This window comes from Moschus berezovskii, chromosome 8 (assembly GCF_049115385.1).
Source record: "Moschus berezovskii isolate FMDL1 chromosome 8, NW_MosBer_1.0, whole genome shotgun sequence".
In the NCBI taxonomy this organism is placed as follows: Eukaryota; Metazoa; Chordata; class Mammalia; order Artiodactyla; family Moschidae; genus Moschus; species Moschus berezovskii.
The window spans coordinates 92,013,116-92,132,312 of NC_142467.1; the positions used below are offsets into that span (position 1 = coordinate 92,013,116).

At 53.7% G+C, this 119,197-nt stretch overlaps 5 protein-coding genes across 12 annotated transcripts; 2 read left to right on the top strand and 3 right to left on the bottom strand.

The window, feature by feature from the left end:
* Positions 1–645: 645 nt before the first annotated feature.
* Positions 646–8,751, bottom strand: PEAK3 (PEAK family member 3). Of its 3 annotated transcripts, none has more exons than XM_055429762.2 (4): positions 8,505–8,750; positions 8,031–8,113; positions 6,617–7,155; positions 647–2,308 (listed from the first exon to the last, which is right to left on the bottom strand). In XM_055429762.2, exons 2-4 carry the CDS (start codon positions 8,110–8,112, stop codon positions 1,529–1,531), a joined length of 1,401 nt encoding a protein of 466 aa, XP_055285737.2. In that variant the 5' UTR covers position 8,113; positions 8,505–8,750; the 3' UTR covers positions 647–1,528. The 3 variants fall into 3 exon arrangements, with proteins under 3 accessions (XP_088694975.1, XP_055285737.2, XP_055285736.2); XM_055429761.2 differs by having other exon boundaries at positions 8,031–8,116; XM_088838849.1 differs by lacking the exon at positions 8,031–8,113 and having other exon boundaries at positions 646–2,308; positions 8,505–8,751.
* A 5,489-nt stretch (positions 8,752–14,240) lies between these two features.
* LINGO3 (leucine rich repeat and Ig domain containing 3) lies at positions 14,241–30,724 on the bottom strand. Of its 2 annotated transcripts, none has more exons than XM_088838851.1 (2): positions 30,573–30,724; positions 14,241–18,303 (listed from the first exon to the last, which is right to left on the bottom strand). In XM_088838851.1, exons 1-2 carry the CDS (start codon positions 30,722–30,724, stop codon positions 16,479–16,481), a joined length of 1,977 nt encoding a protein of 658 aa, XP_088694977.1. In that variant the 3' UTR covers positions 14,241–16,478. The 2 variants fall into 2 exon arrangements, with proteins under 2 accessions (XP_088694977.1, XP_055285700.1); XM_055429725.2 differs by lacking the exon at positions 30,573–30,724 and adding an exon at positions 30,227–30,317.
* A 9,138-nt stretch (positions 30,725–39,862) lies between these two features.
* LSM7 (LSM7 homolog, U6 small nuclear RNA and mRNA degradation associated) lies at positions 39,863–44,443 on the bottom strand. Of its 2 annotated transcripts, none has more exons than XM_088838854.1 (4): positions 44,258–44,443; positions 44,049–44,139; positions 41,444–41,515; positions 39,863–40,102 (listed from the first exon to the last, which is right to left on the bottom strand). In XM_088838854.1, the coding sequence occupies exons 1-4, from the start codon at positions 44,441–44,443 to the stop codon at positions 39,960–39,962; spliced, it is 492 nt and encodes a 163-aa protein (XP_088694980.1). In that variant the 3' UTR covers positions 39,863–39,959. The 2 variants fall into 2 exon arrangements, with proteins under 2 accessions (XP_088694980.1, XP_055286200.1); XM_055430225.2 differs by having other exon boundaries at positions 44,278–44,329.
* SPPL2B (signal peptide peptidase like 2B) lies at positions 44,373–58,762 on the top strand. Of its 4 annotated transcripts, XR_016038064.1 has the most exons (16): positions 44,373–44,501; positions 48,926–49,045; positions 49,772–49,954; positions 50,360–50,449; positions 50,875–51,014; positions 51,514–51,656; positions 51,835–51,931; positions 52,336–52,452; positions 53,666–53,747; positions 54,579–54,653; positions 54,789–54,851; positions 54,932–55,031; positions 55,436–55,513; positions 56,739–56,899; positions 57,629–58,129; positions 58,564–58,762. XR_016038064.1 is itself a non-coding variant. In XM_055430224.2 (15 exons), the coding sequence occupies exons 1-15, from the start codon at positions 44,442–44,444 to the stop codon at positions 57,869–57,871; spliced, it is 1,752 nt and encodes a 583-aa protein (XP_055286199.2). In that variant the 5' UTR covers positions 44,373–44,441; the 3' UTR covers positions 57,872–58,304. The 4 variants fall into 4 exon arrangements, 3 of the variants coding, with proteins under 3 accessions (XP_055286199.2, XP_088694978.1, XP_088694979.1); XM_055430224.2 differs by lacking the exon at positions 58,564–58,762 and having other exon boundaries at positions 57,629–58,304; XM_088838852.1 differs by lacking the exon at positions 58,564–58,762 and having other exon boundaries at positions 56,739–56,966; positions 57,629–57,765.
* Positions 58,763–61,978: 3,216 nt separating this feature from the next.
* On the top strand, positions 61,979–116,611 carry TMPRSS9 (transmembrane serine protease 9). Its single transcript, XM_055429926.2, has 19 exons — positions 61,979–62,029; positions 86,843–87,009; positions 90,860–90,987; positions 92,997–93,064; positions 93,173–93,348; positions 94,196–94,237; positions 98,255–98,368; positions 100,103–100,274; positions 104,469–104,743; positions 106,313–106,449; positions 107,210–107,528; positions 108,478–108,649; positions 109,119–109,390; positions 109,974–110,110; positions 112,263–112,659; positions 114,579–114,750; positions 115,418–115,683; positions 115,806–115,942; positions 116,400–116,611. Exons 2-19 carry the CDS (start codon positions 86,868–86,870, stop codon positions 116,559–116,561), a joined length of 3,288 nt encoding a protein of 1,095 aa, XP_055285901.2. The 5' UTR covers positions 61,979–62,029; positions 86,843–86,867; the 3' UTR covers positions 116,562–116,611.
* The last annotated feature ends 2,586 nt before the right edge of the window (positions 116,612–119,197 follow it).

Genomic DNA, 119,197 nt, shown 5'->3' on the forward strand with positions numbered 1-119,197 from the left:
TTGGGTTGGGTATTCAGTTACCTGATTGATGATGGAGTCGGCTTTCATCATCGTTCGGGAGAGGACTGGACACACTCCAGTCTGTGTGGGCAGAGAAAGGGCTTTGGGGTTGGGGTGGTGGAGGATGTACAGGAGTGAAGCAGAGCACAGTGGAGGTATATCAGCAGAAGGAACAATGGATAAGGTCTGGAGGGCAGAAAGCACCTACATAGAGGGGTGATGTGGCAGGAGAGGTTGGCGGGACAGCGTGCGGAGCCTTTAGACGAACCCCTTGCATTTTGAAGGTTCTAGGGAGCCATGGAGAAGGAAATGGTAACCCACTCCAGTATTATTGCCTGGAGAACCCATGGATGGAGAAGCCTGGTAGGCTACAGTCCACGGGGTCGCAAAGAGTCGGACACGACTGAGCGACTGAACAGAACAGGGAGCCATGGTAGAGGTGTGAACAGGAGAGGGACCAGGTCATACCTGGTTCCCCCCAGCATCGCCATGGCTGGTGAAGAGGCATGACTGGAGACCCCAGACAAGGGCATTGGGACCCCTCAGGGCTCCTGTATCTACTTCTCAGAGGTATAAACAGACTTCCTCCTCATTCTCCCTCAGGTCCCCCATGAGTCTGTAAACAACTTTGTTTATTGTTTATTCCATCATTCTATGCTATTAAACACTTAGTGTGTGTTAAGTATGGGCAGGGCCTCAGAACTCAACCTGATGGGTGAGGTGAACAGGTGACAGATGAATAAGTAAATACAGGTGGTGAAAAGTGCTTTGGTGGGAAGCAGGGCCAGGAGCTGGAGAGGGCCCAGGAGGGTCAACTTTATTTGCTTAAAAGAGGTGAGATTCAGCAAGTCTGGCAGAGGAAACAGCCAGTGCAAAGACTTGGTGGCTGGACAGAATTTAGTGTCACAGGGGGAGCAAGGAGGCCACAGTGGGTGGAGTGAGTAAGGGGGTAGGCATGGGAACCAGGGGAGCATGTGGGCAGTTGAGCTCAGACCCTGCTGGGGTGGGCTGGCTGTCTCAGGTTCAGGAGACCTCTCTCCCCATGGAAGTCCCCAGCAGTTCTTGACAAGTTGATGACACACCACCATCCTCAGCACAAGGGCAGGCTCCAAGGCCTTTGGGAGGAGTGTCCACATTGCCATAGACACAGTGACCATCAGACCGTAGTACCACAAGGGCACCTGGTTTCTACTGGAAGGCGGTGGGAGGGGTTCCAATCACTGGGAGAGGCATGAACTGGCAGTGACTCCACACCTTTATGGGCTGCTCTGAAAGCCTCTATGGGCACTGGCCATTAGGTCTCAGCCCTGGAAGGGGGCAACTGCATTCTTGGGGGTGGTGGGGGAATTGGGCTCAATTTCCCAACTGCATTCTCTGCTGGCCTGTTGGTCCCTTCTGAAAGGGGCACCCACACTATGATGGATTCACCAGCCACCAGTTCCAGCCCTGGGAGGTTGAGGGGGGCCTGCCACTTGGAGGGGCCCGCCACTTGGAGGGGCCCTGGAACAGGTGCGTCACTCAGGCAGGGTCAGTCCCACAGCAGACTGAGGGCGAGGTCCACTGAGGCCGCTGTGGCCTCCGTCAGGTATTCACAGCAGAGCCAGTCCTCCAGACCGGGCACCTCCACACCCACGGCCCGCTCAGCCAGGTGCAGGACCAGCATGGTTCGGCGCACCTGCAGCCAGGACCCCAGTGGGGCTCCGTGGCTGCGCAGCTCTGGTCCGGGCCCCCAGAGCAGCGCCTGCAGCGCGCCGCGTGTCCGGGCTGCTGAGGGCCGCACGCGGGTCAGCTGGGCCGCCAGGCGCTCCAGGCCTGCGGCCACGGGTGTGGCCAAGGGCACTCCCGGGCCAAGCAGCCCTCGGAGCAGGCGGCCCAGCTGCTGAGCGTGGACGCCGGGAGTGCCAGGAGGCCATGGGCGAACGCGTCCAAAGTCCGCCAGCAGCAGGCGCGGGGGCCCGGTGGCCGGGCAGCCCCGAGGCACCACCAGCAGCAGGTTCTCAGGCCGCAGCTCGGCTAGGGCCACACCCCGTGCCTCCAGGCATTCCAGGGCGGCACTCAGCTGCAGAAGCAGCAGGGCCACGGTCTTCGTGAACTCCTCCGGGGGCCGAGCACCTGCCTCCACAAGCCACTGGGCCACAGTGAGCTCTGGCACCTCGGCCACCAGTGCCACGTGGCCGCTCCAGGGTGCCTCAGGCAGTGCACCCTCGGGCAACAGGCCACACAGCCCCTGGAGGTTGAAATGTGGGCGCAGAGAGACCTGTAGCTCCAGGTCCCAGGGGTGGGGCTCCTCAGCTCCTGGCTTGGGCACCTGTGGGACAGAGGGGGCCTTCAGAGCCTGACCACAGAGCCCCTCCACCCTGAAAACCAGCATAGCTTGCCCAGAGGCTCTACTGTTCTGAAACCTTCCCACCCACTGCGACTTGCCCCACTATCACTGATCACTCCAGAAGCAAGGTTCTTGTTAATTCAGATATTACTTGCCAACATGATTTAAGGAAAACTACACCTGGGAGGTTACTGATATTTCTCCCAGCAATCTTGATTCCAGCTTGTGCTTCTTCCAGCCCAGCGTTCCTCATGATGTACTCTGCATATAAGTTAAATAAGCAGGGTGACAATATACAACCTTGATATACTCCTTTTCCTATTTGGAACCAGTCTGTTGTTCCATGTACAGTTCTGACTGTTGCTTCCTGACCTGCATACAGGTTCCTCAAGAGGAAGGTCAGGTGGTCTGGTATTCCGGTCTCTTTCAGAATTTTCCACAGTTTATTGTGATCCACACAGTCAAAGGCTTTGGCATAGTCAATGAAGCAGAAATAGATGTTTTTCTGGAACTCTCTTGCCTTCTCCATGATCCAGCAGATGTTGGCACTTGATGAAAGTGAAAGAGGAGAGTGAAAAGTTTGGCTTGAAGTTCAACATTCAGAAAACAAAGATCATGGCATCTGGTCCCATCACTTCATGGGAAATAGATGGGGAAACAGTGTCAGACTTTATTTTTTTGGGCTCCAAAATCACTGCGGATGCTGATTGCAGCCATGAAATTAAAAGACGCTTACTCCTTGGAAGGAAAGTTATGACCAACCTAGATAGCATATTAAAAAGCAGAAACATTACTTTGCCAACAAAGGTCTGTCTAGTCAAGGCTATGGTTTTTCCAGTGGTCATGTATGGATGTGAGAGTTGGACTGTGAAGAAAGCTGATCGCTGAAGAATTGATGCTTTTGAACTGTGGTGCTGGAGAAGACTCTTGAGAGTCCCTTTGACTGCAAGGAGATCCAACCAGTCCATTCTAAAGGAGATCAATCCTGGGTGTTCATTGGAAGGACTGATGCTAAAGCTGAAACTCCAATCCTTTGGCTACCTCATGCGAAGAGTTGACTCACTGGAAAAGACTCTGATGCTGGGAAGGATTGGGGGCGGGAGGAGAAGGGGATGACAGAGAATGAGATGGCTGGATGGCATCACCGACTCGATGGACATGAGTTTGAGTGAACTCCAGGAGTTGGTGATGGACAGGGAGGCCTGGTGTGCTGTGATTCATGGGGTCGCAAAGAGTCGGACACGACTGAGCGACTGAACTGAACTGAACACCTGGGAGGATGGTGCTATGGGTCTTCCCTGGTAGCTCAGATGGTAAAGAATCTGCCTGCAATGCGGGAGACCCAGGTTTGATACCTGGGTCGGGGAAGATTCCCTGGAGAATGGAATGGCTACCCACTCCAGTATTCTTGTCTGGAGAATCCCATAGACAGAGGAGCCTGGTGGGCTATAGTCCATGGATTTTCAAAGGGTCAGACACGACTGAGCGACTAACACTAACAGTACTCCAGGGAGGAAGTGTTTAACGGTTAAAGTTTCCAGCCTGCCAAAGGGTGTCCATCACTTGTGCTTGCCACTTGGTAAGGAGGAAGATGACAGCAAAGGTGCTGGAGCTGGGCTGTCAGTAGAAATACAGCTCAGGCCATAGTATAATTCAAAATATCCAGCAGCCACATTTTAAAAAGTGAAAAAAAACAGGTGAAAGTAACTTTGTTTCTTCTTCCTCTTCTTTTTAATATTCACTGCTGCTGCTGCTAAGTTGCTTCAGTTGTGTCCGACTCCGTGCATCCCCATAGACGGCAGCTGACCAGGCTCCGCCGTCCCTGGGATTCTCCAGGCAAGAACACTGGAGTGGGTTGCAATTTCCTTCTCCAATGTGTGAAAGTGAAAAGTGAAAGTGAAGTCGCTCAGTCGTGTCCAACTAGTAGCGACCCCATGGACTGCAGCCCACCAGGCTCCTCTGTCCATGGGATTTTCTAGGCAAGAGTACTGGAGTGGCTTGCCATTGCCTTCACTAGTTTAATTTTTTAGATTCTACATGTAATTGAGAACATACAGGATTTGTCTTTTATTTCACTAAGTATAACACCCTCATGTGGTGTTGGAGAAGATTCTTGAGAGTCCCTTGGACAGTAAGGAAATCAAACCAGTCAATCCTAAAGGAAATCAGTCCTGAATATTCATTGAAAGGACTGATGCTGAAGCTGAAGCTCCAATACCTTGGCCACCTGATTCAAAGAACTGACTCATGAAAAAGACCCTGATGCTAGGAAAGACTAAAGGCAGGAGGAGAAGGGGATAACAGAGGATGAGATGGTTGGATGGCATCACCGACTCGATGGACATGATTATGAGCAAGCTCCAGGAGTTGGTGATGGATGGGGAAGTCTGGCATGATGCAGTTCATGGATGGGGTCACAAAGAGTCAGACACAACTGAGCAACTGAACTGAACTGATAATACCCTCCAGGTTCATCTTTGTTGCAAATGGCAAAATTACATTCTTTTTTATGGCAGATCAGTAGTAGTCCGTTGTATATATATTCTACATCTTCTGTTGATGGACACTTAGGTTGCTTGGCTATTGTAAATAATGTTGCTGTGAACATTGGGGGCATATATATATACATGTTTTCTAATGAGTGTTTTAGGTTTTTTCTAGATATATACTCAGGTTTAGAGTTGTTGGATTATATGCAGTTCTATTTTTAGTTTTCTGAGGAACATCTAAACTGTTTTCCACGGTGGCCACATCATTTTACATTCCCATCAACAGTGTAGAGGATTCTCTTTTCTCCACATCCTTGCCAACATTTATTGTCTGTGGTCTTTTTGATGATGGTCATTCTGACAGGTGTGAGGTGATACCTCCTTATGGTTTTGCTTTACATTTCTCTGATTAGTGATGTTGAGCATCTTTCCATGTGCTTGTTGACCACCTGTATGTCTACTTTGGAAAAATGTCTCTTCAGGTCTTCTGCCTAATATTTCACTAGCTTTTTTTTTTTTTTTTTGAGTTGTATGAGCTTGAAAATAACTTTCATAATCTATTCTATTTAACCCTACATATCCAGAATATTATCATTCAACAGGTCATCAATGAAAAAAATATTAGTGAGGTGTTTTTACATGATTATTATTGATACTAAATCTTTGAGACCTGGTGTATATTTGGCACTCAGAGCACATCTCAGTCAGGACCAGCCCCATTTCGAGTGCTCAGAAGTCACCCATGGCCAGCAGCTGCAGTACTGGTCAGCAAAGCTCCTTCTAGAAAGTAGGAGAACATCAAGTCCAGAGATTACATTTGAATCACTTTGCGACAGGGGTTAAAAAGCACAGGTGGTGAGGTGGGGCTCTGGGAGTGTGTATTTTAAAAATAAAGTCCCTGAGACTTCTCTGGTTGTCCAGTGGTTAGGACTCCAAGCTTCCAGTGCAGGAGGTTCGGGTTCAACTCCTGGTTGGGGAACTAAGATCCCCCATGCCATGTGGCACAGCCAAAAAACCCCAAAACAACCAACACAACAACTCCCCAGGGGCCTCTGAGATGGAACCAGGATCAAGTTGTCAACTAAAGAACTCACAGCTAGCAACAACTTACTCCCTCCACACTCCCATCTGTAAAATGGGTTCATAATAGCACAATCTGTCAAATGGGTGAGGTTCCTCCAAAATGGTGACATGTCTGACTCTCAGTGGTCACATTTATTTGACAGGAATCTTTTTTTTCTTGGTGGTGCATAAAACAGAAGCACCTTATAATAAAATATGGTGATGCTTGCATGAAGATTAGCTGAATGAAAGTGTTTAAATCTCCTTAGAACAGCACAGGACATGAAAGAAAAGTGCTCAGTACATTTTGTTGAAGATGTTGATGATGGAAAGTGGTATCTATCAGCTGGCAGTGGGTTTCTAGCGTCAGAATTTACTGGGGAGTGAGTTCAAAGGCTGACCGCTGGGGATTTCCCAAGAGGTCCAGTGATTAAGACTCCTAGCTTCCACTACAGGGGGTGTGGGTTCAATCCCTGGTCGGGGAACTAAGATCCCACATGCCCCGTGGCAGGAAAAAAAACACACAAAACAGACTCCTGAGCCCCTGAGAGGCGTGGGGAGATTTTAACAAGACTCTCAGGTGACTCGAATGTAGGTGGCCCCACACCTTAGAAACGTTATTTCCTAGGACTGATGTTGTTAGTTGCAAAATAAGCAATTAGGCCCGAGAAGAAAGGGCTCTGGGTTATGCCTTGGAGGGAAAATTGGGGAAACCTCCGAGGGGCGGGGCGGGGCTCACCTTGGCAGCCAGGAGGTGCCATGCCTCCTCATGCACGCGCACCAGGCGGTAGTAGAGGGCGTCCCCGCTCTCCACACAGGGCGAGCTGTCCAGGAGGCGGAAGCCGTGGTCGGGCCGGCAGGGGCCGGGGCGGCCCCCCAGGAGCCGGGTGTGCAGCCGGGCGTGCACGGCGCGGAGACCCTCTAACTGCCGGGCCTCCAGCGCGGCGTGCACGGCCTCCGGGTGGTGCAGATCGTGGAGGGAGAGGCCCAGTTCGGTGTCCAGCGAGCTGAAGGGCGGCTCGGCAGGCGGCTGGGCGGGCCCCGCCCTGTCGTCGCCTGCCTGGCTCTCATCCACACTGCGGGACCCCACAAGGGGCTTCCGAGGCGGCCCTGCTCGAGTGAGGCTGGGGCTGGAGGCTTTGTGGGTAGGCAGAGATTGGGTCCTGGTGAGGGTCTTCTTGGGCAGGGGTGGGGGCAGGGGCTGCGGGTCAGTCGCGGGGAGCTCAGATGTCCGTGGGCGGCAGGCCTTGGAGGGCAGCATGTGGGTGCGGACCTCACCTGGACGGGGGGAAGCAGTGGGGGAAGGGCGTGAGGACACGGGGAGTGGGTGCACAGGACTCTACCCTCGGCCTTATTCCTTCATCTCTAAAATGTAAAAAATGGGGACTTCTCTGGTGGTGCAGTGGTTAAGACTCCGTGTTGCCCCTGCAGGGGGCGCTGGTTCCACCCCTGAGCAGGGAAATAAGATCCCACATGCCAGGGAAGTGGGGTGGGGGTAGCCAAAAAAAATTTTTTTTGACTGGAAAAAAATAGGGAGTTCCTAGGTGGTTCAGCGGTTAGGACTCAGCGCTCTCACTGCTGGGGCCGGGGTTCAATCCCTGGTCAGGAAACTGAGATCCCACAAAAGCGCACTGCACAGCCAAAAAAAGAAAATACCAGCGCTCAACTGCTTTGTGCCCTATGAGTTAAGGATGCCATCTCCAATTTGCAAATAAGGAAACAAAGCTTCAGAGGAGTGACAAGTCAGTGGCAGAGAAACATCCGGCCCCCACTTTCCTGTGTGGTTCTGGGCAGGTGACTGAGCCTCTCTGAGTTCCAGTTTCCTCATTTTCAGAAGCTGGCGATCCAGCTTTTTTTTTTTTAAACAAAGAGTTTTATTAAAATAGTTAAAAAGCTGCTATAGGGGACTTCCCTGGTGGTCCAGTGGCTAAGACTCTGTGCTCCCAATGCAGGGGGCCCAGAACTAGTCAGGGAACTAGCTCCCATATGTCGCAAATACAACCCAGCACACCAAATAAATAAATGTTTTAAAAGCTGCTATAATTGAGTTAAATGATTCCTTAGATGGTAATGAAAGACCCAACCTTCCTGTTCTGGCTGCCTTACTGGCCACCTGTCCCACCGCCCACCCAGGGCCCCTCCCAGGCTCTCACCAAGGTTGCTGTACGTGTGCTGTGCTGAACAGGTGGGGGTGTTGGCCCCAGGCATCTTGGTGGGTGGCTCCAGGTTGCTCATGCTGCTGGGGGAAGGTCAGAGTGGATGGCCTGTGTGTGAGGGGCCCCCTGCTGTGTGGCCCTTAGGAGGGTTGCTTGACCTCTCTGGGTGAATGTCACCCATCAGCCTTTCAGGGCTGCAGGAAGGACCTTGTACTCTTGTGATAGAGACAAAATGTCCAGCTGGGAGGGCAAGACATCTAGGGGGCAGGGGTAGCATCTGGGGGCCAGTGACAATACCCAGGGACCCGTACTTAGGCCTTGTCCACAGAGCTCAGCCCCCTTGAGCCGTGTAGTCGCCAACAGCAGCCTGACCCCTAGCCCTGCCCCACCTAGATTCTAGGTCACCCCAGCCTTGAAAAGTGGCTGCTTCCGCCCAGCCCCCGCCTCAGCCCCCCTCCAGGAGTGCCCTACCTTCAGGACTGGCTTGACCTCAGGGCAGGAGGGCCCTTGAGGACCAACTCCCAATAGCTGCAGCTCCTGGCCTCCGGACTGTCTGACCGGTCCCTGCAGTGAACCGGAAACGCCAGGGCAACTGTTAGACCACAGGCCCAGACGGGAGGGGGCCTTTCTGCAGTACTTCCCCATGAAGGCTGCTGGGCTCCAGGGCTGAAAGCTGATGGGAGGAGAAGGGAAGACGGGCCAAGGTCCTGAAGGTTACATGAGGTGGGGGGCCTAGAGGACCGAGCCCTGAGAGGTTGAGGGGAATTGAGGCTTTTAAGACTCCTCCACCTTTGGGGAGGCAGGGAACCTCAGAAGTGAAGGTTCAAGGAGAAATTCAGCCAGGTGACCTTTCCACTGTGGTTTTCACTTCCTCCGAAGCCACTTCCTCTTCTGCAGGATCATCTGAGAAGCCCCCAGAACGCATGCCCCCACTCCCCACCCATCCCAGGACCCTTGGCACATACTGCTCCATTTGAGCCCCAGTTCTGTGACTTGCTCTGTGACTTTGGGCCAGTCACCACTCCTTCTGTGTTTTAGCAAATACAGAAAAATGGCTCCAGTTTGCTGTCTCCAGCCACACTAGTTGGATTTGTTTTTTAATTTAATCAACTCACTTCCCTTCCCCATCACCACCTTAGAATTACCATACATGGAAAATCAAGAAATGGTGAAAATCCAGGGAAAGCCAGACAGTGTGAAATTCTAGCTTAAGTAAATGCTGTCTAAACTGTCTGGGGGCCTGAGGCTTACCTTACCTGCTTGGAGGCATGAGTGGGATCTCTCTGAAACCCAGCTTCTTCCCCTCTGTAGAGGAAGAACCAAGAAGTCACTGCAGTTGAGAAGATTCAAAGACATTTTTGTTTTGTAGTCTGAGCATCTTCCATGCCGAGTTTCTCCTGCCCCATCTCATTTCCTTTAGAGGGCTGGAGTCCACGCAGGGTCATACAGCAGGTCCAGGGTGGGCTGAGAGGTCTACAGGCCATTACTGGGTGCTCCCTGGGTGTGGGGAAGGAGACAAATCCATCTTATGGAGTCCCCCATATTTTGAGCCACACTGACCTGCTGACCCTCAACATTTCCAGTGTGAGGGTCCGTAACTTGATTCAAATTTTTTTCTTTACTGGCACTCAGCTTCTGTAATTCACAGAATGGATGTTCTCTGTCTTTAATCTATGGGGCAGCCTGTAATTTGGGTGGATTTCAGAATCATGCAGTGGGAGGACTGTGAGCTTGCAGAAGGGTCTGTGAATTATGCCGGACAAGAATTCCACAAATCCCAGACTGTTTCAGGCGGACCAGAAGGGACCAGAGGTACTGAGGAAATGGCATCCTCACTGCCCAAACCTCTGCTGATTACCAGTTCTTATTCTTCCCTTCATAAGACCCTGGGGCAGGGGGAGGGGTAGTCACCCAGCCAGGCCACGGCTCCAATCCAGGAATAATTAGGATGAGGCAAACAAGACTCTCACTTCAGGCACAGAATTTAAGGTGATGCCAACAAAACAAAACACCCCAGTAATCAAGATAAGTAACATTTTTGTTGTTGCTGTTCATCACTAAGTCGGGTCTGACTCTTTGCAACCCTATGGCCTGTAGCATGCCAGGCTTCCCTGTCCTTCACTATCTCCCTGATGTTGCTTAGATTCATGTCCATTGAGTTGGTGATGATATCTAAACATCTCGTCCTGTCGCTCCCTTATCCTCCTGCCTTCAATCTTTCCCAGCATCAGGGTCTTTTCCAATGAGTCTGCTCTTCCTATCAAGTGGCCAAAGAATTGGAGCTTCGACTTCAGCAGCAGTCCTTCCAATGAATATTCAGAGTTGATTTCCTTTAGGATTGCCTGGTTTGATCTCCTTGTTGTCCAAGGGACTCTCGACAGTCTTTTCCAGCACCACAATTCAAAGGCATCAGTTCTTCAGCGCTCAGCTTTCTTTATGGTCCAACTCTCACATCCATACATGACTACTGGAAAAACCATAGCTTTGACTATAGGCACTTTTGTTGGCAGAGTGATGTCTTAAATAACATTGTAATATAATATTAAAAAAAAATTTATTTGCAAACTGTGGCCCTTGGGCTGGTGGCTGTTTTTGTAAATAAAGTTTTGTTGGAATGAGGGCCAGCATTAGGGTGTGGGGAGTGAGGCAGCATCATGACAAGGCAGAGTGGATCTTTATTTAAAAGGTTGGTATTCTGTCCATTCGGAGAAGGCAATGGCAAGCCACTCCAGTACTCTCGCCTAGAAAATCCCATGGACAGAGGAGCCTGGTGGGCTACAGTCCATGGGGTCGCTACTAGTCAGACACGACTGAGCGACTTCACTTTCACTTTTCACTTTCACACATTGGAGAAGGAAATGGCAACCCACTCCAGTGTTCTTGCCTGGAGAATCCCAGGGATGGCGGAGCCTGGTGGGCTGCCATCTATGGGGTCGCACAGAGTCGGACACGACTGAAGTGACTTAGCAGCAGCAGCAGCATTCTGTCCGTTGTGGACTTGGGGCATGAATTGATTCCATTTGTTGATTATCAATCTTTTTAAAAATTCTTTTTATTTTTAAATTTTACTTGGCTGCGTCAGGTCTTGGTTGCAGCACGTGGATCTTCACTGCTTGATGTCGGGTCTTTTCTTGTGGCTCATGGACTCTCTAGTTGTAATGTCCATGCTCAGTAGTTTCAGCGTTCAGGCTTAGCTGCCCTGTGGCATGTGGGATCTTAGTTCCCTGACCAGGGATGGAACCTGTATTCCCTGCATTACAAGGTAGATTCTTAACCCCTGAACCCCAGGGAGATCCCTAAACTGTTGATCTTGCTGACTGAGATCTGGGCACCCCTTAAATTTTATGCTCAGGGTCAGTGCTTCACTCGCCTCACCCTGGGGTGGGGTAGGGGACGGCGGGCAGAGGGGCCAGGGTGGAGCAAGCAGTGACATCCCCGGGGACTTCTCCACTCAGAACAGGCAGGGGTGGGGGGAACTAGTGTCTGGGACCCCCTCAAGATGGCCCCCCTTGGAGTGGGTGGGGGGCTTTGTGGTGAGGGAGAGCAGTTGCCTGCTAACATCTGTTCAGCACCCCAACATTCCCAGCACACCGTCAAGCCCCAATGGACAGTCCTCCCCTTCAGCCTAGAAATGGGGACTGCCTGCCTCAGCTCACCCTCAGATGTGACCTCCATGTGTGTCACCCCCACAGTGGCCCCGTCTGGCTACCCCAGCTCGGGGTCAGGCCCTCTGCAGATCCTAAAGCTGTTCTTTTATTTGAAGAGCATTTTTGGAGTTCTGCGGGAGCTGAGGCCAAACTCCCTGTATCCCTGGCATTGCCCAGAGCAGGGTTCCCGATGCCAGATGCTCCCGAATTTTCCATGACTTGGCGTTTCTGAGAAAAATGCCTCAGTTTTGGTGGCAGGCAGGGTTACAGTCCCCAAAGGCGCCCATCTCCAGGACCTGTGACTATGTTATGTGGCGTGACAGGGGGAAATGAAGGTTGCAGATTAGATGAGGATGGGATTGACCCTGGATTGACCCTGGATTCCTCGGGGGGGGTCCTTTTAAGAGTGAGGGGGAGGGTCAGAGGCAGAGAGAGATGGGAGATGCTGTGGCGCTGGCTGTGAGGATGGAGGGAGGGGCCGTGAGCCAGGGATGCTGCGCCTCTAGAAGCTGGAAAAGGCAGGAGCCTCCGGAAGGAACCAACTGCCAATCCATTTTAGACTTCTGAGCCCCAGAGCTGTTGAATGATGAATCTCGGTTGTTGTAAGCCGTTAAGTTTTGTTACAGCGGCTGTAGGAAGCTCATACAGTTCCCTGCATGAAAGAGGACCACAATCCTCCAGCTTATGGATGTGCACACTGCACAGAGATGGGGCGTGGCTTCCCCCAGGGCACACAGCACTTAGGCCACAGACACCCAGCCCATCCTAGGGGCCCCGCCTTGGGTTTCTGGCTACCAACTGGATGGGACCCCTTCTTCTGTCCTTGGACACCTGAGGAAGGAGTACCCCTCAGCTGCATCCCAAAGATAAGACAGGATTCAGGAAATCCTGAATCTTGTACCTGGTTTGAACCAGGGACTCAGGTGGTCCCTGTGGATGAGGAAACCTAGGCACAGGAGGAGGCAGTCTTTCACCTGCCTTTACGGCAGCATGATAGGGGAGATGAGGCCCCAAGGGAGGGTCCTACGGCCCAGCCCGCGCACTCCCACCTGACTTCTTGGAAATCAGGCTTGGAGGGGTTGCCCCACAGTGCCCCCAACACCCCCTTTTCTGTTTCTGTCTCCTGCGGGGTAGGACGGAGAAGGCAATGGCAAGCCACTCCAGTACTCTTGCCTAGAAAATCCCATGGATGGAGGAGCCTGGTAGGCTGCAGTCTGTGGGGTCGCTAAGGGTCAGACGCGACTGACTGACCTCACTTTCACTTTTCACTTTCACACATTGGAGAAGGAAATGGCAACCCACTCCAGTGTTCTTGCCTGGAGAATCCCAGAGACGGGGGAGCCTGGTGGGCTTCCGTCTATGGGGTCACACAGAGTCGGACACGACTGAAGTGACTTAGCAGCAGCAGCAGCAGCAGCAGCGGAGTAGGAAGGCAGTTTCTTCCCATGTTCAAATGAAGCAACTGAGGTCCTGGGACTGTTCTGTTGGTCCAGTGGCAAAGACTGCATTCCCAATGCAGGGGACCCAGGTTCAATCCCTGGTCAGGGAACTGGATCCCATATACTGCAACTAAAGGTCTCACTTGCTGCAATGAAGATGGAAGATCCTGCGTGCTGCCACCAAGACCTGGTGCAGCCCAATAAATAAATATTTTAAAAAAGAAAGAAACCAGGGCCCAGAGAGTGACCCTGGGGTGTGAGAGGCTGCCCTTGGCCATATTTTCTGCTGGGTGCTCTCAGGCCAACTCCTTCCAGAAATATTAATGGCAGAGGCCTCCGGGGCCCAGGAGGGTTTGAGCCCTGACATCAGGCTCTGTGCTCTGCTGTCCCCATCCATCAGGAGGGGGTGGGAGAGACTCTCCAGCCCCAGGGCAGGAACCTGCCAGCTCCAGAGTCACAGTGGGGAGGGCATAAGTCTGCACCTCCATTCTGCTTCCCTCCCAGCCGCTTGGCTCTTCCCATGGACCCAGCTCAGAGCTGGAGTTTTCCTGGACAGCTTGGTCTCACTGGCCCCTCTCAGCAACCTACTTATCCCTGGCTGGGGACTTTGGGTAGGCTTGACCCTCCCATTGCTCATCTGTAAAATGGGGTTATAATCTTCCCTTATAACTCAGTCAGTAAAGAATCTGCCTGCAAAGCAGGAGACCCAGGTTTGATTCCTGGGTTGGGAAGATTCCCTGGAGAAGGAAATGGCAACCCATTCCAGTAATCTTGCCTGGAGAATACCATGGACAGAGGAGCCTGGCAGGCTAGAGTCTATGGGGTTGCAAGAGTCAGACACGACTTAGCTACTAAACCACCACTACCAAAATGGGGTCATAGCAGTACCCAGCTCACAGGGGAGTGAACACAGGCAGTGTTGGGAACTGCATGAGCACTCCTGAAGTGTGACCCCCAACCTCATCACACGGTTCATTCTCCACAAACGCCCTGTTACTCAGGGTCAGCTTTGGTGCTGAAGCCAGGCAGCTCCCCCAGGGACCCCAGAAACCCTTCCTTTCCCTGCTCTTCCCATATAAAGAAAGCCCTGAAGTTTGCTATTAAATTGGTTTCATCTTTATTGGATTCCAACCGTATACAGCAGGGTAGGGGTGGGAGGGGACAAGGGGTGTGGTTCATGTTGGGATGGGGGCAGGCAGAGGAGGCTGGGAGATCCCAATACACTGACATTCTATGAGTCCTAACACTGTCGAGAACATAATCCCTCTCGTCATGATGATGCTAAAGGCACTTGGATGTGGTTTTTTGAGGGACCCTCAGGGTTGTCATGGCAACTAAGGTCGGGTGGATGCTAAGGGAAAAAAAAACTAGTCCATTCTGTTCGACTCTGTATGGGGCTGCTGGACACCCCATTCGGCTCTCACTCACGTCCTGCCATGAATGGGGTGGGGGGGTCCCCACCTGGACTGGCTGTGGTCAGTAGCCTGCCACTGTGTCCTGTTGGCCCATGAACACAATGTAGGGGCAGGACCAGGACCTCCTAATGTTTCTAGCCCAGGGCAAATGGCCAGTGTCCATTCCCAAGTTCTGTCTGAATCCTTTGCTCAAAATTGCCAGGGTAGACAGTTTTTTCCTCTGGCTTGTCTCAGAAAGACCTTGAGGAATCCAGAAAACAAGTCAGTCATCCAGCTTGTCCGTGGGCCTGGCCTCTATGTATGGAGCAATAGGTTTGGCCATCAGACTGATTTTATAGACGCGGACATCAATGGTCTTCAGTTGCCAAGCAAGGTCACACAGCTGGGTGAAAACAGAGCCTTCTTACAAGTTCTGTGAGAATACTGTCTAACCTCCTGGTCAGTAGCCAAACTCCTCGCTGGCTGAGGTCTGGCCCCACAACACTTCCCGTGCTCCTTCCCCCCAACTGTTTGGCCGACGTAGAGAGAGTGGGGGCAAGGACCAGGCTAGGGGAGGCAGGGTCATATATGGCCCCTGTTTGGCATCTGAATGCTTATGCAAAACCTCAGCTCCTGCTGCACACCTCCAGTGACAGGGAACTCACTACCTGTAGAGCAACAGGGCAATGGCCTTGGGGCAATGACCTTCTTTCACCTGAGTGACAGTCTTCCTGTGACTCTCCACTCTTTGGCCCTAGATCTGCCCAGTGCTGCAGAGACCAAGGTGCCTCTGTCATCTCCTAATGTCCCAGGTTTGGACTTCCTTGTGGCTTGAACCTCTGTCCCATCCTTGCTCCCTGTCACTGCCCCTACAGTGCACACGACAAGGACCCTCAGAACCATCCAGACACTCGTCTCCTTCCCAAGGTGAGCAGTGGGCAACAGGGCAGGGGTGGTGCAGACCCAGGACTGAAGGTTATGCCATCTGGCCTGCTGGAAAGGGACACCCTGGAAGCAATGCTCCTGGACCAGGGACCAGGAAAGCTGTCCCTCCGGGGTGGTGAGGGCACAGGAAGCAAGCAGCAGCTGAGGGGTGGTGGGAGGAACTGAAGGAATGGCTTCTCCTAGCTGGCAGCCCATCTTGCTGGGCTGGCAGGTCCTGGTGGGAGGGAGTCTGGTACAGGGACTTGGGCCACCGGGCCAGGGGCCATCCTGTGTGCTGGACCCCTTCAGGGAGAGCCTGACCAGTGAGACCTTAGCTCAGCACCTGAGGTCTGCATCAGGCGGCCAGCTGAGTGGGAGCCAGGGGTCAGAGAATGTCTGGGTGTGAGCAGAAACGGGTCTCAGGTGTGAGCTGCCTGGCCAAGGTGGGGACTGGTCTCTACCAAGAGACCAAAGCGCCCGTGGTGGTCTCGGGGAACCTGCTTAGTGTCACCTGGGTATGAGGTGTGTGTGTGTGTGTGTGTTCCCCTCTGGATCTGTGCATCGTGGTTGTGTAAGTATGTGCTCTGGTGTAGTTGGAGGGGGGTATCCAAGTGTGAAAGGTGTGGGCTTTCTCATGCTCTGACCCGGAGGCCGGACTGCCTTCCTTGGGATCCCAGATGTAGACCATCTGCACCAGGTGTGAGTTGTTTTGTGTTGAGGACCCTGGATCTATGAGCTCCCACCCCACCCTCTCCCAGCTGAGCAACCACACCAGGGGCAGGAAGATAGGGTGAAACCCTTAGAAAAAAAACGCTTGAGAAACTCTGCAAAAGACGAATCCTGATGAAAAAACAGTCCTGTGGTTGGGTCCCTACAAAAAAGGGGAAGTTCTGCCAGGAGCCGGCTCTCGGCCGCCCCCTATGGGAAATGCATAGGTGGTTGTCAGATGGGCCAGCCGCCGGCCGGCGTGGGCTCGGACGGAGACAGAGACGCGGCGCAGGCGCAGCGGCGGGGGCCGCGGGAGGTGCGCCCCGGGGCCTCTCATATCATCTTCATGTTGAACTTGCGGGCGCCCCCCTGGCCCGCCGCGGCGGCGGGCCCGTCCACCTTGCGGAAAGAGTACTCCACCGAGAAGTTGTTCTTGTGCTGCCCGCGGCCGCGGCTCCACACAAAGAGCAGCAGGAAGCAGAAGAGGACGACACCCAAGAAGGTGATGCAGCCCATGGCGGTGGACACCAGGATAGTGGTGAGGTCGAGCGGGAAGCGCGCGGCCACCTGCGTGTCGTTGCGGCCTTCGCCCGGGGTCCGGTTGACGGCCGGCTCGGGCTGCACGCTCAGGGTGGCGAAGTAGGTGTCGTTGCCGCCCGCGTTGCTGGCCACGCACGTGTAGGTGCCGCTGTCCCCCGGCCGTGCGTCCCGGATGTGCAGCGTGCCGCCCGGCAGCACGCGCGCCCGGCCGGCGCTGGCGGCGGTCACCGTGCGGTGGCGCGGGGTCACCCAGGCTACGGTGGGCGCCGGCTCGCCCTCGGCGCGGCACTGGAAGCGCACGTCGGCACCCGCGGCCGCCGTGACGCGCTGCAGCCGCCGCTCGCGGATCTTGGGCTTGCGGCACACGAAGTACTCGAAGAGCGCCGAGTCTGGCAGGCTGCGCAGCGCGTCGCCACGGACTTCGGCCGGGGTGGCGCAGGCCGGCGGGCGGCCGTCGAAGTTGAGGGTCTTGCGGCGTTGCACAACCCACAGCAGGCGGCAGTCGCAGGCCAGCGGGTTCCCGTCCACGCGCAGCGTCTCCAGCGTGTTGACTGAGTGGAAGGTGCTCTCCTCCAGCGTGGACAGCAGGTTGTTGGAGAGGTTGAGCAGGCGAATCTGTCGCAGCCCCAGGAAGGCCTGCGGCTCCACCACGGCCAACAGGGCCCCAGCCAGGTGCAGCTCACGCAGGCGCACCAGGTCACGGAAGGACCCACGTGGCACCGTGCTGATGGGGTTGTGCGACAGGTTGAGGCAGGTGAGGTGAGCCTGGTGGCGCAGGGCGGCGGCGGGCACGGCGGTGATGTTGGTGTGTGTGACCGACAGCGAGGTCAAGTTGAGCCCCTGCAGGCTGCCGGCGGCCACCTCCTCCAGCAGTGGCCAGTTGTCGATCTCCAAGTGCAGCAGGCCCGGGAGCCGCTGGAAGTTCTGGTCCTCCAGGGCGGCGATGGCCAGGTGGCGCAGCCGCAGGGCGCCCAGGCCCCGCAGGTGGCCCAGCGACTCGCCCGACAGCGCTGTCAGGTTGCAGCGCTCCAGGGTGAGCTCCTCCAGCGCCAGCAGTCCGGCGAAGGCTCGGCGCGAGATGAACACTAGGTCGTTGTCGCCCACCTCCAGCCGGCGGAGGCTGCGTAGATCCTGGAAGGTGTAGTCCAGGAGGATGACCAGCTTGTTCTCGCTCAGGTCCAGCAGCGTGAGGTTGTCCAGGCGTGTGAAGACGCCGGGCGGGATGAGCTTGAGCAGGTTACCGCGGAGGCGCAGCACGCGCAGGCGCGGCAGGTTGGCGAAGGCACCCGGCTCCACGTGCGCGATCACGTTCTCGCTCAGGTCCAGCTCCTCCAGCAGCGGCAGGGCGGCCAGGTCGCCCGGGTTCAGGCAACGGATGCGGTTGCGGCTGAGCTCCAGCAAGCGCGTCTCGGCCGGGATGCCGTCGGGCACTGTGGTCAGTCGGCGCCGAGGACAGGCTACCACGCGCGTCTGCGCCGAACACTCGCAGCGGGCCGGGCAGCCCCCTGCGGGGGGCAGGGCCGCGGGCAGGAGCAGGAGCTGCAGGCTTAGCACCCACAGCCAGCAGGTCATGGTGTGGAGCCTGGGCCTAGGGCCACGCCACCATCCTCGTGGGCACCTGTGGGCGGGGTCAGCATTAGTACCCGCACTCCAGGCCTGTCCCATCCCATCCTAGCAGTGCACTCAGGAAGCAATTGTTCACCGTGGGACCCGGAATCCCACTCCTGGGCATCTACCCAAGGGCTATGAGGGGAGCAGACTGGATGGATGATCAGGGTGGACAGAGGGGTGGCTTCGGATCAGGACAGGTGACATTTGTACTGAGACCCTGTACTGGGTTCATTTGTGTTTTCCCTAAAAGAACCACGACTTCCCAGATGGCACTAGTGGTAGATAGTCTGCCTGCCAATGCAGGAGACATAAGAGATGTGGGTTCACTCCCTGGGTCAAGAAGATCCCCTGGAGCAGGAAATGGCTACCCACTCCAGTATTCATGCCTGGAGAATCCCATGGAGAGAGGAGCCTGGCAGGCTATAGTCTTACGACGTTGCAAAGAGTTGGTCATGGCTGAGCACACACAGACACACACGTACACAATACATGTAGAAGTCCCCTGATTCATTGTAAGGGGCCTCCTTTGAAAATAGGTTCTTTGCAGATGTGATGAATTGAAACGAAATTATATTGGATTCAGTTGGCCCTGAATCAAATGACTGATATCCTTGTAACAAAACGGCAGTTTGGATGTGCACAGAGATGCACACAGTGGGAATAAGGTGATGTGAAAATAGAGGCAGAGGCTGGAGAGATGTGTCTATATAAGTCGAGGATGGCCGGCGTCCCCAGAAGCTGGGAGAGGCATGAAGGACTCTCCCTTGGAGCCTTTGGAGGGAGATGGCCCTACAACACCTGAATTTCAGACTCATGGTCTCCAGAAGCCAGAGCGCATAGTCTTCTGTTGTTTTAAGTCACTCAGTTTGTACTACTTTGTTCTGGCCACAAGAAGCTCATGCAAACCCATAAGAGGACAAAGAAAGGGCCATGGGTGTTAGGGAAAGATGGTACCAGGCTGGAGGAACGGCCAGTGCAAAGGCCCTCCCAGCAGGAGCAAGTGGAGTGAGTGGGGGTGGGGAACCAGGAGATGCACTAGAGGGGCCATAGAGGCCGATGATGTGACTGGGAAGAACCAGAGGAACAGATGCCAAACGCCTGGGCCTCTGCACCTGTGCCTTCCGAGTTGCTACATCTCTCCAGGCAGCCAGCTGGCCCTCCGTCCCCCATCTCCCCCATGCTCTGCTGGGCTGCAGCCCAGATCCCAGGGCCAAGGTGGGTGGGGGTGGGGAAGGAGCAGCCAGATGGCAGCTGGAGGGAGCTGCTCTGTTGGCCGGGCAGCTATTTTCAGCATCTGAGCAGCTGAAGCCCCCAGGCTTCCCCTGACTGCCCCCCACTGCCCCCCACTGGCACATCCCTACTGCCTCTTTCCTCATTGTTCCCACAGGCCTGACCCAGCAAGGACCCAGGCTCTAGATCTTCGCCTGTGAGTTCAGCTCCTGCCTGCCTGGACCCTTTTGAGAATTTTAGGTGAAAACGAACAGACACAGAGCCTGGAGTAACTGCTGGCTTAGTGTTAGAGGCAAATCATACATCACTAGGAGGAGTGTTTATATTTTGCAGGTGTCATCAAATTAAGATGAGGTCATGCCAGAGTAGGGTGGGCCCTGATCCAACAACAGGTGTCCTTATAAAAGGGGGAAATTTGGATGCAGACATGCAGGAATGATGGCCATGTGACGACAGAGGCAGAGATTGGAGTAATGCATTTATAAGCCAAGAGACACAGGGTTGCAAGAAACAAGGGAGGATCCACCCCTCGAGTCTCTGCAGGGAGCACAGCCCTGCTGACACTTTGACTTTGAATGTATGGCCCCTAGAACAGAGAGAGTAAGTTTCTGTTGTTTAAGCCACCCTGTTTGTGGTCTTTCATTATGGCAGCTGCTGGATACTAATACAAGACCTTCATGAGTAGCCACGTATCCATAAAAAAAAAACTCACACAGGAGAGCAGAGTGGCATCAACAAGGAGGTTTGCTGCAGCATCGTTTGGAAAAACAAAAAACTGGAACTAACCTAGATATCCATCTACAGGGGATCCAGGAAATAAATTGTGGTCCATGCCTGCTGTGGAACACAGGGAGACTTTTATGTACCAATGAAGAAAGACAGTGGAGGTGCATGTATACAGGGGTAATAAAACCCCCAGAACTAATCTCAGTGTCCATCAATGGGTACTCAGTCATGTCCAGCTCTTCGCTACCTCATGGACTGTAGCCATCCAGGCTCCTCTGCCCATGGAATTTTCTAGGCAAGAATATTGGAGTGGGGTGCCATTTTGTGCTCCAGGGAATCTTCCCGATCCAGGGACTGAATCCTCGTCTCACATCTCCTGCACTGGTAGGCGAATTCTTTCCCACTAGCACCACCTGGGAAGCCGGTTCATCAATAGGGCATTGGGTAAATAAGCTAGCGTCTGTGCCTGCTGTGCAATCAAGGAGATTCATGTGTACTTAGTAGAGAAGGAAAGCCGAGATTTTACTTGTATGGAGGAAAAATGGAACTAACGTAGGCACCCATCAATAGGGGATCAAATAAGCCATAATGCATGGTTGTTGTGGAATGCTGGGAGATTTGAATGCACCCACAAGGAAAGATGGCTGAGTTGTAGTTCCAAGAGAGGCTGGAGGAATCGAGGTTGCCAAACAATCACAGACAGCACAAGCCTATTCATCAGGAAGTAAAATCAAACACCAAACTCAATTCTTGAGTTGGGTGGGCACATAAACACATGTGCAGGTGCTCCCGAAATGCCTGGGGATTCACACACTGTATGAACAGCACTGTGAGTGGCAGGAATGGAGTTGCAGTCATGGAAAGTGTGGTCACACCATGAGGAAACCAAGGCACCCCTGGTCTCCAGGAGGTCATGGGTCTTAGCTCTCTAACCCTGGCTGGGGAACCCAGTGGGGAGGCGGACAGAGGGAGCGAGAAGCATCTGGTTCTGCTTTCCCATTGCAACTGTCCTTAATCCCAACCCGCGTATCACAGGGAACACAATCCTTCCCCGAGGCAAACTGCCTTCCCAGGTTCTCTTTCTAGGTCATTCTCTTCCATGTTGTTGCCCTGGACAGCAAGAGGAGGGGCCATGTCCCATGAGGGGACAAGACAGTCAGAAACACTGGTCCCCTATTCATCCATCTCTTTCTACTTTAAACTGGTTCTTCAGTCACTCCTAGGTTGGGACGCTCCCCATGGGCAAGGGGTCACTGTCTATCACCCAGGAATAGGGGACAACTCCTCAGTGGTCTGCTTTGGAGCAGCCAGGCCCCGCCAGCTCTGCCCCCAGAAGGAAATTACTGGTGTTGTTCAGTGCCCCAAACAGACTCTTCATGGGGGTGGGGGGCAGAGTGGCCTGCTCTTTTCTTTCTGCAGGAGAAAATTCACCCCCCTGTCCCCTCCCGCCCTCCCCTCCTCCCTGTCTCCCTCTCCTCTGCTCCAGATGCACAGGCCTGCTCGCTGCTCCTCCAACACACCTGGTATGGTCCTGCCCCAGGGCCTTTGCACGTGTTAGGCAATACCCAGACCACCATCCCTACGAGGCTCTCTCCCTGACTTTATTTGATCTGGCCCCCAATGTCACTTCCTTGGTGACTTTCAGTACTCAAGTACCCTCCCAGTCTCTCTTATATGTCACTTAAACCCCTGTTCAAAGCTGGTCATTGTCTCCATCCACATGGTAAACACTGCAGCAACCACTGCTCCGGGCTATCTGAATGGGTCCATTTAAGTCCCACAACATCCTCATTGGGAGGGGGAAGCCCCACTGTCACCCTCATTTTACAGATGGGAACACTGAGGCACAAAGCTATGTAAGTCACCAGCTCAGGTACACATAGGGCTTCCCAGGTGGCATCAGTGGTAAAGAATCCGCCAATGCAGGAGATACAAGAGAGGTGGGTTGGACTCCTGGGTTGAAAAGATCTGGAGAAGGAAATGGCAACCCACTTCAGTATTCTTGTCTGTGAAACCCCACGGACAGAGGAACCAGGCAGGCTGTAGCCCATGGGGTTGCAGAGAGTTAGACATGTCTTAGCACAGGTTCACATAGCACGTCAGAGGTGGCAGGGGATAGTCTCAGGGAGAGGTTGGTGGTGCTCAATCCTGTAACACTATCTCTCTCTTTTTTAAACAGGCAGGAGAGAGTCTTGGCAGTATATCCGGCTAGGATTCAAAACACAGCTCTGTTTTCACTGGACCTGCAATGCTCGTTTCCTCTCATTCATCGATTCCATCCATCTGTCAGTCAACAAACATCTATCGTGCCAGGCATCTTCCAAGTGCTGAGGACACAGAGTGCCTGAGACAAACGGGTCAGCTTTCTGGGAGCCGACAGATAATAAAAGAGGTAAATACATGCTCTTCCACCTCCGGCGGCCATAAATGAAGAGGAATAAATCAGGAAGATGACGGCGGGGTGTCGAGGGGATTGTAATCATCATCATCAATTTACTGAGGAAGGATGGTTGTGCAAAGAGTTAGGGAGGAAGAGAGGGGGCCTAGCAGATGGGGGGCAGCAGGACCGGGTCGGTCAGCCCAGGAGGCTGGGAGCAGGCACTGTAGAGACAGGAAGGTGGACTTTCTATCTACAAACTTAAAATATATTAAAAAAAATTTTTTTTAAGTTTTTATTTATTTGGTTGTGCCAGGTCTTACTTGCAGCACGTGGGATTTAGTTGCCTGACCAGGATCAAACCCAGGTTCCCTGCATTGGGAGCACAGAGTCCTAACCACTGGACCACCAGGGAAGTCTCCCTCCCCAAATTTTTTAAGTGGGAAAGAATTTAAAAAAATAGTTGTCAGAGAAGCAGCTAAGAACAATGTCAGGAAGGAAGTACTCAATTCGCGAGGTCAGGACAGCTAGGGCACAGCCACTATGATACAGTTTCTTGGAAAGGCCTGCGGAGACCTCGGTTCTGATGCACTGTGTGACCTCCAATGAAAAACGTGCCCTCTGTGAACCTCGCCTGTCAAAGGCAGCGAAACCTCGGTGTTCTCAAGAGCTCTCGTGCTGTAATTGCTCCCAGGATGAGAGGACAGCTGGTCCTTTGGTGCCCAGCAGGGGCCACTCCAGCTGTGACCTAGTTTGTGAACTCCAGCCTCTCCCAACCCAGTGCGGGCCTGTCATTTCTGCAGGGGGTGGGCGGACTCGCAACTGGGCTGGAGCTTCCGTGCCTCCCCGACTAGGGTTCCAGCCCCTCCATGGTGGGAAGAGATTCTGGGACCTTGACTGCCTCCAGTAGCCGCGTTCACTCACATTCCTGGATGTTGGGGGGCTGAGAAGTGGGAGAGCTCGGGGGAGGGCTGAGGGTAGAAGGAACTGAGCTGAGATGCCCAAATACCCCTGCATCCCTGCCGCTTTCAGATAATCAAGGGCCGGGTACCCTGAGAAAGTGAGTCACCCTCCCTGGGCCTGTTTCCTCGCCTGGAGGCCTGGACCTTGTAATGGGGTTAGAAGGCCAGGTTCCCAGGCCCTGATTAGGGTGTTCATGCTCAGTCATGTCTGACTCTTTATGACCCCATGACTGTAGCGCGCCAGGCTCTGCTGTCCATGGGATTATCCCAGGCAAGAACACTGTAATGGGTTGCCATTCCCTTACTCCAGGGGATCTTCCTGACCCAGGGATCGAACCCGAATCTCCTGCACTGGAAGGCGGGTTCTTTACCGCTGAGCCACTGGGGAAGCCCCCCAGTTAGGCTGGGAGTCTAGATTCTAGTCCTGCTTCTGCTGCTCAGTTTTCAGGGCATCAGGTCCACTTCCTGAAAGGCGGTGGGAACACCAGCTGTGGAGGGTGGTGGGAAGGGCAGGTTGGGCAGGGGGGACAGGGTGGGCAAAGGCTGTGGAGTGGGGGCCGTGCTAGATGGCGAAGTGAGGCTGCGTGGACAGGCTGCTGTTGAGCCCACGCTTTCTCTGCCCCTTCCCTCCTCTGTGAGGCTGTGGCCTTGGGGGAGGTGACACCCCCAGGGCTTTCAAGGTCCCCACCTGCCCTCCAGACCCTCTGTTTCCCCCCAGGGACCCGCCTCCCACCTGGGGCCTTGCCTCCCGTCTGCTCAGGACTAGACTCCATCTGTTCAGTGATGACTCCTGGTCCTGTGTTTCTTCTGAGCTGCAGCCCCAGGGACTGGAGCCACATCCCTGATATCACCCGGAGGCCCTGCAGCATCCCAACTTCAGCCTCCCCTGGCAGCTCCTTGCTCACACCCCCGGCCAATCCGTCACCAGGTGCAGTCAGCTTCACCTCCAAATATATCCCAGATCCACCTTGTTCTGCAGCGCTGCCACCGCCAGGCCCCCGCCTGCCAGCACGGGCTCCAGCTCACTCCCGAGCGTTTAGCAGACACCCTGCCTTCTCAGGCCTCAGTGTTCCTGCCTGCAGAATGGACTGGAGTTGTGTGAGGGTCTCTTGACCCTGCCGACCTTTGGGGCCAGGTCATTCTTTGTGTGTGTGTGGGCTGTCCTGGGTGCTGTAGGGTGTGCAGCAGCCTCCCTGGCCCCCACTCCCTTGACACCAGAAGCCTCCCAGTCGAGACAACCACAGATGTCCCCAGACATCACCCATGTCCCCTGGGGGCAGGATCACCCAGGTAAGATCCATGTTGTAGAGGGTGCTGGACACAGAGCAGGCATCCAGTTGATGCCCCAGGAAGAAACAGACTGGTTATCCGTTTGTGTTATCAGTGAGGAAGCAGAGGCCCAGGGAGGGGAAATGACTCACACAAGAGGAGAGAAGTAAATGTAAGATTCGAACCCAGGGCTCCATACCCTCTTCTCCCATGGCTCTCTCGGAGTCAGGATGAGGGGACCCCCACCTCTGTGGAACCCTGACTTGTGCCAGCTCTGCAGACCTAGGAGCTGCCCTATGCCAGCTGGCCAGAACCAAGACTCACCGGGGCTGCCTAAGAGCATGGCTCCCTCCTCCCATGTCATGGAGGCTTTGGGGTCAGTGAGCACATGACCTGTGGCCAGGGCCGGAGGAGGCCCTCGGTCCAGCCTGGCCTTCCTACGCCCCCTGCCCCCGTGTGGCTGCCAATGCCAGAAAAACTCCTCACCACATGATTGAACACTGCTCATGCTGAGCATGGTGTAGACCAGACCCCCTGAATACTCAGACCCCCATGCAGAGCCAGGGCCCCCCACCTTCATTTTCCAGACTCGGGATCCAGAACCTGGGGGTCAGTGGCTGAGAACCTACCCATCTCCTTCCCCAGCAAGGGGCAGGTCCCCTGGGGGCAGGGCTCTACCAGCCACAGTCCAAACCTCTATCTGTTCCTCTAAACCCCAGCAGGCCAAGCATGGGTGCTGGGGGTGCAGCAGCATCCTAGCTTTCCTCAGCACATTTTTTTTTCCTATTTCAAGTGTTCAGTGGTTTTTTGGTGTGTTCACAAGTATGTGTAGTCATCACCACTACCTAATTCCAGAACGTTCCATCCACCAAAAGAAGCCCTGTCCCCATCAGCAGTCACCCCACCCCCGGCCCCTGACCACCAGGAATCCACTCCCTGTGTCTGTGGATCTGCCTGTTCTGGACGTTTCCCATCAGTGGAGTCACACCCTGTGTCCTTCTGTGTCTGCTTCTCTCACTGAGCATCATGTGGGGCAGGCAAGCAGGCAAGAGATACAAACACATCCGTGAAGTATATTATTTGGGAGAAGCAGGTGTCTGCTATGGTCTGATGCCTTGTCCAGTGTGGCTGTAAAGGTGTGTCTGAGTTGAGTCTTGAGTGGGGGTGGGTGGGCAGGAGTGAGCTAGGAGGAAGGCTGGGAGATGGTGTTCCGGGTGGAGGGGCCCGCCAGGGTGAAGGCCCTGGGTTGGGGGGGAAGGGATGGTGCTGGGAGGACAGAAGAGGGTTGACTGAAGGCTGAGGGCACATCTGAGTTTGGGGCTGGGAGTTGGGGTTGGCAAGGGTAGATCCATGCAGGGTGCTGAGCCCACAGTGAGGTGTAGGGACTTGATTCTGAGAGCGATGGGGAGCTATGGGGGAGGTTTGAGAAGGAACATGATGGAGCTGAGTTGGCATCTGAAGATGCATCTGGGTTTGTGTGTTCTGGGCCTGTCACCCTACATCAAATGAACCCGGACAGTCACCCTCCTGGACAGCACTGTCCTGAGGGTGGGGACCACGTCAGTCCCTTCTCTACCCCCCACCACCAGCACACACAGAGCTGGGTGCTCCGTGGGCCAATGAGGGAAGCAGATTCCAGCAACAGGATGAGATCTCCAGGGTCCCCACGGGAGCCTGAGCCTGACTACCTTGGAAGAGACTTGTAAAGCACTGAAAATCAGCTTCCTGTTCTGCAAAAGGGACTCAGGTGACCAACAACCACCCTCTGGGTACTGACTGAGTAGCAGGTGAGAACTCAGAGACAGAAGGTACTTTATAGCCTGGGGCCTTCGGAAAAGTCTCCACTGGGCGCCGGCTGGGGTCAGGTGCCTTGAGTCCTAGGCTTTGTTCTGCTCTCAGCCATTCATTCCACACGCATTTAATGGGCACCTTCTGTGTACCATGCACTGTTCTAGTTCTTAAAGGAAACAGCTTTGAAAAATACAGACAGAATCCCTGCCAATCATCCACAGGTGATAAAAGAAGAAAGAGTACCGGAGGCCATGTGTGGACAGTGCAACAGAGAAGAACAGGGAGGTGAGGCCTGTGATCGGCCAAAGAACGGGCCTTCCAAAGATGCCCACAGTCTGACCCCTGGAGCCTGCAAATGTCACTCTATGTGGTAAAGAGGGATGAAATTAAGGATGCTGATCGATTCACCCTGAGGTGGGGACGATCCTGGATTCCCTGGGGGCCCAGTGTCATCACAGTGTCTTTATAAGAGGGAGGGGGGAGGGTCAGGAGCACAGAGAGATGGGAGATGCTGGGCTGCTGACTGTAAGGATGGAGGGAGGGGCCATGAGCCAGGGATGAGGCGCCTCTAGAAGCTGGAAAAGGCAGGAGCTGGTGCTTCCCAGGAGCCTCCGGAGGGACCAGCCCTGCCCATGCCTGGGTTTAGCTGTGTGAGGCCCGAGCTGGACTCCTGATCTGCAGGATTGTGAGAGAATCAATGTGTGTGGTTTGAGCACTAGGTTTGTGGCAATCTGTGGCAGCACCCCTGGGAGCCCTGCGCAGGGTCTTTGCAGATTTGAAGAGGAGGTGGGCGGAGGCCTCTGCGGAGCTGTACGCCCCTACTGGGGGCTGGAAGGGGGAGGGGGCCCGGCTCCCCGCAGTATTTGCCATCAGTATCAGCAGCAGTGCAGGAAGTTATCTGGGGGAGGAGCCCAAAATCTGTCCGTCCAGGGCAACAGACAGAGACCCTCCTCTCCAGAGCCCCTAGCAGGCCTTAACCCAAATTTACCATGAAGTTCTTAACCCAGGAGGTGGGGTGATGGCTGGGGTTGCCGGGGCCCCTCCCCAGGATCAGAGGCAGCCCAACTCCTCCCCGCTCCACCCCATGAAGAGAGCTTTGCCCCCAAAGACACATGGGACAAGTTGTCCCATTCCCTTCCAGGCTGGGGGATGCTGAACACTGCTTTGGGTGAGACTGAGCCAAGCCCCCTGAAGGAAGCAGCTAAACCCATAGGAGGACAGGGAGGGGGGTGAATAGATGCCGCTGGCAGCTGGCCCCTCTGTCCCCTCCCCTACCACAACTGGGGCCAGAGGGACCCAGGGCAGTGTTGTTTGGTGGGCCCTCAAAGTGTTCCCTGTTCAAGCTTCCAGATGGACTTGGGAGGTGGGGCCCAGCCCCAAGCAGCACCCAGCCCTCTGAGGCCCGTTTTTGGGGACATACTGCCGACCCCTTCAGGACTGGTGTATCCTTCGTCCTAGATCTGGCCCTTCTGGGACTTTCATCCACGACAATTCATTAAGCCCTAATTAGTCTCTGTCAGCCTTTAGTCCCTTTTAACCCTTCAGGGGACTGGGGGGCCTCCTGACCCACTTTCCTTGACCGCCTTTGGCAGGTGAGGCCTCTAGAATCACATTTTGAATGTCTACCATCCACCACAGCCACTCAGCCACTAGCCCAGCCCAGCCCCAAAGGTGGGAACAGTGAAGCCCACTTGGAGTAAACAAGACTGAGGGTCAGAGTGGTCCCCAGTTCACCTGGCAGCACTCAGCTTGTCAACATTTGAACCCTGGTCCAATGCTAGGTCCCTTTCACTGAATCCCAGAGCCCTATTGGAAGGTCCTCTTCAGAGGCCCAGGATTGACACGTGGTGGTAGGCAGCTCGCCATGGACCCACCTGGAATGAGCTTTGCTTGGAGAGTTCTCTAAGAGGCTCTCTACCTGGTGAGTGGGTGATGACTCAGGGGCACCCGAGAATGACAGCCTTGTGGGAAGAGAAATCAAGCTGACACCTGAGATCTGCTTTATATTCCCACTCAGCAAGGTACCTTTGGATCCTGGACGTCCTGTGGGGGTGGCTGGAAGCAGCCACCCCCATTCTATAGATGAACACACTGAGGCCAAGCTGCTATGTTAACAGTGGGGATGATCATGGCTGCCTTGCCATCACACAATATCTAGCTCATGGCAGCCCCATGCTGGGGGCACAATGCACCTGCATTTCTTACACCCTGCGTTGATGTCCATCTCAAAACTGGAGCTCACAGAAGAGCTGTCTTTTGTCAGAAGTCACCAACGAGGATGGGGAACAGAGATGGGGAAGTCTGGCTTGAGCCCTTTCGAGCCCTCATCCCATGGTGGGTGGCCCCTTCCCACCACTCCATGCCCTCTGGGTAGAAGGAGGAGAAGCCACACCTGTGGGGGAAGCCTATGGGGTCTTCCAACTCAGATCCTCGCTCAGATGGCTGCCACTCTGGCTCAGAGGGGGAATGGAGCAAGGCAGGACACTCACAGCCTGACGGCTCCAGACCGCTCCCTACCTGCCCGCACCTGGTTCCCACCAACCTCACTCACAGAGACCCCGTGTCCTCCTTCTCTGGGTACTCACAAACCACAGCTTCCCAGCCTCCACACCTCCTCGAGGGAGCCCTCCTGTGTTGCTCCAGGTTTTAGAGCCCTGCTCTCCCCCCAAGTTCTCCCCCTCCCATCAAACCCCAGATGGTCCCTCTGTCTGCTGCCATGCTGCCGCAGACACCCCCTCCCCACGCCCCCGCCAGAAGCAAGAGGTTCTCAACTATCTCTGTACAAACGTGGATTCACAGGGACTGCTTGTTAACAATGCAGGCTCCTGGGCACGAACCCCAGAAGTCCTGATTTTTCAGAACTGGGGGGCTGGGGTGCCTGTACTGTTAGTGCCTGGGGCACGTGGTCTGGAAAATAAGGACCAGGTCTTTTCCTGCACTGGGATCACGGCACAAGGTGCTGCCCTCCCCAACTTGTTGAATGGGGCTCAGTGGCCTCCCCGGCCAGGCCCTGGGAGGCACCTATGCCAAGCTTCAGGGGACAGAGAAAAGCCCCCACCCCACCCTCGCTGCTGACTGGACACAGGCCCGCAGGGCAGGGGGCCTGGCCCTGCGCTCCCAAACCCTCCCACCTGACTGGACTGTCCCCAGCCCAGCGATGCAGCAGGTCCTGGTGTTAGCGCCTTCCTGGCGCAGCCCCCTCGGCTGGACCAGACCTCGCCGGAAGGGAGGGCGGAAAGGCTCCGGACCCGACCGTCCCCGATTCCCAGACCCAGCCAGTGCCCCCTCCTAACCCTCTCTGGAGGGAAGCGCATGCCTCCAGGCGTCCCCACTGCCAACAGAGAGACGACCACCGGGCTCCTTGCTCCTTGGCGCCCCGGGAAGGGACAGGGGGACCTCAGCATGGCGAGTGGCCCCCCAAAGTTTCCAGGGGGAGCGCTGGGGGCCTGGCGAGGAGCAATGCACCCGGGAGAGGCGTTCAGGGAGAGTGGCCCACCAGGCGAGGATGGGGGGCGCGGGTGGGGGCTACGGCGCGCAGGTGGTGCGGGGTCACCGGGCCCGGCGCGGACACTCACCTGGGCGGCTCCGCCGTGGACACGGCGCGGGCTGCGGCGCGGGGGCCGCCCGGAGCCGAGAAGTGCCGCCGCCACCGCCGCCTCGGGTCCGCCGTGCGCGCCCCCACCGGCGCGTGCCCGCCGCCGCCCTCCTCAGCGCGCGGGACTGCGCTCCGCCGTGCGCGCGGCCCGCCGGCTCGGGTGCGCGGCGCCCCGACCGCAGGTGTGCGGGGCTGCAGGAAGCGAGGACACGTGCGCGCAGGTGCCGGGACGCGCGCCAGGGCGGCGGGCGGGCGCAGGGCGTCCAGGCTCTGGGATCGTGTGCTGCCCCGTGCACACCCGCCGGCGGGCCCGGGCCTTTGTGGACCTGCAGAGGCTGCGGTGCGGGAAACGCAGGGCTCCCCATCTGCGCTTGTCTGGCATCTGCCCCTCCTCGCTGCCCCCACTCCGGGTCGCTAGCACCTGACACCTGGACCCCTGCCCCAGCCTCTTCCGCTGCTGCCAGCCCTCCAGGCCCATTCCCCATGCAGGTCGCAGAGGCTGCTTAACCACTGGCTTCTGGAATTGACTATGGCTCCCTATTGAACCTGGATTCATGTCTAAAGGCGGTGTATGTTTCTGGATTTTCGGTACCTGTGCCTTCCTCCCGCCGCCTCACTCGTGCCTCACTCCTTCCCCGGAAGGTCCTCTTGCTCCTCTTTGAACACACCAAGAGGGCCCTGCCGGGCTCAGGGCCTTTCCCCTTACTGTTCCCTCTGCCTTTCCCTTCATCCTTCTTGGCCAGTGTGTAATTACTCGTGTTTATGCAGCATCCTGCTCAGTGGATGTTAGTGGAAAGAATGACTCTTACTTTTACATACTGTGATGTATGTAGTTTTCTGATCCCCGGGTGCTGGGCCTGCCCGGTACCAGCATGGGGAGCTCATGCTGTGGAGTCTGGGGTGGGAGGTAGATGGTACTCCAGTGTGGGGGGCGCAGGGGAGGGGTGCACCTCCCAACCCCCCACAACCATCATGCTAAGACATGATTAGTAGCAAAATTACTGAATGCTCACTATATGCTGGGCTCTTCTTTTTAAAAAAAAAAAAAAAGAACAAAAAAAAACCACGTTTATTTTGTGTTTATTTGGCTGCACTGGGTCTTAGCTGTAGCACGTGAAATCTAGTTCCCTGACCAGGAATCGAACCAGGGCCTACCTGAATCAGGACTGTGGAGTCTTAGCCACTGGACCACCAGGGAAGTCCCTGGGCTCTGTTCTTAACATGAGCCCTCTGGTGCTTGCTGCAGCCCCACCCGTTACAGGTGGAGGCTAATTATCCCCATTTCACAAATCAGCAAATTGAGGCTCTAAGATGCCATCTTTCCCAAGTGAGGGGCTCAAGGTGGGCCTGGCTGCTCCAGGAGGCTAGGTGTGTAAACTTGCAAGATCCCACCCCCAGCCCTTCCCACCCACTGTGCCCTCCTAGTTGCTCCCATGGTGGCTTGGCGTCAACTCAGCCACCTGTGACTCAAGCAGGCTCTGTTCCCAGACTGTCGCATTGGCCCAAGGCCCAGAGACTGCATCCTGGGAGGCTGCAGGCCAGGTGCCCAAGGGACAAGAGGACGGATCCCTTCCTGGCGTGCAGAGGTCCAAGAGGAGGACATGGGGTCCCCTCCCTGCTGGTTCTCCATCCCCACGGGCAGCCCAGCCCTCACACAGAGGAATCATTGCTGCAGAGGCTGTGTGAACTCGGAGCAGTCACTTTCCCTCTCTGAGCTTCTGTCTCCTATGAAATGAGGTTCTGGTAATTGCCACCCAGGGCTCTTAGAGGAAAGTGCTTATTGAGTACCTACTGTGTACCAGGTCAAGCACCAGAGGGAGGAGATACAGCAGGGGGCTTACCATGGCCCTGGGGGAGCAGACCAGTGAGACAGTCACGAAAGGGTGCAGCGGGAAACTCAGCAGAGAGCCGGTACCCAATCTAGGGTGGGAGTCAGTGATTCTCTTCCAAGGAAGGGGCTCTTGAGATGAGTCCTGCAGGGGGCAGGGGTAACTCATGTGGTGGCCAGGATTGGAACCCACTTCCAGGCTGTGGAACTGTGGGAGACTCCCCTCCAGCCTCAGTTTCCACATCTGTAAAATGGGGACTCAAACTGTGTACCCATCTTCTAGGATTGCAAGGACTCCACTCAATGACACAGGGGGAAACCAGGGCTCTCAGTGGCCCTGCCCAGCTCTCATTCATTGCTCCAGAAGCCTGGCTGAAGGGCAGGATGTGGCCTCGGACGCCACCTGCCTCAGGACCTTTGCGTGGCTCTTCCCTCCACTGCAGCACCTTTCTCCCAGCCACCAGCCCGGCTCACCCCTTCCTGACTCACGTCTCCACTCCTTGCCTCCTCTGTCCCCTCCCTGCCGCCTCGGCACTCTCCCCACTTAAGACACCATGTAATTTACTGATTTATCCTGTTGATCATGGGCTCTTCCTTCTTTCCTGCTGTGGAATGGCTCCAGTAGACACAGAGGAGGTGTCCAGTAAATGCTGGCTGAATGAACAAATGGTCCAGTGATGCTGAGGGCTGTAGGTTTTGCCCCTGGAAGTGGGGATTCTGAGGGGTCTGAGTGGGGAAGTGTCTGTTGCTGCCTGAAACCACTGTATCATCTCTCCATTCTTGGTCAGTGTCAACCTGCTCCATATACCGAGAGGGAGCCCGGGAGCATGTAGTAGGCCTTCAGTAACCAGCTAGAATGTGCACATTGGCATTGCTGTTCTATTGCATTTAGCAGGGATACGGAGGTGGGCTCAGTCACTGAATGGCCTCTCTGGGCCCAGCATCCCCAGTGGGATGCTGCCGTGAGGGCAGAGGTGGGTGTGGGAACGGGGTGTAGCTAGGGGTTCCAGCCTCCCAGGTGGTGGGGTAGCAGTACCTGGTTGCCAAGGTTACGAACACCTGCGATGGGGATGTTGCCATGGAGACAGACCCCTGGGAGGAGAGGACGGCTCCAGATGGGGGAGCTGTAGGTTGGGCAGGGACCTGGAGGTGGCTGCCAGCCCCAGGGGCTTCCCTAGAACCCCGTGTACCCGCCCAGCTGTGAGTGCAGCAGGGCCCTGACGCTCCCCGTCCTGTGTCCTCGTACCTGGGAAAGCCAGCAGGAACCCTTAGGCAGCAGTAATGATTTCTAAAATTAAAGACCTTCTCTTCTCTCCTTTCTCTGGCGAGATGTGTAGGACTGGCGGTCGGGGCCAGGGGTCACATGGCCTGGGAACCTCAGCTGTGGCCTCGGACAGTGGCTTTCCCACAGTAATAGGAGTGGAATCCTGGGTTTCTGGGAGACAAGAGTGCAGAGGCATTGAGGCCTTGGACTCCAGACCCCAGGGGCTACCCCAGGTAGGTCCCTGCTGGGTGACCTTGACTGATGACCTAACCTCTGTGAGCCCCAGTAGCCTCATCTGTAATGTGGGAATCATAACAACCTGTCCCTCTAGGAGGCTGACACGGGCCTGTGCTGTTTACAGTTCTGCCTGACCCACAATAAACAGTGGTGTTATTTACTGAGTCAACATTTCTTCGGGCTGTGCATGGGGATGTTGGTCCCCAAACACAGCTCCCACTGAACAAAGGGACCCAAAGCTAGCAGGACAAGCTCTGAGGGTTGCAGAGGGTGGGAATAGCCCAACAGCAGAGAGCCCAGTGAAGGCATAGGCTGGAGGTCTTCCCAGACATGGCACTGGGGCTTCTGCAGCTTTTCTGTGTGGCCACACATGGGCCTCAAACTGACACTAACTCCTGTGTAAGGTAGGCCCTCAATGGCAGCCCCCAAGTCCCAGGTAAGCGTAGGTCCCTGATATGGTTATGATAAACAGTCTCCTCAGGGCCTCCTTGCATGTGCCCCATGGAGCTTACCAAAACCCAGCTCTTTTTTGGTTGAATTGACCTATCTGACTGCAGCCAAGGGAACCCACAGCAGGCACCATCATGATCTAGTTGCAGGGGCCTGGGGCCTGAATCACTTGCAAGGATTTTCAGCAAATAAATCTTGCAATAGTAAGCAGTTTCAGATTTTTCAAATAGGGCTCATCTTAGTTCCTCCTTTCTTCTTCCTTTTTTAAGAAATGTTTATTTGGCTGTGCTGGGCCTTAGTTGTGGCATGTGGGATCTCCAGTCTTCATTGTGGCATGCAGAATATTTAGTTGCAGCATGCAAACTCTTAGTTGTGGCATGTGGGATCTAGTTCCTTGACCCAGGGATGGAACCCAGTCCCCCTGCCTTGGGAGCATGGAGTCTTAGCCCCTGGACCACCAGGGAATATCCTTAGTTCTTCCTTTCTGACATTCGTCATTAATTTCATTTTCCTGTCCTTTCATACTGTTCAGGATCTCAAGTACAATGTCAAGATGACAAAGGACATCCTTTCCGTGCTCCCGGTCTTAGGGGGAAAGCTATCAGTTTTCCACCATTTATGGTGATGTCAGCTGTCAGTTTTTCACAGATGAACTTTGTCAGGTTGAGGAAATTCCCTCTTTCTATTTGCCAAGATTTCAACCTGAATTGAATGTTGAATTTTGTCAGCTGTTTCCTCTGCAGGTATGAGAGAAACGGTCATAGGGTTTTTCTCCTTTCTTGTGTCAATGAGGTGAATCCCATTCGTGGATTTTCCAGCGTTAAACCAACCTTGCATTCCTGGCATTGGCCATACTCTGTGGTCATGATGTACAATCCTTGGGATCCAATCTAATGATGTTTTGTGAAAGATTCTTGCATCTGTATTTTTTTAATTATGTATTTTTAATTGAAGGATGATTGCTTTACAATATTGCATTGATTTCTGCCATATACTGACATGAATCAGCCATAGGTACACATATGTCCCCTCCCTCTTGAACCTCACTCCCACCTCCCATCCCTTCCCACCCCTCTAGGTTGTTACAGAGCCCTGGTTTGGGTTCCCTGAGTCATACAGCAAATGCCCATTGGCATCTGTTTTACATATGGTGGTGTATATGTTTCCGTGCTCCTCCTCTCTCCATGCGTCCCCTCCTCTCTGTCCTCCCACTCTCCTGTGTCCATAGGTCTGTTCTCTATGTCTGCATCTCCATTTTATGCGAAGTCATTTCAGTCATGTCTGACTCTTTGGGACCCCATGGGTTGTAGCCTGTTAGGCTCCTCTGTCCACGGGATTCTCCAGGCAAGAATACTGGAGTGGGCTCTCATGACCTCCTCCAGGAGATCTTCCTGACCCAGGGATTGAACCTGTGTCTCCTGCGTTGGCAGGCGGGTTTCTTACCACTAGCACCATCTGGAAAGCCCCTGGGTCTCCATTGCTGCCCTGCAAATAGCTCCATCAGCACCATCTTTCTAGATTTCATACGTTTTGCATCTGTATTCATGAGGGATGTTGGTTTGTAGTTTTCTTTTCTGCAATGTTTTTTGACCGATTTTGCTTATGCTGCCCTTATGTAGCAGGTAGGGAGTGTTCCTTCCTCCCCAGGTTTCTGAAGATGGATTAGTGTAATTTGTTCCTTAAAACCTTTGGGATCAATTCTGAAGTAGAGTTGTCAATACTTGTCAAGGGTGACCCCAGGGTTTTTTGGACCTGGACAATTCAAGGAGTTGTGGGGATGAATCTTGGGGTGGGGATAGCTGTGGAGGCAGCCGGAGGAAGGGGGAGTATCAGCTTGGGGCACGTTAATTTGGGGTTCCTCTAAGACATGCAGTAGGTGTGGATGTGTACTTTGGGGGTGATGGGGGCCAGGAAAGGGAACTCAGAATTTCTCAGCGACAAGGTGGAGTCCAAAGGCATATCTGCCTGATTTCAGAATCCTAATCAGCCTCCCCTGCAACCTTATTTCCCTGCCCCTCTCCCCTCAACACACACACACACACACACACACACACACACAGCCTCATCTACAAACCAGGAATGTTTTCTGTCTGGGCTCTTCATTCCTAGGTAAGCCCTGACCCCTGCTGGCTAGGGTCAGCATGGCTGGGGACAGGGTGGGTGGGTGCTGATTGGGAGTGGGGAGTCAGGGGGCTGACCTGGGCCCTGAACATAAGCAGGAAGCATGAGAAGACGTGCTCATCAGCAGAGGACATTTATTGAGCATCAGAGCCCACCCCCACAAAGCTCCCAGTCTGATAAGGGGGTGGCAGGGGGACCTATTTCTGCGGATAGTGAAGGCTCCAGGTGGGATTGAAGCTGCAGGGGGAAGTGGGAAGCAGGATGGCCAGACCCCTGGGGCAGGGGCATCGTCAGTCTCACCTGGGCCAGCCTGAGCTCAAACCAACAGCCCCAGGGATCGAAGACCCCTTCCCCACCCCACCCCCCATTTGCAAAGTTGACCAAAATGAGCACGCGGAACTGGAGTCCTCTCCTTTGTCACTGGCCAGGAAGCTGGGGGTGACCAGCCACGCCCGGATCACCCTGGGGGGCTGCAGGGTTCTGTGGCATCACTGGTGCTCCGGGGTGGAGTGAGGGCTCCAGGGACTGTGGATGGCAGACCTGGATTGTGAGAGCAGGCGAGTCTGTTTCTTCTCAGTTCCTGGGACCAGATGGGGGGCAGGCAGCACCTTTCCCTCCCAACATGTGCCCCCCCACACATCCAGCTTTGGGTCTTACTTTCTGCACCCACGTGATGGGCTTCCGAACACAGGAGGGGTGTGGGGGCAGATGGTGCTGGAGGCAGCCCACTGTGGACCCAGGATACGTTGGTCAACCTCTCTGGACCTTAGCTTCCTTGTCTGTGAATGGGGATAATGAAAGGGATTGGGATTGGTGGGGAGCTGAGTGAACCAGGAACACATCAGCCCATCCTGTCACTAAAGCCATTTGGGGGACAAGGCAGTGAGGGAGGGGCAGGGCTGACCGTCAGCAGGATCAAGATCCTGTCCACCTTCAAGAAATTCTGGAATCTGCCATGGGGTGGGGTCCCGGGGATCTCGGGTTGGTCCAGGCTCCAGCTGGGGTCTGCAGGGGTCTCTGGTGATGTCCCCCAGAGCGGGGCCTCGGCAGACAGCACCTGGGGCTTCTGGGCCAGCACCTGGAACCCATGGGCTGTGGTGACCGTGGGCACGTGGAGCAGGCCAGGTCCCCCGTCTGATGGCTGCAGCCCCCGGCTGGCGCTCCGAGGGCGCTGACCGTTGGCTGGGAGCTGGAAGGGTGGGATCCGGGCCGGGGTCAGTGGGCTGCCTCTTGAGAGCATGGTGGGCTGGCAGGCGGGCTGGCCGGCCACTGGGGATTTATACGGGGGTGGTGGGGGAGGGGAGGGCAATATCAGTGTCAGCAGCCAGGTTGCCGTGTCCTCATTTCTCTCTGTTCCTGCTCCAGTCTCCGCCTCCGTATCTGCCTTTCCTTGTCTCCCTCAGTCTCTCTCTGCATCTCCCTATCTGCTTCTGGCCATCTCTTTCTCAAATTCCTTGTAAAATATTAAAATTTCAATATAACACTCTGTAAAATATTAAATTTCTCCTTGTGAAATATTAAAACATTAAGGACAGTCTAACATCCATCTCTGATCATCATCTTCAATCCCGGGTCAGCAGGATCTTTCTAGATCCTTCTCTACATATATTTAAAAGCATAGAAACTTAAGATTTTCTTAAAAAGAATCATCTTGACTAAATGGTGTTAAACCACCTGCATGCTACACTTGTATGTCAGCAAGTCTTAGTGACCTGTCCACTGTGTAACAAACATCTCCCAACATAGGGGCATAAAACAATGTATATTCCTTGTGATTCTGAAGGTTGGAATGAAGTTATTCTGCTGGTCACCTGGGTTAACTCAGGGAATCTGTGGTTATATTTAATCCACCTCTGCCTCTCTGTAATAAGTCACTTTGTGTATGGCTGGAGGAACCTGAGTCTCTACAGCAGATCCCCCAGTGATGGGCAGCTAGGTTATTACAAACAAGGTCAAAGTGACTCTCCAGGGTGGATGTGGTTCAGTGAGCAGGCTCATTTCATCTGCCTTTCTGGGGCGTTCTGCCTGAGCCCCCAGTAGGTCAGGGTTTCCCTCTCTTGGCCCCCACAGCATTGTTCCCATCCTTAGACTTGAGGGCAAACACCTGTGCTCTTAACCAACTGGGCAGGGTCCCATTGCCCGGCGGCAGAGTGGATATTTGATGGCTTTTCCTGAGCTTAACAGGAAAGGAATGGGACCTCAGAGAGGTTGGGACATTTGCTATCAGTCACACAGCAAGTGGGGGAAGGAAAACTGAAGCCTTGGACTTTGTGGCTATAGAGAACTTGTCTGTTCATCAGCTGGGAGGGGAGGGGTTGGTGGAGAGTGATCTGAAGCCTGGCGGGCTGCTGCGTGGGGGCAGAGGGTCCAGAGACAAGCCTTACTGGGGGCTGGAAAAATCAGATGTTCTTGAGTTTCTGTCCTGGGCTTTGACTACGTCAGGGGCTCTAAAGAGGTCTGATTAGCCTTCAGGCCTTGCCGCTCCCCTACCCCACTCCCACCCCACCCTGGGGTCCAGGCCCCTGAGCTCTCTGACCCTGAGTTCTGGGTCTCCGCCTTTGTATCTTGGTCTCAGACAGCACAGGCTGCGCAGGTGCAGAACAGAGGTTCCAGTGCCCGGGTTCTCAGTCCCTCCACTGAGTGAGCCCCCTGCCCAAGTCCCAGGCACCAGCTGTCGATTGCTCCCCAGGACCAGAGCACAGGGGTGGGATGTTGGCAGGTTGGATGCGCGCAGATTCTAGGTCACGGCCTTCTCTGGGTCTGCAACCCCAGCTTGCCCAGGGCCCCCCCTGCTGGCCAGGGGACGGGGAGGAGGCAGGGCCGCCAGATGGCAGGGAAGTGGGGCAGAGGGAGGAGGAGCATGTGGGATTGGCTAGCGGCCCCACAGCTAATTCCCGGCAGCAGGGGCTAATGCTGCTGGGCCATGGCAGAGCTCAGATCTCTGAGATAAGCCAGCTGCTCTCCCTTTATTTGGTGGCAACGACGGACAGGTAGTGAGGGAGTCATCCAACCTGGTCTCCTTCTGTAGCCGCTTCCCCTGTGTCCCCAGGTGTTGGTGGACGGACCCCAGTTTACACTTTCTGCCAGGACAATTCATGCTTACTCCTGGCCTCCCCCGTCCACCCTCATCAGTGCTCCAGAGTGACAAATGAGAGACAAGCCTGCTGTCAGTAGGGATGGCCCCATGGGGGCAGGGTCCTAACAACGACACTGGGTTTATGGGACGAGGCCAGGAAAAAGCCCTGCTCCTGAGGACAGGGACTGGGGACGTTCATAATGATGGCCTGGCGTCACCAGCTGAGGGGCAGGGGTGGGCTTGTCCTCTGAGATGAGTGGGGAAGAGGTTAAGATCACCTCTGGGGTCGTGGGCCAGGTGGACAGCAAGGCTCCATCTAGTCTGTTCTTTGTGGGAATCATGGCTGTGCTGGGACATGACAAAGATAGACCCGGCTTTGCAGGACCCCTTGGGCCAGAGCATAGAGGCACTGAAAGGACAGGACCTGCTGCTGAGAAGGCTGGCTGGGGTGTCCACACAGGCAGTGATCCCTGGGGGGTCTCTGCAAAGGTGTGACCCATTCCCCTGCCTGCACTATGCATGCTCAGTCACCACCAAGTCCCCGGCCAGCACTCAGTCTCTGCCAGATGAACCAAATCCCCAGGTCCAGGTTTTGCCAGAACGCTAAAGCTGAAAGGAAGATTCCAGGGCTCCTGGACACTTGAGGTTTGCAATTTTATTAAGAAAACAAAAAAAGGTATACAAAAAAGAGTTCCATTCAGACCGGTGGCCAAGTCAGGGGATTGGTGGCCTGCCTGCTAGGCATCCTGCTGCTGGATGAAGGGGTTGGGGATGGCCTCCATGCCGTCCTGTGGGCAGATGAGCACCACCGAAGTGCCCCTGCACACCACCAGGCCCAGCTGCCGCGTGTCCTCTGTGAGCTTGTACTGGTCGTCGGGGTCTGTGGGAGAAGAGGGGTTGCAGTGAGGCGGTGTGGGAAGGTGCCCGGAAATGTGCCTGGGTGGGAAGAAGTGGGGTGTGGGGGCTGGGGGAAGGGAAGGAAGGCCAAGCTCCCACCCCCCACCTCCGCTTCCCCCAACCCATTGGCAGTTTCTCTGGAGATGGATGGAGAGGCTCGGGAAGAGCTCTGGAAACAGCCCTGTGCAGCCTGCCCTCCTTCCACAATGGGAACACAGCTCTGGGGAGATAGACCGAGTGCTCAGAGGGGCGGTGGGGGGAAGAAAAACCCATCTGCAGGATCTGGGAGTTCCTGGAGGGCCACCATGCACCTCCGCACCAACGGGCTGTTCCCAGTGCGGGGAAGTGACAGCACAGGGAGAGCGGACTCTCAGAGATCACTGCACGATGGGAGAGGCTGCACTGGGGTGCCTCTCCCCACTCCCAGACCCTGCAGGGCAACAGCTGTCCGAGCCTGCCCACTCCCTCCTGGAGCTGCAGGGACAGTCTGGCTGGCTCTGGGCCTGGGGCTATTCTGGGGTGAGGAGAGGGCAAAAGCTCACGGGACCAGCAAGCCAGGACCCCATGTAAGTGCACGGCACACACCAGCTCATGTGGTTCTCCCAGAAGCCCCACAGGGTGAGGCTGTCCTTTTCCAGAATGTCACCTGCCCGAGGGGGCTGGGCCAGGACCCCAGCAGCAGGACTCTGGGTAAACCCCAAGGGAAGAGAGAAAACGAGGGCGGGCAAGAGGCCCTGCAGGGTTGCTCCTCCCACAAAGAGGGCCTCTGCCTGGTGGCCTCTGACACTTGTGTGTGGCCGCATCTCCTCTGCACCAGAGCAACGTGTACTTCAACATCAACAGTCCCCGGAGGAGCGAGACACCCTTCTCTCCTGAACCTGGGGGCGCCGTCGTGTCGCACTCAGGCTAGGCTGGAGGGTCTGGGGACTTGTGAAGACAGGGACAGGAAAGGAAGGGGACGGGACCCTTTGTCAGCAGCAGGGAGTTGACAGATAGGGACATCAGGAGAGAGGGGGTAGGACGAGCCCCCTGGAAGCCAGCTTTATTGCGGTGGGTGCAGCACCTTTCCAGCACCACCAGGCAGACTTCAACTCCAGCAAGTGCTCAGGGTCGGTGATGAGTGAATCTGGAAAACACTCTACCCTTGAAGTCCCGAGATGACAGCATACCGAGCCCCACCAGGACAGTGGGAGAGCAAACACACCTGTCAGCCATCTGACCCAGCAGGCACCACGTTCACGGTGGGTCAACATGTGGGTGGCAGCTTAGGGACAGTAAGGAAGGCCTGGCAAGGATGCGTCCAAAACCCGCCGGCTGCACTCACCTCGCATGTACTCGATGGTGCCGTCCAGCACGAGGTTGAGCAGCGGGTCGAACCCTTTCAGGATTCCACTGGCTTGTCAGAATCACCAAGCAGAGAAGAGAGATGGACAAGCATAAGATCAATGGTCATTCTGGGGAAAGTGCGAGCCACACCAGGGTGTCAGCACATGAAATTGGGGTGCCCTCACTGGTGAGGGGCCACCCCCCAGCCAGACGCAGGTGTGGCAGCAGCCTCTCCAGGGACAGGACAGATGCAGGACCAAAGAGGGAGCAAGGGAAGAGCTCCCGGGAGACGAGCAGTGACAGCTGACCCCACACCATCGCCATCGCCATCGCAACAGTTGGCAAATCCGCCTGCGCCTGTTTTGTAAACAGTTTAACTGGCGCCCGGCCACACTCGTTTGTTAAATGTCGCTGTGGCGGCTCAGCTGCTGCAATGGTGGAGTTGAGGAGTTGCGACAGAGACCGTCTGGCCAGCACAGCTGAAAATGTTCCCTGTCTGGTCTTCTGCAGAACAAGTCTGCCAGCCCCGCCTGAGCGCGAGGCCCTGGCTCTGCTTCCTCTGTTTATAGCCCTCCTCAACCCTGTGATGGCGCTTACCAAGTGGGGTGATGGGGAGTGACAAATCCAACAATATATCTGGGCACTTGGCCCCAGGCGGGGTAGTGAGCCCACACCTGTGGGTCCTCCCTTCTTACTGGGGGAGGTGCTGCAGCAGGTGGGTGGGATTCTCAGATGAATCCAGCATCCCCCACCCCTCCCTATGGTGTGGGATGGGACCCTCAATCAGACAGCAGTCTGTGGTCAGGCTGTAACAGAGGGCCTTGTGGATGTGATCAAGGTTCATGAGTCAGTCCACTTAGTGAATCTAAAGGGAGGCTGACCTGACAGGTGAGCCATTAAAAGGATGGGCCCTTTCTGAAAAGAGAAGTTGAAAAAATGAGATTTTCCTGCTAGCCTTGAAGGAGTCAACTGCCATGCTGTGGACAGTGTCTGTGGCAGGGGCAGTGGGCAGCCTCTAGGAGCCCAGAGGGTTCCTGGCCAACACTTGCCAGAAAACGGGGCCTGAGATGACAGGTTCCCAGAGTCACTCCCTTACTGCAACCTCATCAGAAACCTGAGCCTGAGGCACCCAGAGTCTGGAACCACAGGTGCTGTGAGATGAAAATCAGTTGTTGAAGCACAGAAAATGAACAGAAGAGACTTCCCTGGTGGTCTGAGTGGTTAAGAATTCATTCTGCAGTGCAGCAAATGTAGGTTCCATCCTTGGTCAGGGAACTAAGATCTTACATCCCATGGAGCAACTAAGCCCATATGGCATAATTAGAGAGACCTGACCTGGAATCTGAGACCTGATGCAGCTAAATTAATTAAAAAAAAACAACCAAAAAAACCAAACACAAGCGCCTTGAGAAGCAGGAGCCCCATCTCCTTGTACATCCCAGAGCCGGCATGGTGCCAGTGTTTGTTCAGATTCAGAGCCTCACTGGGCTGGGTACCTAGACAGGCACTGTGTTTTTAGCCACTCTGATGCTACCCAGTCGTCCACATCTCAGAGGAGGAGGGGTCTGAATCACCATCTTACCAACAAAGAAACTGAAGATCAGAGGTAGCTGAATAAGTGAAACACTGGGTGCTCAATAAGTGTCAGGAACTTGGCTAACGACATTATCCTTTAATTTCACCACCACTTCTGAGGTAAGTGGAGTTAACAGCCTCCGACAAATGAGACAGACACAGAGATGGTAACGACTTGCCCAAAGTCCCACAGTCAGTGAGCTGGGGCTCTGCCCTGGACCACGCTCTCCACATAATCCTGCATCATCTTTCCTGCCAATCTCCTCACCAGATCGCAGAAAGAGATGTAGAATTAAAGCCTCACAGTAACTGAAAAAACCTGCCAGGCCCTGAAAGCTGCTACCAGGAGCTTATACCAAAGGACCCTGACTTGGGATGCAGAGTCAAGCAGAGCTTCCCAGAGCAGCTGAGAGCTGCCTGCCTCACTCAAAAGCAAAAGGCTCATTCTTTACCCTGGAGTGGTGAACAAGGAGATGAGGTTTGCTTTCAACAGGTGCCTCAGGTGGCTTCGTGGAAATTGAGTATAGGGCCCGGATTCTCAACTGGGGCAATTCTGCCCCTGCCAGGAAACATTAGGCCATGTCTGGGATGCCTGTGGTCATCAGGACTAGAGGGCTCCTGGAATCGAGCGGGTGGGACCAGAGATGCTGCTCCACACCCTACAGCGCCCAGGACGGCTCCCTACAGAGAACAATGCGGCCTTAATATCAGCAGTGCTGAAACTGAGAAACCCTGGGGCTGAGGGGGCCCGTGGGGGGCTGGAGCTGCCGCCTGGGTGAGACAAGACCCAAAAGAAGCAGAGACATGAATCCCAGCCCCTGTGGCTTCGGGTGAGGTTTGGGCCCCTTTGCATGCATCAGTTTCCCCACCTGCGAAAGGGGTGTAACCGTTCCTACACGCCGGCGCCGGCAGCAGGCCGGACGAGTTGTCCTAGCCAAGCGCCTAAAGCGCGGCCCAGGCATCCGTTACCGGTACCGCCTCCCGTTACTCCTCGTGGACCGTGGAGGGGGAGGGCAGCGGGGCCTCACCTTCTCTGCCTCCCTGGAACTTCACTCGGATGGTCTTGTCGATGTACTTGGACAGATCCAAGATGCTCTCTTTCTTTTTCTTCTCTTTGTCCTGCAGGGGATGCAGAACGCTGTGAGGCGGGGAGCACGGCCGGACTCTGCCCAGTCAGCCCCGCCAGCCCCGCCAGCCCCACCAGCCCCACCAGCCCGGCGAACCCCGCCAACCCCACCAGCAGCTCCGCACGCTCACCGCCATCTTGTCGCGCCGCGTCGCTATGCGCAGGCGCCGCCACCGCGCCCTTTGTACCCTGCCCCGGCGCGCATGCGCGAAAGACGCAAGGCGCCTGCGCGGCGCTCTGCGCCGGGGCGTTGCTGGGAAACATCTGCCGACGCCTGTGGCGGGGGCCGGGCGACATGGCGGCGGCGGCGGCGCTGGCGCGGCTCGCAGCGGCCTTCTTTCTCCTCGCGGCCCAGGTGAGGGCGGCGTCGACTCCGCTGGCCTCGCCGGCCGCGGTGCCCCGGTTCCTCACCCCTCCCCGGCCCCGCGCAGAACCCCGCCCTGCCCGGCCTGGGGCCAGCTTAGGGGATCCGCGCCCCCGGTGCCGGCAACTGGCGGGCCTGGGGCCCGGCCGTGACCTTGCGGGTCTGTCCCCCGGCTGGTCTCCCTTTCCTGTCTGGACGCCGTTTCCAGCCGTGGTGTCACTGGGTTCCGTCCAGATCTAAAGTTTGAGGTCCCACTACCCCGCTCCCGCCCCGGCCCCTGCTGGTCTGTCTCGGGGTCTCCAACCGCCTCTGGGACACCCCTCTCTGACTCCGTGGCCTTAGCCGGGGGTTACCCGTCTCTGACCCTGGCATCCCCTTGAAATCGATACTACCCCCATTCCCCGTGGTTGCAGTGAACTGTCCAGCGTGGCACCCAGTGTCTGGTGGCGTCCAGAAGCGGCCAGGAGCCCAGCCCTGGAGTGGGGTCGAATCGCCGCCCCATCTTTTTCTCCCGTGACCTTGACAGGGGAGTTCCCGCTTTGAGTTGGTCGTCTGCAAAAAGAGGATAAGTGTACAGTGCGGAGTCAGCGAGATGATGTAGGGGATCACGAACGCGGGGCATGCTACTTGTTTGTCACTAACTTCAAGGGTCGCCTCTGGGGGACAGACCTGGAGGTGGTTGATGTACATTACCATGAGTGCATTTTTTATTTTCCAAACCCTCCCTCTCTCCCAAATTTCACAACTCCGGAAATGGTGCCACCCCCACAACAGCCCTACAAACTGGGCCATTAACCTTGACTTTTCTGCGTCAGCCCCCCAACCTCTGCTTCAGGCTGCTGGCTTCTCTCCAAGGCTGCTTTTGTCCCCCAAACTCCCAGTTCATTTTCAGCCCTTCAGGAGGGATCTCTTTCAAAGTGTGTCAGATCTTGTGTCCAAATGAGACCTTTCTGGTTCCAGGAAGCCACTGACACATTTAGGAGGACTCTGTGATCCGGCTGACAGGAAACTATCCTTTGCTTCCAACTCTAACATATTAAAGGCACTTTGCTCTCTGGGCTCTGTTTCCCTGAAACCTAAGTCCCCTCAGCGTTGTTTCTGGTCTCAGCTTAGGGGTGCCACATTCCAGCAGCTTTCTGGCCCACCCCCTCCCAGCTGCTTTGCCAGCCCCCTGTACTTCCCCCAGCCCTCTTCCCTCGTCTTCCTCAGCAGTCTGACCCATTAGAAGCAGGGACTTTGAGCTCTCTGCTGCTGCTACTAAGTCGCATCAGTCGTGTCCAACTCTGTGCGACCCCATAAACGGCAGCCCACCAGGCTCCTCCGCCCATGGGATTTTCCAGGCAAGAGTACTGGAGTGGGTTGCCATTGCCTTCTCCGTTGAGCTCTCTAAATATTTAGAAAAAGAGAAAAAAATGGCAAAGCGATAGGTGGGCGAAGGGTCACAAGAACATCACAGAAGGAACAGCGCAGTTGGCCTGGGAATGCTTTTCTGAAGCAAGAAGCAAGGGTGCCAGAGGGGCGTTCTGAGGGACGAGTAGGAGTTTGCAGGGTCAAGAAGGTGTTCCAGGGAGAAAGTTGCAGGTGACGAGGGCAGGGCTGGAGGTGTGAGATCTGGTAATTTTTATTTTTTGAGTAGCAGCTATTTGTTTAATTTTTGTTGGAGTATGGCTGATTTGCAATATTGTGTTAGTTTCAGGTGTCCAGCACAGTGGATTGGTTATATATGTATCTACCCTTTCTTAGATCATTTTCCATGTGGGCCTTTATACAGTATTGAGGAGAGCTCCCTGTGCTGTACACTAGGTCCTTGTTATCGTTTAGTCATTAAGTCGTGTCCAGCTCTTTTGTGACCCCATGGACTGCAGCCCACCAGGTTCCCTGTTCATGGAATTTCCCAGGCAAGAATACTGGAGTGGGTTGCCATTTCCTTCTCCAGGGAATCTTCTCAACCCAGGGTTCGAACTTGAGTCTTCTGTATTGGCAGGTGGGTTTTTTTACCACTGAGCCACCTGGGAAGCCCATACAGTAGGTCCTTGGTAGTTATCTATTTTGTACATAATAATGTGTGTGTGTCAGTCTCATCTCCCCCTCACCTCCTGAGAGCTGGTGATTTATCTGAAGATGGTGAGGGTCCACTATAATGGCCTGTAGGTCTCTCCAGGGGTTACACCTGAGGGAGGAGGAGGCCTGTCAGCTGCTCTGGCGGGCGGGGCTGTGGAGGGAGCAGCAGTGGGAGCCGTTCCAGCATGGGGTAAAGGGCAGGCGGGGCATGTGGCCTCCCTCGGCTGGGGTCCGGGGGAGCGGACTGGGCTGGTCGGAGCAGGGTGCTGGGGCGTTTGGACTTTATTCCCAGCTGGCTGAGGGTTTTGAACTTTACCCTGAGTGTGGACAACCAAGGAGAGTGTGGGAGTGAGTGAGGCAGGCACCTGGGCCAGCTCTTCCTAGGACAGACCCCTGGGCATGATTCTTCATGGCACCCAAGGGTATGGCCAGCTCTCCATGGGGCCAGAGGATGCCTGCTCACCACCGTGAGCTTACTCCTGATCATCCTGTGACTCTGGACGAGGGATTCGACACCCCCATGCCATTGGTACAAGTTGTGTATATAATGGCCAACATGGGGCCTGTTCCTCAGCAGATCTGAACGCGTGGGTGCCTTCTCTGCCCCTCACCTGCCTGTGTACCCCTCCACCATTCCCCCACCTTCCCCACCCCTCCCCTCCCCTCCTCACTCCCCTGCATCTGCCCCTTCACCCCTGCACTGCCCCCTCCTGTCCTGCTCCCCTCCCCCACGTCCCTCCACCTAAACATCTTTTTCTAAGCTTCTCGGGTCCTGATTACCCCACCCTCTCTTAGAACTCACTAAGTGTTATATAGACTGCTCCCCATCTGGACCCCTTAGCTTCTCTCTAAACACCCTGGCATGGATGCTGTCAGTGTCATCTTGAAGCATAATTTCCCCTGAAGTTCCTGAACCTGCTTCGTGGTTGTAATGCATTGGGAGGTGGCCTGTCCTTAATGGCTTTTCTCATTCTCCAAACTGGAATGGGCAGTGCTGGAATGGGGGGAAGGAGGGGCACTTTGGAAGACCTGCTCCCAGTCCTGTGCCTCCCCCGGGAGGAGACCGTATCCACAGCAAGACTGTGCTCTCTGGGCTTTGCCACGAGCCCAGGCTGCTATCTTCAGGGAAAGCCAGCTGTGCACATAGTGGTGGTGGTGGGGGAGGCGGTCTGGGATGTGTGCTCTTGTGCTTCTAAGTGACCTTTTTAAATTAAAAAGAAATGCTCCTAGCCATTCCCGTGTTATACAAACGACTCAGGACTCATAGGCCAGGGGTCAGCAGACATTTTCTAAGAGCTTTTTGGGCCACATGGCCTCTGCTATATAACTCCCTGGCTCTGCAGAAAGCAGCATAGGCTCTGCATTCAGGAGCCAGGCAGCCATGTTCCAGTAAAACTTTATTGACAGATACAGAAGGTGGGCCGGATTCAGCCTGGGGGTTGAGGGACCACAGATGCCCTGCAATGGCCCAAGTTGGGAGCCTGGCAGGGGCTCTTGAGAGGGGCACGGTGGTGGGGAGAACCTGGAAGCAGGGGCTCCTAGTCCTGCCTCAGGTAGAGGGAGCGGGGTTGGCTGGGCAGGGGCAGGTACAGGATGACACTGACCTTCCCTCCCTCAAGTGCTGGTGGCAGCGCCTGCATACCTGGCTTCTCTGGCGCCCCATGCCCTGTAAACACAGCTTTGCCAAATACTTGACCCAGCAGCTCCAGGTGACACACCAAGACGCAGGGCCAGCTGGGCTTGGGTGGTGGGGACCCCGTCCCATCTGCACCCACCGCCAGCTGACCCTTGCCTCTGTTCACAGAAGACCCGGCCTTCTGAGAGCCAGTCTGTGTCCCAGGCGTGCTGTCGGGGCCATGGCCCCTGGGGACCCCTTGCTGAGTCAGAGCCCCCGCCTGCCCCAACAACACATTCTGGGGTGGGTGTGGGTCTGTCACCAGCACGAAGGGGCTCCTGCCTGTCGTCTCTGGGGACGATTCTAGGGGGATACTGAGGGGTACAGTCTGTGTCTCGCCTCTGGGTGGTACAGAGGGATGGACCCGGGAACTGGTGTGTGCAGAGCTGGGGTCCCGTTGGGCCCCTCTGGCTCCAAGAAGCCAAGGGGCTGGGGTGGGCCCAGGCCCTTTGTGTGTGTGGCGTGGCTCTACTCCTCCCTTTCAGCCATTGGAGCCACATGGAGGGGCCCTGGTACGGCCATGGTTGGCGCGCAGATCTCCCTGAGGAGGCTTGGCCCTGCCCTTCCTTGTGTCCGCCTGAGCTGAGGGTCCCACCCGGCCGTCAGAGGGCGGGACCATCCAGAGCTGGGCGGGGCCATGGGCCAGCCCCTGCCTACTCTGACTCCACCCCCTGTCCAGGTGGCCTGTGAGTATGGCATGGTGCATGTGGTGTCTGAGACTGGTGGCCCCAAAGGCAAAGACTACTGCATCCTCTACAACCCGCAGTGGGCCCACCTGCCGCACGACCTCAGCAAAGCGGTGAGTCCAGCAGGCAGCCTTGCACTGGGGCCCCTCCCCCTGGGGCTCACCAACCAAGGCACTCTGGAGGATGGATCCTGGGGAGGGCCCCTGAGGATGGAGGAAGGGCTCTGCTGGGAGTCTGAGGAGGGACGTGGCCCCAGAGGAGCTCCCAGCCTCTCTGGGCCCCGGTTTCCTCAGTTGAAAATAAAAGATTGGGGCACTGCTGTGGGATGATCCTGTCCAGGGCATCAGCCACCTCCCATCCCTCCCATCATGCTGGGCTGGGGTGGCTGACCAGAAATCCTTAGACGAGTGACACAGAGGTCTGCCCATTCCTGTCGTTGGGGTGGCCCAGACATGCTGCTCCCTGGTCCGGCCTGACTCCTCCCAGAGAACATGGATGTCCAGTGCCTGGTTTAGCAGGTGGATCGATTGTCATCACTAAGGCCAGAGCTCCTGCCTGCCCCATGTGGTGTCTATGACAGACACTCCCGTCTGCCTGGTGATTGGGGTCTGTGTGTTGTGTGTTTGTGTACACACGTGCATGCATGTGTGTGGTGTGGGTGTGGGTTGTGTGTGTGTGTGTTTTGTGCAGAACGTGGTGTGGGGCTGGCCCCCCCGACCTTGCAGTGAGGCAGTGTGGGGGTGGCAGTCACTAGTGGCCCAGATGCCCCATGGGGTCCCTGCCCCCTGGCTGCCCGGGACACCATCCCCTCTGCCTCTCTGAAGGTCTCCCTCCCTCAGTCTCTCCTGCAGGTGCGGGACTGGACCAACTCTGTGCTCTGCTCTCCCGCCGACCTCCCCACCAAAGGCTTCAGCAACCAGATCCCGCTAGTGGCACGGGGGAACTGCACCTTCTACGAGAAAGTGCGGCTGGCCCAGGGCAGCGGGGCCCGCGGGCTGCTCATCGTCAGCAAGGAGGCGCTGGTGCGGCCCCCAGGCCTCCTGGGCAGCTTGGCACCCTGGGGGCAGGACTGGGTTAGGGTTCGAGGCAGGGGTCTGGGCGGAGGAGACAGGGAGCTTGGTTTTTCGACTGGTCTGGAGTGGGTCGTGTCTCAGAGCTGTGCTCGGGGTATGACCAGGCCTGGGGAGGATCTCTGAGGGGGTGGGTGGCATGGGCCATGAGCCAGTCTCTTCCTCCCTGAGACTGACTGGTGCCCCCAGCCCAGCCCTGGGAGGGAGGGGCTAAACCCACAGGCTTGCCCTCTTGGCCCTGAGGACCCCGACACACAATGCAGAACCCTCCCGCCGGCTCCGAGGGCTGGCCAGCTGTCGGTGGCTCGCAGTGTCCCACCCAGGGGCAGTCATCCTCTCCTGCCCCCGGCCCCACAGGTCCCCCCGGGAGGCAACAAGACACAGTATGAGGAGATCGGCATTCCCGTGGCCCTGCTTAGCTACCGAGACATGCTGGACATTTTCCAGGTAGGGCCCCCCACTTGCCCCCCACCATCTGGAGCTGGGCCAGAGCCTGGGGAGATGGGCCCACAGTACTGTGAACCTCAGGAGAGGAGTCTCTGACCCTGCCACGTGCCAGAGACCCTAAGTGCCAGCCCCCCTCATGCCCTCCTGGCCTGACCAAAGGCTTGGTCGTCTTTGATGTGGGGAGTCGGGTCCAGAGCAGGTGAGCGTCAGCACACGAGTGAGGTGCGAACAGTTGGGATCCCAGTCTAGGCTCCCCATCTCCCCACCGAGGGACCCACTGTACACCTCCCGGCTGCTTCACGTTCCCCTGGTTAGCTTGTCCCAGCAGGGCCCACTTCTCTGGGGTCAGACATGTTGGGCGAGGGCGTGGGGTGGGGTGTGGTGGGGTCTTCTCAGCCTTAGCTCCGTTGTGCTGTCCGAGGCAGACTTTTGGCCAGGCAGTACGGGCGGCGCTGCATGCCCCCAAGGAGCCCATGCTGGACTACAACATGGTCATCATCTTCCTCATGGCTGTGGGCACCGTCGCGCTCGGGGGCTATTGGGCCGGGAGCCGGGATGTCAGGAAGTAAGTGCCCCATGTGCATGGGTGGGTGCGAGCCAGGCAGCCTGGACACTGGGCAGGGAACCACAAGAGGGGCCTCTATAGAAAGGCAGCATGACACCCAGGAGACCTGCTGAGAGGCCCCTGGGGTTCTGGCCCGGCCAGGCAGGGGCGTCCCCAGGAAAGCATGTCCCAGCAGCCCAGGGCAGCCTGCAGGTCAGCTGGGGTGGGGCCAGGGCCAGGACAGCCCTATGGGACCCACAGCCTTCCTCCCAGAGCACCACCACAGCCCGGGCCAGGTGCCAGAGCCCCACCTCCGGTAGCCCTCCCTGTGAGGCCCAGAGCTCCCGGCGCCCTCCTGTGAGGTCCTGGGGGCAGGGTCCTCCGTCAGGGGGACCCTTGTATACACGGTGGGCCTGGATGGGGGCCAGGTACGCTGTCCCTCGGCCTGCCCCTCCCCATCCCCACAGCCCCAGGAGCAGCGTCGGCCGCAGGGCGCCCCTTGACCAGCCCGTCTTTCCAGGAGATACATGAAGCACAAGCGGGACGATGGGCCCGAGAAGCAGGAGGATGAGGCTGTGGATGTGACGCCCGTCATGATCTGCGTCTTCGTGGTCATGTGCTGCTCCATGCTGGTGCTGCTCTACTTCTTCTATGACCAGCTTGGTGGGTCCCCTGCCTCAGCCCTCAGGGCGGGGTGGAGGGGGTGGAGGCTCTGGTCCCTGCCTTCAAGGAGTGCCTCAGGCAGGGGCCGCCCCTCCCTTTCCTTGGTGCGCCCACCTGCCAGGGGAGTGAGAGGCAGAGCCCTCCCTCAGCCCCTCACTGCCCCCCGCAACCCCCCCAGTCTACGTCATCATTGGCATCTTCTGCCTGGCCTCCTCCACCGGCCTCTACAGCTGCTTGTCACCGCTCGTGCAGAGGCTGCCGTTTTGCAAGTGCAGGTGAGCCCCCTGGGGTGGCCCACACTGGCTCTACTCGCGGGGGTCCCACTCTGCCACCTCTTGACCTCTTTCCTCCCCCGTCCCCGCCTCTGAGGCACCACAGCTTCCGCGAGGCCGAGGACCCTCTCTAGAGCCCGCGGTCAGTCTGGCATGGTGCAGGCATATAGCAGGTGCCCCTCAGTGCTGGCTGGGGGCTCATGGGGAAGTGGGGATGGCTCTGAACTGGCCTTCCTCCCCCCACATCCCATTCAGGGTCAGGCCCCCTGGGATCTGGGTGGGGGTGGGGGGCACCAGGTAGGGCAACGATGGATGGGAGGTTTTGGGACGGGAGTTGAGCTGAGCCCGCGGTGCTGGGTAGACAGTGCTGTGAGGGTCAGAGCCCTGATGCCCCTGCCTGCCTGCAGGGTCCCCGACAACAGCCTGCCCTATTTCCACAAGCGCCCTCAGGTCTGCACACTGCTCCTGGCGCTGCTGTGTGCGGCCATCAGCGTGGTGTGGGGCATCTTCCGGAATGAGGACCAGTGAGTGCAGTGCTGCCGCCCCAGGGTGCAGGGGGGCAGCAGGGTGCTGTCCTCGGGTGCTCTGACCTCCCTTGCCTCCCCAAGCTGTCTGACCCGGGCATTTGGATCCGGGCCAGCTCCCAGTTATGAAAAGCCCTACTGTCATTGCTCTGGACGCAGTGACTGCATGCTGTCCAGGTGCCGACCAGGCTCAACGGATGGCTGCCCAGCCCTAGCTGCCTCCTGGCCTGTCTGGTGCCCTGGGGTCTGCAATTGCAATCTGGGCGGAAAATGCCACTGGCATTGCTGCCGGGGCGTGGAGCCATGGGCTCAGCGGCAGCCTGGATGTGGCCTGGTGCCACCGGGCCCACTGCTCTGCCTCTGCAAACACCCGTGTCCCCTGGGCAGCCTCCCCCCAGAGGCAGCCACTGCCGGTTCCCATGTCCCCGCCCCTGCTGTCACCGATACCATCTGGCACTTTCTCTGAGCTTCTCTGGGGCCGTTAAACACTCTTGGCTGTGCTGCCGTTTGGAGCCACAACAGATTTAACTGGCAGAAGGAAAACGTGAAAATATTTGGAGTTCTCTGTACACAAAAAGAATACGAGCTCTCAAGATTAAGTCCCAGCCAGAAGGCCCACTCCCCCACTTGAAATTAGAACAGGCCCTGGTTTCTACCATGTCTGGGCACCCACGCGGCCTCAGGGAGCCTTCACTGTTCCCACCAGTGCCCTGGCCCAGAGATTCTCGCCCTGTGCTCAGATGAAGCTCTGAGGAGTAGGGGCAGAGAGGATGGAGCAGGTGGTGGGGGCCGATTTCCAGCAGGGGAGCCCCAGTACTGGAGCTTCATCACAGCATTAACTTCCAGATTTGGAAGTGGCCCTGCCTCCTGGGGCTCCAGACTGTGTCCTCAGAACCCCAAGCCTCTATTTCCCAAGACAGTGTGTGTGCACCTGGCTGGGAAGGTGGGGTGTGTGTGCAAATTTTGTTTTTCTAAATCATTTAGAAGATATTTTGGAAGAGAAGTTTGTAGTTGTAGAGCTCCCCTCCCCTCACCCCCTGCCCCGTCCTGTGCCCCAGGTGTGAAGGCCACTGCTGCAGAGGGACAGGGCCCTGGCACTTGGTGGGAGGCTGGGCACCGGGTGGCTTGGACCTGGTGGCCGGGGAGGGTGGGGCCTGACCAGTGGAGGCTCTCAGGAGACCCTGCCCGAGGATGAGGCTGTGCCGCCTTCCAGGTGGGCTTGGATCCTCCAGGACGCACTGGGCATCGCCTTCTGCCTCTACACCTTGAAGACCATCCGTCTCCCCACGTTCAAGGTGAGGGTCCCCTAGGGTTTGGGGAGCTCTGGATGAGGGGTGGGGCCTCCTGGTGTCTGCCTACTGCCCTCCTGCCATGTGGCCTTGCCCAGGGTCTTCTACTCTGAGCCCGGCCCCTTGTGGGTGGTATGGTTTTTGCTTTTCTGTCCCTCTGGCCACCTTGGGTTTGAGGATTAGCACAGGGTTGCCTCCCGGCATGGCTGCTGCACCAGTGACTGCTGGGCCGAGGGGATCCTGGTGCTCCTGCAGCGCTGGTGAGGTGAACAGAGCAGGAGAAGCAGGTGAAACCACAGGCAGGAGGCTGGGGCTCTGCCTGGGGGACCAGGCTGGCACTGGGACCCTGGCTGAGGCCTGACGCCGCAGCAGGAACCCAGGGACACACAGGGAAACGCGAAGATGGGTGTCACCTGCCCAAACTCAGGCCTGGCTGGTCACGGCCATGTGCCTCTCGAGTTTTCCATCAGGAACTCAGAAGCAGAGGGGATTCCCTGTTGGTCCAGAGCTTAGGACTTGGTTCTCTCACTGTTTACAGCCGGGGTTCCATCCCTGGCTGGGGAACTAGAAATCCCACAAGCTGAACAATGCTGCCAAAAAGAAGAGAAGCCCAGATCTTGGCTCTCCCTGAGCCTCGGCTGCCCACGCTCTGACGTTCTCATCAAGGTGGCAAGATGTTCCTTCCCACAGGGAAAGACTGAGCCTTGGGTGGGGTTGCTGACGCATCCTGGAGGGTCTGTGCGTCAGCACCCTGTGCAGGGGTGGGGGTGGGGCAGAGCTGGCGGAGGTCCCCGAGTGGAGGGCAGCCCTCCGGACGCCTGGTCCATCCGTCCATAGGCCTGCACGCTGCTGCTGCTGGTGCTGTTCATCTACGATGTCTTCTTCGTGTTCATCACGCCCTTCCTGACCAAGGTGGGCCCTGCCGCAGCCCACGCCCCACCCCAGCCTGCCCACACCCCATGGCCCTGCCCCAGCCTGCCCATGCCCTGCCCCCTGGTCCGGCTGCTACATTCAGCCCCTCCTGACGAAGCACCTCCCTTCTCTTAGAGCGGGAACAGCATTATGGTGGAGGTGGCGACTGGGCCTTCAGACTCAGCCACCCACGAGAAGGTAGGAGTATCCTGTGGCGAGGCGCTGAGTGTGCAGGGAGCAGGGCTGGCAGGTACTGGAGACACTGCCCCTCTCTGCAGCTGCCCATGGTGCTGAAGGTACCCAGACTGAACGCCTCACCGCTGGCCCTGTGTGACCGCCCCTTCTCCCTCCTGGGCTTTGGGGACATCCTGGTCCCAGGTACTGGGGCGGGGCTTGGGTGGCCTGGGGGTCCTCGGGGGTGCCGGACCAGAGGGGCTGGTGGGTCAGTGAGCAGAGGAGCTTGGCTGGATGGGCCAGGGTGGCAGGGAGGTGACTCCACGGAGCCATGGTTCCAGTTGCACAGACCTGCCCACCTCTCCAGCTGCTCTATCCCCAAGGTCCCCCAGCCTCAGGTGGCTCCTTAGCAGGTGGCCTCTAAGCTGGGGTTTGCACTGGCCTGAGGTCTCAGTCATCTGCCAGGAGTCCAGGGCGGCACCAGGCCAGCTCTCTCCTGAGCTGGGGAGGAACGCTTGGTGCCCCATCCCTCCATGGACACCCTGTTGCCCAGCTGGGGCATGGCCAGGCCTCTGCCCACAGCTTCCGCCCACGGCCTGTCTCTGCAGGGCTGCTCGTGGCTTACTGCCACCGCTTCGACATCCAGGTGCAGTCTTCCAGGGTCTACTTCGTGGCCTGCACCGTCGGTAAGCCCACGCCCGGCCTTCCCCCCGCGTCGCGGCCTCCTCGCTTTAGGCTGTGGTGCATGTTTCTCGTTTCTTTTTGGTTGTCTTTGTCTTTCTCTTTTTCCTTTTGTCTTCAGTTTGTTTCGTTTCCAAATTCGTTGACACTGACAGGATGCTTCCTCATTTTCTGTCAACCTGGTAGTTTCCAAGATGGTCCAAACCACTTCTCTTGTCCCACTGAATCAGCTCTTCAGGATGAGTGGGGGTGCAGAGGGCACAGGCCCTGGCACAGCTACCAGTGGGCCAGGTGGACGCAGGCTGGCCTTCCAGGCCGGCGTACTTTTGAGCCACTGCTGTCCGCCCTCCCCTGGGTTCCTGAGGTTGAGACCTGTCCTCTATGTCGGCCCCCAGGGTCACAGTCCCTGGGATCAACCTGTCCACATGCACCCACAAGGTTCTTCCCTTTGAACCACAGTGTGTCAGATTGTCCTGTAGCTCCTGTCACCGAGATCCCTAGTTTGTTTGGTTGGATCACTTCAGGATACGTGGAGAGTACACAGTCGATAATCTGGACTCTCCCAGCACAATCCTATTGCTCAGTAACATGGAGGTGAGGGGCAGGGCAAGCGGCCTGGAGTGGAGGCCTGTGCTGGAGATGGGGCTCTTGACCTGGAAGAGGTGGTCCAGTGAACCATCTTTCTTGTAACTCTTGACCTGGAAGTAATTGCATTGTGCAGTTGCAAGGTCAGTACAGCAGTCAGTACAGTACCGCACCGTCTGCTGGGCTCAGGCCGACCCTTTCTAACTCCTCATCGCATTTGCCTGTAGTATGTCCATCCTCGCGCTATCCCCGCACGGTTGCATTCACACAGCCCTAAATAACACCCTGTTTATTCTGAATGATGCGGCCAAGTGTAGACGCTGTCTGACCCTTCGGGGCTTTCATATGATCACTCAGGAAAGATTTCATTTCCTAGTTCTGTACCTATGTTACTTTGGTTCAGATTATTCTTCTGATTAGAGGTTTATAAAACCAAGATACCGGGACACCTCTGCAGCTCCTTCTCAGCCACCCCAAGGACTCCAGGCCCTCTCATGGCCGCCCCCCCAGTCAGGGGGCTGACCCCTGCGTGGGTTCCTGCCTGCCCCAGCCGGGTGGTGGGGCATGTCCTAGACGGTGGGGAGGATTGACTCCCTGTGTCACGGTCACCATGGGGTGACACACTGCCCGTCTCTGTCCCCGCAGCCTACGGCATTGGGCTCCTGGTGACGTTCATGGCGCTGGCCCTCATGCAGCGCGGCCAGCCCGCCCTGCTCTACCTCGTGCCCTGCACGCTCGTCACCAGCTGCGCCCTGGCGCTCTGGCGCAGGGAGCTGGGCGTGTTCTGGACGGGCAGCGGCTTTGCGGTGAATACCAGTTTGCTATGACTGTCTGCGAGCAGTAATAGCCTAATAAGCCCTAACTAGAGTTAAAGTTGAGTAAGACCTCCTAGCGTTCCACCTAAACCCCGCAGCGCCCCGTCTGGGGTGCTGTGTTTCCTCCCCTCCTGCCACCGCGGGAGGTGGGGAGGCATGCGGGGCGGGGTACGCGTGCGGGTGTCGCTGGGAAGCGGGTTTCCACTTGGGCTTCTCGCTGCTTTGGGGTGGGCGAGGCACAGGCTGGGCCCTGTTCTTGTCTGAAACCATAGAGGAGTGGGACAGAGGCCGCGCCCTGTGCAGGACGGGTCGACCATTGTAGTCCTGGAACTCAGGGATGGATTGCTGGGCCCTTGGGAAACCCCCTCCATCCCCGGGGCCTGTCTGTCTCCCGGGCCTCCAGCTCCCGCTTCAGTCCGCCTACAATTGGGCCCTCCCCAAGCTCTCGGGAAGGCCTCTGGGGCTCAGTGCCCACCATCCTCAGAGCTCTCACTCCCTAGGGCCTGGCCCGGCCCAGAGCGGGTGGGTGGGTTCTGGAAGGTTCCCGACGGAGAACAAGCCAGAGCAGTCAGGTCGCGCCCTCCCGGGGTCCCGGTGGTGGTGGTGGTGGTGGCGCAGGTCCCAGCGCAGCCCCTCTCCCTGTCTGAGCCCACCCTCGGGGGCTCCCCTGCCCTTCCGTCCACCCCGCGGCCCCGCCAACCCTCGGCCTCTCCTTCGCAGAAGGACCTACCTCAGTCGCCCTGGACGCCCGCCGCCGCCGACCGCCCGCAGCCTCCCCATGAGGACCCCGACACCGCCCCCGCCCCCGCCCCAGGCCGGCAGACTCCTGGCGAAGACGCGGTCCCAGCCCCTCCGCCGGCGGAGCAGACTCTAGAACAGTCTGCGCCGGAGGAGAAGCTCCCGGCAGACGAGCCCCCCCAGGAACCCGAACGCCTCGCGGCCCAACCCGACCCCTCGGCCTAGGGGAGGGCGCAGACTCGGCGCCGCGTCCCGGACTGGACCCGCTCGGCCCCCAACTTGGTGCTCTGGTCTGGCCGATGCGCACGTCCTCCTCCAGCCCGCCGGCCGCACCCAGGCCCCCTGCCCTGCTCCGAGCTCGCGTGGCCGCGAAGCCCCCGGCCGGCAGAGGCCACCCCCGCGCGCGGTCCGCTCCCTGCGCGGTGGTGTCCTGGGGAGGGCAGAGCGGCACCTTCGCCGGTGGCCTCGGACACGCCCAGTTTGGTGCTTACCCTGCTGCTGCTTCCCGGGGGCGGGGGCGGGAGAGGGAGGGGCTCTGGTCCGCAGGGCCCCCGGGGCTTGGACTGGGGCTGTCACCGGTTCGGTGGGGTTGGGGCCCCGCGGTGAGCGCCTGTGCTCCAGCTCCTCCATATTTTAATAAATGGCCACGACTTTTTGAGATCTTGGTAGTGTCGCCTCTTGGGGTGCGAGCCCCTCGGACTGCTCCTCTGAAGCAGCGGGGTGGCTGGCGCCAGGCCGGTGGCCCCATTTTGCCTTTCCGCTTAGAGGAGCTCGGCCCCCACCCTCGCCGCGGTCACCTGCACGCTCAGCACCCCATCAGTGCACGCACCTGGGCCTCCAGCTGCCGCGGGTGGGCGGAGAGCTTCCGGGATGTGGGAGGGGGGCTCTGGAACTGGCTTACGTCTTCTACCTCACAGACAGGGTTCTCTGAACCTCCGGACGGAGATGCCGCCGCCCCCACGTCGGGCTGGCCAGGGAGCCACGGCCAGGGCCCTGGCCTACTCCTCCACGTCCACGACGAGAGGCGAGGCCCAGACCCTTCGACCCCACGCCGGCTCCGCGTCCCTCCCGTCCCGCCGCTCTGCTGCAGACCGGCGGGGGCCAAACCATGATCCATTCCAAACGATACCAGCGCCAGACTCACGTCTCAGCCACGTCTCCGAGGAAGAAACCGTGTTTATTTCTGAAAACAAACCCAGAAGACGTCTTCCACCTGTTTCTGTGTTTCCTAAAAAGAACAGGTGACCCCGCGGTTGGGTGGGGGTGGCGCAGCTGGACCTGCCCCGCCCCACCCCACGGGAGCTCCTGGCCTTGGAGGCGGGACAGGGAGGCGGCCACCGGGCAGGTGGGGAGGGGAGAGAGGGTCCGAGCGGACCCTGTCCTTCCCCGGAGGACCACGTCTTCCTGTAAGCCATTTTGTACGTCGTCAATGTTCGAACGCGGATGGAATTTATTTTTTTCTGTTTCTGAAGTTTGACTAATGTCAAGGAATTCAAAGCGGGATATTAGTTACTGAAGTTTCCGTTTGCTGTTTCTGCCTTGCTTCTGTTTGAATCTTGTAATTAAACACAGCTTTTGATATTTATGCCTGGGCCTTTCACTTTTCTGTGGCTCAGTGGGTTGGGAGTAAGTGGGTGGGGCGGGGTGGGAGCTGGTAGGGAAGCTGAGAAGGGAAGCCGTGGTCCTGCAGTAATCGCTGTGTGGAGGGACGCGTCCTGAGCAAACCCTCAACCTATGTGGGTAGTGCCACCCAAGCCAGGTTTCAGCTTTGCCGCTGGACAGCCACTTATTCTGATGAGCGGGGGCCCTCATGTGGGAAGGGGCAAGTAGTAGGGTCTGTTGCCTGAGTTTGATGCTGTCAGCTTGTCTGTGCTGATCTAAGAAGCAGGGACGGAATCACCCATGGCAGGAACCTCAGACTGTGTCAGTAAAAAACCAGGTGGTCATTGTTGGAGCCTTTTAGAGACACACGGTCACTGTCACGACCGGCAAAGTCATCAACCCAGCGATGTAACCAGAAACATCAGACAACAGTTAAGCAGACAGGTGTGATTGTGGCCAAAAACTTGGTGGACACCAAAACGTGTGTTCGTGTCATTTTCACAGGTCATAACATACTCATTCACAGTCGTAAAAACATAAAGAACAGACTTGTGGACACAGCAGAGAAAGAGGGGGGAATGAATTGAGAGAGCAGCATTGAAACATACACATTACCATACGTAAAACAGCTGGTGGAAATGTGCTGTATGATGCTGGGAGCTCATCCAGGTGCTCTGTGACAGCCTAAAGGGGTGGGATAGGGTAGGAGGTGGGAGAGGACATCTCTGTACCTATGGCTGGTTCACATTTGATGTATGGCAGAAACTAACACAACATTGTAAATTATCCTCCAATTAAAAATAAATCGTTGTTGTTCAGTCATTAAGTTATATCTGACTCTGCGACTGCACGGACTGTAGCACGCCAGGCTTCCCTGTCCTTCACCATCTCCCAGACTTTGCTCAAACTCATGTCCGTTGAGTTGGTGATACCATCCAATCATCTCATCCTCTGTCCTCCCCTTCTCCTGCCCTCAATCTTTCCCAGCATCAGGGTCTTTTCCAATGAGTGGACTCTTCACATCAGGTGGCCCAAATATTGGAGCTTCAGCTTCAGTCCTTCCAGTGAATATTCAGGGTTGATTTCCATTAGGATTGACTGGTTTGTTCTCTTTGTAGTCCAAGGGACTCTCAAGAGTCTTCTCCAGCACCGCAATTTCAAAGCATCAATAAAATATAAGTAAATAAGAATGCAGATCCTTTGCTTAGCAAGAAGCTGGGCAAAGACAGGCAGCAGCCCCAGCCATTAGACCCCTGCCTGTCCATGGGAGGACTGGGCTTCCCTTGTGTCTCAGCTGGTAAAGAATCCATCTGCAATGTGGGAGACCTGGGTTCAGTCCCTGTGTTGGGAAGATCCCCTGGAGAAGGGAAAGGCTACCCACTCCAGTATTCTGGCCTGGAGAATTCCATGGGGTTGCAAAGAGTCAGACACAACTGAGCGACTTTCACTTCACCCACTGCCGTGGAAGCACTGAAGTATGTCAGCTGATGCCAGACTGATGTCAGGCTGCAGGCCCAGCTCCTCCAGGCTCCCACCAGGCTGTACCTCTCATCACAATCGACAGCGGCGTCTAGTGTTTGAGCTACGAAGCGGACCTGAGCAATAGCAATTCTCTTCCACTAAGCAGACCAGATCTTATGCATCCATCCACCTGCTTATTCACTCACTGGTTCACTGCACCTCTGCTTTGTGCCAAGCCCTCTGCTCAGGCCTGGGACATGTCTGTCTATGAAGGCAGTGGGTCTGAGGGTCAGCAAGGGAGCAGCCCCCAGCTCTATCCTGCAGGGACAGGTGGCAGGGAAAGCTTCCTGTAGGAGGTGACCATCCAGCCTGAGGGACACCGGACAGTCTGTCTGGGGCTCTGATGGAGAGGTGACAGGAGGCTGGACTGTGGCCTGGAGAGGGGTGAGAGTTTTCAGCCAGGTGGGCAAGGTATATCACCTGCAGGTGAGGGGACTAAAGTTCTAGAAAGCTCTGAGGCTGCTCTGAGGGAAGGAGGGAGTGGAGCCAGGGGTCAGGGGCTCCTCCTGTGGAGGAGCTCCAAGGGGAATGCAAGCAGCAAACAGTTCCCTGGCCACCCAGTTGTAGCCTAAGGGATTAGGGAATATGGTTGGTAACTGCCCACAAACCACCGCGCGAAAGCAAGCTGTCAGGAACGCAGGGACCTTGGACCAAGTATGTAGGAGCTCTCCATACTATGTTCAGGAATCTTTCAAAACTCTGAAACCATTTTACAATGTTAAAGTTCATTTAATAAACTACCCTGGATATTCACATACACACCCCTCCCCCCAGCGCTCTGCTCCCCTCCGCTGCCCTCTGTCCCAGGTCACCTGCTCACGTGGGCTCACCTGCCCAGGACACACCCTCTACCTGGACCGCACTGGCCTCCCCAGCTCCCAGAAAATCCGAGGGGCCAGAACCGGGCGCCCCAAGTGGCTCCCGGGGCTGCCCGCTCCCGGCCTCCGCCGGACCAGGTCCTTCATAGGATCCACCTGGGCTCCTGACCAGGTGCGCAGGACGGCCCACACCCAGTTGTCCTTTCGGAGCCTCAGGGAGCCGGGAGCGGCGCGGGTGGGTCTCAGGTGAGCAGGGGAAGGGGTGCCGCGTGGGGGGCGGTGATGGAGGAGGAGGGCGGCCAGCCCAGGAGTTGCCCGGGCCGGGGGAGGCGGTGCTCCCACCTGGTGCCGCCCTCAGCCCCGCCCCATCCCCGAGGCCGTTGGAGTCCTGGTTGATTGTGGAGGGAGCCGGGTTGCGCTGTGCAGCCTTGGGCCGAGAGCGGTGAGTCTGGGGTCTCCCGATATGAGGTGGCCGCCCTCTCCCCACGCCTGGGTTCAGGCTGTGTAGACGGAGCAGGTGCGGTGCGGATGTGGTCCGGGTTGTTGGACGAGTCGGACTGTGTAGACGCCCTCGGGGAGTGTGTATGAGGCCTTGCTCTGTAGACGCGGCCGGGGGCCCTGTGTTTTTCCGGATCCTGAGCGCTCCCTGTCCCCGGTGGCCGCTCTTCTGCCTTCCCGCCATTAGCTCGACTAAACCCGCATGGGGGGATGGGTGTGAGAATGGGGCGGCAGAAAACGGGGTGGGGGAGCAGAGACGGGGAGGTCTCCAGGGGTTTGGGGAGGGTCCCTCTGCTCTCCTCCCTGTGGTTTCTTTCAGCCAGTCCCTTGCTAGGGCGTGAAAAACCGACGAGGATTTGGGATGGGCAGTTCACAAGGCCTGGGTTTCGAATGGGGTCCTAGTCAGTTACCTGCAGCACGTGTGGTATGTGAGCCAATTGTGCATAATTGTGTGGTCTCAAGCGTGGGGTTGCCTGTACGTTGTGTGTCTGTGTGACCGCGGGTGTGCGTGGCTGTGTGTGTGACTACACTGTGAGATCCTGTATGATTTTGTGGGTGGTTGTGTGTGTGGACCCCCTTCCTAGTTTGCTTGTCTGGGAAGTGGGGATGGAGTCCCTGGGACCTCCCCAGGACACCACGTGTAGCTCTCATGTCCCACCAAATAGCCAGTCAGGTGTTCTGATTCATTGTGATCTGATCAGGTAAAGAGTCTGCCTGCAATAAGGGAGACCTAGGTTTGATACCTGGGTTGGGAAGATCCCTGGAGAAGGAAATGGCAACCCGCGCCAATACTCTTGCCTGGAAAATCCCATGGACAGAGGAGCCTGGCGGGCTGCAGTTCATAGGGTCACAAAGTCGGACACGACTGAGCCACTTCACTCTCCCCGTCTCTTAAGTGTTGCTGCTGATGCGCCTGCAGTGAGGGACTGGAGGGGCGGACCCCACAGGCCACCAGAGAGGAGATGTGTGTGTGTTTAAGGCAGGATTCTCAAAGTTCAGAGTGTAAAGTGTGGAACTGGAAGAGCCTCAGAGGGAGGCGAGCTGGGTGGCCTTTGGTTAAGTCTGGGCACCCCACATGGCACAGGATTCATGGAGAAAGGTCTGCTCCTGGCACCACAGACATGGGTGGCAGGAAAGAGACCCTGGGGGGAGCCCACAGCCACGCACAGGGAAGTGTGTCCCTCCTGAAGGAGGATGTGAAGGTCTGGGCATCTGCTTCCATCCGTGGAGCCCAGGAAAGAGAAACCAGCGGCAGGGAGGCAGGAAGTGCCTGTGGGTCTGTGGCTGGCTCCAGGGGAGCTGGGGCCTGGCCCCAGTCACTTCCTCCGCTCACCATCTCTCTTCCTGCCCTGGGGCACGGTTTAGAGCTCTCGGTCCCTGTCCCCACGGCTCACCTGCTCTACCTGACTGCAGGGTCCTGGGGAGCCGTGCCCATTTCGTGATGGAGACCCACCAACAGGGTGGGGGACATTCCTGAACTCCAAGAAGTGAGAGAAAGTGTGTGTGTGTGTGTCTGTGTGTGTGTGTAGGCAGGGGGTGGGGGAAGGAGACAGAGACCCCTAGAGAGACAGAGATACAGAGACGTGGAGAGGCAGAGATAGAGACAGATACAAAGAGACCCAGAGGGACAGAAAGAGGGAGAGAATGACAGAGGCAGACAGGAGCTGTCCCTTCAAGCCTGTGTCCTCATCTGTAAAGTGGGGATGATGCTGCCGGCCCCCTCCCCGTGGGGGTGCTGTGAGGCTGAATTAATTGACTTGAGGCTGTGAGCCCCACACAGATCTTAGACACGACCTTTCTGCTTCTCTTTGGTCACAAGCACATCCCATGGACGTAACAGTGGGACCAGGGAAACAGCTGTTCCCCATTATCTGAATACGCGTGGCTCTCAAGTCAAGTAGAGGGTAACATGTTCCGGGTGGCTGGCTCATGTCTACTTCAGGCTTTGCTGTTTTCCCCACTCCTCTATTAACTCAGAAAGTTGATTTCAGAATCCTGTTCATTGCAAAGATGGCACAGAGTATCCTGGTACACCCTTCACCCAGTGCCTCCTAGTGTTCAAACCTTGCGTTGCCATAGCATAGTGATCAAAACTAAGAAAGCTGACCTTAGGGACCATCCTGGAGCTTCCCAGGTGGCGCTAGTGGTAAAATACCCGCCTGCCAATGCCGGAGATGTAAAAGACCTGGGTTCGATCCCGTGGAGGATAGCATGGCAGTCCATTCCAGTATTCTTGCCCGGAGAATCCCATGGACAGACAGGAGCCTGACTGGCTGTATAGTCCATAGGGTCGCAGAGTCATACACGACTGAAGAGACTTATTATGCATGCCTTGGTGGACCAGGGGGTAAGACTCTGCACTCCCACTGCAGGGTGCATGGGTTCGATCCCTGGTTGGGGATACTGCATACTGTGCAGTGTGTCCAAAAGAAAAAAAAAATTGACATTAAAATGAACATAAACACTCGCAATCAATTTTGCCTAGATTTCCCTGGTTTTTGCACTAATGACCTTTTTTTGTTCTGGTATTTAATCTGAGATTTCCCACTGCACTGAGAACCTGTACTTGTTTTAACTATACAAGTCACAAGTGATTGAAAGTTTCTTTTTTTCATGTTTATGTCTATATCTTTTTCCCTGGGTGTCACCCGTGTTTATCAGCTCCTTGCCTCAACCGCCTCCCTGTACCCACAGGCTCCCTGATTCCTTTCCTCTGTGCACATTAAAAAGCTCCAAAAACATGAGATAGCATCAGCGCAAATAGTTCTCTCACAAACACCTCTTCCTATGAAAACCTAACAAAAAGTCCACAGACAAAAAGGAAAAAAAAAAAGACCAAGCTTATTAAATTTCCTAAAGGCTTGCTGAGTGAGTGATTTCATGAGGTTGGGGCAGTTGGGGAGGGGCAGTGTCCTGGCTGGACATGAGCCTGACAGCAGAGCCGGGTGGGGAGGAACAGGAGAGGTTGCAATGCAGATGGGAGAAGCCTGTTGCATAGGTCAGCGCTGGCTGCCGTGGAGGCAAAGAGGGAAGACCAATGGGATGCAAGACTGTCTTGGATGAGTGGCAAGAAAAAAAAGTTACACAGAGAGGTGGGCAAAGGATTGAGATTGAGGAGGGGAAGAAATGTAGGAGCCTGGGAGCAAAGCTGGGGTGAGGTTTGGGTTTTTGCTGAAGTTGGTTTTTTGGTTTTTTTTAATGTTTATTTTTTGGCTGCACCACAGGACTTGTGGGATTTTAGTTCCCTGACCAGGGATTGAACCTATACCTCCTGCATTAGAAGGGTAGGGTCCTAACCACTGGACCACCAGGGAAATCCCAAGGCTCTGCTAAGTTGACAGTTGACTGTGCTTGGAAAAAAGTGACCCCAAACCCCTTATTTCCTCTTCAGTTCAGTTCAGTCGCTCAGTCGTGTCCAACTCTTTGCAACCCCATGAATGGGGCTGAATTATGGTTTGAACTGACAAGATATAATTGGCTGTTAAAGACAAGCAAGGAGGGACTTCCCTGGTCATCCAGTGGTTAAGACTCTGTGCTCCCAATGCAGGGTGCCCTGGTTCCATCCCTGGTCAGGGAACTAGGTCTCACAGGCCAAATTAAAGATCCCACATACTTTAACTAAGACCTGGGGCAGCCAAATTTAAAAAAAAAACTCACAAGATGAAGATTCATGGCAGAATGGTGTGGAACACCAATAATACAATGTGTGGTTCCTGAGAAGGAAAACCAAAAGCCAGACAGAAAAGTCCTGGGGCTTGGAGTCTTGTGTATCAGTTCTCAGTGGCTGTGTAACAGATTCTCCCCAAAGTTCACACATGAAGACAAATGTTTCTTATTCTAATTTCTCTGGGCAAGAATTTGGGAGTGCTTTGTCTGGGGATTCTGGCTGAGAGTCCCTCTTAAGGTTGCTGTCTCTGAAGGCCTGATGGGGACAGGGGTTGGAGCTTCCAGGAGGCCCCTCACATGACTCCTCCCCAGCAGGACCTCCCATGGTGCTGCTTGAGCCTCCTTACTACATGGTGGCCAACTCCCCCAGAACAGGCAGGGGAGAGCCTCAGTGCCTTTTACAACCTACTCAGAGGTCTCAGGCCGTTGCTTTTGGTATTTTTATTCATTAGGCATGAGTCAAGTCTAGTCCACACTCTAAGGGAAGAGAATTGTTTAGTCACTAAGTCAAGTCCAACTCTTTGCAACCCCATGGACTGCAGCACACCAGGCTCCCTGTCCTTCACTATCTCCCGGAGTTTGCTCAAATTCATGTCCATTGAGTCGATGATGGCATCCAACCATCTCACCCTGTGTTGCCCCATCTCCTCCTGCCTTCAGTCTTTTCCAGCATCAAGGTCTTTCAAAATGAATCAGCTCTACACATCAGGGGGCCCAAGTATTGGAGCTTCAGCATCAGTCCTTCCAATGAATATTCAGGGAAGAGATTTAGGCTCCACCAAAGAGAAGAGTGGCAAGAAATCTGTGGACCTCCTTTAGAACCACAATCCCCCATGACCTTGGGCAAGTGTCCCAGTTCCTGTGTGCCTCTGTTTCCTCTTCAGTCAGAATACGCTGGTCTTGTAGGACGGTTGTGATCATAGATTAGATAACATATGTAATTATCATTTAGTGCAATGCCTGCCACATAGACTTCCCAGGTGGGCTTCCCAAGTGCAGCTAGTGGTAAAGCACACACCTGCCAATGCAGGAGACACAGGGGACGCAGGTTCAATCCCTGGGTTGGGAAGATCCCCTGGAGTAGGAACTGGCAACCCATTCCAGTATTCTCGCCTGGGAAAGAGGAGCATCATGGGCTGCAGTCCACGGGGCTACAAAGTTGGACACAACTGAGCGATTGAACACATACATCTGTCTGCCTTACATGCTTGCTGACTTACTGAAGGCGTTTCCCCAGTGCACTTCCATTCTCTTGAGAAATGATGTATCACCTGGAGCGATCAAACTAGAACTCCCTGGCACTTGAGGTCAGGGTGGAGAGTAGGATAACTTGCTTTCTTCGTACTTATTGGGCTGTGCTTGTTCTTGTCCTGACTCCCTTTCCAGTGCTCAGCCACTTCTTCCAAAGGGACTCCAGGTTCCACACCTCAGCAGATACCACCTTACCTTCTGCTGTCACTGGTGCAATTTGGTACCCTTTGGGAGAAAACACATCAGGGGATGCAGAGGGGAAGTGGAGGTAATGGCCTTGAGGGTGTAGACAAGCTCACTGGATAGAAGGCACAGACCGTGCAAAGCCCCTGGGGCAAGGCTGTGTCTGTGTGTGTGAGAAACAGGAGGCTGATGTGGCTGGAGCAGGAGGAGGGAGCTGAGGACGCACAGCAAAGAGTGGGTGGGGCTGGGTCATGAGGGGCTTATGCCCTGAGTGAGAGCCGCAGACGTCGAGGACGCAGCTCGGGTCAGGGTCTGGGAGCTCTCTGCTTAGCCCAGCGCAGAGGTAAAGAACCTGCCTGCCAAAGCAGGAGACATAAGAGACGTGGGTTCAGTCCCCAGGTTAGGAAGATCCCCTAGAGGAGGAAATGGCAACTCTCTCCAGCATTTTTGCCTTGAGAATCCCATGAACCAAGAAGTCTGGAAGGCTACAGTCCATGGGATTGCAGAGAGTTGAACACAAATGAAGTGGCTTAGCACACACAGAGGTGGTGCAGGTGGCCTAATCCTAGGTGCATTTTTAAAATATAAATTTTAATGGGTCTTTTTAAAAATGTGGACCATTAACAAATTATTTATTTTTGGCTGTGCTGGGTCTTTGTCACTGCGAGGGCTTTTCTCTAGTTGTGGCGAGTGGGTGCTACCCTCTAATTGTGGTGCGCAGGCTTCTCATTGCGGTGGCTTCTCCTGTTGCAGAGCGCAGGCTCTGAGGCACACAGGCTTCAGTAGCTGTGGCTCCTGGGCTCTCACTCACAGGACTGATTGTTGTGGTGTCTGGGCTTAGCTGCTCCAAGGCATGTGGGATCTTCCCAGATCAGGGATCGAACTCAAGTCTCCCGCATTGGCAGGCGGATTCTTTACCACTGAGCCACCAGGAATGCCCTAATGTGGACCGTTTTTAAAGTCTTTATTGAATTTGTTATGATGTTGCTTCTGTTTTATGTTTTGCTTTTTGGCTGCCAAGCATGTGGCATCTTAGCTCCCCAACCAGGGATCAACCCCAAGGCCCCCGCATTGGAAGGGGCAGTCCTGACCACTGGATCGCCAGGGAAATGCCCCAGGTGCATTTTTGGAGGAGGCAGTGACAGCATTATCAGGCAGACTGGATGGAGGCTGCGAGAAAGGCCTCAGGAGGACCTCAGGCATTGGTGGTCTGAGTGATGTTGAGCATGGAGTTTCTGTCTGAGGCGGGGAAACCTGGGAGAAACAGATATCCTTGGGGCTGAGAAGGGCTGTCAGTTGGGCGTGTGTCAGACCCAAGCCATTTGTCAGTCACTGGCCTGTGGTAACAAATAGCCATCAGTTTGGCAGCTTGAGGCGGCTCATGCCTATCATCTCCTGGTCTCTGTGGGTCAGGAGTCTGGGCATGGCTTAGCTGGGTCCCCTGCTCAGGGTCACACAAGGCTGTGGTCAGAAGGCTGGCTGGGCTGTGTTCTCATCTGAAGGCTGGACAGAGAAGGATCCACTTCCTAACTGGTGCAGGTGACCAAGGGTTTGGCTGGTGGGCACCCTCAGCTCCTAGAGGCACCCAGAGCACCTCCCCACACAGGTTCTTCGAATAAGCTCACCCTGTCAGCAGGCCAGCCAGTAAGGTCTTCAGTCTGCTAAGATAGGCGTCTTATATGATATAATTTAGTCCTGACAGTGATATCACGTCTGCCATATCCTACTGCCATTTTTTTCTTTTTGACCATGCAGCTCATGGGATCTGGTTCCCTGACCAGTGAAAGAGTGAAGTTCTAACCGTTGGACCACCAGGGAAGTCCCCATCTTGTTGTTCAGTTGCTAAGTCCGGCCTGACTTTTTGTGACCCCCATGAACTGCAGCACACCAGGCTTCCCTGTCTTTCACTATCTCCTGGAGTTTGTTCAAGTTCATATCCATTGAATCAACGATGCTATTTAGCCATCTCATCCTCTGCTGCCCTCTTCTCCTCCTGCCTTCAATCTTTCCCAGCATCAGAGTCTTTTCCCATGAGTCGGCTGTCTGCATCAGGTGGCCAAAGTATTGGAGCTTCAGCATCAGTCCTACCAGTGAATATTCAGGGTTGATTTCCTTAAGGATTGACTTAAGGATGGAACTTGTGTCTCCTCTTGACTCTCATGAGTCCCCATATCCTACTGCTTAGAAACTTAACACAAGTCCTGACCACACTCAAGGGGAGGTGATCACACAGGTGTGGGGATCACTTCAGGTCACCTGGAAGGAGGTTCTAGAAGCCAACTCAAGTGGGGCATTCAGAAGATAAATCTGGCCTGGAGCTTGGAGATGTCAGGGTGTTATTAAAACCATAGACTGGATGGGATCACGGGGCAAGGTGCACATCTGCAGGTAGTCCGTGAAAATATTTAATATTCTTTAAATGGTCTACCTTTTTCTTTTTTAAAATAACAGCTGTATGGAGATATAATTCACATTTCATAAAGTTCACAATGTAAACCAGTTCGGTGGTTTTGGATATTTTCACAAATATATGCAACCACCCCCACAATCAATTTTGGAACATTTTCTTTTTAAAAATGTTTATTTTTGCTTTTGACTTTGACTTGATTGCTGTGTGGGCTTTTCTCTAGTTGTGGCGAGCAGGGGCTACAGTTTAGTTGTGGTGCGAGGACTTGTCATTGCGATGGCCTCTAGAGCACAGTCTCTAAGAGTGCAGGGGCTCATTGTGGCTCACCGGCTTAGTTGCTCTGAGGCATGTGGGATCTTCCCAACCCAGGGATGGAACTTGTGTCTCCTGTGTTGGCAGGCAGATTCTCACCCATTGAACCACCAAGGAAGTCCCTAGAACATTTTCTTTTTTAACTTGTAAATCTACTTTTTAAACCTAAAAGCTTTTTGAAAATGAAAACTTAGTTGCTGACGTGCACAGACAGAAAACGCATAAGAGAGTGGAACTAAAAAACAAAACGACCGAGGAAAAAGTCAGACAGTGCTATTGAATCGTGACTGTCCTCGGGGGCCCAGACTAACGAACAGTAAGCAGGACCCTTACCTTGGGCCCAAAAGTTTAAGGGAATGCCAAGAAGCTCAAGATCAAGAGAAATGATATCACAGTGCAATAATGGACACACCCAGTGAATGCAAGAGAAAGCTTAAGAAGCAAAATATTAACATTGTAAGCAAAGATGACACACAGAGGGCTGGGATGGGGACGAAGAGAGAAAGGTGAGTGAGTGAGTGCAGTGTGGGAGCCTGCCTTTATGCAAAATGTTGCTGTTTGATTGGTCGTGGATTTCTTGGTGTTAATTTTGAGTTTTGATTTCAGAAAATACTATTGATCTTTAAGGGCTTCCCAGGTGGCACAAGTGGTAAAGAACCCGCTTACCAATGCAGGAGATGCAAGAGATATGGGTTCCATCTGTGGGTGGGGAAGACCCCCTGGAGGAGGGCATGGCAACTCACTCCAATATTCTTGCCTGGAGAATCCCCATGGACAGAGGAACCTAGTGGGTATAGTCCCTGCATGAAGTCACGAAGAGTTGGACATGACTGAGCATACGCATAGTTGATTTACAATGCTGTGTTAGTTTCAAGTGTACAGCAAAGTGACCCAGTTATAAATACACATATATCCACTGTTTTTTAGGTTCTGTTCCCATACAGGTCATTACAGAGTATTAAATGGAGTTCTCTGTGCTGTGCTGCTGCTGCTACGTCGCTTCAGTCATGTCCGACTCTGTGCAGCCCACCAGGCTCCGCCGTCCCTGGGATTTTCCAGGCAGGAGCACTGGAGTGGGTTGTCATTGCCTTCTCCGCTGTGCTGTACAGTAGGTCCTTATTAGTTAACCTATTTTCTGTGTAGTCATGTGTGTATATCTGTCCCTATCGATCTCATTGATGGAGGAGGTGATTGGTGTCCCTGAGGCTTGTTGTCTCATCACCCCAACCCCGCTCGGCCTGGCTCCTTCCCGGAGGCTCTGTACATGTGGTTCACTCTCGTTGGAACCAGGCTCTGGCAGGCATTTAGGAGGCACTGAGAACACACTGGCTTTACACTGAGCCACTTCACGGCACATCGGGAGGTTGGAAACAGACACTGTTCCTGCCTCATTCACAAGGACAGCTCAGTTTTGGGGGTACCCCTGGCTGAGCCCTTCCATGTGTGTGTGTGTGTTCAGTCGTGCCTGACTCTTTGAGACCGCATGGACTGTAGTCCACCAGGCTTCTCTATCCATGGGATTCTCCAAGCAAAAATAGTGGAGTGGGTTGCCGTGCCCTCCTCCAGGGGATCTTCCCGACCCAGAGATGAAACCTGCATCTCCTGCATTACCAAGAGCGCCACCTGGAAAGCTCAAGCCCTTCCTTGGGAACCCCCAGATGGCTCCAGACCCTCCCTGGCACATGAAGACAGAGGGGGGAGTAGGGTGACCAAATGTCCTGATTTCCAGGTTCAATCTGGAAGAGCCCCAGGTGACCTGGGGTGATTTGTCACCCCATATTGGTCACCCCATCATTGCCTTGGTGGGGCGAGAGTTGGGCTGTGGGATGACAATGGTTTATATTCCGGGGAGGGGGCTGATGCAGCTGCAGGCTCAGATGGAGACCTGGGTGCTGAGCTTCACAGTTTGGCTCTGCAGTCTCTGTGTTCTGATAGTAGATTCTACAGCTTTTTCCTATTTTTTGTTTTCTTTTTTTAACTTTTTTATTTTGGAGTCTAGATGATTGACAATATTTGGCTCAGTGGTAAAGAATTCACCTGCCAATGCAAGAGACTTAGGAGACTCGGGTTCAATCTCTGGGTTGAGAGGAGGAAATAGCAACCCACTCCAGTGTTCTTGCCTGGGAAATCCCATGGACAGAGGAGCCTGGCAGGCTACAGTCCAGGGGGTCGCAAAAAAGTCAGACACGACTGAACGACTATCACTAGTTGATTGAAATATTGTGTTAGTTTCAGGAGTACAGCAAAGTGACTCAGTAATACAAATGCATATACCTATTCTTTTCTAAACTCTTTCCGTTTAGGTTATTACATAGTACTGAGTACAGTTCCCTGCACTACACAGGAGGTCTTTGTTGGTTATCCATTCTATTTTTTAAAGTGTGTCGGTTTTTTTAATTGTACTAGAATTTATAATTTTACTTATTTTTGGCTGTGCTGGGTCTTCTCTAGTTGCAGTAAGCAGGGGCTACTCTCTAGTTGTGGTGCTCGGGCTTCTCATTGCAGTGGCTTCTCTTGTTGCAGAGCACGGGCTGTAGGGTTGAAGAATTCTGCAGTTGTGGCTCAGGGGCTTAGTTGCGGCTCGGCATGTGGGATCTTCCTGGACCAGGAATTGAACCCGTGTCCCCTGATTGGCAGGCAGATTTGCATCCACTGTATCACCAGGGAAGTCCACATGTATCTGTTCTTTTACACATTCTCTACCCATTTAGGTTGTTATATAATATTGAGCAGAGTTCCCTGTCCTCTACCATAGGTCCTTGTTGGTTATCCATTCTATTTTTAAAAAATATTATTTATTTGTTTGGCTGCACAAGGTCTTATTTGTGGCATGACGACTCTCAGTTTGGCACGTGGGATCTAGTTCCTTGACCAGAGATCACACTGGGGCCCCCTGCATTGGGACCATGGAGTCCCAGCCACTGGACCACCAGGGAAGTCCCCCATGTAGTCCAAATACAGCAGTGTGTGCGTGTCAGTCCTGAACTCCCTGACTATCCCTCCTCCCCAGCCCTTTCCTCCTCCGTCCCTGTGTCTGGGCTCTTGTTTCGGGTCTCAGAGCCAGTGCGGATCCTTTTGGAAGTTTTCAAGGATCATTTCTGTAACTGGGGATGGTGTCTCCCACCTACTCATTTCTCTTGCTTCACTGCCTCGGAGTCGTTCTTCAGATCTGCCTGGGGGGTTTTCACGTATCTCTCAAGCCCAGGTGGTAACTTATCCTCCAAAGTTGCTTTTAGAAAACTAAATTAGGCTTCATCCTGTCAAGGGTGCTCTCTCAGCCTGAGGTCACCGAGTGGAGCCAGCAGTCTCCTGTTCTCTCTTATCTTCCCTCCTTCTACTCCGCTTTTGTATTCCACGCCTAATCTTTGCAAAAAATAAAATGAAGCCAATTCTAGAAGATATTTGGCTGTCTGAGATTAGGGGCTCGAAGAATCTTCTTGGATCTTCCACCCCCTTTGCCTCCGTCCCCAGTGAAACACCTGCTTGTCCCAGCCAGGCTGTCTCCATTACATCTGAGTGAAAGGGAGGAGAGACATCCAAACAGCTTTGTTTTTTGGTCTACCCAGCCCCAAATAATTTGTCTAAGCTGACTTTTTAAAAAAATCCTAAATGGACTTTACATCTTTTTTTTTTTTGGCTGAACAGTGCAGTATATGGAATCTTAGTTCCCCAACCAGGATAGAACCCACGTCTCCCTTGCAGTAGAAGCACAGAGTCCTAACCACTGGACCACCAAGGAAGTTCCCTGGACTTTAAATCTTGCTGAGAACTTTATTTCAATTTAGAAATATGGGTATTTAGGGAAATCTGGGTTTCAAATGGACTTTACATGATGACTAAAGACAAAATTCACTGGCGATCAATCCCACCTTCAATTTTTATGCCTCAACATTATATGGAGAGGACTTCCTGGTGGTCCAGTGGCTAAGACTCTGTGCTCCCAGTGCAGGGTGCTGGGGTTTGATCCCTGGTCAGGGAACTAGATCCCGCATGCTGCAACTAAGACCTGGAGCAGCCGAATAAATAATTTAAAAAATTGTATAGAAGATAAAGCAGCCCAGAGATGTTGCAACTCGGAGGGTTTTGATCTACTTTTTGCAGAGTTAATCAGCAGTCACCCATTTCTCCTTTGGTAAAACTGTCAGCTTTTCACTTGAGCAATAAACACATTTTCAGGACTTCCCTGTTGGTCCAGTGGTTAAGACTCCACACTCCCAATTCAGGGGGTCCAGGTATAATCCCTGGTCAGGGAACTAGATCCCAGATGTTGCACCTAAGACCTGGTACAACCAAATAAATAAAACTTTAAAATATTTTTAAACAGTAAAGAAACAAACACATTTTCTGTGCCAACCATTTGCAAAGACTTGGCAGGGAGATGAGGTAAGGGACAGGTGTGGAGGGCCCAGGTCTGTCCTTGAGGAGTTGATGAGAGTCTGGAAATTTCTCTGAGCTGGGTGTACCCACCTGATACATCTTCACATCAGGTGGCCAAAGTATTGGTGCTTCAGCATCAGTCCTTCCAATGAATATTCAGGGTTGATTTCCTTTAGGATTGACTGGTTTGATCTCCTTACTGTTCAGTGGACTCTCAGGGGTCTCCTCCAGCACCACAGTTCAAAATCATCAATTTTTCTGTGCTCAGCCTTCTTTATGGTCCAGCTCTCACCTCTGTACATGACTACTAGAAAAATCATAGCTTTGACTAGATGGACCTTTGTCGGCCAAGTGATGTCTTTGCTTTTTAATATGCTGTCTAGGCTGGTCAAAGCTTTTCTTCCAAGGAGCAAAGCATCTTTTAATTTCATGGCTGCAGTCACTATCTGCAGTGATTTTGGAGCCCAAGAAAATAAGGTCTGTCACTCCTTCCATTTTTTCCCCATTTATTTGCCAGGAAGTAATGGGACTAGATGCCATGATCTTAGTTTTTTGAATGTTGAGTTTTAAGCCAGCTTTTTCATGGTCCTCTTTCACCTTCATCAAGAGGCTCTTTAGTTCCTCTTCATTTTCTGCCGTTAGGGTGGTATCTGCATATCTGAGGTTGTTGATATTTCTCCCAACAATCTTGATTCCAGCTTGTGATTCACCCAGCCTGGCTTTTCACATGATGTACTCTACATATAAGATAAATAAGCAGGGTGACAATATATAACCTTGAGGTACTGCTTTCCCAATTTTGGACCAGTCTGTTGTTCCATAACCAGTTCTACCTGTTGCTTCTTGACCTGCATACAGGTTTCTTGGGAGGTAGGTAAGGTGGTCTGGTATTTTCATCTCTTTAAGAACTTTCCACAGTTTGATGTGATCCACACAGTCAAAGGCTTTAGCATAGTCAATGAAGCAGAAATAGATGTTTTTTCTGAAATTCCCTTGCTTTTTCTATGATCCAGCAGATGTTGGCAATTTGATCTCTGGATCTTCTGCCTTATCTAAATTCAGCTTGAACATCTGAAGTTCTCAGTTCACATACTGTTGAAGCTTAGCTTGAAGGATTTTGAGCATTACTTTGTTAGCATGTGAAATGAGTACAATCGTGTGGTAGTCTGAGCATTCTTTGGCATTGCCCTTCTTTGGGATTGGAATGAAAATTGACCTTTTCCAGTCCTGTGGCCACTGCTGAGTTTTCTAAATTTGCTGGCTTATTGAGTGCAGCATTTTAACAGCATCATCTTTTAGGATTTGAAATAGCTCAGCTGGAATTCCATCAGCTCCACTGGTTTTGTTGGTAGTAATACTTTGTAAGGCCCATTTGACTTCATACTCCAGCAATCTGGCTCTGGGTGAGTGACCATACCATCGTGGTTGTCCAGGTCATAAAGACCTTTTTTGTACAGTTCTTCTGTGTATTCTTGCCACCTCTTCTTAATATCTTCTGCTTCTTTTAGGTTCCTACCATTTCTGTCCTTTGTTGTGCCCATCTTTGCATGAAATGTTCCCTTGGTATCTCAGTTTTCTTGAAGAGATTTCTAGTCTTTCCCATTCTACTGTTTTCTCTATTTCTTTGCATGTTCACTTAAGAAGATGGGTTTCTTATCTCCCCTTGCTATTCTCTGGAACTCTGCATTCAGATGGGTATATCTTTCCTTTTCTCCTTTGCCTTTTGCTTCTCTTCTTTTCTCAGCTATTTGCAAAGCCTCCTCAGACAACCATTTTGCCTTTTTGGTTTTCTTTCTCTTGGGGATAGTTTTGATCACCGCCTCCTATACAATGTTAGCGTACCTCTGTCCATGAGAGAGGTGGTACCAGAGAACTCAGGAGAAGAGGGGTGAGGGGTTTGTCGGGGGAGGATTCCCCCACCTCGGGGACACATTGAGCTGCAGGGGGAGATGTCCAGGTCCAGGGCAGTCCTGACTGAAGCTCCAGAGCAACTTGAGCTGGAAATTTCTGTTAATACTTGGAGGTTGTCAGTGGATAAGTGAGCCCTGGGCTCTCCTGGGGAGGAAGAAGGGCTTTTTCACAGACTGTGGCGTGTGTGCCACTTACAAATCATTTCACAGGCTTTATGTAGTGGCTGCTTATGCTGTCCATCAAGATTTTGCTCAAAAGGAGGCCAGTGAATGAGAACATGAAGACCTGATGTGAGGCTCCTTTGTCTCCAGGGACCCTTTTCAGACTTGGATGGTGCGCTTAGCTTAGAGGTTCTCTCCTGACCATGGGTTGTGCATGGCTCTGCCCAGGCCTCATGGAAACAGGATCCCCGTGTGTGCAGAGGTGACGCTATCTAGAATCTGGATAAATCTGATGTTGTGTTGATCAAGTGGTCTCTTTTTTCACAATGATGGGAGAGGTGGTGAAGGGCTGTAGGGTCCCTGTAGAAGTTACGGCTCCCTACTTTGGTTTGTCCAAGATTCATATAAGAGAGACAACCCCAGCTTGAACCATTCGAGTGAAGCTTGGCTCCTGTGCCTGGCTAGTCCAGAGAAGACCTGGCCCCAGGCAGGGCTGGGTCACTTTGTCTTGTCCCCTGAGGTCCTTTTCTGGCTGTACTCCCTACATCCATCCAGTCTCTTCCTTCAGAATTGACCGCATCCTCCTGCCTTTCTTTTGGAGGTCAAGATGGCAGCCGATGGCCTCAAGCCTAGCCATGGCAGCTAAGGAGCCCCACTGGCAAGAAGGCTGCGCCCTCTCTCCTGTTGTTAGTTGTGTGAACGTGTTAGCTGCTCAATCAGGTCCAACCTTTTGCGACCCCATGGACGATAGCCCACCAGGCTTCTGTGTCCATGGAATTCTCCAGGAAAGAATACTGGAGTGGGTAGCCATTCCCATCTCCAGGGGATCTTCCTCACCCAGGAATGAAACCCAGATCTCCTGCATTGCAGACAGATTCTTTACTGTCTGAGCCGCCAGAGAAGCCCTATGAAGTTGATCATGTCCTGTTGTTTTTGGCCTACAAAAGTGGCAATTTCGTACAACTGAAATTCAGGGAAGAAAGTTGGTTGGCCTGCAATCCTTTGGACCAATCACTGATGTGGATGAAAGGGTGGTTACTGTGATTGGCAGGCCCTGTGGGCCAATCACTGGTGGGGGTAGATGGGTGGTTACTGTGATTGGCTGGCTTGCGTCCAGTGTGGCCCAATCATCAATAGGGATGGAGGGGTGGTTACTGTGATTGGCGGGCCCTGTGGGCCAATCACTGGTGGGGGTAGATGGGTGGTTACTGTGATTGGCTGGCTTGCGTCCAGTGTGGCCCAATCATCAATAGGGATGGAGATGCGGGTACTGTGATTGACAGGCCAAGGTCCAGGATGGACCAATCACTGATGGGGGTGGAGGATTGGTTATTGTGATTGGCAGCCCTGGGTCCAGTGTGGACCAGTCACTACTGTGATTAGTGTAGTGGGTGGGGCATATGACTGGAGTGGACTTTCCCTTTGGAAAAAGAATTCTAGGAAGACAAAAAGACATGGTCAGCCGCTTGCTATCGAAAATTAGAATTAAAGGCACAAAGCTGATCAACGACCAGCCAGTAACTGAGGCCTGGAGAGGTTCACTGCCCTGCTCGGGCCATGGAACTAGTTGGGCTGAAGCCGGAATGTGGTCATTGGTCTTCTGGCGACTAGCAGTCCTTGCACCTGACCAGAGAGAGTAGTGGGGGAAGGGCAGTTCCCATTTTCAAGGTGTTCTTCCTAAGAAAATGCTCAGTGCCCCAACTTAACACACAGCTCTGTCTTGGCTGAGCACTGTGTGGCATGGCCTGCAAGGAGCCTATATTAGCTTCCTGTTGCTGCTGTAACTTAGGGAGCTCCAGGGGAGCACCGGCTCCTGCCTTTTCCAGCTTCTAGAGGCGCCGCATCCCTGGCTTGCAGCCCCTCCCTCCATCCTCACAGCCAGCAGCGCAGCATCTCCTGTCTCTCTGCCTCTGACCCTTCCCCTCCCTCTTATAGTGGCCCTGTCTCAGGGGCCTTAATCCCACCTGCAGAGTCCCTTCTGCCCTGTGACATGTACTCATGGTCCCAGGACTAGGACAGGGGCGTCTTTGTGGACATTATCTTCTCTGCCACAGTGTCCAGGCAAAATGCTCTTTCTGTGGAAGTGCCTGGAGACACTGTCGGGTATTTTGGACCAAACAGTCATTGTATTTTCTGAGCTTCCCTTGGTTCCAAGGCAGATTTCAGAGTCTGATTTTTATCTGCCCTACACCAGACCTGCCAACATCTGGATGCGGTTTCTGCGCCCTTCTAGGAGGCCGCTTCAGGGTCGTGCCAGGGCATGAATGCGCTGGTGCGCGTCCAGGCCGGAGTTTGTCGGACTCCTAGCTGGGTCAGGGCTGCCAGCGGCCTGGCCTCTCCTGGGTTTGCTCGTTTGTTCAGATAATCCCTCTTGGCCTTCACATTCTGGGTGTTTCTGTCTGTGAACAGTTTTCCCTTCTCACTTCTCTGCTTCTGGCATATGTCAGTTCCTCTCTCTCAATTCCTTTCTATTTTTATTGGGGTAGATTATGTGTGTGTGCTGAGTGGCTTGTGTTCGACTCTTTGCAGCCCCATGGATTGTAGCCTGCCAGGCTGCTCTGTCAGTGAAATTCTCCAGGCAAGAATACTGGAGTGGGTTGCCATGCCCTCCTCCAGGGGATCTTTCCAACCCAGGGATCAAATCCAGGTCTCCCACATTGCAGACGGATTCTTTACCATCTGAGCTACCAGGGTAGATTATACATAATGTAGAATTCACCATCATAACCATTTTTAGGTGCACAGCTTGATGGCACTAAACACATTGACATGGTTGTGCAACCATCCCCACCATCATCTCTAGAACTTTTTCATCTTCCCAAGCTAAACCTCCATTCTCATTAAACACTGACTCCCAGTCCCCTCCCACTCCCTGGCCCCATCATCTGCTTCCTGTGTCTGTGGGTCTGGCTCCTCCAGGACCTCCTGTGAGTGGAATCAGTATCTGTCCTTCTGTGTCTGCTTCTGTCACTGAGCGTCATGTTCTCACGGCTCATCCAGGTGGTCGCAGGTGTCTGAATCTCCTTCCTTTTTAAGACTGAGTAACATTCTACTCTGTGGATGGACCACACTGTGTTTATCCATCATCCACCAGTGGACACTTGGGTTGCTTCTACCTTTGGCCAGTGTGAATGTGCTGCTCTGAACATAGGTGTGCAAATATCTGTTTGAGATCCTGCTTTTTGTTCTTTTGGGCGTATGTATACCCAGGAGTCAGCTTACTGCAGCATGTGGTGGTTCTGTGTTTAGTTTTTTGAGAACTCTCCAGACTGCTTCCCTGTTGGCTACACTGGTCTGTGTTCCCAGTGACCGGGCATGACGGGGCTAATTGCCTCACATCCTCGCCAGCGCTTGCTGTCTTCTGGTTTTTGACGATAAGCATCCTAATGGGCATATACCCTCTCCTTTAACACTTTTCCTTTGTGAGGCTGGTGGGGAGAACTGCGTGGTCAGAGGTCACAGCCTCTGTGCAGGACTGCCCTTGATTCTGAGGTCATTTGCAAGTTCAGGGATGTACTGGGTGAATGTGTTCCCACCATTTCAGTCCGAACCCCCAACACCTCAGGAGGTGCCCTCATTTGGATATAGGGTCTTTGTAGAAACAGTCAAGTTAAAACAAGGTCATTGGGGTGGGCTTTAATTCGATACAGCTGCTGTCCTTATAGCAAGGGGACGTTTGGACACTGGGAGAAGGCAGTGTAGAGATGGAGGCAGAGACTGAGTGACGCTGCCACAAGCCAAGTGACATCAAAGGTCACCAGCCACCCCTGGAAACCAGGCGAGAGCCTGAAACAAGTTCTCCCTCGTGGCTGCAGAGGAAGCTACCCTGCTGACATGCTGACCTCTGATTCTTGACCTCCAGAACTGGGAGGTCATCTCGTATAAGACCCCATGCTTGTGCTGCTTTGTTATGGCCACCCCAGGAAGCTAATAAGCAGGGGTGGTTCCCAAAACCACCATGAGGTTTGACAATTCACTAGAAAGACTCAGAAATCAGTAAGTGCTGTCATAGTCACAGTTATGGTTTAAGATTAGCTGTAACAGAGGAATGAAGATTATGGATTAAGGGATTTCTCTGATGGTTAAAGACCTTGATGTTGGGGAAGACTGAAGGTAGGAGAAGAAAAGGGCAACAAAGAATGAGATGGTTGGATGGCATCAATACTCAATAGATATAAGTTTGAGCAAACTCCGGGAGATGATGAAGGACAGTGAAGCCTGACATTCTGAAGTCCATGGGGTCACAGAGAGTCAAATACGACTGAATGACTGAGCAACAACTGGTGGTCCAGTGGCTGAAACTCCATGCTTCTAATACAGGGGTCCCGGTTCCATCCCTGGTCAGGGAGCTAGATCCCACAAGCCACAGGTGAGACCTGATGCAGCTAAATAAGTTAATAAAAATATTAACAAAAATAAGATGATGGATTAAGATCAACTAAAGGGAGAGAGACATAGGGCTGAGTCTAGCTGTCTGAGTCCCTTTGGGCTGCCGTTCCAAAATACCAAGACTGGGCAGCTGATACACAGCAGACATTTACGTCTCAGAATACTGGGGGCTGGACATCCAGCATCAAGGCACTGGCAGGTCCAGTGTCTGCTGAGGCCCTGTTTCTTGGCTCATCAGTGGCCATCTCTTTGCTGTGTCTTCTCATGGCAGAGGGTCCAGGGAGGTCTCTGGGGTACAACGCCATATTAGTTTCTGCTGTACAGCAAAGTGAATCAGCTGTATGTATACACATACTGGTGGTGTTGATGGTAAAGAACCCACCTGCCAGTGCAGGGGACATTAGAGATGAAGGTTTGATCCCTGAGTCAGGAAGATCCCCTGGAGGAGGAAATGGCAACCCACTCCAGTATTCTTGCTGGAGAATCTCATGGACAGAGGAATCTGGTGGGCTGCAGTCCATAGGGTTGCAAAGAGTCGGACACAACTGAAGCGACTTAGCATGCATCCTCTCTGTTTTGGATTTCCCTCCCATTTAGGTCACCACAGAACACTGAGTTCCCTGTGCCATACAGGAGATTTTCATTAGTTATTCATCTCATTTCTTTAAAAAAATTTTTAAATAATATTCTATTTAGCCGAATATAGTCTAGATGCTTTTTAACATATAGTCAGTATAAAGATTGTAAGATGTTTTACACGCTTTCTCTTTTTTCTTCACACTGTCTTGGAAATCCAGTGAGCATTTTTTGCTTATAGCATACCTTAACTTATTTCAAGTGCTCAGTAGTCACATGTGGCTAGTTGTTCTTTCGTCACTAAGTAGTGTCTTGGCTTTTTGTGACCCCATGGACCGTAGCCCACCAGGCTTCTCTGTCCATGGGATTTCCCAGGCAAGAATGCTGGAGTGGGTTTCCATTTTCTTCTCCTCTGGGTTCCCTTTATACGGGCACTAATCACATTCTGGGGGAGCCCCACCCTCATCACTTCCCAAAGGCCCCCACCTCCAAATATCAACCCATGGAAGGTTAGGGTTTTAACATATGAATTGGGAGTGGGGGACATGAACAGGAGGTTCCATGTCCTCTCCCTGCACAGTTGGGATGCAGTGTTCTCCCGGGATTGTTGTGTGACAACACACCTGAAGCACCGCCAGTCAGGCTGGCTCCCCAAGCTCCAGGGCACAGAGCTTTCACTGGGCACGACGGATTCCCTGACTGACTCATCACTCACCCACGTGGTTGACCTCAGTCTCCCAGAGACCACTTTCCAGAATTGGGGGCAAAGGCCAAAGTTTATTTCTGTTTGCTTTTAGAGTGTTCTATTTTATCCACCCTCCTACACGTTTTGTCATTAAGTCATAGAATAGGGACTTCCCTAGCAGTCCAGTGATTAAGATTCCCTGCTTCCAAAGTAGGGGATATGGGTTCAATCCCAGGTCAGGAAACTAAGATCCCAAATGCCATGTGGCACAACCAGAAAAAAAAATAACAGTCATATAGTATGAGGATAGCTTCCCAGATGGTGCTAGTGATAAAGAACCTGCCTGCCAATGCAGGAGACGTAAGAGACACACACTCTCTCTCTCTGAGATGTGGGGCTTATGTGGCTAAAACAGAGAAATCCCAGGGAAACTGAGACAGTTGGTCACTGTAGGTGTTGGCAAGATATCTAGAGGGAGAGTCAAGAGGGAGCTGAAGTGCTTTCTGAATTTGTGTGAAGCTCAACAGCTCTCTGTTGCTGACAGCAGCCCCTGGCTGACAGCCAGCAGAAAGAGGGGTCCTCAGCCCTACAAGCACAAGGAACCAGATTCTGGCCACAGCAGGGAGCTCAGGAGTGGATCCTCCCTGGTTGAGCCTCTGGATGAGAATGCTACCCAGCTCACACTTTTTTTTCTGCACCGCACAGCTTGTTGGATCTTAGCTCCTCTAGCAGGAATTGAACACATGCCACAGCAGTGAAAGTTCCTAATCACTGGACCTTCAGGGAACTCCCCCAGTTAATGCTTTGTTTGCAGCTGAGTGAGACCCTGAGCAGAGGACCCCTAAAACGTGCCAGATTCCTGAGCTGCAGAAACCATGAGATAATGAACATGCATTGTTTTAAGCAGCTGTGTGTGTGATAACTTGTTACATGGCAGCAGCTGACTAGCACACCTCCTCTAAGAGGGCCCTGGATTGCTCCCTCCTGCCACAGGGCTTTTACATATTTTGTTCCTACTATATGGACATCTATTGCTTCCACCGGGCACCAGATGGATTCCTGTTTATTCTTCAGAACTCATGTAACTCATCCCTCCATCAGGAAGCCTCCCCTGACCCCTGTCTAGATCAAAGCTTCCTTTTGACAGAGACCCAAAGCCCCATGGACGCAGCTGTTATTGTAGCCACAATTTTAATTTACTTGGGTCTCTGTCACTAATATTTATGCTCTGTGAGCTGAGAATCACATCTGTCTCATTAAGGGCTGGGTACCCAGCACAGGGCAGCCAGGCCCAGCCAGTCATAAATATCAGATTGATGGAGACAGTGAATGGAGCTTCTATGTTCAATGCTAAATAGCAGCGGGGCCCCTCTGTGCCCTAATGATGGTGTTGACAAGACAATTTGGAGAACACAGGAATCCTTAGAAAACCCAAGGGCTAGGGGGTGACAGGGCCAGCTGGGGTTGAATGAATGTAGTGTATGTGTTTGTAGGGGGGGCTGTCAATGAGCTCATACAGTACATTCGTGTTTCCAGCCCTAATCACAAAAGTGAATCTTGGTGTCTTTGTCCTTAAAACATTTCATCAAGTGATTCTTAGAGCTTCTCTGGCTCCTCAGACAGCAATTCAGCTCAAGTGTAAGAATAAAGGGGTGAGCACTGTGCGACCTTGCTCCCCACCCCTGCACTGCTTCCCTTCCTTACCGACTCTGGATGGCGGGGGTGAGGTACAGAGTGGCCATTCCCAGTAGGATGTGTTACCTTGATCGGATAGGACATTCTGGCTGGGCCCTGGAGTGGGGTTCCAGATTTAACAATAAACAAACAGCACACCCAGATAAATTTGAATTTCAGGCAAACAACAAATACATTTTGGGGAGACTTCCCTGGCAGTCCAGTGGCTAAGGCTCTGTGCTCCCAATTCAAGGGGCCTGGGTTTGATCCCTGGTCAGGGAACTAGATCCTGCATGCTGCAACTGAGATCCAGCATAGCCAAATAAATGACTTGAATAAAAAATTTTAAAATGGTTTGTCTTAATACAGTATGTTCCAAATTTCGCATAAGACATGTTAGGAACTGTATGTGTCAGGTTCTCTAGAGAAAGAACCAGTAGAATGGAGAGGAAGACAGGCACAGACCAGAATTAGCTCGCAATCATGGGAGCTGGCAAATGCAAAGTCTGCAGGGCAGGCTGGAGACCCTGCGAAAAGCTGATGTTGCAGCTCAAGTACAAAGGCCACCTAGAGGCAGTATTCTCCCTTCTTTGGGGGAAACCTTGATCTTTTCTCTTAAGGCCTTCAACTGATTGGATACAGCCTGCCCCGCCCCCCCCCCCCCCCACTACAGAAACTCATCTCCTTTACTCAACATCAACTAATTAAATGTTAATTATGTCTTCACAGCAATGTCAAGAACCATGTTTGGCCAAAACCCAGCATCATGGCCTAGCCCTATAGACACATAATTAACTATCACAGAATGTTTTTGTCATGTTTTTTTGTTTGCTTGTTTGTTTTGGCTGAGCTGTGTGGCATGTGGGATCTTAGTTCGCTGACCAAGGATCAAACCTGTGCCCCTATACTGGAAGCTTTGAGTCTTAACCACTGGACCACCAGGGAAGTCTATAGGTCTTATTCATCTGAAATTTAAGTTTGACTGGGTGTACTGTATTTTTGGGCTTTCTAGGAGGCGCTAGCGGTAAAGAACCCGCCTGCCAATGCAGGAGACATAAGAGATGTGGGTTCGATCTTTGCATCGGGAAAATCCACTGGAAGAGGGCATGGCAATCCACTCCAGTATTCTTGCCTAGAGAATCCGATGGACAGAGGAACCTGGTGGGCTACAGTGCATGGGGTTGCAGAGTCAGATACAACTGAAACGACTTTGCACGCACACACTGTATTTTATCTGATGTACAGACCCGCTGTCCATCCATATGGGCCTAAAAAGCAGCTCCATCCCCCCCAGAGAAGCACCTGGCCGAGTGCGCACCTTCGTGGAGCCCTGTCAAGGGAAGTAGAATGGGATTGTCTCCCCACTTCCTTCTGGGTAGTGTTCAAATGGGGAAGAGTGTGTCAGAGGCCAGATATGAGTCATTCTCTGCCCACGCAATGGAGGCAGCATCCATGGGGAGCAGGGGTGTGGGTAGGTAATGAGATCCACCGCTGCAGAGCCATAAAGGTGACTCATCCCCTCCTAGACAAAGGCTTCTCTGCAGGCTGAGGGTTTAGAGTAGAGGTCTGCTCAGGCCTCATGAGTGGAAGGGAATTATCCAGCCAGGTCGGGGGCAGGGGTATGCTGTGGGTGGGGAGGGCTGAACACATTCAAGGCTCTTGTAGTTGCAAGGAACAGAAGCCAACTGCCTTAAGTGAATTTGTTGGCGCTTGACACAGAGACACTTCAAAGGCAGAAGTGCCGGAGTTCAGCCTGTCACTACCTCTCAGCTCTGTTCTCTGTGAACTGAGAGTCTGAGATCCTGGATTCTGAGAGGCAGGAATTAGCCAGATGGCAGCATGCATTGTCTTCTGCCCATTTAACAGAGGAGGAAGCTGGAGGCCAGAGCTGTTAGATCTCACAGCTTATTCTTACCCTTTGTCGTTTTAGTCGGTCAGTCATATCTGACTCTTTGCAACCCCATGGACTGTGGGGTTCCTCTGTCCATGGGATTTCCCATGGACAAGAATACTGGAGTGGCTTGCCATGCTGTCCTCCAGGGGATCTTTCTAATCCAGGAATCGAACCCTTGTCTCTTGCATTGGCAGGTGGAATATTTACCACTGAGACACCATCCTCCCTAATAAGAGATTTTAAAATATATATATCATTAATTGTTATGATGGAGAATCAGCTTAATGCTAAAATTTTGCATACTCATAAAAATGCCATTGTTGTAAAGCAACTATACCCCAATAAAAATTGATACAATTAAAAAAAAAAAAAAAAACGGGACTTCCCTGGCAGTCCAGTGGTTTGGACTTTGCCTTCCAAATGCAGGGGGTGCAGGTTCCATCACTGGTTGGGAAGCTGGGATCCCACATGCCTTGAGGCCAAAAAATACCAAAGCATAAAACAGAAGCAATGTTGTAACAAATTCAGTAAAGACTTAAAAAAAATATTTTTAAATGGACTTCCCTGCTGGCACAGTGGGTAAGACTCCACCTGCCAATGCAAGGGACACAGGTTTGATCCCTGATCTGGGAAGATCTCCTATGCTGCAGAGCACCTAAGCCAGTGTTCCACAACTACTGAGCCTGTGCTCTGGAGCCGGGGAGCTGCAACTGCTGAAGCCGGCATGCTGGAGAACCCGGGCTCCCCATCAGGAGAAGCCACTGCACTGAGAAGCCCGAGCATCAAAGCAAAGAGGAGCCCTGCTCTCTGCAACTGGAGAAAGCCCAGCCATGCAGACCCAGTACAACCAAAAATAAAATTTAAAAAACGTAAAAAGAATGAAGCCATTGGGAATTCCCTGACAGTTCAGTAGTTAGGATTCTGTCCACACTTTTGCTGCCACAGCTGTGGGTTCAATCCCTGGTCGGGGAACTAAGATCCCACAAGCTGTGTGGTGCAGCCAAAAAAAAAAAAAAAACACCAAAGCCATTAGTTGACTTTCAAATAGCATTTAGTGGATGAAGGAGCATTATAGTCACTGTCTATGCCACACCACATCACCTCACGCTTAGTGGCTTAAATCAACTCACATCTGTTAACAAGAGTCCTGGCTTGTTTCGGGCGCTATTCATGGCAGCTACGTTTGCACAAGGAAGACCCTTGCTTAGGGGAAGAGAAGTGCCCCCCTAGCTCTGACCTTGCTTTTCTGCCTCTCTTCTGCTCACCTCCAGGTCTCTGTCCCTCTGTCCGGGAGCCATGGAGCCCACTGCCAGTGACTTACAGCTGGTGCCTGGACCCACCAAGGGTGTCCTGGCTGCAGATGCCATGTGCTGCCAGGCGGCACTCTCCACTGTCGTGGCCACCAGCATCGTCCTCGTCACCCTGGGAGTCCTTGTGGGTGAGTGGCCATGGGCTTGCTCGGGTCCACACACCAGGAGACTGGCAGAAAGATGCCTGGGAGTCACTCAGGGGTGTCCCAGAGCAAAGGGTCAAGTGTCCAGGCCACGGAGGCCACCAGGAGCAAGGCAAGGGGGCCTGGCGCTGGATGTTGCAGCACTTAGCGCCAGGCTAGGCACTGGGAGCCTGGGCGTCATGGTAATACCTGCAAATTTCAGGTCTCCCACATGTAGGGTTCTTAAAGAAGATTCATGGCCAGGGTGAAATGGAGACCAGTAGGGAAATGAACTTACTTTGAGAAATTTGGAAATATATAAGAAATATATAAGAAAATATAAGAAATGAGTGAGCAGTCATTAACTTTCCCACCTCCCACAATCAACAGTGGCTCCCATTTTATTATTATTACTTTTTGCCAGCCACATGGCATGCTGGATCTGAGTTTCCCAACCAGGAACTGAATCCATGCTCCTGCTGTGGAAGCCCTGAGTCTTAACCATTAGACCCCCAGAGAAGTCCCTCTCGCTTCATACAAAATAAGGCTTCCCAGGTGGCGCTAGTGGTAAAGAACCCACCTGCCAATCCAGGAGGCATAAAAGACACGGATTGGATCCCTGGGTCGGAAAGATCCCCTGAAAGAGGGAATGGCAACGCACTCCAATATTCTTGCCTGGACAATTCCATGGACAGAGGAGCCTGGTGGACTACAGTCCATGGGGTCGAAAAGAGTCAGACACAACTGAGCGCCCACCCACAGATACAAAATGATGACCTGTTGTGAATGCTGTGGGCTGCAGTTACAGAAACACAGGGAGGTCTTTTTATGTCAGTGGAAGGCTCCAGCAGACGCCTACCAACTGCACAGAGTTCCAGAGCTGCCCCGCACCTCCGCGTGGTAGCCCTGAGCCCCAGTGCCATTTACACTTAGTTTAAATGACAGGTAAAATCCAGTTCCTCCATCCCTGCCAGCCACATTTCACGGGTGGCTCATGGTTCCTGCAGGGGATGCTCAGATCTAGGACCTTCCGCCATCACTGGAAGTTCTGCTCTGAGCCGAGCTCCTTTTGAGAACAGTTTCTTAGTTCTGTGTGGGGGCGTGAAAGTCACCCTTCGTTCATGAAATGATGATGGTAACTGGCAGTTTTGGGAGGAAATGGTGTCATGTGGCAAAATAATAAGTTGGCAACCCAATGTGGGATGTATATAGTTCAATATTTAAAATGTGTATATTTTTATATATATTTTAAATGTATAGATGAATGTTTGTGAATATCTGGAATAGCTGGAAGTCTGGCATGGCTGATAGATGCCCTCTGATGGCTGTGAGGTGAAGTGCAGGAAAACTTTTTTTTTGTGTGTGTGTGTGTGTGCGCGCGCGCGCGCATGTGGCCCGCCCCCCGCCCCGCCGTCCTCCCGCAGGAGTCAGTTTCACAGCTCCATTCTAGAAGCACAGATACATTCTGGGACAACAGTTAGATCATATCTCCAGCAGAACCTCTGAAGCCAAGGAAGGCTTTAAGAAGCACTTAAAATTTAAAAACAATTTTAAAATTACAGATCAAATTTGTCCCTTTCCCAGACAGCTCAGAATTTTATTCCGCCGTGTACAGTTTTACATGGGCCCTTGGCTGGACTGTTTCTCCAAGTGCATGGGAGCCGTGGTATTTCAGAGGAAAAGTGTGGGGCTTATTGGGGGCGCAGAGCATAAGCACTTGTGTCCACATAGCAGGGTTCTTATTATCTTTCTTTTTAGTTCCTTGCAGGAGAAAACAACCATTTTTAGAATTTAGTCTCTTTGTTCTATTCAATAAGTAAATATCAATCTGGATGAATATTCATTCCAGTAAATAGAGCTGGGACCTGACTTCCATAGTGTAGATGACAGCTACTTCTATTTTTAAATTAAAAAAATTTTTTTTCTTTGGCTATGCCAAATGGCTTGTGGGGTCTTAGTTCCCTGACCAGGAACTGAACCCAGGGCCACGGTAGTACAAGTGCTGAGTCCTAACCACTGGGCCAAACCACATGGCATGTGGGATCTTATTTCCCTGAACAGGGATTGAACCCAAGCCTCCGGAATTGGCAGCTCAGAGTTTTGAAAGATTGCTGCTACAAGTCATGAATGATGCTGGGATTCTTGGCCTCCGGAGGAGAAGAATTCTATCTGGGGCCAGGGATGAGGCTTGATCGCTCAGAGCTTTTTGTATAATAAAGTTTTATTAAATTATAAAAGAGATAGAGAAAGCTTCTGACATAGACATCAGAAGCGGGTAGAAAGAGTATCCCCCTGCTAGTTTATAGTAAGAAGTTATATACCTATTAGCAGGCTGCTAATTAGAGAAAAGAAATGCCTCAAAACTGAGAGTTGCACCAGGCCCCTCAATCACAACATGCATTATGAGATAGCATTGTCACAAGGTGAGTTATCCTAGGCCATAAAACAATTGATTTCCAAGTAAATACATAGTTTCATTAACATAGGTTAAGAGAATATTTCCAGGAGTAAAACATACTGGTTTGTTGAGCCATTATCGGTTCTGAGTCTTAGGCCAAACCGACTTAAAGAAAGGCAGATTCTAAGATAAATACACAGTTCATTAACATAGCTTAAGAAAAACATTTCCATCAGAAAAACTGCATTGGGTAGCTCAAGGTTTGAGAAAAGTTCAGGTGGAACCAGGTGTCCTCATGGCACCACAGAATTTTAAAAGAAACCTCAAGGAAGAACAACCTCTGACACTTGTAGTTTGTTCTGACACTTATAGTCTGTTTCCTCTGCCTGGGGACCCCTAGCCTTCCTGCCTGTTACCCCCTCAGTTTTAACTATTGGACCACCACCTGTTTTTAAAATTTAGCAATTATGATCATTTTTGACTGGGGGCCCCTTTGCCAGTCTTGCATATTTTTTGACAGAAACATGTACTCTGTAGGTTATATTCTTTACTTTAAGACATTTTATGTTCTTTGTTGTTATGTGGTTTCCACAGTGTTTCCAACAGTTGGAAACTGTGTTATTCAGGGGTTGGCATCATGGGTGGGGGTCTGAGGGTCCTAGTATCCCTGACTGTGGCCATTCCCCTGTCGTACTTGGTGCCTTCTTGCAAGGAAAGTGAAAGTGTTAGTCACTCAATTGTGTCCGATTCTTTACGACTCTATGGACTGTAGCCCACCAGGCTCCTCTGTCCATGTGATTCTCTAGACAAGAATACTAGAGTGGGTAGCCATTCCCTTCTCCAGGGGATCCTCCCGACCCAGGGATCAAACCCTGGTCTCCTGCTTTGCAGGTGGATTCTTTACCATCTGAGCCACCAGGGAGGAGGTGGGAATTGCCCAAAGTTGAGGTCTTTTGAGGCCATTTCAGCCCTTTTTGGCTGAAGTTGACCCGGGGCCCTGGGCCAGATGTTTCTAGGGGTAGCCAGTCTTCCCCTTAAGGGAACCTGGGGACACCTGGGGCTTTTGTGCTGGCCCTGGGGGCCTTCAGGTGAGTGATGGGTGAGAGTGGATGAGGGGGCATGCAGTGACTTCCCTGACGGTCCAGTGGTTAGGACTTACAGGGGATACAGGTTTGATCCCTGGTAGGGGAGCTACGATCCCACATGCCTAGTGGTCAGAAACCAAAAACATAAAGCAGAAGCAATGTTGGAACAAATTCAATAAAGATTTTCTTAAAAAATAGTCCTCTTTAAAAAAAAAAAAAAGAGCACTGTTAATAGTCACCCAACCCCCAGGGAGTCAGCCAACCCCCATTAGTTGGGATGACCAGCCCTGGGGTGCAGGGGCCCCTGGAGGCCAGCTTCCCTGAGCCCTGCCCCTGCAGTGTGCGCTCTCATGGGCCCTGGTCTCGTCCGCAGCTTCCCTCTCTACACAGGGCATCGACGTGGAGCACATAGCCGAGCTGCGTGGGATCCGGTTTGCCCCCAGCTTGCAGCAGGAGACCTCAGAGTACTACCGCACACTGACACCCGCTCTGGAAATGCTGGTGAGGGTCCTGGGAGCCAGGGGTGGGGGCGGCAAGTGGGTGGCCAGGTGCTCTGACTGAGGCAGCAGGGCAGAGAGGAGGCTGAGGAAGACAGAGGGGCCATGGGATGAACAGGGAGCTGCTGGCGCTTTCGAGAAAGCAGGGGATGGCAGCATCGGGTGGGAACCTCCGTCTGCAAGACCCATAGGTCTTATTGGAAGGTTGTAAACTGCATTTCAGTAGAGAAATCAGAACTTTGCTATGTGGCTGGTGGGAATCTGAAAAGGGGCAGCCTCTGTGGAAGGCAGTGTGGCAATTTGACTCTGATGCTGGGAAAGATTGAAGGCAGGAGGAGAGGGGGCCAGCAGAGGATGAGATGGTTCGATGGCATCACCAACTTAATGGACTTGAGTTTGAGGAAACTGCAGGAGTTGGTGATGGACAGGGAAGCCAGGCGTGCTGTAGTGCATGGGGTTGCAAAGAATTGGATACAACTAAGCGACTGAACGACAAACAGCAATACCATCTGACCCAGCCATTCCGTTCCTGGGTGTCTGCCCCAGAGAAACAAAAACGTGTGTCCACACAGAAACCTGCACACGATGCTCACAGCACCATGAGTCACGATAACCCCGAAGTGAAAGCAACCGGACTGTCCATCGGCAGATAACTGAGAAAGAGTTGTGATCCCTCCACACCCGGGAGCGCCACCCAGCCCTGACACTCACTACCACAGACCCTGTAGGACAGACCCTGAGAACACGATGCTCAGTGAGAGGAGCAGACACAGGAGGACAGACAGGGTTGATTCCACTGATGGGAAATGCGCAGAGCAGGCAGGTCCGCAGACACAGAGAGTGGGTTCCTGCTTGTCAGGGGCTGGGGGAGGGGCTGGGGGGTAACTGGTAATGGGGATGGGCTTCTTTTGGAGTGATGAGAATGTTTTAAAATCGTGGTGAGTTGTACAAATCTGTGAATGTACTAAAACCCCATCTAACTGTATACTTTTAAAAGGTGAGTTTTTATGGTAGGTGACTTATACCTCTTTTTTTGGCTGCATTGTGTGGCATGCTGAACTTCCCTGACCAGGAATTGAACCCGTGCCCCCTGCAGTGGAAGCACACAGACTTAACCACTAGACCACCAAAGAAGTCCAACTTATACCTCACTTATTTTTTGGTTTTTTTTTTTTTTTGGTCATGCCATGTGGCATGTCGGATCTTAGTTCCCCTGAAAGTGAAAGTGTTAGTCACTCTCATGTCCGATTGTTTGCGACCCCATGGACTGTAGCCCGCCAGGCTCCTCTGTCCATGGGATTCTCCAGGCAAGAATCCTGGAGTGGGTTGCCATTTCTTCCTTCAGGGGATCTTCCCCACCCAGGGATCAAACCCAGGGCTTCCACATTGCAGGCAGATTCCCCTTACCAGGGATGGAACTAATGCCCACTGCAGTGGAAGCTCAGAGTCTTAAACACTGGACCACCAGGGAAGTCCAAATTCATCCATTTTTAAAGTGACATTTAGTACATTCATAGAGTTGTGCAACTATTACCTCTAATTCCAGGAGCTTTCATCACCACAAAAGGAAACCCTGTCTCCCCGTCCGCAGTCACTCCCATCCCCTCCCAGCCCCTGACCACCAGGAACCCACTCCCTGTGTCTGTGGACCTGCCTGCTCTGCACGTTTCCCATGGGTGGAATCACACCCTGTGTGTCCTTCTGTGTCTGCTTCTCTCACTGAGCATCGTGTTCTCAGGGTCTGTCCACGTGGTTGTGAGTGTCAGGGCTTCACCTCTGTTCATGGCTGAGTGATGCTCCGTGTGTGGAGAGACCACTTGTGTCTCCATCATGTGTTGGTGGAGCTGTGTCTTCATAGGCACGACCTGGGACTGCCCACCCCATCACTCACTCAGCAGTGTGAGCTGACTGCACACGTGGAGTTGAAGAGGAGGTGCTTCTCTCCTCCTCCCCCACTCTCCAGCCAGGGGTCTTCATGGGGTCTCACATTTGTGGCTGTTGTTTCTGTTGCAGTTTGTCAGCAGCTTTCAAGAGACAGAGTTGGAGTCCAGCTGCGTGGGCTGCACGGTGCTGAGTTATTGGTGAGTAAGGGCCTCCTGGGGGTAAAGGATCTTGGGGGACCCCTGGATTTGCAGAGAATTCCAGCTGAGAAGTGCCCTCCCTCTCAAGGCCAATGTCCTCCCCACCAGGGAGGGCAACGCCAGCGTCCTGGTGCGTTTCCAGCTGCACTTTCTGCTGCTGGCCCTGTGGACACCGAGCCCAGGCCTGGAGGAGCAGCTATTGCAGCAGGGACTTCATGTGAGGCTGCAGGGCCTCGGCATGCCCCTGGCCCCCTATGGCACCATTGTGTCTGCCCAGCTCACAGGTGAGTGACCCCAGGGTTGTGGCATCCCCCATCCCCCTGTGGCACCATCGTGTCTGCCCAGCTCACAGGGGAGTGACCCCAGAGACAAGGAGACTTTGGGAGGGACATGCTGGGGGAGGGGAGCCAGATGGAAATTGCATTAAACTTGACACTTTCCATAATCGACCCTTTCGGTGATGAGGAAACATATATACATTGCTTTACCTTCAATGGTAGACACCACAGGGTGGCAACTTGTAATTATTTCATCTTTGCCACCCACTGGGTCTCTGTCAAGATGACTCAATCTGGCTAACATAGCACAAAAGCAGCAAAGACAATATATAAACAAATGGACACTTATCTGTGTATCAATAAAACTTTCTTTATAAAAACAAGTGGTGGGCCAGATTTGGCCCCTGGCCCCCTGGTATAGAACTAAGCATAGATGTTATGCTTTAAAATTCTAAGATCGATGTGTGTTGGGATTTGAAAGCCAGATGTGATTTCAGAGTGTGCAGATTAAAATATTGTTGCCTTGACCTAGCATGGAGGACATTTACAGTCCCCTTCTACCAGCCCTGACACACTTGGTGTCTTAGGAACCTCGCCAGTGCTAGGAGAGATTTCTGCACAGATGAAACTGTTTCAGGCCTACACCATCCACTCTGGCAGCCACCTGCCCCATGCAGGTGTTGTGCTCTTATTATGAGGAACAGAATATTTTATCTGATTTTATCTCAGTTGAGTTAAGTTAGAATTTAAGTGGCTCCCAGGTGGATCGTGCAGTTCCCTGCTTTGCAACATGATGTTGTCAAAGAAATTCGCCACTCACTAAATAATCTTTTATCTCTTCGTTTTGCTGCAGGAAGCCAGAAGGGGCCGCTGACAGAAAGAGACTTAAAATCAGGTGTGTTTTGATGAATGGATAAAGAAGATGTGTTTCCACCACACATTACACATATACACAGTGGAATACTACTCAGCCATAACAAAGAATGAAATAATGCCATTTGCAGCAACCTGGATGGACCTAGAGATTCTCATACTAGAAGTCAGTCAGGCAGAGAAAGACAAATACCATATGGTATCACTTATATGTGGAATTTAAAATATGTTACAACAAACTTATCTACAAAACAGACTCACAATATTGAGAACAGATTTAGGATAGCCACGGTGGAGGAGGGTCAGGGAGGGAAGGATTATGGGTTAGGGATTAGCAGATGCAAACTATTATATATAGGATGGATAAACAATGAAGTCCTACTGTATAGCACAGGGAACTATTAATATATTCAATGTCCTGAGACAAAACATAATGGAAAAGAATATGAAAAAGAACACATACATGTGTAACTGAAGCTTTGCTACACAGCAGAACTGAACACATTATAAGTCAACTATTGTTGTTGTTCAATCGCTCAGTTGTGTCTGACTTTTTGTGACCCCATGGACAGCAGCATGCCAGGCTTCCCTGTCCACTGTCTCCAGGAGTTTGCTCAAATTCATGTCCATTTAGCCATCCAACCATTTCATCCACTGTCATTCCCTTCTCCTCCTGCCTTCAATCTTTCCCAACATTATGATCTTTTCCGGTGAGTCGACTCTCTGCATCAGTTGGCCAAAGTATTGGAGCTTCAGCATCAGTCCTTCCAATGGATCTTCTCAATGTCCAAGTGATTCTCAAGAGTCCTCCAGCACCACAGTTCGAAAGCATCAGTTCTTCAGCGCTCAGCCTTTTTTATTTTCCAGTTCTCACATCTATACATGACTACTGGAAAATCCATAGCTTTGACTATATGGACCTTTGTAGGCAAAGTAATATCTCTGCTTTTTAATACACTGTCTAGGTTTGTCATCACTTTTCTTCCAAGGAGCAAGTGTCTTTTAATTTCATGGCTGCAGTCACCATCAACAGTGATTTTGGAGCCCAAGAAAATAGAATCTGTCACTGCTTCTATTGTTTCCCCATCTATTTGCCATGAAGTGATGGAACTGGATGCCATGATCTTCGTTTTTTGAATGTTGAGTTATAAGCCAGCTTTTTCACTCTCGTCTTTCACCTTCATCAAGAAGCTGTTTAATTCCTCTTCACTTTCTGCCATTAGGGTGGTGTCATCTGCATATTTGAGGTTATTGATATTTCTCCTGACAGTCTTGATTCCAGCTTGTGATTCATCTAACCTGGCATTTTACAAGACGTACTCTACATGTAAGTTAAATAAGCAGGGTGACAATATACAGCCTTGACATACTCCTTGCCCAATTTTGAACCAGTCTGTTGTTCCACGTCCAGTTCTAACTGTTGCTTCTTGACCTGCATACAGGTTTCTCAGGAGGCAGGTAAGGTGTTCTGGTATTCAGTTCAGTCGCTCAGTAATGTCCGACTCTTCGCGACCCCATGAATCACAGCACGCCAGGCCTCCCTGTCCATCACCAACTCCCAGAGTTCACTCAAACTCATGTCCATCCAGTCGGTGATGCCATCCAGCCATTTCATTCTCTGTCATCCCCTTCTCCTCCTGCCCCCAATCCCTCCCAGCATCAGAGTCTTTTCCAATGAGTCAACTCTTCGCATGAGGTGGCCAAAGTATTGGAGTTTCAGCTTTAGCATCCCATCTCTTTAAGAATTTTCCACAGTTTTTGTGATCTACACAGCCACAGGCTTTAGCATAGTCAATGAAGCAGAAGTAGATGTTTTTCTGGAATTCTCTAGTTTTTTCTATGACCCAGTGTATGTTGGCAATTTGATCTCTGGGTCCTCTGCCTTTTCTCAATCCAGTTTGAACATCTGGAAGTTCACAGTTCACATACTGTTGAAGCCTAGCTTGGAGGATTTTGAATATTTCTTTGCTAGCATGTGAAATGAGTGCAATTGTGCAGTAGTTTGAACATTCTTCTTTGGGATTGGAATGAAAACTGCCCTTTTCCAGTCCTTTGGCCGCTGCTGAGTTTTCCAAATTTGCTGGCATATTGAGTGCAGCACTTTAACAGCATCATCTTTTAGGATTTGAAATAGCTCAGCTGGAATTCCATCACCTCCACTAGCTTTGATCCTAGTGATGCTTCCTTGGGCCCACTTGGCTTCACACTCTGGGATGCTCTAGGTAAGTGACCACACAATTGTGGTTATCCAGGTCATTAAGGTCTTTTGTGTATAGTTTTTCTGTGTTGCCTCCTCTTCTTAATATCTTCTGCTTCTATCAGGTCCGTACTGTTTCTGTCCTTTATCGAGCCCATCTTTGCATGAAATGTTCCCTTGGTATGTCTAATTTTCCTGAAGAGATCTCTAGTCTTTCCCATTCTATTATTTTCCTCTGTTTCTTTGCATTGTTCACTCACAAAAGCTTTCTTATCGCTCCTTACTATTCTCTGGAACTCTGCATTTAAATGGGTTTATCTTTCCCTTTGTCCTTTGCTTTTCGCTTCTTCTCTTTTCTCATCTATTTGTAAGTCCTCCTCAGACAACCATTTTGCCTTTTTGGGTTTTTTTTCTTGGAGATGGTTTTGATCACTGCCTCCTGTACAATGTTACGAACGTCTATCCATAGTTCTTCAGGCACTCTATCAGATCTAATCCCTTGAGTCTATTTGTCACTTCCACTGTATAATCATAAGGGATTTGATTTAGGTCATACCTGAATGGCCCAGTGGTTTTCCCTATGTTCTTCAATTTAAGTCTGAATTTTGCAATAAGCAGTTCATGATCTCAGCCACAGGCAGCTCCTGGTCTCTCTCTCTCTCTCTTTTTTTTTTTCCTGACTGTATAGAGCTTTTCCATCTTTGGCTGAAAATAATATAATCAATCTGCTTTCAGTATTGACCATCTGATGATGTCCATGTGTGGAATCATCTCTTTTGTTGTTGGAAGAGGTGTTCGCTATGATCAGTTCATTCTCTTGGCAAAACTCATTAGCCTTTGCCCTGCTTATAAATCAACTGTACTTCAATTTTTAAAAATCAAGTATGTTTCTTCAGCTCCTTGCCCTCTGACCAGTTTTCTCTGTTTGCAAACACCAAGAAAGGTTTCCTGAAGCTTCTTTAAGGCACACAAAGGAAATCCCTCAAACACAGTAAATGCTAGTTTTGTGCACCAGTCTTTTATGGGGGAGATGGAGTCATAGTCCTGTGTGAGCAAAGGATTTAAAAAATGAGGCACTTTTAATTATTCAGAGCTAATCACCTATGGACCACCTAGAATTTCATTGCTTTAAATAGTTTGATGACTGCCCTCCCAGCTGGCTCACAACATGTGCTATCACACAGTGTCCACCTCTTTGTGACCGCATGGACTGCAGCACATCAGTCTCCTTTGTCCATGGGGTTTCCCAGGCAAGAATGCCTGAGTGGGTTGCCATTTCCTTCTCCAGGGGATCTTCCTGTCCCGGGATTGAACCCATGTCCCTTGCATCTCCTGCACTGGCAGGTAGATTCTTTTACATCAATGGTTCCCAACTAGTTTGTAGTCGTGACGACTGGGGGGCTCCTGGCATCCAGAGGTGGTGGGCTGGCAATGCTGCTCTCCACCCCACAGTGCCCAGGATGGCGCCCCACCCTGCAGAGAATGACTGACCCTAAATGTGAACCTACACTTCAGTGACAAATTTTATGTTATATGTACTCTACTACAATTTTAAAAATTTCACCTATTTCTTTTTTAAAAAAATGGATGGTAGAAATGTAAAAGTACACGCATGGGACATGTATGCTTGGGTTGCACAGCCCTGGCCCGGGTGCTGACTGGCATTCTTACATGTTATGTGTCCGTACTAACTCTGAGAAGATTATTTCAGAAAGACTCAGTGAAAAGAAAGCAGAGAAGTGATGTTTTTCCTGCTCTGGAGTTTCTCCCTGGAGAGAGAAATCTCTGTGCAGGCAGGAGAGATGGAGTGAGGTCAAGTGCCTGGTTCTTATCTGTCCTCAGGTCGCTGTCCAGGGAATGCCTTTTCCTGCGGGAACAGCCAGTGTGTGACCAAGGTGAACCCAGAGTGTGATGACACAGCGGACTGCTCCGACGGCTCCGACGAGGCCCACTGTGGTCAGTCTGCCTGTCTGAACTGGCCCAGTCACACTCCCTTTCCAGGGTCAGCTGCTGGCTCTGCCCTCTGGCCCACTGTGCCCATCACATGGAGACATGTGGGTCTGGCATTCACTGCAGCTGGGCAGAGAAAGGGAGGGAGCACCTGTTATATGACAAGAAACATGAGCAGGAAGCAGAGAAGGGAGAGCTTGAGTTGTGTGGGTGAGACGGGAAGATATCAGGCTGATAAGAAGTCCTGGTCAAACTGTGGGAAGCCTCGAATACCAGGAACTGGAGGTCTGTCCTGTACATAGTGGGGAGTCACCAAAAGGATCTGAGCAAGGGCAAATTACAGTTGAAATGTCATAAGAGTTAGTCAACATTTTTCTAACAATGCTAGCCCATGCGATAAGGCAGGAACAGTGGTATAAGTATTGGAAAGGAAGAGGGAAAACTATTAAAATTTGGATATGATTATCTAAATGAATCAATAAATTGACTAAAAGGAGATTGGAAAAATAAGACAGTTCAACAATGAGGGGGAGATAAATCCTAGCACATGAAAAAGTTATTGCTTTTCTTTATACAAATAATAACAGGTTAGAAGATATAATGGAAAAAAAAATCTCACTGTTGATCAATATGTGCTCAGTCACTCAGTTGTGTTTGATTTTTTGTGACCCCATGGATTGTAACCTGCCAGGCTCCTCTGTCCATGGGATTTCCCAGGCAAGAATACTGGAGTAGGTTGCTGTTTCCTCCTCCAGGGGATCTTCCTGACCCAGGGATTGAACCTGCGTCTTTCATATCTCCTGCATTGGGAGGAAGATTCTTTCCCACTGCACCACCTGATCAATAGCAACACAAAATAAACATGCCTCATGTCTATAATAACAATTAAATAGAGTTAGAAAATGTTGCTGAAGGACATAGAAGGAGACTAAATAAACAGAGATATGGCATCCTATGAAAAGATGGACATATAAAGACTTTGAAACTTTCAAAATACATGGTGAGGAACACATTCATCGTGTCTGGTGCCTGGATGTGGAGGATAATATAGAGGTTGATGGAACTTGGCAGGTGTGGTCAGGAGTCCCCGCAACCCCCTCAGACTCAGTGATTCACTGGCAGTACGCATAGGACTTGGTAAAGCTGCTGTTTGTGTGGCTATACCTTCTTGCAGTGACAGGATACAGCGGAAAGTCAGCAGAGAAAAAGGGGCAGAGTCCAGGAGAGACAGAGCTCAAGCAGACTCCTGTTTTGCCTCTTCCAGTGGAGTCAGGTGGACAGTGCTTAACCAATTTGCCCAGAAGCATATGTGACATCACACACAAAGTATTTCCAACCCGGGGGAGCTCACCCAAGTCCTGGTGTCCAGGGTTTTGTGTTAGGGGTTGGTCACGTAGGTACGTAGCACTCATATAGCTGAGTTTAGTGTATGATTGTCTTGGATCTGCCAAAACAAAGGACCACAGGCCAAGTGGATGAGACAGCAGAAATTTACCCTCTCCCCGCTCTGGAGGCTAGAAGGCTGAGATCAAGGAGTCGGCAGGGTCAGTTCCTTCTGAGGCCATGAGAGAGAATCTGTTCCAGGTGGTCTCCCAGAATGTGGTGGTTTGCTGGTTCAGATCTTTGACATCGGAACTTGGGACCATGGGGATGAGACTGGAAACAGACGTGCCAGGATGGCCCCTGTGCAACTGCAGCCCTGCCTTCTGGGGGTCCTGGTTGGTGATCTCTGTCTTGCAGACTGTGGCTTGCAGCCTGGCTGGAAGACAGCTGGCAGGATTGTGGGTGGTGTGGAAGCGTCCCCAGGGGAGTTCCCTTGGCAAGTCAGCCTCCGTGAAAACAACGAGCACTTCTGCGGGGCTGCCATCATCAGTGCCAGGTGGCTGGTGTCTGCTGCCCACTGCTTCAACGAGTGAGTCCACGTCCCTGCAGGCTCCGAGCCCACCCTGCACCTGTATCCCATCTTCCTTCCACTCTGGGGACTCCACTACCCTGGGAGTGTCCTTGGAACTCGCTATTTCCTTTCCTTCTCTTTTCATTTTGTTAAATCTGAATGTATTTTAATTGTGGCAAAATATATATAACACAAATTTGCCATTTCAAGTGCATAGCTCAGTGGCATTAAGTACATTCACATTGTCTGTCATGTAATCATCCCCATCATCCATTTCCAAAACTTTCTCATCTTCCCAAATTGAAACTCTGTCCCTTTAAACACTAACCCAGGGACTTCCCTGGTGGTCCAGTGGTTAAGACTCCACACGTCCAACACTGGGGGCACTCAGGTTCAATCTCTGGTTGGGGAACTAGGATCTAGCAGGCCAAGTGGCAAAAAAATAAGAACAAATCAACAACAACAACAAAATATCCATACTGACTCCCCAGCCGCTCCCCCAGCCCCTGGCCCCACCATCTACCTCCTGTCTCTGTGGATCTGACCCCTCTCAGACCCCCTGTGAGTGGGATCAGTGTTTGTTCTTCTGTGTCTGGCTTCTCATTGAGCATCACGTCCTCAAGGTTTGTCCAGGTTTTCGCAGGTGTCAGTTCTTTCCTTTTTGTGGTTAAATAGGATTCCAGTGTGTTGTTGGACATGTCTGTCCATTTATACATCGATGCACACTTGGGGTTTTCCTGCCTTTGGCTCTTGTGAATGATGCTGCTACAAACGTGGGTGTGAGAGTGTCTGAGTCACTACTTTCAGTTCCTTGGGGTATAAACCCAGAGGTAGGATTGCAGGGTCATATGCTGGTTCTGCGTTTACTCCTTTGAGGAGCCACCATCCTGTTTTCCACAGCAGCTGCACCGTTTTCCATCCCCACCAGCCGTGTGCAAGGGTTCCAAGTTTTCCACATCCTTGAGAAGTTCCTCTAACATTTGCTGTAAAGCCGGGTGACTATGTGGGTGGTCTGGTGGGCTTGGTTGGCCATCGGGCACTGCCTTGTGTGGGTGCTGCGGGCTGCTGTTTAGTGGGTCCTGGTCATGAGCTGTCTAGTTGTGGGATCCTGAGGGGCCCGGGACTAGTGCTGACTGCTGACTGACGGGTGGAGTCTGAATCCTGAAGACTTAAGTGGGGTCGTTGCCCACCTACTGGCAGGTGAAGCCAGGTCCTGGGGTTGGTGCCAGCCTACTGGCAGGCAGAGCTGGTTCCTGGACTCTGGCTGCAGGGCCTGGGGATCCCAGAGCTGGTGTCAGATCATTGTTGAGGGTGGGGCAAGGGAGCTGGTTCCATACATAGGTGTGGGTTCCGGAGTGTTCCAGAGGTTGCACTGGCTTGCTAGTGGGCAGGGCTTGGGCCTGGTCCCAGGGCATGGCCTGGCGTGCCTTGTGGGTTGTGGTCTTCTTGTATCTGGTATCTGCCACCTAAGGGCTTTCCTAGTGACTCAGTGGTAAAGAATCTGCCTGCAGTGCCGGAGCCACAGGATACGCGGGTTTGATCCCTGGGTCAGGAAGATCCCCTGGAGGAGGGCATGGCAACCCACTCCAATATTCTTGCCTGGGACACGGCATGGACAGAGGAGCATGATGGGCACATTCTCCATGAGGTTGGACACAACTGGAGCAACTTGGCACTCACGGTGTCAGCCCCCTAGTGGGTGAGGCTGGTCTAGCAGGTTTTCTGTAGTTCTTGGTCCTCTGGTGGGCAGGGCTGTGTCTAGGGGTGGCTATGGGGTTGGGGCGGGGAGGTCTCATGGCAGCCTGTCTGCCGATGGGTGGGCTGTATCCCCCCCGCTCGGGTAGATGCCTGGCTTTGGGTGTCCCACCACCTGGCACCTGCAGGCCGTTGGGTGGGGCCAGGTCTTGAGGCAAAGAGCCAAGGTGGCTTCAACAACATCAGTGTTCACATGGCTGGATGTTCCCCAGTATGCCCCTCACTGGTGTCTGTGCCCCCAGGGTGACCCCACAGCTGCCACCCCCACCTCCCCAGGAGACCCTCAGAGTCCAGCAGGCAGGTCTGGCCCAGGCTTCTGTCAAATTCCAGCTTCTGCCCTGGGTCCCAGTACACCTGGGGTTCTCTGTGAGCCCTTTAAGGATGAAGCCTCCATCTCCCCAGTCCTGTGAGGGCTCCTGCAGTTAAGCGCCACCAGCCTCCAAAGACAGAAGCTCTAGGGACTCCTCTTAAAAAAGTGTTGGACCCCCAGGCTAGGGGGCCTGATGTGGACTCAGCCCTCTCGCTCTTGTGGGGAAGCCTCTGCAAAGCAGTTATTTTCCACCTGGGGGCACGGGATTTGACTGTATCATGAAGCTGCCTCTCCTCGTCTCGCTGTTTCCTTCTCTGTGTCTTTAGTTGTAGGAGATCTTTGCTGGCAGGTTGCGTCTTTTCCGTCGATGGCTGTTCTGCAGAGAGTGGTCACTTGGGTGTGCTCCTGAGACGAGATGAGCTCAGAGTCTCTGCTGTGTCATCTTGGCGGAGCTCCCCATTTCTCCACATCCTTGCCATTACTTGTTACTTTGTTTGTTTGTTTTGTTTTTTATAATTTTAGATTTTTTGGCCACTTGGCATGCAGGATCTTAGTTCCTCAACCAGGGACTGAACCTATGTCCCCTGCTTTGGAAGTGCAGAGTCCTAACCACTAAACCACAAGGGAAGTCCCTGTTTGTTTAATAATGCTGTCCTAGTGGCTGTGAAGTGGTGTCTTATTGTGGTTTTTTAATTACTTTGTTTTAAATTGGAAGATAATTGCTTTACACTCTTGTGTTGGTTTCCGCCATCATCAGCATGAATCGGCCACCAGCATGCTTATGTCCCCTCCTTCTCGGACCGTCCTTTCACCTCTCACTGTGGTTTTGATGTGTGTTTCCCTACTCATCAGTGATGCTGAGCATGTTTCATTTGCTTATTGGCCATTTGTGTATCTTCTTCAGAGCAATGTCTATTGAGGTTCTTTGCCCAGTTTTGATTTGGGTCATTTCTGGTCATTGTTGAAGATGGTCAGAATCTTTAAAAACCAGAGTGGCCAATCAGAACGGAGCTGGCCAAAGGTAAGAGAAGGTTCTGGAAGGCTCTGACTGTGCCAGGCATTGCTAGTTGGTTGTTTCCATCTGAGGAGAGGGCAGGGTAACAGGCAACATTGCCCTGGGTCAGGGGGTCACTAATTCCCAGGGTAACCTGGCTCTGGTCCTGGGAAGACTATCTGGGGGACACAGGTCACATAAGCAATGACAGTCAGGTCAAGAAGAGTTGTTTTCTTTTTATGGTCTTAAATTTCATTCCTCTCAGCATTTTATTATGAAAATATTTCAATAGAAAAGATGGAAAAATAGTGCAACAACTACCCATATGCCTGTACAATAAGTCCCCTACATACAAATGAGTTTCGTTCTGAGAGAGCGTTCATTAGTCCAATTTCTAAGTCCAACAAAGTCAGCCTAGGTACCCAGCTAACACAGCTGGTTATATGCTACTGTACCGTCCTAGGTTTGTGATAGTCTTTACCTGAGTGGTACATAAAAAGCAAACATAAAGCATAAAGAAAACATTTCTGATCTTACAGTACAGTCCCTTGAAAAGTACAACAGCTGGCATACAGGGGCACGTTCACACCTTTGAAAGCTGGATTTACTGTACCTGATTTCAAAAGTTGTTACTATTTCACCATATTCTCCTTCTCTCTCTCCATCTGGCTGTATCTATAATCTGTACCCCCCACCTCTTCATACATACATAGCCTTGCCAAACAGTTTGAAATTAAGTAGAAAACATCGTAACGCATCACCTCTAAGGCCCCGTGGCACGTTTGGACAGCTAAGGGACAGTCTGGAGTACACACACACACACCACCAGGCCTGAGAGAGTTTGAATGGCTGCCCGGCGTCATCTGTGCCCAGTCCACCTTCAGTGCCCCGCCCTCCTAACCCTGGCCCTGGCCCTGTGGATCCCGTCTTTGTTTAAAATGTTGATCATTCAAGCCCCATGTTTTAATTTTTGTGCATTCGTTCTGATATTTGTCAATGTTGCATGGAAAACATTCCCATCAGTTTCCATGGCTGAGTTTGGGGGCACCTGCCTCCTGGGTAACTGCCCCACTCCCCCTCCCCATCCTTCCCACCCCCCCACCCCGGCTCCAGCCTTGCTGGGCCTCTGAGCCGGGGTCTGTTTGCCCCGCAGATTCCAGGACTCCCTGGAGTGGGTGGCTTACGTGGGCACCACCTACCTCAGCGGCTCAGAGGCCAGCACGGTGCGGGCCCGCGTGGCCCGGATCTTCACACACCCCTCCTACAGCTCGGACACAGCTGACTTCGACGTGGCAGTGCTGGAGCTGGGCAGACCCCTGCCCTTCAGCCGGCATGTGCAGCCCGTGTGCCTGCCGGCCGCCTCGCACATCTTCCCACCGGGGAAGAAGTGCCTCATCTCAGGCTGGGGCTACCTCAAGGAGGACTTCCGTAAGCACCCACCTCCCGCAGCTAGGCTGCCAGCCCAGCACGACCAAGCAAACATCACTCTGTCTGGCCCGGTTAGCCGCCAGTTCTGTATTTGCAAATTCACCCACTTGCGAAAATGCATTTGTCCCCCCGGGTGGACACTTGTAGGGGGCTGTGGTCATCCACAATGTGCAGAATCTGTTCCCAGTGTGGTGGTGGAGTTTGGTGACACCCTGCCTTCTTGGCTCTGCTCAGACTGGAAACTGGTGTCCTTTTTATGTTCTATTCATCACCAAGTTGTTTTTTTTTTTTTTTTTTCATTTTCGTGCTTTCTGAGGCAAGTTTGACCAAATCTAAACAGGCCCCAAGCATAGAGCTGACGTGCTGACTAGGGTCCTAAGCGCAGGAGGGCTGGGATGTGTCTCATAGGGAAGAAATCCGTGTATTTAATGAGCTTTGTTCAAGCGAGGGTTATAACGCTATGGACTGTGAGCTCCCTGTTAGTGAATCAACAACACAGGATAAGTGAGGTGTCTCTAAACAGAAACACACGAACTGTCGTGAGGTTATTTGTGGATCGGCTGTGACCAGGGTCTCGGGGACCCTGGCCCTGGGAGGGTGGGGCAGGTTCACTATCAGTAACTATGTCAGATCAGCTGTGATTGATGGTGAGAGGTGCCAGGAAGGAAACAAGAAAAAGGAGTTGGGGTCGGGGACATCTTTAGGAAAGGGCTTGAGATGGTGGGACCTAATATAAGACCAGGCATCCCTATTACAGGGGTTGGGCAGGAGACCATTCAGAAAGAGACCCCTGCCCACACGGAGCCCCCAGTCCAGGCTGACACTGCCTGATAGAACTTCTATTGGTGGCAGACACCCGCCATGTCTGTGCCATCCAGTAAGGGAAGCCCCGTGACCCAGGTTGGCGTGACTGAGATACTGAATTCTCCATTTCATTTCATCGTGATGAGCTTCAGTCTGCATTTAAATAGCCTTATGAGGCCAGTGGCTATTGTGTTGGACAGCACAATTTCAGGGGCAGTAGATAGTAAACAAGAAAAGTGACAGATGGTGACGTACCAAGTGGAGTAAAATCAGGCAGGGATGCAGGGGCAGGGGGCTGCAATTTAAAATAGGAGATGAAAGGAAGAAGCAGACAGATTCCACAGGGACAAGCCTTGTAGGCAGCCGGAATGGTATGTGCAAAGGGCTTGGGGTAGCCAGGATAGGTGGTCCAGGCTTGGGCATTCAAGTTCAGTTGAGGGTAGGGAAATGCCCTGGAGGGTTTGAGGGAAGGCTACCTAATTTGATTTAATGTTTAGTCAAGATGGGGCTACTGCCAGGCTAAGAAAAGTTTCCATCAGGGAAGTGGGGGCTCAGGGCGGGTAGGTTTGGGAAGGGGAGGGAGGAGCCTCGTCTTGAGATGTCCAGGCTGGGAGGGCACTGGTGGGCCTGGCTCCTTTCTGAGCTGGGGCTGCAGCAGGTCCACCATACGGGGTGGGGGAAACTGAAGCTCAGGCTCCCGGCTCGGGGGTGTGGACTGCGGGGGTCCTGGGGTGCTCCCCCCTCATCTCCCCCCGTCCCGAGCAGTGGTCAAGCCGGAAATGCTGCAGAAGGCCACTGTGGAGCTGCTGGACCAGGCCCTGTGCACCAGCCTATACGGCCACTCACTCACCGACAGGATGGTGTGTGCTGGCTACCTGGACGGGAAGGTGGATTCCTGCCAGGTGAGCCCAGCACCTGGGAAAGGGGCCAGGGGCTGCAGGGGACACCCCACCAGCCCCTGAGATCCTGGAAACAGCCCCCCATCCTCCCACCCGAAGCTCTCCTCTCCCAGAAAGGGGGGGGTCTTCTGTCTCTGATCCACCACCAAGACTCTGTGCTGGGTTGGTCACATGGCTGTGGGTTTTCTTTTTAGTTTGTATCTTTGCTGTCCTTTCTAAGACCTGGTGGGTGGGGAGAGGCTGCTAATGTGCTCTGGTTGCCACATAAGAGCCGGAGACTGGAGAAAATGTCGGGAAATAGCAGCAGAGAGCTTGTGTTTAAGGACGTAAGAGTGCAAGGTGAGCTGGGTGTGAGGAGGAGGTAAAGGAAAGCAAGACAGGATGAATGAGGACAGACCGGGCACTGCAGGAGGATGCCGTGGCTGCCATCAGGTGACTGGAGCTTCCTAAGCCACTGGTGACATTATCCAAGATCTATGGGGCTAAGGAGAGGAGGGGATATTGTTTATCTGGGCTGGGTTTTTAACTACCAGTGGTGGAACTGAAAGAGGCCTTAGAGATCCAGAGTCTGAGTGTCCTATTGTATTTTTTGAGGAGGAGACTGAGGTTCTGAGATGTGAGTTATCAGTCATGTGCACCCCGTGGGCTTGTGGGGAAACACATCTGCAACCAGGGCTCCCCCTATGACCTGTAGCTCTGGATCTGGGGCCAGATGTGGCCCGGGAGCCCCAACCCCTCCTGAGGGTGTGCCTCTGTCTCCCAGGGTGACTCAGGGGGGCCCCTGGTCTGTGAGGAGCCCTCCGGCAGGTTCTTCCTGGCCGGCATCGTGAGCTGGGGAATCGGCTGTGCGGAAGCCCGGCGTCCAGGGGTCTATGCCCGAGTGACCAGTCTGCGGGACTGGATCCTGGAGACCATCGCTGCTGCGAGCAAGCCTCCTGCCCCCACGGTGGCGCTCGCCTCCACCACTCTCAGCACTGCCTGGCCCACCAGCCCCAAGAGTCCGGTGACTGACCCCCTCACCAAACCCACACTGGCCCCTAGCACTGTGCCTCTCGACTCGGCCACCGCTTCTAAACCACAAGGTATTTTCTGGGGAGACAGCAGCAGTGTGTGTCTGCTCTGCTCAGGGTCGGATGGATTTGGTAGTGAGTGCTTTCTGAAGCACTCTGGGGAAGAGATGGGTGATTGATTAGTGATGTCTGTCAAGTGCATGGGCAAAGCCATGTGGTCAACCTTCACGTTTACTGCTTGATTCCCTGGTAGCTCAACAGTAAAGAATCTGCCTGCAGTGCAGGAGACCTGGGTTCAATACCTGGGTTGGGAAGATCCCCTGGAGAAGGAAATGGCAACCCACTCCAGTATTCTTACCTGGAGAATCCCATGGACAGAGGAGCCTGGTGGGCTACAGTCCATGGGGTTGCAGAGTCAGATCCCACTGTGCATCAGCAAAACTCAGGCCATCCAGGAGGCAGTACTCAGAATATTCTGAAGGTTCAGCAGGGGGCCAGTGACCAATGTGGGGGGAGGGGCAGGGTCAGAGAGAAGCTGAGTTGAGGCTGTCACAGAGATGGCGCCCACAGGCAGCACATGCTCTCTCCATCTGTCTTGACCATGTGGTTTCTGAGGACCCCCGTCCAGGATCCCACTGCCTCATCTGATGCTGACCCCTCTTTTTGGTCCCACAGACCTGCGAGGCTGGGAACCAATCTATTTAAATACTGCCTGCATCTCCCCTGCCCCCAGCCCCGTAATAACCAACTCTGTCTATTGAGCCCCCTGGGTTGTGCTGTAGGGGCTGCAGGTCTGTGTCTGCTGCACTGAAGCTGGTGGGGCAGGGGTCTTTACGACCTTGCCTTCTCCTTTCTCATCCACATCCCCCGCTGGACAAGCGCTTAGGGCTCCTTAAGCCTCAGTTTCCTCATCTGTGTCATGCGCCACTTCCCAGCCAGAGCCCCGGGGCCCCTCTGGAACCAGGGTGGTCCCGACGCCAGCAGGCTGAGGTTCCTGGACCCTCCTGTCTTGTCCCTGCAGAGTGTGGGGCCAGGCCAGCGCTGGAGAAGCCCACCCGGATCGTGGGGGGACTTGGGGCTTCCTTGGGGGAGGTGCCCTGGCAGGTCAGCCTGAAGGAGGGCTCGCGGCACTTCTGCGGAGCCACCGTGGTGGGGGACCGCTGGCTGCTGTCTGCCGCCCACTGCTTCAACCAGTAAGGCCCCGTTGACTCCCCTGATATCACGAGGCAGGTCCCCCACCATCAAATCCCCACGTGCTCAGAGACCACTCAGGGCTGAGGGCTGGTGGGGGGAGGGGCCTCCCCTCCCCCCCACCAGGCTCACATCGAGATGCAGATGGGGTGAGGTGGTTGGGGGCAGCGTGAAGAAGTAGGGGGCTCTGGGGAGTGGCTTCTGGGAGGAGCCTGGTCTGTACGGGACACAGAGGCCAAATAGTTGGGGGGACAGGCCCCCCCTCCTTCGCTCAAAGGCAGCAGCATTGACCTCTGATGGTCACAAAGCTGTGGGGGCCTCTCACACCTTCTTATCCCAGAAGGAAATGAGGCCCGGGGTCAAGGGGCTCCCTGCCTCACCCTCCCTGGGGCCTGGGTCCCCCAGCTCTGCCCGGCACCCTGGGGGCTGCAGAGGTTGTGGTGGGGAGTCTGAGCAGCCCCTTCCTGGCAGCACGAAGGTGGAGCTGGTGCGGGCCCAGCTGGGCACCGCATCCCTGTCAGGCGTTGGCGGGAGCCCTGTGAAGGTGGGGCTCAGGCGGGTGGTGCTGCACCCCCAGTACAACCCCAGCATCCTGGACTTCGACGTGGCCGTGCTGGAGCTGGCCAGGCCTCTGGTCTTCAACAAGTATGTGCAGCCCATCTGCCTGCCGCTGGCCATCCAGAAGTTCCCTGTGGGCCGCAAGTGTGTGATCTCCGGGTGGGGCAACACGCAGGAGGGCAATGGTGAGCTCCCCATGCACCCTGGCCTGGGGCTCTGATCCCCCTGCTTGCAGACCACTCACCTTTCCACTGCCTCAGAGTTTCAAACTCCGGCCTAAGGCAGCTGCTTGTTATTTTATAAAGTTTTAAGAGTCGGACACGACTGAAGTGACTTAGCAGCAGCAGCAGCAGCCACACCCACTCACTCTTAGATGGCCCCCTGGGGCAGAAAAACCAGAGTTGAGTGGTCTTCATGGAGACTGGCCCATAAAGTGGAATGTATCTACTGTGTGGCTCTTTATGGAAAAAAGTTGGGGGACCCTTGTTATACCATGCATAGGCCCCCACCAAGAGTTAATGCCTCCTTTGAAATCTGAGTAGCCACCCTGCAGGGCACCCAAGGTGCTAGGGAACCCGCCTGTGGGCCATGGTGAGGTTCTTGGGCTCTGGGGTCTACCTCTGTCTATGTGACTTTACACACATCCCTGAGAGGACACGAGCCTCCGTGCCTCCCTCTGGGTGGGGGTGGTTGTGGTCAGAGTGAAGCCCTCGCTTAACAGTGAGCCCTCTGTAAGTGGCCCTGGGTGGGTGCTCCTTGTCTTGGCAGCCACCAAGCCTGACCTCCTGCAGCGGGCGTCCGTGGGCATCATAGACCACAAGGCGTGTAGCGCCCTCTACAACTTCTCACTCACAGACAGGATGATCTGCGCCGGCTTCCTGGAGGGCAAGGTGGACTCCTGCCAGGTGAGTTCAGGAGGGACCCGGCTGAGAGGGACCGTGACAAGTCCTGATTTAAAAGGCTGCCTAGCACATGTTAACTGAGAATACATTGGTATGTAAGGTGACCCATTTTTAAGGGGAAACCAATTGGATCCAGAACATAAAGAGCTAGACCACGCAATCAGGGCCAGAGACATTTACAGGGAAAAGAAGTCCAGGGAATGCCCTGGCCTGGGGCTCAATCCCTGGTTAGGGAACTGAGATTCCAGAAACCACGCAGTGTGGCAAAATAAATATAAAAAAATATAAAGAAAGAGAAAAAAAATTCATAGACCAGTGTTACTCAGAAGCATAGACACAAAAAAGCCTAACAAAAAGCAAATTCAAACCACTAGGGTGTTATAAGGAAAAACATAACAACCAAGGTGAGTTGATCTCAAAAAGCTCGGCTCCACACAGGAGACTCCGTTAATGTTATTCAATGCATTTGTACTTTGAAGAAGAGAAATAGGATCATCTTCAAAATCAGAAGAAAAGCATCTGAAATATAACAGAAACCTATGGCAAACGTGATGCTTTAAAATCTTCATTTTATTGGAGTGTAGTTGATTTACAATGTGTTACAGTTTACAATATGTGATATACAGCCAAGTGACTCAGTTATATATGCATACTTTTCATATTCTTTCCCATCATAATTTAAAATGCTGAATATAGTTCCCCACGCTATGCAGTAAATCCTTCATCTATTTTCTTTTTTTTTGTTGTTTTTTCTATTTTCTATATAGTAGTATATATCTGTTAATCCCCAACTCCTAGTGTATCCCTCCCTGACCCTTTCCCCTGTGGCAACCACAAGTACATTCTCTAAGTCTGTTTTTGTAAGGTTACTTGTGTCAATTTTTAGATTCCACACATAAGTGATACATATTTGTCTTTCTGACTCATCTCACTTAGTCTGATCATCTGTGCGTCCACGCATGTTGCTGCAAATGGCATGATTTCATTCTTTTTTATGGCCGGGTAATAGTCGATTACACATGCGTACCACATCTTCTTTATCCAGTCCCGTCAGTGGACATTCAGGCTGCTTCCATGTCTTGGCTGTTGTGAACAGTGCTGCTATGAACTCTGGAGTGCATGTGTCCTTTTCCAATTAGATTTTCCGTCTCTCCTGTGTATATTGTCCAGGCATGGGGCTGCCATATCACATGGCGACTCTCAGTTTTTAAGGACCCTGCCTACTGTTCACAGTGGCTGCATTAATTTACACTCTCAGCAACAGTGTAAGAGGCTTTCCTTTTCTCCACATCCTTTCCAGCATGTTATTATCTGTAGATTTTTAAAAGATATGATGGCCATCCTGACTAGTGTGAGGTGATACCTCATTGTTTTTTTTTTTTTACTTTTTCCATTGTAGTTTTGATTTCCATTTCTCTAGTAATTAGTGATGTTGAACATCTTTTCACGTTCTTATTGGCCATTTGTCTTCTTTGGGCAAATGTCTATTTAGGTGTTGTGCCCATTTTTTGATGGGGTTATTTTGTAGTACTGAGTTTGTGTATTTTGGAGATTAAGCCCTTGTCAGTTGCATTGCTTGCAAATATTCTCTCCCATTCTATAGGTTGTTTTTCATTTTATGCTTCATTGTGCAAAAGCTTGTTAAGTGTGATTAGATCCCATTTGTTTAATTTTGCTTTTTTTCTCTTGCCTTGTGAGATTGACCTGAGAAAACATTGGTAAGATTTACATTTTGCCTGTGTTAACTCTTAGGAGTTTTATGGTATCATGTCTTACACTTAAGTCTTTAAGCCATTTTCGATTTATTTTCGTGTAGGGAGTGAGGAGTGAAATTCTAACTTCATTGATTTACATGTGGTTGTCTAGCTTTCCGAACAGCACTACTTGCCTCTTTTTCCCACTTTATATTATTCCTTAGGACAGCTGTTTTCTCTTCAGGGTTTTCTGATGTTTTGTTGCCAAGGCAAAAGTAAGAGCCATCTCAGCTCAGAGGGGTGACCTGCTACAGGTCACACAAGGTCCCGCAGCCCTGCGTGGGTGTGAGGCTGGCTCCACTGAGGAGTCGCTCCCACTCATGGGCATATGGGAGTGCCTGGCAGCACCTCCACAGTGAGGATGCTGGGTGCTCAGCCAGCCCTTTGTCCTTCCTTTCCAGGGTGACTCCGGGGGACCCCTGGCCTGTGAGGAGACACCCGGTGTTTTTTATCTGGCTGGGATCGTGAGCTGGGGCATCGGCTGTGCGCAGGTCAAGAAGCCGGGTGTGTACACCCGCATCACCCGGCTCAAGGGCTGGATCCTGGCCACCATGTCCTCCCACTTGCTCCCCACGGCCCCGCTGCCCACCACGAGGATGCCCACCAGCAGTCACGCCACCAGGACAACAGCAGGCCTCACAGTCCCGGGAGTCACGGCCAGCACACCCACTCCCCGGACCACCAGCAGGATGACCAGTCAACTTGCCAACAGGACCACTGCCACTGTGACCTCCACCCCTAGGGGGCAGACACCACTGCCCCCCACTCCGAAGACCACAGTGGGCGCCCAGCTACCAGGTACCTGGGGAGATGGAGTGGCGCGTATGGGTGGTGGGTTATTGTGTCTGTCATGGGGCTGTGTCACCATGGCCCAGTTGGGGGCCTAAAATGTTTGTCATTTCCCAGTGCTGGAAACTGGAGTCGGAGATGGCAGTGTGGGCAGGTGGCTGCCTTCTCCCCCTGTCCTCAGGTGGTCCCCCCTCTGTGGGTGTCTGAGTCCTAATCCCCTATTATAATGACCCCGTTTGTACCAGATTAGGGCCCACCGTATTATTAATAACCTCATTTTACTGTAATCATCTCTGAACAGAGTCTCATCCTGGGGGTCAGGGCTTCCACTTAGGAATTTCAGAGGGGAGAGAAGTCAACCCATCGTGGACCCCGACTGTGCAGATGCACATGTTAATGGCCAGTCCCCCAGGCTCCCGTTAGGGTCTCAGTGAGGACAACTCGGCTGTAAGTGGCCGAAGATGTCATGACAGAGAACATGGCCCTGAGCTTGTGTCGGACATTGAGTTCATTCTTATTAAATATTAATCAGAAACATATGAAAATGCCGTGTTTGTGGGTCAAAAATAAAAGCCCCGTCAACCGTGGGCAATTTTCTGTGGCTGAACCAGATGCCAGCGGCAGTGTCCCAGGCTTCGGGGGAGAATGGGGCCTGTCCCCACCTCTGCCACCCACCACATTCACAAAGCCCAGGCGGCCTGAGTCCCCAAACATAGACCTGCACCCACAAAGTCAGGTTTATGGACTCACTACAAGGCAGACCACACCCCAAAGAACCATGGGGAGACTCACCAGGAAGAGAGGCCAGCGCTGTGGGGTGTGGGGACAGAGCGGGTGCTGGGCATGCTGGAGTGAGCCCAGAGCCAAGCAGACCACGTGTGTGTGTGTGTGTGGTGGGGGTAGCTGCACCCTGTGCCTCCTGGATCACAAGGTTAAGACACAGGTGGGACGTCGAGCCCAGAGCTCCTGAGAATCAGGTCAGAGTCTCTGTGACTCCTCTGGATCCAAGGGGACCTCTGCTGGCTGCGAGTCCCGCAGGCTGCTCAGAGGAGGGTGTTGATTCTTCAGAGCTGCAGTGTGCCCTCAGGAAAACACTGCATCCTGTTAACTCTGCGGCTGGGTCTGGTCTCCAGCCTGGTGACGCTTATGAAATTTTCCAATAGCTAGTTGTTACTGTGGGGTCGGGAGATGGAGGGAGCCCTGAAATGGCACATTTTGTTCCACGTGGGGGTTTTTCCAGGAGAGGGGTGCAGCTTCGGCCGAATTCTCCAGGCCTCCTGGTCCCAGGCAAGCTCCAGGTGGGGTCAGGTGGGCCAAAGTGGTGGCGCTGGTGGGGAAGGAGGCAGGTGGCCCCCATCTGTCGCCACCTCCAGGTGAGGGCACTGAGTCCTTCTGCTCCCTGCAGCCTCTGTATCTGCTGAGTTGGGCCAGGGGAAACAGCTGGGTGGTGGGGACAGGATCAGATGTGTAACCTGAGCGTCCCTTCAGCTGGTGATGGGGGCCCTGCAGCACCCCTTGCAACCACCTGTTTCTTCCTACTCTCTTGTTCTGAGGGTGCACCTTGTGCTGGGGGTGCGGGGGTCCACAGGATGGGGGAATACCCTGGGAAGGACACTGGGACTCGGGTAAAGAGCCCATTGCCGGCAACCAGGAAGACAGGCAGGGCCTCCTGGGAAGCTGCTGGGTGTGTGGCACCAAGGCTAAGGGTACAGGAAACAAATGCCTTTCAAACATCTGAGACCAGAAGAGGCGCCGGGAGGACCAAGTGCCAGGGCCAGTGTCCCGTGGGAGGGGCGTTTTCCTGAGGTGGGTCTCCCACCCCACTTCTCCTCCCTAGCACAGCCACGCAGGGCTCCATGGCGGGTGGGGACAGCTGGCATGGAGGAGGCGCGGGCCCTCCGACCAGCGAGCACCTGCCTCTCCCGCAGACTGCGGCCTGGCGCCGGCCGCGGCGCTGACCCGGATCGTGGGTGGCAGCGCTGCGGGCCGCGGGGAGTGGCCGTGGCAGGTGAGCCTGTGGCTGCGGCGGCGGGAGCATCGCTGCGGGGCTGTGCTGGTGGCGGAGAGGTGGCTGCTGTCGGCGGCGCACTGCTTCGACGTGTGAGTTCCGAAGATCCCGGCCAACGTCGGTGGTTCACCAATCGCAGCCCCGGAAAATTCGGAGCGTGGCGCCTCCGCCTCCGCCCTGAACGCCCTATCCCCACACCCACAGCCCCAGGCCCCTCCTTTGCGCAAACCTCCCCTGCCTACCCACCATCCCAAACCTGGCTGCAGGGGGTGAGTCCAGCCCCCACCAAATGCGGGGATGCGGGGTGGGGGGGGGCCTCCGGCCAGATCTCTGGGGGCAGTGAGACACTTTCATCCCCAGCCCAACTGGCTTGGACCAGCACCACCCTAAAGGCCCTCCAAGGTGAGAGGAGGGTCCCCTTCCTGGCAGGGTGCCCAGGAGGAAGGTCAGGCCAGGGTTCCTTCCTGCCTTCCATGGAAACACCCATCTCAGGATGCGCCTCACGGTGCCGAGGTCGGAGCGGTTGGGAGGTGGGACAGGGGGTCCTCCAGCCACCAGAGCCCCAGCACTAGGTGGAAATGGACACAGCTTGCAGTGTCATCTCAGTGCCTGGTGGCCCCTCTCATCCTCCCCCACCCCCCTATTCTAAGGAAAGGGAACACTCAACTGAAGTCAGGTGCCGGCCACGGGTGCAGGGGAGCCCCAGGCAGGGCAGGGGCATGGGGAGCCGGGCGGACGCCTAACCTTCACATCCCACAGCTACGAGGACCCCAAGCAGTGGGCCGCCTTCCTGGGCACGCCGTTCCTGAGCGGCGCTGACGGGCAGCTGGAGCGCGTGGCGCGCATCCACAAGCACCCCTTTTACAACCTCTACACGCTCGACTACGACGTGGCGCTGCTCGAGCTGGCGGGGCCAGTACGCCGCAGCCGCCTGGTGCGGCCCATCTGCCTGCCTGAGCCCGCCCCGCGGGCCCCCGACGGCGCGCGCTGCGTCATCACAGGCTGGGGCTCCGTGCGCGAGGGAGGTAGGCGCAGCTGCCACTCCCGGGGCGTCGGAAAGGACCCCACCCAGACCCCCACTGGGGATCCCTGTGCTACCGAGCGGGCACACAACCTTAACGAGTCCCGTCTTGCCGCTCGCCTGCAGGCTCGATGGCCAGGCAGCTGCAGAAGGCGGCCGTGCGCCTCCTCAGCGAGCAGACCTGCCGCCGTTTCTACCCGGTACAGATCAGCAGCCGCATGCTGTGCGCCGGCTTCCCGCAGGGAGGCGTGGACAGCTGCTCGGTGAGCGACTGTGCAACTGAACCGGGGCTCCCCGGGGCAGCACCCTCGCGACGCAAAGCCCCTCAGCTAACACCTCCCCCCAACCCCCGCTCCAGTGCGCTTCCTCAAACAGAGCACTTTCGGCTCTCCTGGAGTTTCCACTGAACCCCGCCTTGATGGACACCTTAGAGAGCCAGGTTCCACCCCACCGCATCCTCCCCCAGCCAGATAGAGGGGTCAGGAGCAGCGGGGCAGAGGCCGTGTCTTCTCCAGGCCCACCAGGCAGGTGTCCACCAATGTCTGCCAGCCGGATGAAAGCTCACCTGAACACTGAACCCATTTCTCAGATGGCAGTGAGGCTCTCCTGGGGGCGAGGACTGGGACTTACCTGGGGTCACAGAGGTCAGGCCAGCCCACCCTTGGCTGCTGGCAGGAAGTACTGCCCGCTCTGAGCACCTTTCCTCTCTCCCCTCCTCAGGGTGATGCTGGGGGACCCCTGGCCTGCAGGGAGCCCTCCGGCCGCTGGGTGCTAACTGGGGTCACCAGCTGGGGTTACGGCTGTGGGCGGCCCCAGTTCCCGGGCGTGTACACCCGGGTGGCTGCTGTCAGAGGCTGGATCGGGCAGAACATCCAGGAGTGACCACCACGTGGCTGCCCAGACCTGGACCAGAGACAAGGAGGTGGCAGCGGGGGGGGGGGGGGGGGGTGGTGGTGCTGTGGGTAACAGGGGTACAGTTGAATTGCATATTTTGTTCCAATAAACACAGCCCCTCGTCTGTAGCCTGCTGGCTTGGCACCTCTGTGTCACAGAAATGACCAACTGCCCGCCCCTCACACAGGGCCTAGATGGGGAGGGATGGGGGGACTTCCAGGGAGAGGCCCACCCCCAGTCTCTGGGCAGCCTTTCTGCAGGCTCCCCTTTACATGCACAACACTCCCTGTCACCTGGGAGCCCAGGGCCGCTCGGGAAAGAAGGGGAGGGGTGCTGACGCCAGTCCCCACAGAGACCCCAGCAGGGAAGACACACAGGGTTCCCCCCCACACCCTCCCTCCCTCAGCGATCTGTCTCCAGGAGGTCAGAGTATAGAAGGAGCCTGGCCACAAGCACAGATCCAAACCCCGATTCTACGCTCAGGCAGGCAGCTGCCCGACCTGGGCGCGGTGCCAGAGCTGCTCTGGGTCTTTGCTCTCAACCCCCTCCAGCCCCCACCCTGAGGAAGATCCCTGCTCCCAACCCTGACTCCCCCACCTTCAGCAGGAGTGATCACAATCTGTAAGTTAAAGGGTCCCCAGATAAGAAACAAAGCTACACACACACAAATGGCAACAAATGGCAGCTCCACCTGACCGAGTCTCACTGGACGCCCACTCTACATCAGCATATTAGATGACACAGCCACCAGCAGCCAGGACCAGAGAGTAGGGATCAAAACAGGGCAGCCAGGGTGGCCCCCTCAAAAAACCCCTGCCCCTGTCCGGGGAGACTAGAGCACACGCCGCCCCACTGTCAGCCTCTCTCCCCCTCCCTTTAAAGTTAAATCCCTTTGGCCAGGTGGGCAAGAAGTTTACGGTGAACTAAGCTCCTTATCCCCCGTTCTCTGGTCAATGAATAAAGCTCCTGCTGTGTCCATCTCAGCTTCTGTCTCCTTATTCACCTACTGGAACCTGAAGCAGAGAGCCGTGGTTGGGAGACCAGGGTCCACTCCCTCCTGTAACTCAGGGCTTACTCACTGACACAGGGTGGACAAGACCAGCCAAGCAACCGGGCAGCTCTGAACCCTCGGGCCAGTGAGGGCTACTGAATTCATCCTGAGATCTAAGAGCAGTCGAGGAGCAAGCAGAGCGCTCCCCAGTTGAAGACTGTCTCCGCCCCCAGCACATCCACAGCAAGGCTGCTGCTCCATGCAGACTGGGGCCATGTCCAGTGCAACTGGAAACTTGCAGTCACTGACATCAGAGGGGACCTTATCACCTCAGCCCTCCCCCACAGCATCTCTGCTCCCAGCCCCACGAGGACTGGGTCAGATTTCAGCCAGAACACCCAGACCACGTGGTGGGTGCTGGATGTGGTGGGCGCCGCATCACCAGCTAGCCAGCAAGGCCCCAGGGAGCTGGAGAGAGACTAGAAGCAAGGGCTCCCGAGGGGCTGGGGAGGGGGGTTGTGTGTGCATGTGTGTGTGACCAAGCTGCTAGGCAAGCAGAACTGCCGCTGCGGTGCACCCTCCATAGCTGGCCATCACTGCCACTAACACAGAACTCACAATCTTCTGAATTGTCACCTGGCCCCAGTATAAACCGGCGGAGGGGGAGAGCTGCCCAACCACGTTCTCTAAATCCTAACACCATTTCCCAATTGCATCTCTACCGCCAGCATCTGAAGAACATGGGCCAAGACCTCATTCCAGTTTCTCACTGTGCTATGCGTGAAATGTGGGGTTACTTCTAGCCTGGTATTGGAGCCCCAGCCTGAGGGTCCTCATGGCCTCCTCCCCCACCAAGGGCCATGTTCCCCATCCGCTGGCTCACCCAGGACTCCTGAGTCATCTATCCCACCTCTCCTGGTTCCCATGCCTTCTACTCTCTCCAACCCCCATCTCTCCACACCTCCTAGGGGGATGAGTCCACAGCACACCCACCCTCTGGGCTCAGTAGGCAACTCCCCCCTTGGGAGGTCCCCAGTGGAGGGAGCGGTGTGACCGCTGTGTATGTATCCCTCTTCTCCCGGATCTATAGGACTGAAAGGACAGATCCAAGGGTTTGAAGGGGACCCTAAGAGAGTCCTTCTTAATTTAGTCCAGGGAATATTCCAAACCTGTTTCCCCACTTGGTGAACATTTTATTCTCCTGGGGAAGAAAAGGCACTGATTATAACTTTTAAAGAGGAGGAAGCTGATAAGACCCATCAAAGTCATACCGGACACACTCTGTGGTGTGTTAGTCGCTTAATTGTCTGACTCTTTGGGACCCCATGGACTATAGCCCGCCAGGATCCTCTGTCCATGGGATTTCCCAGGCAAGTATACTGGAGTGGGTTGCCATTTCCTTCTCCAGTGAAATCTTCCCGACCCAGGGATTGAACCCAGCTCTCCTGCACTGCAGGTGGATTCTTTACTGTCTGAGCAACTGGGGAAGCCCATACCAGCCTGGAATTCAGGCTGTTTCCAACACAGACCCCAGGTGGGACCATCGAGAGGAAAACGACCAGCAGCACCCCACTCTCAGGGATGTGATTTGTAGGGTTCCTGAATGCCTCAGGGAATGCCTCCATGTGTACAT

Bases quoted from the DNA above. Each gene is read 5' to 3' on its own strand.
- PEAK3 (XM_055429762.2), bottom strand. From the start codon at position 8,112: ATGAGCAACCTGGAGCCACCCACCAAGATGCCTGGGGCCAACACCCCC. The intron at 7,156-8,030 runs GTGAGAGCCTGG...CCCCCCGTCCAG, and splicing joins GCACACGTACAGCAACCTTG to GTGAGGTCCGCACCCACATG. The intron at 2,309-6,616 runs GTGAGCCCCGCC...TCTGTCCCACAG, and splicing joins GGCACCTCCTGGCTGCCAAG to GTGCCCAAGCCAGGAGCTGA.
- LINGO3 (XM_088838851.1), bottom strand. From the start codon at position 30,724: ATGGGCCTGGAGGGCTGGCAGCAGCGGAAGAGGCTGGGGCAGGGGTCC. The intron at 18,304-30,572 runs GTCCACAAAGGC...CCCCGCCCACAG, and splicing joins CCGCACCGCAGCCTCTGCAG to GTGCCCACGAGGATGGTGGC.
- SPPL2B (XM_055430224.2), top strand. From the start codon at position 44,442: ATGGCGGCGGCGGCGGCGCTGGCGCGGCTCGCAGCGGCCTTCTTTCTC. The intron at 49,046-49,771 runs GTGAGTCCAGCA...TCCCTCCCTCAG, and splicing joins CGCACGACCTCAGCAAAGCG to TCTCTCCTGCAGGTGCGGGA. The intron at 55,514-56,738 runs GTAAGCCCACGC...CTGTCCCCGCAG, and splicing joins CTTCGTGGCCTGCACCGTCG to CCTACGGCATTGGGCTCCTG.
- LSM7 (XM_088838854.1), bottom strand. From the start codon at position 44,443: ATGTCGCCCGGCCCCCGCCACAGGCGTCGGCAGATGTTTCCCAGCAAC. The intron at 44,140-44,257 runs GTGGGGTTGGCG...CATCCCCTGCAG, and splicing joins GTGAGCGTGCGGAGCTGCTG to GACAAAGAGAAGAAAAAGAA. The intron at 40,103-41,443 runs GTGAGTGCAGCC...CTTCTCCCACAG, and splicing joins CACCATCGAGTACATGCGAG to ACCCCGACGACCAGTACAAG.
- TMPRSS9 (XM_055429926.2), top strand. From the start codon at position 86,868: ATGGAGCCCACTGCCAGTGACTTACAGCTGGTGCCTGGACCCACCAAG. The intron at 112,660-114,578 runs GTACCTGGGGAG...CCTCTCCCGCAG, and splicing joins AGTGGGCGCCCAGCTACCAG to ACTGCGGCCTGGCGCCGGCC. The intron at 115,684-115,805 runs GTAGGCGCAGCT...GCTCGCCTGCAG, and splicing joins GGGCTCCGTGCGCGAGGGAG to GCTCGATGGCCAGGCAGCTG.